This window comes from Canis lupus, chromosome X (genome assembly GCF_048164855.1).
Source record: "Canis lupus baileyi chromosome X, mCanLup2.hap1, whole genome shotgun sequence".
Lineage (NCBI taxonomy): Eukaryota > Metazoa > Chordata > Mammalia > Carnivora > Canidae > Canis > Canis lupus.
The window spans coordinates 41,159,736-41,303,914 of NC_132876.1; the positions used below are offsets into that span (position 1 = coordinate 41,159,736).

At 41.1% G+C, this 144,179-nt stretch overlaps 2 protein-coding genes and 1 pseudogene across 5 annotated transcripts; all 3 read left to right on the top strand.

Annotated features, from left to right (window-relative positions):
* Window positions 1-16,315: 16,315 nt before the first annotated feature.
* Window positions 16,316-95,695, top strand: ACSL4 (acyl-CoA synthetase long chain family member 4). 4 transcript variants are annotated; one of them, XM_072816353.1, is made up of 16 exons: window positions 16,316-16,530; window positions 43,528-43,578; window positions 55,649-55,885; window positions 56,134-56,311; window positions 57,484-57,593; window positions 57,714-57,852; window positions 62,967-63,117; window positions 63,272-63,395; window positions 67,390-67,461; window positions 71,720-71,859; window positions 72,774-72,946; window positions 75,194-75,268; window positions 78,043-78,234; window positions 79,462-79,576; window positions 83,584-83,741; window positions 92,755-95,695. In XM_072816353.1, exons 3-16 carry the CDS (start codon window positions 55,658-55,660, stop codon window positions 92,910-92,912), a joined length of 2,013 nt encoding a protein of 670 aa, XP_072672454.1. In that variant the 5' UTR covers window positions 16,316-16,530; window positions 43,528-43,578; window positions 55,649-55,657; the 3' UTR covers window positions 92,913-95,695. The 4 variants fall into 4 exon arrangements, with proteins under 4 accessions (XP_072672454.1, XP_072672453.1, XP_072672452.1 ...); XM_072816352.1 differs by having other exon boundaries at window positions 16,327-16,530; window positions 55,646-55,885; XM_072816351.1 differs by having other exon boundaries at window positions 16,338-16,530; window positions 55,355-55,885.
* A 17,094-nt stretch (window positions 95,696-112,789) lies between these two features.
* Window positions 112,790-113,852, top strand: LOC140627372 (N-acetyl-D-glucosamine kinase pseudogene; annotated as a pseudogene).
* Window positions 113,853-114,677: 825 nt separating this feature from the next.
* On the top strand, window positions 114,678-116,140 carry KCNE5 (potassium voltage-gated channel subfamily E regulatory subunit 5). Its single transcript, XM_072815611.1, has one exon. The coding sequence runs from the start codon at window positions 114,841-114,843 to the stop codon at window positions 115,255-115,257; it is 417 nt and encodes a 138-aa protein (XP_072671712.1). The 5' UTR covers window positions 114,678-114,840; the 3' UTR covers window positions 115,258-116,140.
* Window positions 116,141-144,179: the final 28,039 nt, after the last annotated feature.

Sequence of the window (144,179 nt, forward strand, 5' to 3'; positions counted from 1 at the left end):
GCATTGGAGCACCTGGGTGGCTCAGTGGTTGAGTGTCTGCCTTGGCTTAAGTCGTGATCCCGGGGTCCTGGGATCAAGTCCCACGTCAGGTTCCCTGCATGGAGCCTGCTCCTTCCTCTGCCTATGTCTCTGCCTCTCTCTGTGTCTTTCATGAATAAATAAATAAAATCATTTAAAAAATTAAGTCCCCATGCATACAGACTTATGCCAATAGGTAAAGGAAAGGGGGGAGGCAGCCTGGGTGGCTCAGCGGTTTAGCGCCCCTTCATCCCAGGGTGTGATCTTGGGGACCCGGGGTCGAGTCCCTCGTCAGGCTCCCTGCATGGAACCTGCTTCTCCCTCTGCCTCTCTCTCTCTCTCTCATTCTGCCCTCTGTGTCTCTCATGAATAACTAAATAAAATCTTTTTTAAAAAAAAGGAAAGGAGAGGGGAAACAATCACCTAGTCTCTTTCAGATGAAGTTCTAGCACCAGCTTGAGCCCAGCCAAGATACTCTTTTATGCATATAATAAAAACATAGGCTATATTTCCATCATGGCCTGAGTGGGAAGGGGAAGAGCATATTGGAGGAAGGAAACAGTGATATTAAAGGATCCACCAGGGCACCTTGATGGCTCAGTGGTTGAGTGTCTGCTTTCCGCTCAGGTTATGATCCCGGGGTCCTGGGACCGAGTCCTGCATCGGGCTCTCAGCAGGGAGTCTGCTTCTCCCTCTGCCTATGTCTCTGCCTCTCTCTGAGTGTCTCAGATGAATAAATATAAACATTTTTTTTTTAAAAAGGATCCACCATTTTGGAAAGAGAATTAAACTTTGGAAGAGTCGCTGACTTTCTTTGTCATCCTTTCTTACTGCTCTTTTTCATTTTCTCAGGCTTAATTTCAATATTGAGCCCAAGTCTTTTGCTCCTTCGTCTTTAGATCCAAAAGAGGACAGCAATTAATTAGTCTTCATGGCAGAATAAACACTAAGGTGAGTTCTCATCACCAAATACTATGAAAAGTGATTGATGATGTTAAGTTTGGCAGAACCCTTTATCTTAAATTAATACTATTTCATAGCCAAAGCTGAAGCCTTTTGTTCCATAAATCAGTGGGATATCTCACCAGGTGAAGCAGCCTTAAAAGGAACACAATATCACTTCCAAACTACAGTTATGACAATGGCGAAGACGTGCAAGTCACCCTTTTTAATTAGTCATTTCACAATGAAGATTTTCAAACAGTGAAAACCATTAAAAAATAATCAAATAGGCCAACTATTGAAGGAGAAGAATTTATAGACCTGATTTATTAGATACTGTCACCCATGAGGAAAATTAAAACGAACCCGACTTCAATTGGTGTGCCATGAATTGCCAGACAAAATTAGAGACGAGGAAATTTTTGGAGGCTGTGGGTGGCAACTCAGGAGATCTTGACATCATAAGAAAATTCCTTGATCCTCAAGAGTTGCTGACACCATGGCAAAGAACCTGGAGTTGGTAAAATATAAAGGCTGGAAAGTGCTGTACTGAGAAAGCAAACGGGTTTCATTGACCTAGAACAGTGGCTCTCAACTGGGGGGAGATTTTGCCACCTAGGGGACATATGGCAATATCCGCAAGCATTCTTAACAATAATCTTTTTAATTTTCATAGTTTTAGAACTATAAAAAGTTGCAAACTCAGTACAGAGACTTCCAAATACCTGACCTCTATTCTCTCTATTGTTAACATCTCACATCAGCACCATATATTGTTATAACCAAAGAAACAACATTGATACATTATTACTAACTGAAGTTTATGCTTTATTCAAATTTCCTTAGTCATTACCTAAGATCCTTTTCTGTTTCGAGATCTCATCAAAGAAACCATATTGTATTTAGCCATCCTGACTCCCGAGGCTTCTCTTGGCTGTGCCAGTTTCTCAGACTTTCCTTGCTTTTGATTACCTTGACAGTTTGCAGGAATATAGGTCCAAACTTTTGTAGAATGTTCCTGAATTGGGATTTGTCTGATGTTATTCTCTATTCTCATGATTAGAATGTGGCTATGGGTTATTAAGAGGAAGGATAATAGAGGTCAAGTGCTGTCCTCATCGCATCATATCTAGTGCTATCAACATGACTTATCACTGATGGTGTTAATCTTGACCACCTGTCCAAGAGAGTGTTTATAATGTTTCTTTGCTCTAAAGTTATTTTTTCCCCATTCCATACTCTCCTCTTTGGAAGCAAGCCACCACACGCAGCCTTTATTTGCAGGGTGAGTAGTTATGCTCCATCTCATCGAGGGGGGGGATACATACATAAATTATTTGGAATTCTATGCGGAAGATTTGTCTCTTCTCCCATACTGATTTATTCATCTTTTTTTTTTTTAAAAAAAACTGTATTTAGCATTCATTTACACTAATATGAATGCCTAAATATTTATTGCAGATCTTTTAATTTGTTTAAGGTTTTATTTTTTTAAATGATCTCTACACCCAGGGTGGAGCTTGAACTCATAACCCCGAGATCAAGAGTCATATGCTCCACTGACTGAGCCAGCCAGGCACCTTCCCACCCCCATTTTAATTTTTATAATCGGGTCTGGGGAGGGTGATTATGGCATCTAGTTGGCAGAGACCGGGGATACTGGTCCCATAATCTGCCGGATAGATCATCTGACCCCAAATGTCAATGGCACCAAAGTTGAGAAACCCTGCTCTAGAGCCTCTGATGTTCTACTCTGTTAGATGTTGCATATGGAAATACAATTCTAAGTTTATAATTGAAGTCAGTGAATAAAAGTTGTGTTTTCAGAAAACTTTATTGGAATGCATAAAAAGAGTAATTCTTTTGGTGTCATATAAACATAAAGCAAAAGATTTAGACCCTCTGAGGCTCCACATAAACAAAATGAGCTGAAAGTTGAGGCAGTGACCCAGATTATTCAAATGCAGTGGTATCCTCTCCTTACCACTGTGCCGTTGAAGAAAAAAATTTGTTCAATGTGTATGTATTGGTAGTCTGCATTGAATGAATTCACTGAATATTTACTTAGTGCCAGTGCATGAGTTCAGGGAATCAAGAGAGGCTTTGGAATGAGTCTGGAGGTAGTGGGAAATGTGAAATAAAAAAGAAAGTGCCATTTTCTTCAAAATCTGCCTTCTCTGTACATGGTACCTTTTCACTTCCTTGTCCTGTACTAGAACAATGGTACTCAACCAACACCAATGTCACTATTTCACACACACACACACACCCTAGACACTTATCAACATCTGAAGATGTTTAGGAGCAGTCACCACCTTGGGGAAGAGAGGGGTGCTACTGGCATCTAATGGGTAAAGACCAGCTATGCTGTTAAAGATGCTATAATACACAGGACAGCTCCTCAAATAAAGAATTCTCCAGCCCCAAATGCCAATAGTGCCAAGGTTGAGAAAACCCTGGACTAGATGGGAAGAAAACAGTCTTCCAGGTTGATCGCATTAATTTCTTACAACCAGAGAGAGGCATAGTTGTCTTGGTATATCCCCTTTTAAGGTGTGTGTGTGTGTGTGTGTGTATGTGTGTGTTTCAACAACCCCTTTTAGCTACTGTTTTGGTCAAGTTACTATTGGTGTTGAAAGACATTTCTTATCATAGGTGTACCTGAGTGAAATTAAACTTTTTACCCTAGCCTATAAAACTCTGAAAAATCAGGCCTTCCCTACCTTTCCATCTTCTTCCCATGCCCCTCTGCCCTTGGTTCTCTTGACCGATCCAGCTGCCCGAGGCCCACGGCCAGATTGGTTTTGTGTCCTTTGCATGTGATGATCTCTGTCTGGACTACTCATCCTCCAGCTGGGTGGGCAAGGCTGGCTCTTTTTCATCATTCTTATCTCAGCTCAAACATCATCTTCTCAGCAAAGCTTATCACCTAAATCTAAAGTACAGTCCCTTCCCCCGCCACACACATACCTACTCTTGATGTCATAGTTTTATGTTGCCCATAGCACTTAACACTTCCTGAAATTATCTTGTTTGTCTTCTATATTACCATGTAAGCTTCCTAGGGGCAGGGACTTTGTCTCTTTAGCTCAGCTTGAATCTGTGCGCCCACACCCAGTCTGGCACAGAGTCCGACTAAATAAATATTTGTTGAATGACTGAATGGATGAAGGCAAGAGTGGGGAATAAATATTTAAAATTTCTGGAAATTCTGAATTTATAGGGAATGTTTTACATTCCATTAATCTCGTAATATAAAATGGAAATCAGGGAGTAAAACTTCAAAATACAGAATTTTTAAAAAGATTTTATTAATTTATTCATGAGAGACTCACAGAGAGGCAGAGACAGAGACAGAGGGAGAAAGGAGCCTGATGTGGGACTCGATTACAGGACCCCAGGATCATGACCTGATCCGAAGGAAGTCTGCTCAACCACTGAGCCACCCAGAACACAGAATGTTTTAAAAGAGCCATTTGTAGGGGATCCCTGGGTGGTTCAGTGGTTGAGCGCCTGCCTTCGGCCTGGGGCGTGATCCTGGAGTCCCGGGATCGAGTCCCGCATCGGGCTCCCTGTGTGGAGCCTGCTTCTCCCTCTGCCTGTGTCTCTGCCTCTCTGTGTGTGTGTCTCTCATGAATAAATAAATAAAATCTTAAAAAAAGAACCATTTGTAGTTTGAATGCCCCCTTAATTAGGAACGCACTACATAGTATATTAATGTCATCAAATCATAAAATGGTTATAACTTGCTATATTGCATGTCAATGAAGATTTTATTCAAGTAGTTCTGAATGTGGTGTTGCAGTAAAACCTAATTTAAATTTTCTTCCTAGATTTCTTTCCTATTTAAGAGAACCAGAAAAACTCATGAGGACGGGTGAAAACACCTCTGCTAAAGCTGTTAGGTTTTAGGACTTAGGCTTTCAGGCAGATATAGAAAACATTAAGTCTTAGGAAACAAGCCAAAATGGGATGAACAAGAAAAACACCCTGCAACTCACTGAACATAAATTTTACCTCCAGGGAGCTTTGTGTACTCAATTTTATTTCCAGAGATATTACTATCAGCAGTGTCTTCTCCAATGCTTCATTTCATGAACTTTTAAAAACAGAAAGCTCATAGGCTTTGGCTTGGTTCTTTCAATACCATGTTCTTTGGTTCTTGGTTCTTTCAATACTACATGGAAAAGAAGATTTTCCATGATTTATGGAGGTGAAATTTACATAGAATGAACCATTTTAAAGTATATGATTCAGGAGGCACTTAGTATGTTCACAATATTGTGCAGCCATCACCTCTGTCTAGGTTCAAAACATTTCCATGACTTTGAAGTAAAATCCTGTACCCGTTAAGCAGTGTCCTCTCACTCAGCCTCTGGCATCCAGTATTCTGCATTCTGCCTCTATAGATTTATCAATTCTGGATGTTTTGTACAATGGAATCATCTCATATGTGGCCTTTTGTGTATGGCCTTTTTGACGTGTACCAGTGTTTCATTATTTTTATGGCCAGATAATATTCCATTGTATGGGTGTGCCACATTTTGTTTGTCCATTCATAAATGGATGGGCATTTGGGTTATTTTCAGTTTTTTAAGCTATTATAAATAATGTTGTTATGAACATGGGTGTACATGTGTTTGTTTGAGTACCTGTCTTCAGTTATTCTAGATCTACACCTTTGGAGTGGAATTGCTGAATTATATGGTAACTCCATGGTTCATTTTTTGAGGAACAGCTGAACTGTTTTCCACAGCACCTGTACCATTTTGCATCCCAGCTGGCAGTGTGAAAGATTCCCATTTTTTCCCATATCCTTGTCAACACTTGGGATTTTTCTTTTTTTTAAAGAGCTTTTCTAGTGGATGGGAAATGGTACTTCATTGTGGTTTTGATTTACGTTACCCCAAAGACTAATGATGCTGAGCATCTTTTCATGTATTTATTGGTCATTTTCAATGTAGACTATTTCCGACTTCAGAATATTTCTGAACTTTTATGGTTTCTTTTAGACAGTGTGGAAGATAGAAAGATCAGAAGCAGACAGGAATGAGAGAGCTAGCGTCACAAGATTCTATTTGGCAGATGCCCCAAATGCCTTCCTGGCCCCCACCCCTGAGAATGTCACATTTTCCACAACAACGGAAAGTTCCTTTCTGATAGCAAGTCTCACAGACCTTGAATATTTGCTGATACAGTTAAATAAAAGAGTGGGAATGTCATAAAAGTAGTGGACAGGAAATAAGGAAAGCAATCATAGACAGGACAAGTTGACTATCAACTTCATATGTCCACTAGGTAAGGAGGACATTCCAACCCGGAAGGGACGTTTCTAGAGTGGGCTGAACACATGCAGGTAATTAACAAATATATTAGAAAAGTTTGTGGGGTTTTTTTTCTTTAACAAAATAAGTAAAGGAGAAAAAAAACCCACCTTTCTCATCAAAATTTCTGCTTGCTTTCTCAGATATGTTCCACAAAAATTAAACAGATCATATTTTCCTGTTTTCTTTAGTTATTCCTGACTTTTTTTTTTAATCCAAGCAACTCAGAGCCCTTTAATAGGTGTGGTTTGGGTAACTGTGCTACAGTTAGATTATCAAACTGCTGGGAAACGGATATGAGGTAGACAATGTGGCAAAGTAGGATGAGCTCTGAGCTGATAGTCAGGAGGTTGGTGACCCAACCCTCTTGCACTGAAATGACTAGTTTTGTAACCTTGAATAAATGTCTTAACCTCTTGGAGACCACAGTGTCCTCATTTGTAAATACGTGAATGACTGGACTCTCAGTGATCTTCCCAGTCCTTTACAGCTCTGAACTTCTATTTGAGAAGTTCATGTGTTATGTACTTTAAATTTCAAAGGCAGATGCGTACCCTTACTTTGTTTGTGCGTATAGAAATGAAAACTGTTGCCTCAGTTCAAACCTTTGTATCAACAGAACAAGTTTAAAAAGGAACAAAGAAAAAAAGGCCCAGGGACACAGGCTTCTAAGTTCTGAAGCCAGGCTTCTCTTTGTGTATTGGCTGAGTGCCTCCGTACACTCGTATGTGTGATGATCTGCCCTCTGCCCTGAGGTTTCTTAATCTCCGTTTTGCAATGTGTGTCCTAGATGTTTGTTTATCAAACTGTGTAACTGACTCAGACAGGGCATTGCACTGTTTCCTAGTCAATGGCCCAAACATTTCTCATCAGAACTTTTTCAGTCTTTGGTTCTGTAACTTTTGTGAGTTCACATGAGGGTACCTTGACTTTCACTTAGTCTGATGGTGCATTTTATTTTCTGCCAGAGGATACTGGGTTTTGAAACTTTCCCCCCTCTTTACTTGTCGGGAATATTGTTGTAAATGGTTAAGGTGATTCTGTCCTGCCAGCACAGGGGCCTCCCTCCAGCCTGTCTAACACAGGTTCCGAGGGAGCTCTGGGTCATCTCATTGTCAGGAGAGTACAATTCACTACTTCAGTCCCTGATGAGGAGTCAAGAATTTAAGATCTATCTGAGAAGGGTTATGTTACATTTAGGTACCACACAGCATGAGCTGGTTTATAATCTTCGGATTAAAATCCAGAGGCAGAGGCAGAGGCAGTGCACTTGTGATGAGCACCAGGCATTGCATGGAACTATTGAATCACCATATTGTATACCTGAAACTAATATTACACTGTTAACTGGAATTTAAATAATGATTTTTAAAAAAAAAGTAAAATACGGACACCTGGGTGGCTTAGTGGTTTGCCTTTGGCTCAGGGCGTGATCTTGGAGTCCCAGGATCGAGTTCCACATAGGGCTCCCTGCATTGAGCTTGCTTCTCCCTCTGCCTGTGTCTCTGCCTCTTTCTTTCTGTGTCTCTCATGAATAAATAAATTAAAATCTTAAAAAAATAAAAAATAAAATACATACATACAGAGCCAGTGGAAACAATGAAGGCATGGTCTTTGCATTAATATTTATCTCCAATGCTAGAGGTTTTTCAGGTTAAAAACAGTAGTAGGTAAGATAAAGGTCTTATTAAAATTTATGATCACAGAACTCAATCAGGGAACTGATCTGATCTGCATTATCTGAAGACCTGCTTTTGATATTTTTATTACCTTTTGGCTATTTCTTTTCTGTTAATTTACAGGCATACTTTCCTTTTGTGCTTTCCTGGGGTTTCTGTGTTTTGTGTCTTTCTCTCAGCCCTGGGTCAGCTTGTTTATTTCCAAAAAGCAGCCGCTTCTGCAAAAGGCTGGCAACAGGGGGTCTGAGCGAGGGAGATGTCATTGCAGCTGAAGAGACTCTTATCTTAGGTTGGTGTGTTCTCTTCAATTAAACGCTCCATCTCCGACATTTTTTTCTCCAGTAGGAGGTCAGAATATTGTACTCCTGCCAAAAAACTCCCCAAACTTGAATCCTAAACAAAAGAAATAACCCCTCTACCCTGAATAAAACACTATTTTGTGTTGGTGACCTATTTCAAAAATCATTATATTTAATTTGATTCAAAATTACTTTTACAATTTTACAGCATTATCAGTACATGCATTTGTTTTCTTACTGGGGTCTATTTATCAATGGGACTATCACTACAAATTATTCTTCTCAGCGTCTATCAAAAATCAGAGGAAAACTGTTTTGGCAATATGAGACAATTACCTTTAAATGGATCATTTGATTCAGCAAGTCAACATCTAAGAGCTATTTAAGAAACTAATTAGAGAGACGTGCAAATTTATATTCATAACAGCATCACTTATAGTACTAGAAAAATTTAGAAACCAACCTAAATGCCCCACAAACAATAGGGCACTGGTTACATAAATTATGTACTATCTATATGCTGGAATATTATGCAGCTCTAAACATGGTTTTAAAATAATTTTTAGGGACACCTGAGTGGCTCAGCAGTTAAGTGTCTGCCTTCTGCCCAGGGTGTGGTCCTAGAGTCCTGGGATAGAGTCCCATATTGGGCTTCCTGCATGGAGCCTGCTTCTCCCTCTGCCTGTGTCTCTGCCTCTCTCTCCGTGTGTCTCTCATGAATAAATAAATAAAAATCTTTAAAAAATAAAATGATTTTTAATAACATAGGGGAGAGCCCACTTTAAATGTCAAGTGAAGAGAAGCACACAATACTATACTATTGAGCCCTGAACAACATGGGTTTGAACTGTGTGGGTCCACTTATAAATGGAATTTTTTCGATCAATATGGCAGAGCACTATAAATGTATTTTCTCTTCTGTGATTTTCTTAATAATGCTTAATTTTCTCTAGCTTTATTGTAAAAATATAGATGTAATACATGTAACATACAAAATATGTGCCAACTGTGTTATCTGCAAAGCTTCTGGTCAGCAACAGGCTGTTAGTAGTTAAGTTTCTGGGGCATGAAAAGCTATTTGTGGATTTTTGACTGCATGGGGCATCAGCCCTCCTACCCCCCCCATACTGCTCAAGAGTCAACTAGATGTATAGAATGGTTCCAATTTTGGAAAATATATGCAAAATAAAGAACTGGTAAGAAATACATCAAAATATTCATAGTACCTCACTCAAGGCAGTAGAATTGTGGATTGAAAGAGCACTCTTCAGGGGTGCCTGGCTGGCTAAATCGGTGGAGCACATGACTTTTTTTTTTTTTTTTTTGAGCACATGACTCAATCTCAGGGTCGTGAGTTCAAGCCCCGTGTTGGGTGGAGAGTCTACTTAAACTTAAAAAAAAATAAAGAGCATTCTTTATATATTTTTGGTGCTTTCTATGTTTTCTATAGTGAATAGTTATTACTTTTAGAAAAAATGTAAAATTATCAAACATTTTAATGAAAGGAAATGAAACAATAATGAGAGTATTGTTTGCCTATTGGATTGGCAAGATTTTTAAATATTGATAATATTCAATGTTTTCAAGGATATGAGGAAAATGGCACTCTTACATATTCTAAGTAGGAGTATGCATTGGTTTAGTCCTTTTAAAAGACAACTTGACAGTGTCTTTTAAAATTTCAAATGCACATAGCCTTTGACCCAGCATCATTTTCACTTACAGGGCTTAGCTACATAGAGATGCTAGAGTAAATACGCAAAGATACATGCAGAGGGATATTAATTGGAGTATTGTGAAGAATTAGGGGAAAATCCTGAATGTTCATTAATAGGGATATGATGAATACATCATGATACATCCATGCTATGGAATATAGGGTAGCAGTAAAAAAGAAAGGATGGAGCTTAATTACTTAGCTACCTACATACAAACATAATACCATGGAATGAAGTTTGTGATATATTATTAAGTGGATAAAGTGATTTTAGAGCAATATGTATAATATATTCTCATTTTGAAAAATAAGTATATATGGAGCACTTGGGTGGCTCAGTCAGTTAAGCGTCTGCCTTTGGCTCAGGTCATGATCCTGGGGTCCTCCTTGCTCAGCAGGGAACCTGCTTCTCTCTCTCCCTCTGCCTTCTACACCCCAGGCTTGTGCTCTGTCTCTGTCAAATAAATAAATAAAATCTTTAAATAAAGAAAAATAAGTATAGTGACCATATATGTGCATGGCAAACATTTGGGAAGATGTGTATCATTGTCTACAGCTGTCATTATCTGTGTAGAGCAGAATCAGAGACTCTTTTACTTCATATACTTCTATTTGAACAAAATAAGTGAACATGTGCTTCTTTCGTAAGAAAAATAATAATAGAGATAAGCTTACCATATGAAAATTTGCTTAAAAATAGTCTTCCAGGAACGTATTAATCCATAGACAGTGATGCATAGTTACAAAGAGTTTGGACAATTTTATATAAGGCCTAATTTGCATCATGGCTCAATTAAGAGAGAAAACTGTTTCATAAACTGATCTGGATCACCATATGTAATGTTTTGCCCAGAGGCAACAAAATCCAAGTTGTTGAACTCTTTCATAAATACTTGCATGAGCTTGCAGAAAGTTGAGGTTAGGCGTACCTGGGTGGCTCAGTCAGTTAAGTGTTGGCTTTCAGCTCAGGTCATGATCTCAGGGTCCTGGGATTGTGTCCCACATAGGGCTCCCTGCTTACCCGGGAGTCTACTTCTCCCTCTCCCTCTGCCCCTCTCCCAGCTTGTGCTCTTTCTCTCTCTCTCAAATAAATAAATAAATAAATAAATAAATAAATAAATAAATAAATAAATAAATAAATAAAATCTTTAATAACAATTGAGGTTAGACCCTGATTCTGAAAGCTACCCATATAGATGGTCTGGATTAGATACATAGCTAAAAGTGACTCAAAATCTATGAGTTCACCTTCCAGGTATTCGCTTTAAATGTCTTTTTATAGGAAGGGTTCCCTCTGTGTCTAATATAGAAGTAGGATATTCCAAAATGAGAATCTGTTTCTATTTTAGATGGGCTTATGTGATAATGAGATTGATATGTGAAATATTACTTGTTCAGCCATACACACGTTTTCCTCTGAAATAATAATAGTATCTACCTTGTAAGCTTACTGTGTGGGTAAAATGAAATAATGCAGGTAAAGTGTTTGGGGCAGTGTCTGGCACAGAGTGAGTATTTAAAGCTGGTGGTCATTGTTATTTAAGCACATTGCTAAAGACTTTCCATTTGAATGACAATAAATTGGCCTAGACCCGGTGCCACATACATCCAAGTGAAGTAGACAGTTTTATTACAGCATTTTAGTTGGGAGAAGGATTGCTTTGAATAAATGTTCCAGGCTTAAGCAGAGTGAATATGTAGGTATAATGAAGGGGTTTGTCCATTTCACAGAAGGCATTAGCAAAGGGCATATTTAGAGGATTGAAGGGAATGGAGGTTAGCGGGCAGGTCAGAGTGATTTAGTAAATGAAAGTGAATGTGGTGGTTGTAGAACACTTAAGGAATTTAGCCATTGGCTTTAAAGAAAGTCATTCCATAAACAGGAGAATCTGAAGAAAGGTTGATGTGGTGCAAATGGAAGGATGAGAATTTTGGTACCGGCTTCCTTTTTTTCTCATCTGTAAAATGAGGAGGTCGAAGTTGGTAATTAACGGCCACTGTTTTCTCCACACTTATCATAAACCAGGCTTTTTACAAGCATGGTTTCATATAATCCTCCCTCAGAAGAGCCCTGTGAAGGAGGGACCATTATTAGCTCCAATTTACAGATGAGGAGGCTGAGGCTTCGAAAAGATTATGTAACTTTGTGTAGGGTGGTCCGTGTCCAAAGTCCACATGGTTTCCATGATGCTAGTCTGCGCTCTGAGGGGCCTCCCGGCTCTAGTAGTCAGAGATTCCTAATAAGGGACATTTGAAAATGTTGTCTCTATTTGCTTTGTCTTTTAAGAATGGGAGATGAGGAGTGCCTGGGTGGCTCAGTTGGTCATCTGCTTTGGCTCAGGTCAAGATCTCAGGGTCCTGGCATTGAGCCCCACATGAGGCTCCCTGCTCAGCAGGGAGGCTGCTTTTCAGTCCCCCTGCCTCCCCTTTCTCTCTCTCTCAAATAAGCAAATAAAGTCTTAAAAAAAAAGAATGGGAGATGAATTAAATATTCTTGTATGTGAAACGGCAAGGAAAATGAAGAGAGGTCAAATATGAGTTATGATACTAATGACCTTTCTTTTCCCCTGACATTATTGGGCTAGAATCACTGCAGAAAGTGTGCAAAAATACACTAAAGGTAATGTCCACTCAGATCTGATGACACCCACAGCCCATTTCATTTGCCTTTGGCGTTACAGATAATCTGAATACTTTGTTCTTTCTGTCCCTTTTGGGAATGTTGCTAAAGCAATTTGCAAGGACACTGTGAAGGATTTTATTTAGAGGGGACAAGAGTTCACTTTGAAAAGACCCAAGAAAGAATTAGTAAGAGATACTGAAGTCAAGTTCCATTAAAAAAAACCCTGCTGGGATTCTGATTTGGACTGTACCAGCTTTATCGATTCATTCAGGAAGAATTGAGTCTTTACAACACTATCCCCTTCCATTCAGACATGTTGGGGGACTTTCCCTTTATTTTGGTCTTTAGATTAATATAAAAATCTGGCAAATGTGCTAGACTGAAAAGAAATAGTTGTTTGAAATGATAAAAGGATCATTTCTCAAATGACATTTAGATCTAGATACTATGCCTCTGAACAGTTTTGAATGGGGTAGCTTGGGTTATTATTTATGTTCACAGTAAGATCATCTCCTGTCTAGGTTTCTGATTTCACTAGTTGTTTCAAACACGCCATCAAAGACAGTATTTGGCCTGGTGATCAGGCCTGAAAAAAAAATAAGGCCTTGCTAATGGCAAAACATAACATAGCTTGTCTGTGCAAATATTATTGTAAAGTCCTGCTGCTTATAGTTGGACCACAGGGGGAAGTCATTATTTCACAAACCTGTGAAGTATGTTTAACACACAAAAGCTCGTTACACGGTCAATGAAGAACAGTTGTTTTCTGCCCTTCCATAAATAACTAATGCCAGGAGAAGCTTGGCTATCTGTTTCAGCTTCTTGTTACAGGAGAATAAAATGAGCAAGGCCTAAGTATCAGTACCTACAAACAGAGCTGTCACGTTCAATGCTACTTGGTTTCAGACAGCTTCATTTTCATGCTTTTAGTGCTTTTTATGTCGTAATTTGAATCTGTCGACCACACTGTATATGTTTCCGTTTTCCATTTCCATATGTTTATCTATTCTGTTTCTTTTTTTTTTTTTAATTTTTATTTATTTATGATAGTTACAGAGAGAGAGAGAGGCAGAGACACAGGCAGAGGGAGAAGCAGGCTCCACGCACTGGGAGCCCGACGTGGGATTCGATCCCGGGTCTCCAGGATCGCGCCCTGGGCCAAAGGCAGGCGCCAAACCGCTGCGCCACCCAGGGATCCCTCTATTCTGTTTCTAATTGGGTTGGCAGTCCTGGGTAGGACTTAGGACCAAGGACGCCTGATGTCGTGGCAAATGCTGTAGTCCAGGAGTCACGAGAACTGTGGTAGGCGATCCAAGCTCTAGTTAGTTGTGGGACACGGAAAAGTCATTTCACCTGAATCTACTTCTCCACCTGTAAAATAGGGATAATTATCCCTTGTCTTCCTAATTAGTAAACAATTGTGGAAGTGTTCTCCTTAAAATGTCAGGCAGCTGGCTGGGGGAATGTTTTGTTCCTGGGTAGGAGTGCTGGAGGGTTTCTGATGACAAGAAGTTTGACAAGGTTTGTTTTGGCCTTGAAAAGATGAGAAAGCAAAGTTAGAAATTGTATGGATCCATTTGGTTTCCTTTTTGGAAATGTAGCTCTTCTTCCATCTTCGTCCTGGGTGTGGTTAACTATAGAGCAAAGGGGAGATGGAGTATATGATTAAGGTAGCCAGGACCATCTGCGTTAATGAATAACTTAAGTGATAAAGATTTTAAACAACTGAAGTAGTTTCTGGGTCTGATAACTCAGTCTATGTCATTAGTACATATATATATGTATGTGCATAGTATACAGAGTCATACATACCAATAAAAGCTGAAAGCTTTGGGCTCTTTATACCTTGTAAAGTTGGAACAACTTCACTAAGCTAAGGAGATTACGTAGTTGAAGAGGTCTGGGCTAAATGACAGATTTGGTAGAGATGGACAAAAGTACCATTTATTTATTCATCCATTCATTTAGAGAGGGAGAGGGGACTGAGAGAGAATCCTCAAGTAGACTCCAAGCCCAGGGGCCATCAACAGGCTCTATATCATGACCCTGAGATCAGGACCTGATCTGAAATCGAGTGGGAGGCTTAACAGGCTGAGCCACCCCAGGGAGGGGGGCCCCCTGACAAAAGTACTCTCTAATGACAAGTGCTTCCTGGTCCAACAGATTGACTTACATGCTACACGGGGTCTGTCCCGAGTCTGTGTTTTAATTCCCTGACTAAACAGTAAATTTGTTGAGGGCCGGGATGATCATTCCTCCAATTTTATTTGTGTTAACACTGCGGTGGATGACAGTGTTCTGTACCCTGCAGGTACCCAGTGAATTATATATCTGACAAATGATTACTTATTTCTAGTATTACAACAAGATCTCATAAAATAAACACGACGAACTTGTTGTTTGAAGTCCCGAACTTTCTAGGTCAATCTCGAAAAAGGAAGTTCATGAGTGCTATAGTAACATTTGTAGATATATTATATGTAAGTGGGTGAGCCTGTTGTAAATTGGCTAAGTAATCCCAGTTCAGAGTAAGTAACACTCAAGAGCTGTCTGTAGCACTATGCTCTCTAATTGTGGGCCCCTGACCACGCATAGTGTCACCTGGGATGTTTATTTAAAAATCAAATTTTTCAGCCCCACTCAGATCCTAATCATGGTATCTGGAGGCTGTTTGGAATCTTGCAGTCACCCATATTTTAACAAGCACCCCAGATGCTCTGGATGCATAATAAAGCTTAAGAATGACTCTCGTCTATAATCTGGAGGGGTGACAGACACGTGTACTTCTATGGGAAGATGGAAAACAGCAGGAGAAATGAAATGTCCACCACCAGCAGGAAGAGGAAGTTAGTCCTCCATTATGCATCAGGGAACTTGGAAGAACGTCGGTGTTTTACTTCTTCTGGTGATAAATTCTTGGCAGTTTGTCGCGGCTCATTTACAATTGTGGTCTATCCGTTTGGCAGTCCAGAGACAGGTCACCAGAATCTTAACTTTTAACAGCAATTTCTCAAATCTCTTGGGAACGGTCTTTGTAGGACTTGCCCCTAGGCTACGATCATGGCCAGGAAAATGTCATCGTGCTGCAGTGACTTCTCCTTATCAATTGTGGGTCTTTGGCCATGTCACCGCGGTGGAAAGAAAAGGCAGCCAGTGAAACACAAGCGGGAGGGAGCGGGTGGGGCGGGGGTCTTTTAACGCGGCGAGAGGCGAGGTTAAAGGAAAGGAGGCAGTAGCTCCGGCTTGGAGGAGCAGGATGCCTTTAATCAAAGAACAGGATCTTCGTCTGCAGAAAGAGCAGCAGTCCAGAGATGAGTATCTCTAAAGGGCAGCTGGAAGATGACCCGAGGGGAACTTTCCTCCCGGGGCTGAGTCCTAGGAAGCGAGCACAGGTGCGGGCGTGGGCGCGCTCCAAGCCTCGCTGTAATCAGATAGTTGCTGGGCCCTTCCGAAAACGCAGTAGATAACGCGGCTGGCCCGCCCGCCCAGCGGCTCGGAAGCCGGAGCGCGAGGCTGCGGCGAGCCAGCAAGGAGCCGTTAGCCGACTCGGGGAGCCGGCAGCGCCCCTCCCCTCGCCTTGGGAAGCCCGCTGGGCCCCGCCTCCGCGGCTGACGTCCGGAGCGAGCGGAGGCGGGAGCGTGGGTGGGCCGAGACGTCGGCCGCCCGCGATTCGGCCGGCTCAGCCACACCACCGCGCGCCCCCGCTCCGCCCGCCCCTCCGGGCGCGTCTTTTCCGGGCTCGCGCCGCGGCGCCTCGTCCTGCCTCAGCCGGCTGTCCGGGTACGCGCGCGCCGCTGCGGCTTTTTCTCCGGCCTCCGCGGCGCGCCCCTCTCGTCCCAGCCAGCGCTAGCGGGCACGCGGCTCTTCCGTGGGCTTCCCGAGTGCCAGGCGCCGGCCGGCTGCGAAGACACCGCGGGCCGCGTCTCGGGTGAGTAGCCCTCGCTGCTGACCCCCCGTCGTAATTAGCACCCGAGCTCTGGCCGCCCTACTGTCCCACACCTGAGCCCTGCCGGTGAGGTGGAGGGGATGTCCCAGTTCCCGGAATACGCTCGCTTTTTTCTGGAGCCGGGCCGAACTATCGGCCCGCCTCCTCCCCGCCCCAACCCCAGTCACGGGGCCCGGAAAGATTTCCTAGGGTCTCTGCATCTTCTCCGCAGAGGTCCAGGGGCCTTGAGAACCCGGCCTGCCTCTCTTCCTGCCGCCCACCGCTCCCCACCCTGCGAGGGCCAGAAGCATCCTCCCGACAGGGCTCCGGTGCTTTGCCCTGATCCTTTCCGAAAGAGCACCTCAAGTACTTGCCAGACCTCCAAACGACCTTTAGGGCGCCTCTAGACTTCAACACCATCTTGTCCCCGCTGCGTTGCTCTGGCTCCGAGGGCTAGGGAACCTATCTGGCCTTAGCAGCATCCGCCCTTCGGATTTGAGGGATGCCCTGGCTTCTGATCTCCCTTTAGCTTCCGTATCTTTAGGTATGTTGGAACACGGCTGAATTCTAGCAGAAGCACGCTCATATTTCTTCCTGTTTTTTTTTCTATCTACATCCCTGTCCTCATGAACGCTGTATATTTAGCATTAGCTTTAATCACTTCCTCTTCCTCTCCTTTGAGTACCCTACAGAAAGAATTGCGGCCGATGTCTATAGCACAGAGAAAAATCGAGGAGAATATGATTCATTGCCTAACCCCCATTAAGGGGTTACATATTTTAAATAGGACGTCATTTCTCCTCCGCACTTCAGCATCTCCTCCTTCAAAGGCATTTTTCCACCCTCTTGAAGTGGGTTTTGCTCTAGCGTCTCACCTTAAAAATAATCAGCCATCGCTCCCAGAAACGACGGTGAGATGCAGAATAAGGGCAAAATGGCATTTGAAAAATGAATCTCTTTGAAAGAGCAAGCAGTCTGCTTTATTGGTAAATGGCTTAACCGAAGCCTCAGTTCATCTACTAAAATGAGGATGTTAGACTGGAGCACAATAAGGTTTCTCTAGTGTTTTGATTCTAGGACTTGACAAATTCATGCTCAGTCCCATATTACTGCATAATGGAGGTTTAACCTAATTAAAGCCCCATTTCCTGGTAGTTGCTGGTCACTTTAGTTTTCCTTGGATTTTGCCTCTTAACAGTTTTTACTATCCTTCATACATAGGCTGCGTGCAAGTGGAGATTCAATTACAGGACCATCATCAAACATATCGGTCAAGCTTTTTATGGCATAATACCTTCTTCCTTGAATTGTAAAATAGCTTTTTCAATTGGAGCCATTAAAGTGCAAGACATATAAGTCTCCTGTTGGAATTAACACCATCTCCACCATTTAGGTGGAGGATGAAACATCAGACCGTTAGTATACTTGCACCATAGAATAAAGTACCATTTGTTCTGATGTGGGAAGAAATTTGACACCTAAAAGTTCATGGGAAGGTGTAATGCAACAATTAAAAGCTTTCCCCCTCCCTGAAAACCCTATTAAAACAAGTGATTCAGATGAACATTTTTGTTTGGGTTTCAGGTAGCGGTGGGATGGGTGGAGGAGAAAGGAGAGTCTTGCCCAATTCAGTAAAAGGAGAAATGGGACCCTGGAGAGGCTCTGGATCCAGCTGTAGTGAATTGTATGACCCTGAACAAGTCACTTAACCTCTCTTCATTTTTGCATCTGTCAAAGCATTGTGATGATTGGCAGACTGAGCCATAAGCCCCCTAATTTGAATTCTTTGTTCTTATACTGAAAAAAATTACATAATGAATCTGTTATGTGATAATATGATATAAATTGCATTAACGCTCTGCCATAAGTCCTTAGTTTTACTGCTTGTTTAGAATGTTTTCCTCAAAGATCTGCATATACTTATTCTAACATATGTGTGCATAATTCTTAATTCATCCTTATCCAATGAGTGAAGATGATATGTGGAAGTCTGTAAATCGGGAAGCATTTAACAAAGTCAGGTATTGTTAGCTTCTGCTTGCAAGTGAAATGTGTGCATACCACACTTTTTTTTTTCTTAACGTTCATGGCTTTTAGAAGTTGGAAAGTGATTGTGTACATACCGCCTACTGCCTTGTAACTGTAATTGACTAGGAATTTTAAAGAATATGCTGGCATCCCATTCATTCATTGTATCACTCATTGAATTTATCTCATTCCTTCAGCTGTCACTTATTTTGTGCCAGGCCACCAGGATACAATAGTTAAGAAAACCATCTTATGACTTTATAGTCTGGGATGGTTCTGGCGGGAGTTGTGAAGATATATATATATATATTTTGTATTAATTAATTATATGATTATATTAATTGTAGCCTATAGCTTCTTTTCCTGGCATTACTTTTTCTCCCCCTTCCTTGACTTTCAATCCCTGAGATGGTAGCAAAAATAAGAGCTTTATTTTTCCATTCTTATCACTGGCTGGTGTTCTATACTCTATTTGTCTTTTAACTCTTCATTTTGAGGTAGCTATATATATTTTTTAAAGATTTTATTTACTTATTCATGAGAGACACAGAGAGAGAGGCAGAAACACAGGCAGAGGGAGCAGCAGGCTCCATGCAGGGAGCCCTATGTGGGACCCAATCCCCGGTCTCCAGGATCACGCCCCAGGCTGCAGGTGGCGCCAAACTGCTGCGCCACTGGGGCTGCCCTTGAGGTAGCTATAGATCTCCTCCACTTCTAAGAAACAATACCCTTTATCTAATTTTCCCCAGTGGTGACATCTGCATAGCTGTGGTATAATATCACAATAAAGAAATGGAAATAGATACAATCCATCCACCTGATTCAGAGATCACCAATTTTACATGCACTCATTTGCGTTTGTGTATTTAGTTCTGTGCAGTGTTATCACATGCATAAATTCATGTAACCACCTCCAGGGTGAAGATACAGTTGCATCACCACTAAGATCCCTGGTGTTGCCCTTTTATAGCCACAGCTGTCTCCCTCCCTTGCTGACCCCAGGCAGCTGCTAATCTGTTTTCCAAGTCTATAATTTCATCATTTCAAGAAAGCTATATAGATGGAACCCTACATTATGTAATTTTTTTATATGGGCTTTTTTTTTTTTTTCACTCAGGGGAGGTCCCTGGAAATTCTTGTGGGGAGAATATCTTGTATCCAGTTAGTTCCTTTTCATTGCTGAATCCTATTCCATAGTGTGGACCTACCCCAGTTTGTTTCAGCATTTACTGATTGAAGGACATCTGTCGTTTCCTGTTTTTTGTTCTGAACCAATTATAAATAAAGCTCCTATGAACGATTGTGTACTGATTTTTGTGTGAACATAAATTTCCATTTCTCTGGGATGATATACTGGTTGTAAGGTAGTTGCATGTTTCATTTTAAAAGCAACTGCCAAACTGTTTTCCAGAGCGCTGGTACCATTTTACATTCCACCAGCGATGTATGAATGCTCTTCACCCTTGCCAGCATTTGCTGTTGTTACTATTTTCTGTTTTAACCATTCTGATTGGTGTCTATTGATATCAATGACTTGTCATCTCTATGTCTCCGTAAGTGACATGTAAGTTCATGTATTTTGTCCATTTTCTAGTTAGATTTTTTTTTTCTGTTCTGAGACTTCTTTATATATTCTAAATACTAGTCCTTTGTTAGGTATGTGGTTTGCAAATATGTTCTAGTCTGTAGCTTATCTTCATCCTCTTCATAGGGAGTTTCAAAGAACAAAAAGTCTTTTTGCTCTCAAGAGGTCTTATATGCCTTTGTTATTTAATTTTATTCCTTGCTATTCTGTATAAAATTCAATATTTCTGTAAGCAGTTGAACAGTTTTTTCAACAATCCTGGAGCTCAAATGTATTCTGTGAACAAATGGCCTTGATGGCTGAGTGTGAATACGTACTCACATGTGCTCTCACTATATTAAAATGGCTGCCATCTTTTGTGCCTTAAAAATATAATTTCTGCCTTACCAGGCTGTGAAATGTTAATATTTTAAAATTAAGTAGCTACGATGTGCCAAGGAGATTTTTGGTTTCACTTTCTAAATTTAAACTATTTTTGCAAAACTGTATAGTTTTTTTAAATCAGGTTTTTGGTAAGTGATCCAGAGAACAAATTTGTGTTCTCATTTTAAATGTACTTTAAAAGTTCCTTCTCTGTTTCGAGTAGTGAGCTCATGAATCATGACTGTATTTAATTTACTAGGCTATTTACACTCCGTGTCGATTACCAGAATAATGAATAAAAGACTTGAATTTGTACATCTAAACTGTATGTTTTCCTTTTATAGTACTTAGTGTTCATTTTCTTTAAAAATAAGCATTAGCTTTGAGGGGACTTAAAATTTTATATTTTGAAAAATGGATGTGTTCCTTTTATGAGAAGAACTTACAGGAAAAGGTTAGTGATTAATTTTGAGAATATTCATTTCTGTAAGATGGTACTGAAATGATTACCTGTCCCTTCAGTGTCACCACATTTGCTCAAATAAGTGTACAGCTAGGGTAGTGGATTCCTGTTTGATGAAGATCAATCATCGGTATAAGGCAAGGGCTGGCAAAATACTGCTGGTTTCTAAACTGCCCACCACCTGTTTTTGTGTGGCTGCATTCAAAATACATTATTAGAGTTAAAACAGAGAATGTATGGCTCCAAAAGCCTATTTACTCTTGATTCTTGACAGAGAGAGTTTACCCAGAGATAAAGCAACCTCATAAATTATTGAGTCTCTGTGTTATAAAGGAAATTTAACAAACTTTACCTTGACTTTTAGGACCTTTTAGTTATATTTCCATGGGAAATTGTGGTTCAGAAGAGAATATTCATTTTGTTTACTAAGTCTGCAAGGCGCTGTGGTCTAGGAACAGCATTAAGGAATGGACGGAGGGTTGGAAAGTTGATTTTGTTAAGTGTGGGCTATTTCAGCATGATGTAAATTTTCAGGTATGGCAACTGGTGAGATTCAGAAAGTGGTCTACGCATTTGTGATGTCCTTCGGAGATCCTAATTGTAAGCTAGAGTGCTAATGATAGAGCCAGATACGGCAGTGTTATTGCTCCTGCTCCCAACACTATTCTCCAAACTCTAAATACATAGTAGTCTAAGCCTTATGAAGCTGCAATTAGACTTTTGGTTTACTGTTTTGTTTGCATAGCTTTGTTTTGTTAGTTCAAAGTTGACACTTCAGTTTTCTTAAATGTCCTATGGGTGATGTTGAAAATGGAAATTGAGGGGATGCCTAGGTGGCTCAGTGGTTGAGCGTTTGCCTTTGGCTCAGGGCATGATTCTGGAGTCCTGGAATTGAGTCCCACATTGGGCTTCCTGCATGGAGCCTGCTTCTCCCTCTGCCTGTGTCTCTGCCTCTCTCTCTCTCTCTGTGTGTATCTCCTGAATAAATAAATAAAATCTTAAAAAAATGGAAATTGAATTGGGACAGTTGGCTCTACAATGAGGAAAAAATAGACCCTGCCTCCCATCATATACAAAAAGAAATTAAGGGTGTATTTTAAATATTTAGGTATATATTTAAAGAACTTCTAGGAGGCATAAGACCACCATAGCAGAGTTAAAATGGAAGTGACAGACTAGGGGAAAATACCATTTACCTATGCAGTAGAAACTTTAACTGGCTCACTATATTACATGATATTCTTTGTTTCCTTTGTGAAATAAACTGCACTAAACATTTGCTATTAGTAGGTTGGTCTCCAGTATGCTAGTATGCTTGGGGACCCACCATTAGAACAGATGCTTTTGGTACTTAACCTATAAAAATTTTCAGATGAAATGACACATTGTCTGGGATTTACTTCAAATTTTATGGGGACGGGGAGGAGTTGCGGAATGCATAGAGATATAAAAATTTAAAATTAGCACATGTGAATAATTGTTGAACTGGGTGATAGTTACATTCAAGTAATTAAAACAAATCGAGTGTCTTGGAGTTGATGAAAGCAAGTGACTACTGTCCAGGTAGGTGTGGGTAAGATGATAAAAGATTTGTACAAATAAGAATAAAAATCTAAAGTTTTCTTCACTTATAGTGCTTAGTGTCTTAGTCCTACATCTTCTAAGAGTTCAGCTCAAATTTCTTCACAATCAGTGGGCCTGGAGTTAAAGGTCTTGGTCTCTTGGTCCTCTATCAGAAGTTTGAAGAACATGTGCACATTGTCCACTGATGAAATGAAGGTAAAATGAAACGTTTGTCATGTGAATGCTTTTTATGATTGTTTACCTTAATTGACCTTTTCAATTAATCAACTGTTCCAAATAACATTATCTACTATATACTCTGTTTTTTTTCTTCAGATCGCATAAATCTTATGCCTTTTATGAAAAAGGCTTCTACTATATATAATATCCATGATATATAAAGAGCTGCTACACATCAATAAGAAAAAGGCACACATTAGAGAAAGTAGCAGAGGGTTGTGAATTGGCATTTCCCAGAAAAGAAAAATGATGAATAAGAGAAGAGATGCTCAAGTTCCCTATAGTAATCTGGGAAATAAAAACCATTTTTCACCAAATAATTGGCTACACTAAATATAATATCCACTTTTAGCAAAGAAATGGGTACTATCATACCCTGTTACTGTGAGTGCAGATTGTATAGCTTCTTGATAAAAAATACTCAAATCCTCTCATTTTAAAATGTACATATATTTTGACCCAGGAAACCTATTCAGAAACTAGGGAAATATCTGTGCATGTATAAAGATACCTATAAGGCTTCACTAAAGTGAAACTGGTCATAACAGTGAAAACTTCACAGCAACCTGAATGTCCATCAATACGGGAATGATTTAAATAATAATATGCTGTTCTATGGCATACCATAGGGCTATTAAAGAAACCCTCAGATTGACCTAGACAAACTGACATAGGAGTTCTAAAGTACACTGTTGAGAGAGGAGGGAATCCATACTGACCACATCCCATGATTCCACTTAACCTAAAAACAACGGCAGAACCTTACTGTATGTATGGATAATACAAAAAGGTCTAATTGATACACACCACGCGTAGTTATCTCTGGGGGGAAGAGAGTGTTGTTTTACCCAGTACAGATCCATGGTGAGTTTCTAAATATGTGATTGCTATTTTGACAGTAATTATACAGATTAATAGTATGAAACATTAACACACTGGAGGATATTTATAATACGATCCTGATATTATGAATTACATGATGACACACTGCTAGAAATGTAGTGCCTTCGTTTAGTGAGTGCTTGGGTATTTTTTTTTTTTTTTGGTAATTTCTCTCTTTGTTAAAGTACTATTTGTATTTCTTAGATTTTCTACACTAAAAATATAAGTATAAAGAAGTATAAGGGCATTGTAATTCCATACCCAGAGAGATCTGTTGCCAACTTTTGGGTATATATGTTTGTTTACACATGTATGAGCATTTGCATATACACATATGCACAAGTGCAAACATGTATCATTCTACAAAAATGGGTTCTTTTTGTTTATATCGATTTGTAACTTGCTTCCTTCAACTTGGCATTATATTGGGGCATCTTTCAGGATTGGTAACTGAATAAGTGAAAAAGACCTCCTGGTGGGAAAGGAAACACACTGCCATGTAAATACAGTGTTCTAGTTAAAATAACTGGTTTCTAGGGCAAACTGTAATCTTACAAAAAAGAAAAGTCATGGCCACCAAAAGTAAATAACGAAGGAATTTAAAAATTCTCAATGGTGAACCAGTTCAGGTCTGTTTTGAATTTAACAATGAGCACGTTCTTTAAATTGTAGTTACTAGTAATGATGTATAAGTGCAATATATCAAAATGTCATTAGCAATCTGTTTTGAATTAGGTTTTTTGTGTTTGTTTCTTTTAGAGGAGGACTGAGGGATGCGGGGCAGGCACAGAGATAGGGGGAGAGACTGACTCTTAAGCAGGCTCTATACCCAGCATGGAGCCCGAAGCCCAAAACAGGGTTCAGTCTCCCAACCCTGAGTTCATGGCCTGAGCCAAAATCAAGAGTTGGATGCTTAACTGACTGGACCACCCAAGCGCCCCAAGGAGTTTGGTTTTAATAAGGGTTTTAAAGCTGAACTTGAACAGTTGCTTTGATTCAGAGAACAACCAACTGTTCTAATTTTTGGTAAAGGTGTGAGCATAATTGTATGATTTTACAAGTTCTAAAAGTGAAGAAAATCTAGGTTATAGCCACATGGCTCTTTGTCTATGGTATCTTCATCTGTAGTATATAAAATTGAATATTAGAACTGTGTTGGAGGATCAAATTTGATTTGGGCAAGTATGTGTGCATTCTGCTCTCTCATGTCTTCTAGAAGCATTTTTAAAAATTTATTAAAGTAATCTCTACACCCAACATGGGGTTTGAACTCACAACCTGGAGATATCAAGAGTTGCATGCTCTTCCAACTGAGCCAGCCACGATCCTGTCTACAAAGCATTTATTAAGCACATCCACTGAAGGTTCATTATAACCTCTTCTGGGTTTATGCTGTGAACTTGGAGGTGAAAATTTTACCTTACTTTATGTTACACTGAATACATTTTGATACTGTAACCATTTTTAATAAATTCAGTAGAGTACCAAAAGAAGAGTCTACTTTGCAGACAATGGTGTGAATGTGAAGACCCATTGTAGCTGCTTGTGTTTTTTGCTACGGTAATTGATACATCATTCATTTTCTCCAAAGCTGTGCACCTTAGGTTATTGGGAGCTGATTTTGCAGCATGAGGATTTTTCTCTCATGGGTTCTGTCAAGGCAGCAGATTTTACAGAGGAGTCAGGATAGAGGTTCTGTATTTCCCACTTGATTAGTGAGAAGGGCATGTGAGATTTACTGAGGAAGCATTGAAAACATTACTGGTAGATTCTAGTGGTTGTGAAGTTAATGCAGTGGAATGCTGGTGAAACACCTGTTTTCTTTTAGGGATTCTGTTTATTGCCTTCCATATGTGGTTAAAGGATTTTAATACAGTAAAATGATAGGGTTTTCGAAGGACCTCTCCCTGGAGGTACCTGAGTGATGAGTCGTCAAAGAAAATCTGTAGAAATGAGCAGAGCTGCTACCGTTGAGATGGTGTTCATTCACTCTGTTCATGATATGTTAGTTTCTGCTTCGCAGATGAACTGAAAGCTGAGCATTTCCCTCAGACAGGAAACAGGAACTTGGTGAATGAACTTAAAATTCAGTTGTGGCTTTGAAAACCAAAGAAGACAGAAGCAGCACTAATATCTCATGGGATAAAGCCAAGTAAAAGACACTATGTTCCACATGACCACCGAAGATACCGAGAAGTTGCTTAAAACAATAGTTGAAAAATCATAACTTGACTGAGGGGTCAAACTGGACAGAGCTAGCTATAAAGAATGGTCAGATGAATGTGTTTCAGGCAAAATAGAGCAGGAAAGAGAAAAGCAGGCCCGGGAAAATGGCATTCTTATACCTAGAACCACAGAAGCCTTTAGGATTTGGCCAATTAAAAGATTGGTCTAGTTTGGCTTAAAATCTTTGGTAAAATATTTGGGATTCCCTTGGTGGCTAGGCAGTGCCTTATAAGAGTAGGTTAGAGTTTCTGTGAAGTAAGTCATTTCCATAATCAGGAAACTAGAAAAGGAGTAGAGTTTAGACTCATTGTTGGTGAATTATAGCAATCCACAGAAGGGAAGCTATGTGGTGTTTATTTCCCCAAATAGAAATGTAATCATTAACATATTCATTCAAATACAGTTAAATTACACATTTTTAAAATATTTTATTTATTCATAAGAGAGGCAGAGACATAGGCAGAAGGAGAAGCAGGCTCCCCATGGCGAGCCCAATGGGGAACTCGATCCCAGGACCCCGGGATCACGCCCTGAGCTGAAGGCAGACGTCTGCTCAACTCAAATTCTCCCCCAGAAATTTTTGGATTCCTAGGTTTTGTCATTAGTGTCAAGTATAAAGGCCAGGAGTTTTATGTGGAAGCAGATTTTTAATTTATATACATATTTACATTAATTTTAATGTTCGCTTGACCACTGACAGATTGTTGAGTATTAAAATGTTTGTAGGTTAGTTGTTTTCTTTGGGAACTACCAGAGAATTTATTCTTTACAGGTGGTATCCCTTAAAGTAGTTGGAGAAGACTTCTTCCCCCCGCCCCCCCCAAAAAAAGTAGTTGGAGAAGAGACAGCTGCAAAATGGAAACCCTCTCGAACCCCCTGCTGTTGTTTTTATTCCTGTTTTGAAATGGAGTTCCCCCACCTCACTCTCACGGCATGTATTTTGGGACCACATGAGTAGAAGTGAATGGGGGATGATCCTTGACCCCAGGCGTACAGAATATTCACTGGGTTTAGAATGACACTTGCACCAGTCCTGCTCGCTGTCTGGAATCCTAGCTGGGTGGGGCCTACCCTGGATCTGCCATAAGCCTAAGTGCGTGGCCAGGGCGCCACGGTGGAAAGAACATGGATCAGTGCCCAGATAGCTCCCCAGTCCCTGTTGCCTCTCACCGGTGGCCTGCATTTACATCCTGGTTCTTTGCTAACCTGAAACTTTTGTGTGGAGTGAGATTGACCTACGGTTGTTGCAGTGATAACATTTGGTGAAATGAGAGAGCTGTCTCTCACACAACTCTCGGTTGATCTTGTTCTCAGAAAGCCTCTAACCCTAAAGATGGCAGGTTTTCAAATCTCTTAGGGAGAAAGTGCTTGCGTACCATCTTGTTCTCAAATGAGGAAGACTGATCACCTCCCTCTCTGCCTTTGATTGAAGGGATGTGTTGCTTAAGGCACAACAGGCAGGAAAGAGGAAGTGGATGCTATACTGGGGCATTACCAAAGGAGTAGGAGGTGGCAGTGAATATATGATCTGTACCATCTGTACCCAGAACATACCTTAAAGTTTGAAAACCTGGAATCTCACCTCCAGTTTGTGCTATAAAGACATATTTTAACAACAGAATGTAGCCTATGAGGTTCCTTAAGCTAAGAATATATATATATATATATATAGTATACTATATATATACTTTACCGGTGCTGCCCAATTGCTTATAATATATATAAGCTAAGAATATATATATATGTGTGTGTGTGTGTATATATATGTATATATATGTGTGTGTATATATATATATATATATATATATAGAGAGAGAGAGAGAGAGAGAGAAGCCCTGCCGTGTTTAATTCAGTGATATCCGCAGTCTCCAGTGGACATCTGCAAAACTGAGTCAAAACTCTTATCTTTTTCAAAGGTAGGATTGTTACATAACATGTGTTGCTTTACTGATCTTGAGATGGAAGCAACTCATTTTTATTGAATGGGTAATTAACCAAAGACTTATCCTTTATTTTGTTGCTTTTGTTTTTCTATTGAAGTATAGCTGACAACATTATATTAGTTTCAAGTGTACAACATAGTGATTCAACATTTATATGCATTGCAAAATGATCACCACGATGTCTAGTCACCATCTGTCACCATGCATAGGCAACTCTTTCTGAAGCAGGTAATTTTGGTTGAAAGAACTGTTTTTCAACCTAGAGTTAATTTCTCTAACTTTGTACCCCTCCAAGCTAATGTAACACTGCAGTAACTTTCTGTGTACCTTCTCTTCTAGATGTTACAACATTTTGTCATGAGATCATGAGAAAAAGTTTTTGCATTGCATAGAGCAATTCAAAATTTGCTTAGGATGCAAAATTGCTTCTTAGATTTGTTGCTTCTGATGCTGACCTCCACCTCTGGTGTGAAAAAAAAGCAGTGATGTTTCAAAGTAGCACAGTTACATATTTGGCTTGCATAAAATTGTTCTGTGGGATGGTCATCTAAACTGTGGGAATTTGTGTTGAGTTTGGTACTTGGCCAAGTCTGGGGCTGTGTCCTGCTATTGCTAGACCTTTAAAATCATTTTTTTTCTCTTGCCTTTACCGGTGCTGCCCAATTGCTGCTGAAAGATCAGGACGTTGCCTGGGCTTGGTACCAGGCACTGACCCTCAGTGCCCCTCTCTTCTACTCGCTGGCACAGCAGTCCTGGGAACCCTAGGATGGAGATGTTTGAAATGTTTTGATAATACCTTTTCTAATTCTTTAAAAATCTGGCCGGTAAACCACTGCCCCATAACCATCAGTCCTGAAGATGTATAGTAAGTAAACAGAGAATTTTGGCTTTAAAACCTTCCACTGGATTCGCCTTGGTTTTGCTTTTGAGGAAGAGTAAGAAGCAGATTATCCCATATACCTCTAAAATCAAAGCGCCTTCTTAACCTTTTACTGCTCCTCACCTGGTTGCAGATGCTTCAAGGAGGATTGAATTGCAACCTACTTTATTTTTTTTTGTAACCTACTTTAAAGGTGATATATTTTAGATTGAACGTTGACAGAAATAATTGCAAAGGGGCATCTTCTAGGCAAATTACATTGCCGTAGCTGCAGAAGTTCAGTGCTTCGGGGATACATGGGCAATATCTGCTAGTAGTAAATAGCACAGTGTTGACATTGTAGCAAGTTTCTTGGCTGACCTTTGTATGGTGCTTACTCCTCCTCCCTTAAACAGCAGTGGTTCATGGCTGTGGGAAGAAGACTCCAGCTCTGCTTGGAAGTTTCTAGTGCTCTGGTGCTTCTCTTTGAATCAATTTTTTGAAATTCTTTTTGTGGGTCTCATCCTGTGCAAAACTGTCTTATGTTGAGGCATTTTAAATACTGAAGTAACAAAACCTCTAATTAATAAAAGCTCTGTTGGAGAGGCACCTGGGTGGCTCAGGGGTTGAGCGTCTGCCTTTGGCTCAGGGTGTGATCCCAGGATCAGGGATCAAGTCCTGCATCCGGCTCCCTGCGAGGAGCCTGCTTCTCCTTCTGCCTATGTCTCTGCCCCTCTCTCTATGTGTCTCTCATGAATAGATACATCTTAAAAAACCCACCTCTGTTGGGTATGTTCTGCAATGGAACTAGCATATTCCAAATTTATGCTTGCCATGGTAGTGGTGTAACCCAAAGGCAATGCTACTTGTAATACCTGGCTAGTGGTCTGCAGGTGAAATTAATTGTGATATTTTCGCTCTGGGTTTGTCTTCCAGCTCTGCACTAGTACTTTATTGTTTTTTAGAGACTCACTTTCATTCTTTGGCTTTGGAGACTTTGCCTAAGTATTTGAAGGAAGTTTTTAAAAAGTACATTTTAGACAAGCCAACTAAGACCTAAGCAGTAACAGGTATATAAATGGGTAATCTCAGAGGGTAGCTGTTGTTTGTAGCTTTTAAAAAAGTATATACTTGTCTGGTTGGGCTGTTATTATAGGGTTGAGGGCTGCCTCATGGGTGACCCTCCTTTCCTATTCTACCTATATGTCTGTTCTTTGTGTTAGTCCACTTAAATATTATTTACTGAATAGTAAGCTCCACAAAGACAGGGCATAGTATGTGCTCACTGAATATTTTTTGAACAAATGCATGCACACACACCTGTAATGGCCCAGGATTTGGGAGGCTAGGTTTTAAAATATATGACAAAGGAAATGAGTTGTTACGGGCTGTACTTATTTTTAATTCCTTTCTTCAAATAGAAATGTTAGTATGGTGGTGAGTCTTCAGCAATGATGATATTTTTTTAAGATTTTATTTATTTATTCATGAGAATACACAGAGAGGAGAGAGAAGCGGAGAGGCAGGCTCCATGCAGGGAGCCCAATGTGGGACTCGATCCCGGGTCTCCAGGATCACGCCCTGGGCTGAAGGCTGCGCTAAACCGCTGAGCCACCGGGGCTGCCCCAGCAATGATGATATAAAACCAAAAAGAAGAGAGACTTAACCATTTGTTTCCTGCTTCTATGCCCAATAGGGTGACATCACTTTTACATTTAGGGGAGGCCATATTATATGACAGTCTTTACACCTTTCTGTTGTCATGCTAGAGGGCACAGGAACTTCCTGTCAAAGTTGTTTTATTTCAGCATGTTCTCATTTATATGTAGGGCTCTTTTTAACCAAATATATTCCTTGTTCTAGAGTTTTCAGATGTGATCTTAATATGGCTTATTTTGCAAAATAAATGCTTCATTTTGTAATAATTTTAGATTTGCAGCAAATTTGTAAAGATAGCTCTTACATCCTGTACATCTTTTCCCAGGTCCCATTTAATGTTAACATTTTATGTAACAGTATAGTACTAAAACTATACTTATGGTTTATGGTTTAAACCATAAAATTTATTTTGATTTCTCAAGGTTTTCTACCAGTCTTTTTTTTTCTGTTCCAGAATGCAAAATTGTTATACATGTTTCTTTCTTTTTTTACTTACTTATTTATTTATTTGACACAGAGACAGAGCGAGCAAGCAAGAGAGCAAGCACAAGCAGGGGGAGTGACAGGCAGAGGGAGAGGGAGAAGCAGGCTCCCCGCCCAGCAAAGAGCCCGACTTGGGGCTTGATCCCAGGACCATGAGATCATGACTTGAGCCAAAGGCAGATGCTTAATCAACTGAAACACCCAGGTGCCCCTATACGTGTTTATTTCAGAAAAGACAAAAAGATAAAAAAAGACAAAGTATGGATAATTCCCCTAAACGGAGCCAGCTACTGATATTTTTAATACATATCCTTCCACATTTTTTTTTCTGTAGAGAATAGAAATCCATTCCCCCTCCAAATAAACCTTTGGATTTCCCTAAAAGACAGGTCACAAAATGTGTTTTATATACTGTTTTATAATTTGATTTTTTATACACTTAATAGAGCATTTTTTACATGTACATCTTCCATTGTCTGATATTTTTAATATAGATTAATCTGTTCCCTTAAGACATTTTGTTGATTCCATTCCTGAACTTAGTTAATTCTTCATAACTTAAGACCAAACTATGCATGTGTTCTCAAACCGCCTCCCCCCATAAACCTGAGAAGAATTTTTCTCAGTAACAGTGGCTCATTAAGCCTGTGATTCCAAATACCTGTATATTAGGTTGGACCATTTGAAATTGCTGTTTTCTGGCATGTAACAGGATTTTGACTATTGGCAATTTTGTATAGGTCATCCTAATAGTTTGAAAAAGCCTTCTAGATTATTCTGATCCCTTTCCTCACCATTCTCATTCCGTTGAGAATCCCTGGCCTCTCACTGTACTGCGTATCTTGGCATTTAGAATGGTTAGCTAACACAAACATTTTGTCAGGCAAAAATGTTGACAAACTCCCCTTCCAGGTGTTGCTGATAAACAGGATCCTTAAGACCTATGCCCGTGTTAATAACATATGCCGAAAACTTGAACTCCAGTGAATTGCATCTGCCCATCTGTATAAGGAAAATAGACTTCTGAACTTTTAACTCAAGCTATATGTAAGATCACCCGATGGCTTGGTCTCCTAGTTCCATATCTGTATTGGATAGCCAGGGACACTGGTGCCACCCAGTGGTACCTTATAGAGGAGCAGCTAATGATGCTTTACCACTCTCCAACATATCAAATTCTTTCATTTTTTCCCCTCTTTCTTTTATGAATTTCTATGTTCATGGTCTCTCCTTTTCTTCCCTTCACCTATGCCAGGGCACTTATGGGTTTCATTTACCCCAGCTGATAATACTCAGGGAGCTACACTAGCCATGTAATTTGCTGTGATAATCCTTATTTAAATAAAGGCTTTGGAATACGAGACATGAAATAATAAGTAACACACCAAACAGTTATTTGCTCTGTTTATGAAGTCGTGGTTCCTATCCAAAAAGGGCATCGAGTTTGTATTCTGTCAGAATATGGCACTTGTTTAATTTCAAGTTTCTCCACTGTGTGAGAGGGAAACATGTTTATATAGCTCAGATGGGAGGAGGCATACACGTCTACCTAAGAGTGAAAGATTTAACTTGGAAATCACTCTTTGGCTTCCTTTCTGCTTAGTATGACTGGTTAATTCACTTCAAACCTGTTGGGTAAGCACCTACAGTGTCTCTGTACTGTGCTAGGTTCTGGGGAGTAGAGCAGGAACCCAGATAGACATGGCCTCTGCCTTTAAGGAGCCCACTGGCCCAGCAAGGGAGCAGGAACCTGAACAAGTTTAAGTGCTGTGCTACATGGGTGCTCACAGAGCAAAAAGTGGAGGCACCTGCTCTAACGTGGGGGAGGTCAAGGAAGGCTCTTTAGAAGTGTCATTTTAACTTTAAGACCTAAAGGAAGCCAGGGAAAGGGAGAAGAGAATGTTCTTGGCAGAAGGAATAGCATGTGCTAGACCCAGAGGTGAGAGATTAAGCTTGGTGCTTTTGAGAAACTAAAAGAAGTTTATAATGGCTAGAGCCAGGAGATCAGCTCCACTGAAGCTTCACAAAAGTCCTCACAACAGGAGTAATAGTATTCCCTCCATTTTAGAATTGTGGCAAATGAGGTAAAGAGGGTAAATAACTTGCCTGAGGTCACCCAGTGCTGGTAAGGGGCATAGCCAAGAGCTGGACCTAGGCCATCTGGCTCCAGCATTTTGGCTCCTAACTACCACGGCCAACTGCCTCTCAGCAGGGCACTGTGTTATATTGGAGCTTCATTGTCTGTTTCTTTAGCCTTATCTGGTTAATCTGTGGTCTTTTCTTCAGATTGGCCAAGTTAAACAGTTTTTCTTAGCAAACTGAATGTTAGGCTGTCCTAGGCACAGACTATTCCAAGAGCTAAAGCTAATAAATATGTAAAAAACTCCTTAAGCTTACAGCATCTGGGGTAGCCCAAGAAACTCTGCAGTTTCCTTTGGTCTTTTGTCATTGATTGGAAATCAAATGCTTCATTTGATCTGCAACTCTAAGGTTGCTAACCCGTATTTTCCAGAAACATCATAGATGGGAAGTTATAGTTGTATATTTTTTTTTGTTAAAAAATGAGTAATATGTATTCCCTGCAAAACTGGAGTTTTTCCCTGATTGCTAAAGTTAATTTGGCAATTATCTGTTTCTCTGACTTTTAAATTAGTTAAAAGGTAAACACAACTTTTTAAAAACTATTTATTTAGAGAGGGTGCGTGCATGCAAGTGGAGAGGGTAAGGGGAGGCAGAGAGAGAGAGAGGGAGAGAGAATCTCAAGCAGACTCTTCACTAAGCATGGAGCCTCACTCGGGGCTCAGTCTCATGACCTGAGCCGAAATCAAGAATTGGTTGCTTAACAACTGAGCCACCCAGGCACCCTGGGTAAACACAACTTTTTATTTTTTTAAATTTTTTTAAAAAGATTTTTATTCATTTGTTCATGAGAGACAGAGAGAGAGACAGGCAGGCAGGCAAGCAGAGATATAGGCAGAGGGAGAAGCGGGCTCCATGCAGGGAGCCCGATGTGGGACTCGATCCCAGGATTCCAGGGTCACGCCCTGAGCCAAAGGTAGATGCTCAACTCCTGAGCCATCGAGGCATCCAGTAAATACAACTTTTTAAACAGAATAATAGTCTTTAAAAGTTTTATAAATTGAGAGCCTGTAATGGAGATCTTTTCTTACAGGGGATCTGATTTATCCTTTTATGTACTTAAAATGTATAAATGTGTTTTGTAAGATGAGGAATTGACCTCAATTTGAATTTATCAGTTAAGGCTTTTTAAAGTTTATTTATTTTAGAGAGAGAGTGTGTGTGAGTGGGGGTAGGGATAGAGGGAGAAAATCTTTAAGCAGACTCACTGTTAGGTGCGGAGCCCAACACTGGGCTGCATCTCACAACTGGTGAGATCATGACCTGAGCCAAAACCAAGAGTCTGATGTTTAACCTACTGAGCCACCCAGATACCCCTCAATTATGGTTTTAATCTAGATTTTAGAAGTTGGATTATGAAGACTCAGTTGTACGTAAACTAAAATTGTCATATTTTGCATTGTTGAAACACTTGGAATAAAGAATTGTGTGTGTGTGTGTGTATCTGTATGTATGTTTAATGACACAAAGCTGGTACTTTCATTTACTTGCCCATTTGTATATGACAGTGGATTCAGTCAAGAGTTAATGTTTCTCACCAGGGTGAAGGTTGGATTTGCCAATGTAGCCAGCCATACGTTCGTGCCTTGTTCTCTTGTGGGACTAGAGTTAGGGTTATTACTGGAGTCCTCACTAGAGATGTTTTGCCAAAAAAGGGATGGAGACTTTGACAATAATTACACCAGGCCAAAAGGTAAACCAGGGGACAGACTTTGTCTAACTGGCAAGTGTAATCACTGTCATTTTAACCAGTTCATACAGGAATCAAATTTGTGAGCTTAGCTTCCGAAGCACTGGCTCAACCCAGCTGAATTAACCAGCACCCACAGATGGATTTCCCTTCACTTTGGAGTTAAAAAATTGATTTTCAAGTGGATGTATTATTGTATGTTGCAGTGGAATCGCATGAAATCAGCTGTATTCTTTCAGTAATTTTTAGTACTGTGAACTCTGTGCTGCTGGGCCCTTTCAAGGTTATTACAGGACACGCTCATAGCTGTCTGGAATTTACAGGAAGTAGATTACTTAATGATACTTTACTGTTACCCGAAGCATTTTGAAATGAAAACTTGGAGGGAAAGAAATGAATCAACCTTTCCTGCCCACTCCTTTCTGAAGTTAGTACACATTTGTAATGTGATATCACAGTTGATTGGAATGTCTGAAGCAAGACACTCTTAGTCTTAGGTAAGATGATATGCTCTGAAGTTCAGAGTCATTGGTCCCAAAGTTGAGGTTGTAAACAAGTGGATATTGATGGAGAATTTACTTCTGAAATGCACTCCCTTTAAAATCCTTCTTACCACCTGGGTGGAAGGCAGAGAGATGATACCCATTAGGTGCCTTTTGCTTGTGATACTCTTTCTGAAGGAAGGCCTTGATTCCCACCCCCCGCCCCGGGTTGCTGATTCTGGTCTTTTTCCTTGTGGGACAGAAGCATTGGTGAGTATGACCGATGAGGTGCCTATTAAATCTTAGGCAGATATCATCTGGCATTTGAGTTCCTGTTTGTTGTAATCGGGTGAGTGGAACTCCAGGCTTTAAATAAATTATTTGTATTTTAATCTGTGTAGAACCCCTCATGATTGTCCAGCTTTTTGATATCATCTATTCAGTTTCCAATAGTAGTCAATTTTTCTTAGTCACATTTTGGCAGAGGAGACAGCAAAGACAATTGTTAGTTTTAGGAAACCTTTAACATTGAAGTTATAGCAAGAAAAAAAACTGTTTTATTTTGCTTTGGAGATTATATTGCATTAGCAAAAGAAGTTTCTTTTACTTTGAGTCTAATTTAGAAATAGAAGTGTCTGATCTTTACATAGTGCAGGTAAAGTCAACTTTTGGATTCTTTTACAGTGTCACTTTGTCACTTAAGTAGTGTTGAAAGCCTTAGGGGTGATGTTCATTGTCACTTATCAACACACACAAACACACACTAGAATGAACTGAAAGCCTCGTGCTGTATTTTCTACTTAATTATTAATTGATGGTCACTGCATCAGCTTTAGGAAGCATAGGAAAAATAGAAGGATAAAATTAAAAATTACCAGTAATTCTACAACCTAAAGGCTACCCATTTCAGCTTATAGCCTGCATATATTTGAAGAAGTTGATATTCTTTAAGTTACCTCTTCAGCCAATTAAGCTGTGCGCATCTTGAACATTTTCTTGCATCCTTGAATATTCTTTGACATTGCTGCATTTGATGACGGTGTAGCATTTGATCATACGGATGCATCGTTATTTTACCAGTCTCCATTTGGGCATTTGAAATTAGTTCTATGTCTTCTGTTCTCTTTGTAACAGTGATGACTCTTATCTCTGTGTGTGTGTGTGTGTGTGTGTGTGCGTGCGCGCGCACGCTGCTTTGTTTCTTAGGATATTCTAGAAGTAGAAAATGGAATTACTGGGCTGGGAGGTATGACATAAGAACTCTTGATGCATATTGCCAAATTGCTTTCTAGGAGGCTTGGACCAATTTACACTTCTGTCAATAGTATATAAAGTGCCTTTTTGTATATATTTGGCAACACTAATTTCTTGATTCTTTTTTTTTTTTTTAATTTCTTGATTCTTAATTGGCACTACTTTTGATGGAACTTCCACGCATTGCCATTGTAGTAAATAAAACATTCCTGGTAAATGAAAGCGGGAATGTAATATTAACAGTAGCACTGCAGGGAACTGGTGGGCCTGGATACTTCAAGAACCATCAAAACAGTTTTAGCTCTGGGAGTCTGTGCTTCTCAAAATATATTTTTCCTTTCTCGAGCAGTTTATTAATCTCAACTTTAGGGGTAAGCGCTAGTTTGTTTTTTCTCCTAAAATCATTGCTCCATGAGAGCTTAATGTTTATGACTCGGGCCTTTCTGTGCATTTATTAAGACTCATGCTTTTATTGTTTTTAAAAACAAAATTAACTTTTGGCAAAGAATACCTGAATTTTGGAAAGTTTTGGTAGTTACACAGGGTACTTTCTGGTGAGGATTACTCAAAGTAACAAGCACTTGTTTGATTTTTGTTCAGGTCTTTAGTATTATAATAAAAGCCCTATAATTTCAGAATCATCCACATATTAATGTGTTTTTTGAGTAAATTTGGAAAGAAGACAATTTGGTAAGTCCAGTATTTGATATGATGCAAACTATTTGGCCAAAATGTTTAAAACTCAGTGTCCTATGGGCACCTGTGTGGCTCAGTGTTAGTGTCTGCCTTTGGCTCAGGTTGTGATATACCAGGGTCCTAGGATTGAGTCCCATGTCAGGCTCACTGCAGGAAGCCTGCTTCTCCCTCTGCTTATGTCTATACCTCTCTCTGTGTCTCTCATGAATAAATAAATAAAATCTTAAAAAAATCAGTGCCCTAAGATTGTTGGTCCCAAATCAAGAATTACCAGTGTGGCAGCAATATTCATCTGTTAAAACTTTCTTCCACCCAGTGATTGTTTCATAATAGCAAAGCTATACCTTAAGCAGACCTTACAAGTAGGATATATTGATGTTTGTGACTTGAGAACTTTAAAAGAAAATGTGGGGACACCTGGGTGGCTCAGCGGTTGAGCATCTGCCTTTGGCTCAGGGCATGATCCCGGAGAGTCCTAGGATCGAGTCCCACATTGGGCTCCCTGCATGGATCCTGCTTCTCCCTCTGCCTGTGCCTTTGCCTCTTTCTGTGTCTGTCATAAATAAATAAATAAAATCTTTTTTAAAAAAAAGAAAATGTGTTTTTTCCCTCTTGATGCTGTTTTTAATTTAATCCTGGGTAACAGAAAAAACAGCAGTAGTGTACTTTTTTGCTGTTTTCTAATATTCTTTTTCTTTAAGTTTTTTTTTTTTTTAAGTAATCTCTATACCCAGCATGGAGTTGCTCTTTTGACTGAGCCAGCCAGGTGTCCCTGTTTTCTGATATCCTCATAATTACTCATCTTAAGAGTAAAACTGATCAATACAGATTAGGAAGAAATTTTTTTTTATTGGAGTTCAATTTGCCAACATTTAGCATAACACCCAGTGCCCATCCCACCAAGTGCCCATCACCCAGTCACCCCAACCCCCCACCCACCTCCCTTTCCACTACCGCTTGTTTGTTTCCCAGAGTTAGGTGTCTCTCATGTTTTGTCACCCTCACTGATATTTTCACTCATTTTCTCTCCTTTCCCTTTATTCCCTTCCATTAATTTTTATATTCCCCAAATGAGACCATATAATGTTTGTCCTTCTCCGATTGACTTATTTCACTCAGCATAATACCCTCCAGTTCCATCCACGTCAAAGCAAATGGTGGGTATTTGTCGTTTCTAATGGCTGAGTAGTATTCCATTGTATACATAAACCACATCATCTTTATCCATTCATCTTTCAGTGGACACCAAGGCTCCTTCCACAGTTTGGCTATCGTGGACATTGCTGCTATAAACATTGGGGTACAGGTGTTCCGGCACTTCACTGCATCTGAATCTTTGGGGTAAATCCCCAGCAGTACAATTGCTGGGTCGTAGGGCAGATCTATTTTTAACTCTTTGAGGAACCTCCACACAGTTTTCCAGAGTGGCTGCACCAGTTCACATTCCCACCAACAGTGCAAGAGGGTTCCCCTTTCTCCACATCCTCTTTAGCATTTGTTGTTTCTTGTCTTGTTAATGTTCACCATTCTCACTGGTGTGAGGTGGTATCTCATTGTGGTTTTTATTTGTATTTCCCTGATGGCCAGTGATGTGGAGCATTTTCTCATGTGCTTGTTGGCCATGTCTATGTCTTAGGAAGAAATTCTTAATTCTACCATATAGGGAAGCACATAAGATGCTTTCCTAATGTTCTAGAAAGTAGAACCTATTATAGCTCCTGTGGTCATTCGGAGGGGAGAGAGGGAGAAGAGTTTCCTTTTAGAAACAAGTTAACGACACCCATTTTAAACTCTATTTTTTGGCTCTGAAAGTGTACGACTTTATAAGTAAAGAGTGGAATTTATATACATCTAGTTTATTTTCCCATCCCAAGTGAAACCTAGTACTTACATCGTAGGTTAGGTACTTGTTATTTTTACATACACTGTTTATATATATATATATATATAACTATACTAATGGTAATATTAAATGTGTATGTGTATAAAGATATTAATTACAGGGGAGAGTTTATATAACAAAATGGGTGGTGAGATAATTCTAGAGTTAGGATTATTTTTGTTGGCACTGAAACTAGACTATGTCTTTGAGCTTTGGTAAAGACAATGGGTGTAGCATAATGGTGTATGTAATTTGGGCCAGAATACCTTATGTATTTAGCATAAGCAGGCTCTTACATTACATTTAGTTATCATGTCTCCTTAGTCTCTTTTTGTAACTTTATTTTTATATTTAAATTCCAGTTAACATTAGAGTTGTATTAGTTTCAGGTGTACAATATAGTGATTCAAAATTCCATACATCACCCAGTGCTCATCATTACAAGTGCCCTCCTGAATCCCCATCACCTATTTCCCCCAACCCCCCACTCCCCTCTCTCTGGTAACCATCAGTGTGTTCTCTAGACTTAAGAGTGTTGACTTGTTTGTCTCTCCCCTTACCCCCACCTTTGCTTGCTTGTTTTGTTTCTTCATTTCCACATGAGTGTTATCCTACCATGTAACAATAGCTAGCATTAATATTTGGTGCATATATTGCTAATTTTTCTATGAATATGTACCCACTCAAATATATGTATATATAATAGAGTCATCCCTACTGTTTTGTACCTGTGTTGTTTCTTGATTTCAACATTTTTTGACCTTTGGACTGTATTATATAGTTTGGCAGTTTTCATCTACTAGTCAATATGTGACATACGTACATTTATCGGAAGCAAGACCTGTAAAAAGATCATTGCTTAGGAGATTGTTTTATATTGGACTCACCAGAACTGACTTTGAGATTTGCACACTAAGTGCTCAGGACTTTAATATTTCCCACTCTTTTTGAAACATTCTCTTTTAAACATACGAAGCTTGGTCCTTGAGACATTAATTACAGGAGGAAGATTGATCATGCTTTAAACCTTTCTAGCAGATGCTATCACAAGTTCAGTATTGACTTTACTTCCGGAAGAATGTTTTCAAAATACTGGTGGCTAACCAGTTAGCAGACTAACTTATTTGCAAGAGGGCAAAACTTCATTGTTTTGAAGTAGGTCTCAGAACATGAGGGTTGTCTGAAGTTGAACAGCCCTGCCTCATATTTGTGGTTGCCTTGTCCTTAATCACCATCCTGCTAGCTGCCTGGACACTGGTTTGCTCCCTGGTGTTCAGTGAGCGAGGCTTTCTCAGGGCTGGCTCATTCCCTAATGGAAAGATGATAAACTCTAGATGCTGTATTCTTTTTTTTTTTTCATGCCACCAGTTGATCATTAAGTAGAAACAAACTATGTCATATGCTTCAGTCTATTAAAAATTTGCCTTGTGAAGGATTTCCAACTTCCTTGCTTTAACAGAAACTTGCATATACGCATGAAAGGGTGAAAAATGTGTCCCAAATTTGCAGTTCTCATTTCAGCATTTGTGTTTCCCTGATGGCCAGTGATGCGGAGCATTTTCTCATGTGCTTGTTGGCCATGTCTATGTCTTAGATCATCCCTAGTCGTAGCCATTTGTAAATCTGAAGCTTCATGGTGATAATCTGCTTAGTTCTTTAATATGAAATTATTTCTTTGATTTATTGTAATAGAATGACCTTAAGAGGGCCTATTTTATAGGGGGGAGACTAGGGGAGAAGTTAAATTAAGGTTCAGTTATTCTGTTGTATAGGAAAAAAATTAGGCTAGGAAATGTGATTTAGTTCCTTTTATCTGGTGGGCTGTGCTTTTTGTTGTTTTTGGTTTTTCAAACAATTAAAGTGAGAGGCGCTGAAAAAGAATCATGTCTGTTTCTTGTATTTAAGAACCTGTGAGAGTTGTTTTGTCTTAACTGATTGATGGAGGGCTGTGAGAGTGGAAATGAGTAGAAGGTTGAAGCTGGGGCTCTCATCCAGCTGAGAGAATTCTCTTGACACTTTGGATTCTCCTCCCCAGTTTCTCCCTCCGTAGTACCAACAACCCAAGTGTAAACTATCCTTCACAAATATCTACTGATGAAATTATTTTCCAAATTAAGCAAACTAGTGGATAGTTTTATGTTTTTCCCTGCCACCCACAGGTCTTCAAATGACTTTGTTGAAAGTTGGTCTTTGTTGCTTATCAGTTACCTGAAATAAACTGGGGGAAATCTGTGTGTGTGTGTGTGTATGGATGGACGGATAGATAGATAGATAGATAGATAGATAGATAGATATAAATATATAAATATGAAGTCTTTTTTCCCCAGCATTCGCTTTTTGAGCTCTTTGGACTTTATTGGAACATGTATATGCAGAGATTTACTTTGCCTATGTTAATATCAAATGTTAGCTCTTTGGGAGAAAAAGAAGAAAATGTTAAGTAGCGTGCCTTCTGTTTTTAAGAACTCTTAACCGCCTGTGTTCATGCATGTACTGACACTGCCCCCAGCACCCCAGTCCCCAAAAGTAGATTGTGGATATTCATTTGAAGTGGAAAAGTAGTTCAATTTAAAAAAATAACACAAAAGGCATGCTCTGTTAATTATCAGTCTGGGTAAAAATCATTATTTCCTTCATCGTTCTGATAGTAGCAAAATAGAATGAACTTAGTTAATACCAGGTAGTTAGGGTAGTCATTAATCATATGGATGATTGTAACTTCCACTGGGGTGTCTAGATTTTTAAAAAAAAAAAAAAGCAGTTTGAAGGGTTTTTCTCCTAGTTATTTGCAAGTAGTACCTGATTATTGCTGCATGGAAATAAGAATTCATTTCTTCTTCAAAATCATAGTTGTGTCCAGGACATCCCTACAGTGTTGAAATGTAAGCAAGCAATGTTAAGTTATGGAAGGGCCTTATTTTACCATTCTGAGCATTCAAATGCTAAGTCGTTTTCTCCTGCAGTGTACAAAATAGGTTAATCCTCAGCTGTAAACTGACCCTAAGCCTTCATAGCATATGTTATCTTGAAGAACATCACAAAACTGATCTGTGTATTCATTGAGGGAAGATGAAAATATCTCTAGGTTTTTGCCTAGAGAAGTGCTGTATTTTAATTTGGAAAGAATCTTGCAGTGTTTAAGGGACATTATTCATTTTGGGTTTTGATGGGAAAGTCACTAGGCGCCTGCAGGCACTTGGGGTGACGATGTCTGGGTAGATCGATTGGTTTCCTCTGGTTAGACTTTGTCCCTGAACTTGGCTCCTGTCCTGGCGGGTTTGGGGGGTGAAGAGGTACAGATAAAACGAGTAAGAGCATGACTCCTGCTTCTTGCCATTTTCTTTTTATTTTTACTTTAAAATTTTTTTATTGAGAAATAATTGACATATAACATGTGCAAGGTGTACAACAGATTGATTTGATACATTTATATATTGTTATGATTACCACCATACCTTTAGCTAATGCCTCTATTGCATCACGTAATTATCATTTCTTTTTTTGTGGTAAGAACATTTAAGATCTAGTTTCTTAGCAGTTTTGAAGTATATGACACAGTATTTCAACTGTGATCACCGTGCTGTGTATTTGATCTCCAGAACTTCCTCATTTTCTAGTTGTAGTCTGTACCCTTTAACAACATCTCCCTGGTTCCTCCTACTAGCCCCTGTTAACCACCATTCAACTCTGGTCCTATGAGTTTTAGCTGTTTTACATTCCCCATATGAGTGACATCCTGCAACATTTGTCTTTCTCTGCCTGGCTCATCTGACAAAGCATAGCATCCTCAAGGTACATCCACGTTGTTGCAAATGGCAGGCTTTCCTCCTTTCTCATGCTGAATATATTCCACTATATGTATATACCACATGTTCTTTATCCATTCATCCATTGGTAGACACTTAGGTTGTTTCCATATCTTGGCTATTGTGAATACTGCAGCAAACATGGGAGTGTGGATATCTTTTTGATAACCTGTTTTCATGTCCTTTGACTATGTTTCCAGAAGCGGGATTGCTGGATCATATGATAGTTGTATTTTTAATTTTTTATGCAACCCCCATACTGTTTTCCATAGTGGCTACACCGATTTACATTCCCACCAACACTGTGCAAAGCTTTCCTTTTCTCCACATCCTCGCCAATGCTTGTTATCTCTGGTCTTTTTGATGACAGCCATCCTGACAGGTGTGAGGCGATATCTCATTGTGGTTTTGATTTGCATTTCCCTGATGATGAGTGATGTTGCGCACCTTTCCATGTGCCTGTTGGCCATCTGGATAACTTCTTCAGAGAAATTCAGCTCCTCTGCCCATTTTTCCAATCTTGCCATTTTCGCACAGTTTTGACTGCTGTTTCTTAGGCTGAGTTACTTTTCTGTGATCCCAATAGCATTACTTCTAGCCATCCAGTTATCTCTAGTCACATCTTTGTTTTCCTGTGATACCTGGCTCATTATGAGCTAAGGTGCATAGGTGTAATGTGAAACAGCATTTGAGTTTTTTTTTTAAAGGGGTTATTTTTTCATGTCCATGTACCCATAAATGTTGTCTTTTATTACAGATTGAAATCACAAAAGATATACGTGCTCTTCTTAAGAGGAAAAGGGAATCTGTAAGTATTCTTTGAAAGTTCTAAGTTTGTAATTTTATCAGCTCTCGGAGGAAATGAAGTTTTAACCATACTAACAGTCACCCTGATTCTGTTTGTAGTGGGAAAACCCTGCCAATCTCCATGTTTGTATTAAAAACGCAATATCCAGATAAGTAAAATGGGAAAACTTTTTACTCTGCACAACCTATAAAATTTAAACCATCACCACTAATTTAATAAAAGGGGGAGTGATCATTGAAATCTAAGTAAAATCTTTTTCCTTGAGCGGTGACCAAAATCAGAATCCCAGTGTTCGCATCTTGGGCCTTCAAAATTACTTCGTCCAGTGTTTCCCAAACATTGATTTTTTAGACCAATGGTGGTCAGTCAGGAGGTTTTAGTGGTCCAGGGTGAAGTGAGGACAGCAGGCCATGAGTTTTTAAGGCTAAATTCTTCCCATTTAAATGATTAGTTGTTATTATAAGATTTGTCCATCTAATTTGGGGGTATTAAATACCTTCTATATCTTATGAGATGATGGTGATAGCAAATGGTAGGGTTTTTGGTTTTTTTTTTTTAATGTCTATACCCCTTTACCCGCCCCCCCCAAAGGCCGCTGTGTCCATCCCTTCACTATTCTTCTTTGCTTTTAAAACTTTTACTGGCCTGTGTTCTCTTAAAATAAGAATCCACTTTTCTCATTTTGCAGATGAGGAAATAGACAAGAGGTTATTTGTTCTAGAACCAAAACCCTGCATACAATGCTGTCTCTCTAGTATTTCTGGTCTTCTGAGAGTCACCTTAATTATAATAGGTTATAAACTTGAAACAGAAGATCTAATTCTTTTGAGCTAATAACTATTTTTGAATTCCAAGCATAAAGAAATTCGAGACTTAATGTTCTTATGTAGCTCAGGGCTAAGTTCTCCTGATTAGCCTGTGTTAGAAAAATCTTAAACCAGAAATTTTCATCAGCAGGCCCAAATTAGCCATCCTGAATTCAGCTGCTTAGCACACTATCCCATGATTGATAACCGAGGTAAGGGTTCTATCAGTGAGGTTAGTGTTTCCTTTGGGAAATAGGCGGTGGTGCCATCCTGAGGGCAGTAGTATTCAGGCTTCTACAGTTGATTTATTGATCCACAGAGTCTGTTTCCTCCCTGCTTCCCACTTGGCATCCCTTCTCTCTCTCTCTCTCTCTCTCTTACACACACACACACACACACACACACACACACACACACACATACCCTACAAATATAAACATTTATAGCAGTTGGCCTACAGCCCATCTAGATATGTAAGAGAAAAAACAACCAAGGCAAAGAATCAGAGTTGCCAAATGCATTGGCAGAAACATATGGCCAGTTGTGTTCAAAAGTTTACAGATACTTTGGAGTGCCTTTGACACTTCAGAGGGTCCTCCTAGATTGGCATAGCTGGGCCTCGGCTATCCCAAAATACACTTCAAAGCAGAAATACCTAATTTCTTTATTCCCCTCCTTCCCTGCCTCCCTCACCTTAGTGAAGCCTACGTGGGCCAGGGAAACGAATGAACGTGAAGAGAACAGAATGGAAAGTAATCCTCATCCCTAGTATGGGGACATGAACTCTAGGAGTGCTTTTCCACGGCTTCGTGTATTTAGTGTCATGTGGCTTCCTCCTTTAGTGAAGAACTCTTTAATTTCTAAAAAAGTCAGGCACGCCTATAATGAAATGCTAAGAATTGAAAAAATAACTTTTTGAGTCTTCTGCAGTCTTCTGAATGTGTGTACCCTTCTCTTTACTAGTGCTAATATTTGAGAGTTGACTGTATGGCTACAGGATGTCAATCTTAGACAGATTTATCAGTCTTTGAGTTCTTATATTAGTCTCACTTATAAAGGTATATTTAATACTGAAGAGCAGAGTGGTTTTTTTTTTTTAAACGAACAAAAAAAACCCCCCATAACTCAGTTTCACATGGTGGCCATTTGGGTGAATTGTAGTGACTTATTTGGCCATTTTGTAAGAAATGACATAAGACTACATTGTTGCATAATTTGTAACAATATAAAGTACTGGGAAACAACATTAGCAAAGAACTAACCTGTTGGACTGGCTCCTCCTCTAGCAAATGTGGAGGGTAGGTCATGTGGCAGAAAAAGGTATAGTTGCAAAATTCTCCCTGTTACACAAAGTTGTACTTGGGGAAGTATTACTGCTGGTCACAGTTATTTTTTTTAGACCTATACTCCTGATTGGCAGCCTGCAATTTGTGTTACTTTGTTATTTATAGGTAACATGACAGGAAAGAGATACAGTCTCTCGGACAAAATACATTTATTATAACTAATTTAATTTGAAAGTTAAGTTCTGTAACCCAATTAGTTTTGATTAGCTTATATTAAAACCATAACTGTGTTCCCATAGAGAAAACATACTTAGGAAACAGGAGGCTTTACAGACAAAATTAAAGTTTAAACCATGGCACAATGTGCCCTCCCATTGAGCAGCGGCAGTTAATCCTCAGCAGTAGCCTAGGATGTTGAATTTGGCATTGTGCTATCTACTCCCCTTTTACGGCACCAAACCCTTTTTTATTTCTCTCCAAATACATGCCTCCCAGAACTTATTTTTTTCTCCCTTCCTCCTGATGTCTATTAAAGTTGGATCATAATATGCTTTGTCAGTAGGTGCCATTTCTAGCATGGTCTGTCCCCAAAGTCTATACACCCGTTTCCCAACATTTGGAAGCTTCAAATTTAAAAATCAAGTGTGTTGTGAGGACTTAAAATGAGGAATAGGTACCTAATTATACACAGTGTATGTGAAGTGTGTAGGCAGCAGCATTGGCTCCTAGATCTCCTCATTTCAACACATATAGATAGGATCCCAATTATAAGATCCTATGACCTAGAAAAAACATTATCTGATGCATGCTGGGGGATGTTCTTAAGGCATTATGGGAGGGGACTCTAGCTACAGTGTGAAAGAGCATCTTCAACATGGCAGCTGAGGTGCTTTCTTTGCTGGGAAAAGCTGGGAAGAGACTGGCAGGATGGCGACTTCAGGGGTTAATACCTCTCCAGGTGATGAAGTAGACAGGCTTGGTTAAGCTTGTTAGAGACGCACCCAAAGATCAGTCCTAGTTGTGAGACGCTTCTAGTCAAAATAGCTATGAGCTCATTACAGGTGCAGTGTGCGGAGAGAGGGCATTGTATGTGTTCACCCAAGGTTTTTGCTTTGTTTTGCTTTTTTAAGTTTTCAAATGTATTTAGTATAATTACTGTGGCTTGGGTTTAAAGTTTGTACAAACTATACCATATTGATTAGATTGGTTTGTCAGTTTGAATCAGAGGAGACTTACAAAGGGCAGGTGAATATATATTTCACATGATTATTCAGTCTTGCAAACTAACCACAAAAATCCTATTTCTAATGCCTTTTATTTTCTTAAAATAATGACATTTTTAAAGTCTTAATATGAAAATGTGAAGTATGTTATATTATAAATATATCTCCTACAAAGTTTGATTTCACTAAACAAATGCAACCATTCTGTTACGGTCATATTTGAGCTTCCTCCTGTATATTTTAAAATCATTTGGAATTTTTTAATAGTGTGTGAGAGAAAGTAAGATTTTAAAAAAAGCACTCCACCCCTTTCCAAAAATCTTAGTGATGCAACATCTATGTAGAAATATGATCTTTTAAAGTGCCACAGGTATGTTATCTCTTTCATCTCTTGGAACTTTTATAATTGTTTTCTGATTTGATGTTGAATAGATACAACTAACCCCTTTCAGAAGGCAAATTGTCTCTTTATTTGGTATTTAAATCACCCTTAAATGATGTGTGACTTGAAAATGCAATTTCTTGAAGTATCACGCAGTTAATCATTGATTTTCAAATTGATTCCTTTTACATTTTCATAAGGTTGTTTGTTAGGGACAGATGACATCAATCTGTCCTTATGTGTTTCAACTTGGCAAGTGCATGGATCCTTGCTTGATATAGTCTGTTTTCTCAGACGTTGGGGAGAAAAAGTCTTGGACTTCAGTTTATCAGTTCTTTTTCATTGACAAATTGATGTTGCTGTGTGCTTCTGGGGGAGATGATTCCTTCTTTTAAATTCAGACTAGTCAATATGTAGTGTTTGTTTACTTTGTGTACTAGAGCTTAAATGTATCACTAATGCTTTTTGTGTTTAACCTAACTGTCTCAGAGCATTTGAAGTAACTGGAATGAAATACTTCACATTAAACTTGACCTCAAGACAGAAAGTAAAAGAAAATTTTATCTGATTTCCCATTAAGATTGCTAGGACTTACTAGATACCTAAAGGGTTTTTTTTTCCCACCTATAAAAATGCCTTAGGACACAGGAAGGATCAGTGCTCGAAATTCCTGCCAGTATTTCTTCATACATGGAGTTTGTCACTGTCACCTATTTACTTATTTATTCACCTATTTAGATGATACCAGTATGACCAGGGTCACAGACAATAGAGCGGGAAGCATAGCTTTAAAATCTATTTAAATCTATTACAGTCTGTTTAAAGTCTATTAGCCTTGGATCAAAATTCTGATTTCACTGTGTCACCTTGGGGGAATTGCCTCTCTGAGACTGGTTATATCATCAGTGAAATGAGGGTACTACTTCAAAGGGGTTTCCTGAAGGATTCAATGAGATAATGTGTCTAGAGGACTGAGCATGGTGCCTAGCTCAGAGTAAATGCTCAATGGGTGGTTATTAATCTGATCTCCATGCAGAAGGGTAAACTGCAACAGGAACCGAGAACTGTTTTATGACCAAAGATGATGGCCTGCCCCTTCCTGGCAGCCCTACAAATAAATTCCTTCCTTGATTTCAAAGAAGCACAATGTAGAGTTCATGTCCTCCTAATGGGTAGAGCAGCAGGTATCACTCTTCATTCAAAGGACAGCATACTTTTACAAGAGGCATGGGTGAAAAAGCATGTAGTACCAACTACGTAGCCTTTGTGCTTTTAGAAGAGCAGTCTTATACTTCTGGGCAACAGGTAGTTTTTCCAGTTTTATATTTTCTGTTAAGCAACTAAAAACAGGTTCAAACTTATTTTAGGGATTTTAAGACCGTACCCTGTTCCAGAATGTTGACACGGACAAATGACTTTTTTTTTTAAAGAAGCCACCTTAGTTGGTGGCTTCCAGGCTGTTGTACTTGCATACATTTTTACTTTATTGTTCAGAGCAATGCTTTATCTGTTCTTATTTCAGTCACCAGGTTTACTGCACTGCAAATGGGTGGAGGGACTGTTGTCATTGCTGAGTGTTCTGCAGCAAACTGTAAACTCTGTCTCATGGAGCTTATGTTCCAATGGGGCCATCGATAACAAATATGAAAAGGAAAGCAGGTGTTGTATTGGCGATAAGTGCTCAGGAGCAAAACAGAGCAAGAAAGGGCCTGGGTGCCATTTTAGGATTGCTGGAGAAGGTGATATTTGAATAAAGACAAAAAAGGAGGTGGAGGAATAGGCTCTGCCTGTGTCTTGGAAGAACATTCCAGGCAGAGAGGAAAACATGTACAAAGGCCCTGAGGCAGGATCCTGCCTGGTGTCTTCCAGAAACAGTAAAGAACAGGTTGAACTAAAGCAGAATGAACCAGGGCAAAGCCTGGGAGATAAAGTCAGAAATTTCAGAGAGAGTGGAAAGATCCCGTAGTCTCATAGGGCAGAGTGAGGACTAACTTCTGAGTGGGGCGTACAGGGATCCTTTGAAAGGTTTTGAGCAGACGACTAATATAATCTACCTTACCTTTTCACTGGAGCAGTCTGGCTGCCAAGTTTTGAATTGGTTATAAAAGTGAAAGCAGGGAAATCAGACTGGTAATTGCATCTATTTAGGTGAGAGATGGTAGCGGCTTATACCAGGATAGTAGCAGTGGAGGTGGTGAGAAGCAGTTGAATTTGGCCTGTGTTTTGTAAGTAGAGCTGGTAGGATTTGTTGCTATGAAGTTGGGTGTGGAATGTGTGAGGAAAAGGATGCAAAGGAGGGAATCTCTAAGGTTTTTGGTCAGAGCAGCTGGAATTACAGAGCCAGGCAAAACTGGGTGGGATAGGTGTATGGCAGGACAGTCAGTGGCTCAGCTTTGACCATTCTAAGTCTGAGGTACTTGACTGAGGGATCTGTTGAGGAAGAAGTTGGATCTACAAATCTGGTGTTTGAGGAAGACTTCCAGGGTAAGGGGGAGAAATCTGGGAGACCTCACCATGTACATGCCATCTAAAGCCATGGAACTAAATGAGATCACCATGTAAGTGAGTGAGAGAAAGCCAAGAGGGGGTTCAATGACTGAGGGCTGTTGCATTTAGAGGTCAGGAAGATAAGGAAGAAGCAGCAGAGAAGACTGAGAAGGAACAGCTCGAGAAGTCAGAAGAAAACAGGAAGAAGTGCAGGTTCCTGGAAGCCAAGTGAAGAAGTTTCAGTCAGGAACAGAGCGTCAGCTGGGTCAAAGGCTGATGATGAGTCAAGGGAGATCAGGGAACCTTAACTGACCTTGGGACGTGAAGACATGGAAGTCACCTTGATCAGAGCAATTTGTGGAGGAGAGTGTAAAAGCCTGATTAGTAGGTTCAAGGGGAAATAGGGGGAGAGAACTGAGAGAGGAAGAACACAGGTGATTCTCAAGGAGTCCCCAAGAGAAGAAGAAATGGAGCTGTGGCCAGAGAACATATAAGAGAGGGAGTGGTTTTTAAGGTGAGAGAAATAATAGCCTGTTATGCTAATGGACATGATTCAGTGGAGCAGGGAAAGTTAATGGAGTGTGAGAGGGAAGAGTCCATGGAGGAGCATCACCAAGTGGGGAGGGGGGGACACGACAGGGCCGTGGAGCACCAGTGGAGGGGTTAGCCCTAGCCGGGAGAGGCACTGGTCCGTGTACATAGTCTTGGGAGAGAAAAGAGCACGTGGCCACAGATGCAAGAAGGTGGGTGGGTACAGTGGTGGGAGCATGTGCAAGTTCTCAGACTGTTGCAATTTTCTCAGCAAAACAATAAGCCAGCTCAGCAGCTGAGAATGGGGATGGAGGAGGAGCAAGTGTTGGTGGTCAGAAGAGCGAGGAACCAGCACGAAACACAGGAGGAGAGCAAGCCAGTGAATGGAGTGGTATGGTGCAGTGGTTTCCTCGCAGCATTGAGGGCTGTCGTGGGTATAAAGCAGGTGGAGGGGGGGGGAGCAGTACTCCGCACAGTCCAGTTTTTCTCCAGCCAAATTCAGTTGCATGGGTGCAGGTGCAGACTCCAGAGGAGAATTGGATTTAACCAGGTTGTAGTTTTGCCCAATAAGGACAACAAAGTGAAAGGGGGCAGGACGGTTGAGAGTGTATTCCAGGGACTGATAATTATCACCTGTGGAATGTAAGCTGGCTGTGGGGAAGGATTCTGCCAACAGTGCCACAAAGTAGATAATGCAGGTAATATTCCTGTGTTTATACATGATGCCACTGACTGAGAGCTTTTATGTTAGAGGTCATAAGACTTGTTCGGAGTCCCACTTAACAGCACATGTGAGGTTGGACCCAGACCTCCTACCATTTCCCACCCAGGAAATCAGATTTTCTCTTCTGTAGAGAACAATTCACTCCCCCTTAATATAATAGGCAGGTGTTGAATCTTGAGTTGCTAAATCATCATACACATGTGTCTGTTATAGAACTGCATGCTAGTAAATCTGGCTCTCAAAAATTCAATTTTCCCACTAACTTAGATCCCGAAAGTGGAGCAGCACTTGACATGGAAAGCATTAAAGCATCTGCTACACTACTTGCTGCTTCTCACGTCCATCCTGCACTCTTTGGCCTCCATCTGTTCATTCATCACTTTGTTCTCTCTTTTAGGACTGTCCTCTTGTTCCAGTCATTTTCTTTGTCTTTTGAAAACATACTATCCTTCATGCCTACCTCAAGTACTATGTTTTTTTTGTGAAACCTTTCTGGATGGTTCCACTTCCTCCTTCATCTCTTTTTTTTATCCCTCCCAAACTGGATGCAGTATCCCCCCTCTTTTGAATATGTTTAGCATTTTGTTCTTAAGAGAGATATATAGCTTATTTTTTTTCAGTAATCTCTACACCCAACATGGGGCTCAAACTCAGGACCCTGAGACCAAGAATTGCATGCTCTTCCAACTGAGCCAGCCAGGCACTCCTTTTATGGCATATATTATATTCTATATATTTGTGAACTGATCTCCCTGTCCTCTACCACACATATGAACACATGTGTACATGCATATAAAATATTGGGGGCATGCTTTACTCATCTTCGTATCAAGTGCTCAAAACTTACACACGGTAGGTGTTCTCATCTTTAAAAAAATGAATTTATCAATGAATGTGAGTATAACCCTGGAAAACCTTTGGCAAGGAAAGATTTTCAAATGACAAGCAAAACTGGGCAGAGGCTGGCCAGTGGGCTTGCAAGAGTACCGGATTTATGGACGGGCCTTGGTTACAACGTGCACTCTGCTATTCATTCACCAATATCAGTGGTTCAAACATTCAGCTGAACTGGGGGCTCCAAGAAGTCCTGTCAGGGGCTGCCAATCCTCTCCCACCAAAGCAGCTCTGCTTTTGGCTTTTGTCTCTCTATATTTGTGTTTTCCATATTCGCATAAGATTTTATTCCAATGGATTACCCATGCCCCCCTTGCCACTACCAGAAAGAATTTCAGAATGGCTGGAGTAAATAATGTCTCTGATCTCTCCTCACCTAAATGTTCTTCTCGGCTTGCCTATTGTGTGTGTGTGTGTGTGTGTGTGTGTGTGTGTGTGTATCTGTATCTCTATATTAGGATTAAGTGGAAGATGTTTCCTGACCTCCAAGGCTTAAGGCAAATATGTGTAAAAGAGTAAGTGTATATACCATGAATGGCTAAAAAAATGTATAATACAGTTAATCGAATTAGGTTATAAGCCCTTTGAAAACTGTCTTCTTTATATATCTTCAGCCCCAAGTCTGACAATTTCTCAATTGAAGGCAAGACTTTTTTTGATCTTCTGGTATTGTCTTTGAGAATTTATATATTGAAATAAACATTATTTTGTCTTGAATTATTTTCCTTTTGGTACTCCTTTCTATCACTAGTAGGGAATTATTTTTTAGAATTATGCACATAAGTAGGTTATCATATGTGACTACTCTTTAAGATTGTAAGAGCATTACAGAATAAATGTTCTGAGAAAGGTGTGGAGTTTGATAGGGTTGAGAACTACTGGTCTCTGCCATATACTTAGGTGCTTAGATGTTTGGTAATATAATCAAGGATCAAAATGAGTGGTAGACATTTCAAGTGATGTAGCAAGTTAGAAAAAGGAAGGATTATTGTGAATTTGGGTTGTAATGAAATGGGTGACAGAGAGAGGTTAGAGGGGACCTGGCATACTGAGGACTTGGACACCATGATAGACAATTGACATACCTTATCTTGAAGAAATGAATGGCCAGAGTTGTCAGACTGAGGAAACAATTTCTACCTAGGGTAAATCACAAAATTTAAAGTTGGAAGGACCCCGAGAAATCATCTAAGCCAGCAGTTCTTACTTCAGGGTTGGTATCACCCTCTGCGGTTTGTGGAGGGATTTTCAGGAACCCCCCCTCCAATTATATATACCATTTTGCATAGCTTGGGTATATAGGTCTCATTGGATTCTTTTTTTTTTAAGATTTAAAAAAAATTTTTTTTAAAGAATATGAGGTTTATTTTTTTAGAAGATTTTATTTATTCATGAGAGACAGAGAGAGAGAGAGAGAGAGAGATGCAGATATGCAGAGACACAGGCAGAGGGAGAAGCAGACTCCATGCCATGCAAGGAGCCTGATGTGGGACTCCATACCCGGTCTCCAGGATCACACCTTGGGCTGCAGGCGGCGCTAAACTGCTGCGCCACCGGGGCTGCCCCAAGATTTATTTATTTATTAATGAGAGACACAGAGAGGCAGAGTTATAGGCAGAGGGAGAAACAGGCTCCTCGCAGGGAGCCTGACGCGGGACTCGATCCTGAATTCTGGGATCATGACCTGAGCTGAAGGCAGGCATCTCCTCATTGGATTCTAAAAGGGTCCATCACCTCTGTAGCAAAGGGCTACTGATCTAGTCTGATATTAAGCTCCATTAGATTGTTTGGCTCAAGCTTACACAGCGAGTTTTAGTGACAGAGATGGAGATCGAAACCCAGGTCTTTCCACTAGTAGTTTCTTGCTTATTTTACCCCCACTGAGTTTAAGGACATGCACAAAACCTGAGGCAGGATTAAGCTACCACTTTATGGTAATTGGTGTAAAAACAACTGCCCTGGGTTCAATAGTCTATTCCCACAAGAGTTGCAGAAGGATGGGCTTCAATTTGTCTCTTCAAAGTGAACTATTATTTTAATTTTTATAGTTGAAATACGCCGCCATTCACCAAAATAGCTTTCTCAGTTGAAGGAAGGCCCAGCCCCCTGTGAATTATTATTACCCCTAAGGCCATTGCTGTCCAGTTGGCACTATTTCTCTGACCTGCAATAGCCCCTGGTTTTGTGCCCAATCAAATCAAAATTACTTTGTCTGATCTGTCAGATCCTGTACTACCATAAGCTCTTTAGTCAATGTGCATGCACTTTGTGCCCCATTCAGGCTAGTGAGTGCCTCCTTATTGGCACTCTCCAGCCCCTCAAAGCCCTTTCACTCCTACCTCTGTGTCTCTCCATGTGGCTTCCCTGCCTGGAATGCTCTCCATTCTTTCTCTCCTTTTCTGGGGCCAGTTTAATAAGTCTCCTCTCCACAGAGCCTGCTTGCCCTCCCTCTGAATGCCTGTTGCATTTATTGCATGTACCACACACCATAGCACTTCACTCTTTCTGCAAGGCTCTTCCCTGGAAATGTTTCAGCGGTGGTTGCTCTGGGAGTGGGGTTCCTGGCAGTCCAGGGTGGGGCCCTGGACACCCCCAGGCCCCAATTAAGCCAGAGCAGTTCTGCTTTAGTCACCTAGGTGGGAAGTCTGCATGAATTTTTATTTGAAGAAGTGGTTTAGCTGCCCCCCCCAGCCCCTGCCCCACCAAAAACAGTTTGAAAAACACTGGATCTGACTTGTGTGCTGATTGCCTCATAAAGTGCTGACTGGTCATGAGCAAGGGCTGGGGATGACACTAGTTTGGACCCATGCTTCTGCTGTTCCCAGGCACTGGGTGCAATTCTGAGCACAAAACGAACACTTAGGAAATGACTTGGCCATTATACTGCTTAACAGTTGGGGACGGATAGGAGCTAGTGAACAGCATTACCTCAGAAATTGACCTTAACGAGAGCTCAGAATAGCATTTCTGGGTTGATGGTTGGGAAAAAAGCATAAATCGGGGGGGGGGGGGGGGAAGGGGAGGTATTTCTCCCATTTCAGGTACAAAACCTAACCCTACTTAAATCTACCCAGTTTATCTACATATTTAAGAGAAACCTCATTATTGGCATTCCCAAGGTTCAACCAAACTTTACTATCCCTGCCATATGTTTGTATAAGCATGAAAGTAGTGTCACTCAAGTGACTTGCAGAGTGATGTTCAGAGTAGAGTATCCCTAAAAACCCAGACAAAATTAAATTCAGAAGTTTATGGCAATGCTTAAAAATGGAAAGTGCCAGTCTTTCAGACCAGTTATTTCAACTTTCTGTATCAGATCAATGATATAAACTACTGAAGACCTGAGTATTTAAATCAATATTGCTATCAACTTGTTAATGCTCTTGTTTTGTTTTGTCTTTTTTTTTCCTGCTCTCTGCCTGGTTCATTGTCTTCACCTACAGGTGTACTTTATTGTCAGCTTCCAAAGATTACTAACTTTTATCTGTATCATTAAAATTGAACTGCCTTGGCTATACTGCTACTCTTACTGCTGCTTCCGTTATTGCCTTCTTCAGCAAAATAAGGCTTTCTGCAGCCAAAGAATAACAAGAAATAAACACCACTGTAGAAGCCTTGCCACTATGAAACTTAGGCTAAACGTGCTCACCATTATTTTGCTGCCTGTCCACTTGTTAATAACAATATACAGTGCCCTTATATTTATTCCATGGTATTTTCTTACCAATGCCAAGAAGAAAAACGCTATGGCAAAGAGAATAAAAGCTAAGCCCACTTCAGACAAACCTGGAAGTCCATATCGCTCTGTCACGCACTTCGACTCACTAGCTGTCATAGACATCCCCGGAGCTGACACTCTGGATAAGTTATTTGATCATGCCGTGTCCAAGTTTGGGAAGAAGGACAGCCTCGGGACCAGAGAAATCCTAAGTGAAGAAAATGAAATGCAGCCGAATGGAAAGGTTTTTAAGAAGGTATGGCATCTTTGTGCTTTATAATTTTTCTTTGAAGGGGAAGGTATGCTTCCCTGTAGCATACATCAAACGCATTTTTAAATATGCTGCTATTCCATGTAAATATGCTGTGTAACCAATTCACAGAAGGTGCTCACAGCTTCTGTATATTTACTTAAAGGCAGTTTTAGAGTTCTATACTTTGAATAGCCTTTTAATTGCTTGTTTGAATAAATATACTCATATTAGAGCATGTCTCCATTTAACAGTTAATTCTTGGGAGTTATAAATGGATGAGCTATCTTGAAGTGAACTGCAGAGTGAATAATTTTGGTAGTGGACTCACTGCACTGGGACTGAAACCAAAGAACACTATTGCCATTTTCTGTGAGACCAGGGCCGAATGGATGATTGCAGCTCAGACCTGCTTTAAGTACAACTTCCCTCGTAAGTGCCTTACATTTTTGGAAGGGGAGGAAAGAGGTTTTTAGTAACATGTGAAATTGTCCTGCAATCCTATTGTTTTCATGGTAGGTGGTCTTTAGCAATTTTTCTGCATAAGTTCTATACATAAAACAGTACATGCTGAGGTGAAAAGCTCTCTGATGATTCCTGTTAAAGAAAGTTAATTTCTTAGAGCCAGTATGGGAATTGGCAGCTTAATGGACACAATTTAGAATTTTACTTTTCAATTGGAAGTGAATTATACCTGAAAGATTTGGGATTTGGGGGTATGATTTAGGAAGCGACACACAAAATAATGATTAAAACAAACAATCATTGCTTAGGATTATTCTAGTTCACTGCTTCATTTCGAGGCCTCCTCTTTGACTTATTCCATTTTACATGTGAAATGAGCACATAACAGCTTGAACTGACATTAGATATGATTGCCAAATTTTTATCATCCCTATACTTACTTTTACAGTTTTCTGGGTTTGCAAAGTCATTTATCCAACTCCAAAGTGGAAATTATTATCTCCCACAGGACAAGGGTAGAGCTGAATTTCCAATCTGATCTAAGTTTAGCAGATGTCCCTTGATTCTAACTGATCTTGGTTTCAGCTTAGGTTTCCTTTGTCTGGTAGCTCCAAAATATAGGCCCACCCACTTACAGCTTGAAGGTCACCAATCAACTTGGACACTGGGCCCACTAAAAAAAACTCCCTAAAAGGAATGATAACATGATTCTGACTTAAGATCCTCAGTCTGAAGATTCTCAAGGACTTACCCATTTTTTGGTGCTATGACCAAGGAAAGCGCTTGTCACAGGGTAGTTCTAGGTGGGCTTGGTCTGACCTAAGTTAAGAGTTCAGCCAGAAACTTATGGGCCTTGAGAATCTTGATTGACTAATTTTTGAACAGTTGTAGCACTTCCAGTATTGCTGCATTTCTTCAGGTTTAGGATGTTAGAATCCTGAGAATTTATTTGTAAGGAGAAATTGGGGCTACCAGGAAGTTTCAGGCAATATTTAAAGGTAATAGTGGAGACTATGAAATCTAATGACATTATAAAATGTTTTTGCATCCATGAGTGTACCCATCACAAAAGGCTGACTTAAACAATGTACCTCATAAATGAGTATCAGTTAACATGTGTTTTATTTTTTGTTATGTAGTTGTGACTTTATATGCCACACTTGGCAAAGAAGCTGTAGTTCATGGGTTAAATGAATCTGAGGCTACCTACCTGATTACTAGTGTTGAACTTCTAGAAAGTAAACTTAAGGTAAATAAAATTTTTTCTTTGAATTCATGGTAGTGTTCTCTGACAGGACATGAAAATGCCCAATAATTGAGTTTATTACAGGCCTGCATTTAATAGCTGAATCTTTTTTCTGCTCAACAGACAGCATTATTAGATATCAATTGTGTTAAACACATCATTTATGTGGACAATAAGACTATCAATAAAGTAGAATACCCTGAAGGATTTGAGATTCACAGCATGCAATCAGTAGAAGAGTTGGGATCCAAGCCAGAAAACTGTAAGTAAAGCAATGAAACCAAAATGTATTAGTCTACTTGAGGTTTATCTCAGTAGATTAGGAAAAGGAGTAATCGAAGTGGAAACTAAACTTCTTTGATTTAAAAAAAATTTTCTTAAATGTTTATCAAGGCCATATATGATTAAAGTTTTCTCTTCTTTTCTCCTCAAAGGTAAACAGTCTTTTAAAATTTACTAAATAGGAATAACCTGGGTGGCTTAGTTGGTTAAGCATCTGCCTTTGGGTCAGGCCATGATCCCGGAGTCCTGGGATCGAGCCCTGCATTGGCTCCCCCCCAGCCCATGCTTGCTCTTTTTCTGTCAAATAAATAAAATCTTAATAAAATAAAGTTTACTAGATAGTTAATGTATTCAGTGGTTCAGACTTTATGGCAGTTGCTGCCAAACTTCTTTTTTCCAAGTAACCCACTAACTTTCCAACTTGGACCTCACGTAAAGAAAAGATCTCAGGCCTTCCACTCAATAGCCTTTCTTCTTTTGAATTGCTTAATGCTAGTGATTTTTTAATGATGTATCAGAGGACACAAAGCTGTTTGCCAAGCTCATGCTCAGATTTATGCCACCACTGAGATGGCATTTGATACTTCATTTGAAACAAGTAGATGTGCCTTGTGGCAAAATGTCAATTGGTCATCAGGACAGAGGGTTGAGGAAATTAAAGACTCCGTTTATTTATTTTTTAAAAGATTTTATTTGTTTGAGATAGGGTGAGAGAGAGAGCACAAGCAGAGGGAGAGAGAAAGGGAGAATCAGATTTCTCACTGAGCAGAGAGTCCAACATGGGGCTTGATCCCAGGACCACAGGATCATGACCTGAGCCAAAGGCAGACACATAACCAACTGAGCCACCCAGGCATCCCTAAAGACTTCATTTAAATAGTTTCTTTCCTTATGTTTAATGTGAAGATCACAATAGTCTACTAGTTGAGAAAAGGATTCATTTTGATAGGAAAAAATGTTGGTTGAACCCCTCTTTACCTTCTGAGTATATGACCACTAGGGACCGAACATGTTTGCAATAACAGAGAGAGACTCTAGCTTTTTACCCAGTGTGGAGAATAGCATGGAGGCTGAGGCTCTACCCTACTTTGCAAGCAAACGAGTGAGCCAGCCACAGCTTCTTGGAGGTCCAACATTCCTGAGTCAGAGATGAAGGACAGTTTTTTAATTCACAGCAAAAGCAGTAGCCAGACTGTCAGCATTTGTGTTGCTTCCCCACATTCCAGTTTTCATACAGCAGTGTGAAGAGGGTGGGATGATACCCATACCCGCAGTCAGTCGTGCTACAGGAGAACAACCATGAGATCAGGGAGCCCAAATATTTTATAGAGGGCAGTATGACTGCCCTTTGCCCTAGAGAGAGAGATTATTTTTATTGTACTGGGCAGGAAGCACATCTACTCTTTGGCTCTGCAGGGAGACACGGTCTCCATTTTCCAAAGCTGTTTATTCTGCACATATCCTTGAAAAGATAGTCTGGCACCCAGTCACTGTCTCTGTTCACAAGATACGCAGAAACTCAAGAGACCCATAGAGAATTGTCTATCAACACCAGACTGACCCTGCAAGATTGAGGTCAACTGGGAGGTCCTTATTGATACAGATCTGTTGCCAGTTCTGTTGATTCACCAAAGGATTTTGGTACGAAATATAAGGGGTATTGGTCCTTTTTTTTATGATAGAGAGAGAGAGAGAGAGAGAGAGAGGGGGAGAGGCAGAGGACACAGGCAGAGGGAGAAGCAGGCTCCATGCACCGGGAGCCCAAAGTGGGATTTGATCCCGGGTCTCCAGGATCACGCCCTGGGCCAAAGGCAGGCACTAAACCGCTGCGCCACCCAGGGATCCTGGGTATTGGTCCTTATAATTTTATGTAAGAAATAACCTGATAGACTACATATCCCACCTAGTTCTGTTTCTCTCTTTAGTAATGAGACACATGTATTTTTTGGTGATACTTCACCTTAGTAGGTTATTATGATAACAGGAAATGAAGTGTCACATGTCTTGAGAGTGAGAAGCCTATCTACTGCTATGGCTTCCATTAGTCATCAGAGAAAGGCGGCGATTCTTATTTGCTTGATTTTTATAAACTGACAGTAGAGATATTTTTTTAAGTTTTATTTATTTAAATCACCTCTATACCCAACATGGGGCTCAAACTCACAAGCTCAAGAGTCATGTGCTCTTCCTACTGAGCCAGCCAGGCACTCCGACAGTAGATATCTTTAAGGATATTAGCATTACCCAATTTAAGTAAAACTTTATCTTTGGTTATTGTGGTGGTAAATCACACTTTAAATTTTTAAAGTTAACTGGTACATAAAAATGTAATTCATTTTTGTTAACGGATTTTTAAAAAATAGAGTTTATTTTGTAGAGCGGTTTTAGGTTCATGGCAAAAGTGGGGAGAAGATACAGAGGTTTCCCATACACTCCCTGCCTCTACAATGCATAGGCTCCTCCATTTTACCAGCATCTCTCATCAGAGTGGTACATTTCTTACGATTGATGGATCTACTCTGACACATCATTATCATCCAAAGCCCATAGGTTACATTGGAGTTTACTCTTTGTGCTGTACTTTCTGTGGATTTGGACAAATGTATAATCTTTGGTATCACCATTTTAGCACCACCACTACAGGATCACCATTATAGTACCACAAAGAATATAAGCTGATTTTTATTTTATTTTTTTAAAGATTTAATTTATTTATTCATGAGAGAGACACAGAGAAAGAGAGAGACAGACAGACAGACAGAGACAGAGACACAGGCAGAGGGAGAAGCAGGCTCCAAGCAGGTAGCCTGACATGGGACTTGATCCCAGGTCTCCAGGATCATGCCCTGGGCTGAAGGCAGCACTAAACTGCTGAGCCACCCAGGCTGCCCTATAAGCTGATTTTTAAAAATCTACCAATCTTATAAAATGTTTATTTAATTTTGATAATGTGACTGTGGATTCTTGGCCATTTTGGTGTATCCTGCAATTGAAAGGAGGTTAAAAGCTTACTACAATATACTACCTTGAAAGTGGAAGGCTCAGTGTGCTGTTTAAAATTAGCATGTTAGAATTGTGGAGTTGAAGTCACCTGACAGATCAAGTCAACAACAACAATGGAACACAAGGAAATGGAGGGAAGTGATGGATGGAGAGGTCTGTTATCCTGATCATGGAGATGGTAGCACAGGTGTTTGCATATGTCCAGATACCAAATTGTATGTGTTAAATATGTGCAGTTCTTTGTGTATCAAATATACTTCAATAAAGCTATTTTTAAAACATAGAAGCAGTTTAGATAAACATTATCTCATCCACATAACACTTGTCAGCCCATAGTAGATAAATTAACAGCAAGAAACAAATTTATGTCACATTACAGTTTTAAAATACTGACATATCCAGCATTTGCTTAGAGTGTGCATCTAGGCACTTAATAAACAGGGAGTTTCAATTTTACTCAACTGTTAGTATCGTAGAATGACAAAAATGTAATGTTGATAATATCAGTTCTCTTTACTGGTAGGCTAGAAGATACTTTCAAGCAATATTTAGTTTTTCTAATTCACTTTCTCTGTGTATGACTATTCTAATTGTATTTATTGAAATGTAATGTGTTGTCTGTTTTTTTTTAATCTAACCTTTTTAAGTGCGTATGTTATCTTAATTTCCTTTTCCCAATAACACATTTTTATTGTATTTTCCAAAAGCATCCATCCATAAATTATTGGGGGGGGAGGTCCTCACAACACATAGTTTGAGAAGCACAACTTTAGCATAGAGGTCAGTAAATTACAGCCTGCTGTCTGTTTCTGTAAATAAAGTTGGACTGGAACACCATCATGACTATTTAACAAGTGTCTATGGCTGGGTAGTTTTGGCAGAGTCTGTATGGCCCTCAAAGCCTAAAATATTTACTGTCTGGTCCTTTGCAAAAAGAGTCTGCTGACCCCTGTTCAAGATGGCTGTGTCTAATAAAGACCTCTCTATTTTCCTCTTCCAGTCATTCAGTAAGCAAAGATAGCACTGGAGCTCAGGACTTCTAAGATGATTAAACACCCCTGCTTTCAGACAGAATGAAGCTTAGATACTATCTAGATATTACCTTTGGTAGGGAGTGAAGTGCTTATAAACCCCTCCACATGGTCTCTCTCTCCCTTTCTCTCTCAGTATCTGAAAATTCCCATCTAATTTTGATTAAACAGAATCAAAGTATAATCCAATCCCGATAGGGCAATAGGCACTAAATCTGGAAGACCCAAAAGAGTCCCAAAGCCAGGCACATGACAAGTGTTCTAACTAGAGGCATGAGTGAGCGAGTGAGTCAGAGAGAAAGGACCTCTTATACCATTCTTTTCATCTAACTGCACATTCAGTACTTTGCAAAAATGATTTCCTATAGAGATTTCAAGAAGCAATGATAAAAACAGTAGAAAAGGTTAATTTTGGTTTGGTGTTCTTTGGATTTTACTTGTTGCTTGGAAGCTAATCTTAAAATAATCTGTTAAATGTATAATGATTATCTAACTCAGTGTCCATGGTTCAGTTTTTTAATAAAATACAATTATTTTTATAACCAGGTAAAAAAAAGATCAGGTCCAGTGGTTTCCAATCAGGCATGTGTATGTCACCTGTGGAGCCTTCACCCCATTCCAGACACAGAGTTTTCAGAGCTAGGGACCAGAGATAGAGAGTGTTTTTGTTTAAGTTCCATGGGTGATTCTCATGCCCACCAGTAGTTAAGAGTCACAATCAGGTCCAGCCATCACATTTTAAAGATGAGAAGACTGAGGCCTGAGGAGTTTGCACACAATACTCTATCCTCCCGATTCTTCAAAGTCCTGGATAGCTTTCCTCAACACAGTGGAAAGGCAGGAGTAGACAGGAATTGGGTTGAGCATCCAGAAAATGGGCCAAATTGAGTTTGAAATTCTCATTGCAGGTAACCACAGTTTGATCGGTACTTTGTGTGATTATCAGGAGAGAGTATTCTACGTAGTTTATCATGATGCAAAAAATCTTAAAAATCTTCATCTTTGTTTAGCAATCTAACTTTTAAACTGAAGAAAATATGGTTCTCTTTCATTTGTTTAGTGAGCGTCCCTCCAAATAGACCAACTCCTTCGGACATGGCTATTGTCATGTATACCAGTGGTTCTACTGGCCGACCCAAGGGAGTGATGATGCACCATAGCAATTTGATAGCTGGAATGACAGGCCAGTGTGAGAGAATTCCTGGACTGGGGTAAGAGAGAATTCTTCCACTTTCTTCTTAAAGATCAGAGCTCATGTTTGGCATTCTCTAAACTCGATCTGTATTAAAATGGCAAGATTATTGATGTTTCTAATTATCACACCTTTTTAAGAATGGCTAAAGTGTTTTTCTCATTTTGTTTTAGACCAAAGGACACATACATTGGCTATTTGCCTCTGGCTCATGTACTAGAATTGACAGCAGAGATATCTTGCTTTACCTATGGCTGTAGGATTGGATATTCTTCTCCACTTACACTCTCTGACCAGGTGACAAGCTTTTCACTATACTGGCATGATCATATTAAGTGGCATTGTTTGGCTGACAACGAATTACTGAAACTGGAGATATTTTAATTCTGTGAAAGCCTTCTCCCTGACATCAGAAATAGCTCCCATGGGCAAATATGTAGCTGCAGAAAATAATCTTGTGGATTTGTTAGCATCACTATACATCTTTTTAAATGATTTGAAACTAATTCATCTTGTCTTTATTAGATGTTGATTCTGGATAGCTAGGATAGAGAGCATGAATGCACTGAACCTTTTTGATACATGATCTGCAAATAGTGGTAGGTTTTTTGGGAGGCGATGTGGTGGGAGGATTGGGGCCCAGTTTGACTCTGCGGTTTCTCTAGCACTGTGGTATTCACTAGCCACATACTGAAGAAGAGATCATCACAATTAGATGAGCAGAATTTCACCACTCAGTTGCCCTAGCCACATTTCAAGGTCTCAATAGTTACGTGTCACTAGCAGCTCCCACACTGGACAGCACAGGGACCAAGCATCTCCATCATCGTGGAAAGTAGTGTTGCATATCCAAAGGCAATGCTTGGCTTTGTGCCCTGAGTCCAGGTTCTCCCTTCTCCCTGCTGTTGACAGTAGGAAGGCCAACAATGGTAGAGCTCACTCCTGTATTGGAAGCCCATTCGAAATCACACATCTAGTACCTACTGTCCACAGTTACATGGAGTTTGTTCTTTGGATGAGTTGCTATAGAAAAGTGTCAGCCAGACATTGGGGCAAAAAAGAGTTTCTAATGTTGCTGTGAGGTCCCAAATGCTGAGGGATAAACTGAGTGTAGGTGGAATGACTTGATTCTTGGGGCAGCTTCTGACACTTCTGCCCGTAGGGGCCCACTATGATTTAGGCAGTGCTGTCTTTTATTTGGGAGTGTCTGTAAAGCATGCAGTTGGCAAGAAGACGTGGTCCTTGATGCTCACAATTAGAAATTATTATACTTTTTTTTGGTAGAATTACCATTTTAGGAGAGATTAGGTTAGTTATGTAATATTAAGGCAGAAAGGTTAATTGGATGTGTCTGAATTTGAGATTCCAACCATCTTTTTGAAAATTTGTTTTTGGATGTATAACTTAACGTGCACAAATCTTACATGCGCCACTTGATTGGATTTAATATACACATAGAGGCTTCTGTGGCCATCAGTATCTAGATTAAAAAAAAAAACACTGGGGCACTTGGGTGTCTCAGTTGGTCGAGTCTGACTCTTGATTTCAGCTCAGGTCATGATCTCAGGGTCGTGAGATGGAGCCCTGCATCAGGCTCCATGCTCAGTGGGGAATCTGAGATTCTGTCTCTCCCTCTCCCTCTGCCCCTCTCTTCACTCTAATATAAATAAATGAATCTTAAGAGAAAAAGGACATTTCTAGGATTCCAGAATATCCCTCATGTCCCTTCCTAGTTATGACCACCTCCCCCCAACCCCCAGGATAATCCAACCACCTCTTTAAAAAAAAAAAAGATTTATTTATTCATGGGAGACACACACAGAGAGAAACAGAGACATAAGCAGAGGGAGTAGAAGCAGGGTTCATGCAGGGAGCCCGATGTGGGACTCCCCCTGAGCTGAAGGCAGATGCTCAACCCCTGAGCCACCCAGGCGTCCCCCAACCACTGCTTTTAAGTGGCTTTTTCATGAGAAAATGTTTTGTGTTCTAAACAGCTACATACTTGATACTTTAAAGAACACAACCTGTTTGTAAGTTGGAAAGCTACTGGATTAACCACTCAACAGAAAGTTCACATTTAAGATCTGTTAGAACAGGGTGGAGAGAATAAGTAATGAAGTAAACTAATAAACCAGACTTGCTCAAGTTGAGTTTAAAATAGACCTGTGAATGAAACTGCGGCTTGAATTGTAAAACAAAATTTGTAGGGGACTTTATAATGGTAAAGAAAAAGAAAAATCTGTGGTGATTACATTTCAATGCACTGCAGTGGGTTTTTCTTATGCTTAATATATTTTGAAAATGTGAAAAGAATTTCAGTAAGTTTTGAGTGTGATTCACCCCCGCCCCCCCAGGAAAGTTCGGAAGCCCGGGACTAGCAACCCTTGTTTTCACTGCCTTTCTGAAAACAGTTGCCTCGATGTAGGGAAGTGGGCAGATGGACTGAATGTCCCATCCACCCTTTTCATGAATTTTATAATAAAGAGTCTCAATCTCAAGAATCTAAAACCCAGGAATCTACATCACATCAGAAATCAGAAAGATGGGGGAGGCTTGAGGCACCCCATATGAAGCCAGCAGATAATTGTGATGTTGTCATAACTAGGGTTATTGCAGTTGTGATTAAGACAAGAGAACTAGGGATGCCTGGGTGGCTCAGTGGTTTAGCACCACCTTCAGTCCAGGGTGTGATCCTGGAGTCCCGGGATCGAGTCCCACATCAGGCTCCCTGCATGGAGCCTGCTTCTCCCTCTGCCTGTGTCTCTGCCTCTCTCTCTCTCTCTCTCTCTCTCTCTCTCTCTCTCTCTCTCTGTGTGTGTCTCATGAATAAATAAACTGTTTTGTTTTTTTTAAAGAGACGAGAGAACTAACTGATACCATTACCCAGAGTAATAAAGATAGTGAGGAGGGGCTCCTTGTGGCTACTGCTCCCTGGAACAGCTCTCTAAAGCAACAAGTGGTCAGGACCACAGTCGGGGCGGGGGGAGACAGCTCTTACTCGAAGGACATAAGAGTCCATCTATGTCTCCACAGGGCAGCTCTCCCTTGTGTGGTATGTATGTGGGGATGTAGGTTTCCACCTGCAAATGTGCACACGCTTGCACATACATGAAACAAGTAGTTTTTTTATTTCCCTTATCCGTCTTAAAGTAGGATAAAAGCAATTGAGTTCTGCCAGCAGAACCTTCTAAATGACGAGGCTGGTGCTGCTGGCAGATCACACTGTTTCTTAAGAGTTGGTTTTCTTCCTGCCTGTGTCAACATGACTCACAGAGCCTACATCTGAACTATAGACTAATGAACTGCATTACAGCAGATTCTTATTTTCACTTGTAAATTTTATTTATTTAAATTGTTTTTAGGGAGAGGGGAGCAGAGGAGGAGGGAGGCAGAGAGAGAATCTTAAGCAGGCTCCACACCAGCTATGTGAGCCTGACATAGGGCTCGATTTCATGACCTGAGATCATGACCTAAGCCAAAATCAAGAGTCAGAAGCCCAACCAACTGAATGACCCAGGCACCCCAGCCAGTTTCTTATTTTAATCTCCCTTTTTCAGTGGGCTCCCTTATCAGTGGTTCCACCTGCTGACCTGACATTTGAAATCCCAAAGTATTTGTGTGAGAAATAAAACACAAGAAAGACATAATACATACACATTTACATATATATACATATATATCCATATATATACATATATATACATATATGTGTGTATATATATATACATATATACACACACACATACATACATACATACATATCCCTACATGGTCACTGGCAGTGTCTTCAATATTCTGTCAACCAAAATGTTATCAAATGAGTGTTTTTGTATGATGTTAGTTGATAGCAGTGACTTTGAGAGGTGGCTTTACCATTTGGGTAATCAAAGAACATTCAATTTTGTTTTAGTGCTCAATATACCTTAGTTGAGGGTTTCTGTTTTTCTTTCCTTTTTTTTTTTTTTTTAGATGGATGGTTTGTGCTGTGGTCGATATGTCATAAATAAGAATGCTCAGTTTACCAAAATATCTCATTCTCCTTTGTTCTGAATCAACATTTCAGCTCACAGGAAGGCTGAAATCGTGCTAGAAGAACTAATCTACAGGCTAAAACACTTACGTTCTAGACTTTTGTAGGTTATGAAAATTTGAACCGGTAAATCCCAGGGCAGTAGAGGAGCAAATTCCATGTGTGAATTTGTCACTGTCAGTGTTAGTCCTCAAATTACAGCATTTTTTTTTTTTGTGAAGGTTGGCTTTCCTGATTGTATTTACTTTTTCTTTAATGTAGTCCAGCAAAATTAAAAAAGGAAGCAAAGGAGACTGTACTGTACTGAAGCCTACACTCATGGCAGCTGTTCCAGTGAGTATAGATTGTAAATATCATTTACTGCTCCCACTCAGACTTTTTAAAGAGTAATACTCTAAGGGACTTGTGTATGGTTTTAAATTTTGATTTTACTTTGTTGGGAATTATGGCAAATGTGTTCATCTAAATCTCTCATAAGCATTGGGAAGGATTAGATGGCAAGCTTCTGAAATGTATGCCTGCTTAAGTGGTGCTGATACTTGACAATCAAGGGCTAAAAATGACCTGAGTTCAGATCACCTCATGTGAGAATCAGTCATAATGTTTCAAAGGAAAAAAAATGTTTCAAAGGTAGAAGAGATTCTAAAGATCATTTTTGTTTCATGATTTTTAAAAAAAAAAAACAAAAACATGAAACGTAGGCCATCCCAGAGAACCAACACAGCATATCCAATGTTATGGAACTGAGTCTCGGATCTGAGCCTCCCAGCCCTTAGAGTGACCAGGAAACTGGCACTGAAGAGAGCTTCCAGAGAAAAAAAGATAACTTCTAGATATTTAAAATCCTTATGTGAAATAGTGCCTTTTACGAAAAGATGATACAGGTTGTTGGCCTTTAAAAAAAAAAAAAGATTTTACTTATTTATTTAAGAGAGAGGAGGGAGGGGGAGAAGCAGGCTCCTTGCTGAGCGGGGAACCCGATGCAGGGCTCAATCCCGGGACCCCATGACTGAGCCGAAGGCAGATGCTTAACCAACTGAGCCACCCAGGTGTTTCATTTTTTGGCCTTTTACTAATAAATTCTGAAATACTTAACACCATGTTTCATACTTGCATAATCAAATATATTCTAGTACTTTTAGGCTTGGGAACTCTAGTGGGACTGTGTATCATGACTTGCTTATATTATGATCAGATTTGAAGTCTTATCCCAGTATCTTTCTCAGAACTATTTTTGCACATGGAAAGTCAGAGATTAGATTGTGATTAGATTAGAAAACCCAAGTTTTCTAAGAATTAGAGATGGAAGTAACTTTTTTTTAAGCTTCTAACTACAGAATTACCAAATGACCAAAGAATTAAGATAGGTCAGAGTAACCTTTGTCTTTTTGTTTAGAGGTGCTGTAGAATTCAGCAAGTTTACAAGCTTCAAGAAGCTTCTCATTAAAGCATAAGAAAGTGATGCTAATGATAGCACACCTGCTTACTGTGTTCTAGGCACTGTGCTAAGTGCTTTAGATGAATTCTCTCATTTAATCCTCCCTAAGACTCTTCTAGGTGGATCCTGTTTTCCCAGTTTCATAAAGGAAAAAACTTGCCTGAGGTCACAGAGCCCATAGATGCTAGAGTTCAAGTGTGAACTGAGTTGTCTTAATGACTATGTCTGTCTGCTTAGGATTCTTTTGGTTGGGGAAGCAGTATTTTGGGTTTATTACCCAAAGTGCAGGGGTCCCTAGTAAACCGTATCAGAGAACGTAGGGAAAAAAAGGGGCCATAGACTATAGGAAGTACTATCTGAATTTAGGAATGAAGAATAAACAGGAGTTAGCTGATAGGCTGTGTATCTTCTAATTGGACATTGGCCATTCTTCTTTACTTTGTGTCTTAGAAGGCTAACTTCTGTGGATGAGTTACCAGGGCATTGCTTGACTTCCGATTTCTGGTTGGGTTCAGCCAATTATTTGGCACTCAGGAGAGATCACAGGACAGGAGGAGAGAAGGGGGTATTCTGCGCACTTAGTGCCTTTTCTCCTTCCCTTCTGGGCTGTGATTTTTGGAAAGTTGTCAGATGCCCATTGGACAATCTCTTTACCCTTGGCTGTAACCAGGCCTTGCCCATAGCTGTTGTCCTAACCAGGTTCCAGTAATACTTCTCTCCACTTACCTCTTCGGATCTAGGGATAATAAGCCATCTCCCATATTGGTGGTCACTGATGCTTCACCCAACTTTGTTGGTTCCCTTAGCTCCTCCTCCTCCTCTGTAGATAGGCCTTAAAAAAGGCCTATATGTGTGTGTGTGTGTGTATATATATATATATATATACACACACACACACATATATATACACACACACCAAGAATTGATAGATTATATTTTCTTTACTGGGTCAGAATAAAAGATTCATTTAGTATCACATATTCACATAGTCAAAAGAGGGAATTTAGAATAAATCACTGCTTCTTATAAGCAGTGACTCAGTTGAACATCATGTAATTATCAGGTTGAAGTAGAGGGTGACTTCATGTACTAACAATAAATTCTGCCAACTTATTGTAACTGTATCATTTATGTTCCTTACTCACTGAGGCCTTTCTGTGCCTATGACTTGCATCTACTGGAAGGAGCAGTGGAGGTAGTTCTCACACATCTGTCTCATTCCCATATGCTTTTTTTCCCACCCAACATCCTGTTCACTTTTATAAGAGGGGTAGTTACGGGATATTAAAAGTCTTTTAGGGAACTTTTGGAATTTCTCAATCACAGATCTAGTCAAATATTTCAGTTATATAATAATGATTCCATCTGTGGAAATGGACAGAACTACATTGTACTATGCTTGAATCCTGTAGTAGCTTCTCTGCACCCCCATTAGTTTTATTGAGATACAATTGATGTAACATTGTATCAGTTTAAAGTATACAATGTGATGATTTGATATATGTATAAGTTGTGAAATGCACCCATCACCTCACATAGTTACCATTTATATGTGTGTGTGATGAGAACATTTAAAACCTACTCTTAGGGGATCCCTGGGTGGCGCAGTGGTTTGGCGCCTGCCTTTGGCCCGGGGCGCAATCCTGGAGACCCGGGATCGAATCCCACATCGGGCTCCGGTGCATGGAGCCTGCTTCTCCCTCTGCCTGTGTCTCTGCCTCTCTCTCTCTCTCTCTGACTATCATAAATAAATAAATAAAATTAAAAAAAAAAAACCTACTCTTAGCAACTTTCAAATATACAATACAGTGTTAGCTATAGTTACCATGCTGTGCTGTACATTACATCCCCAGGACTTAACTAATCTTCTACCTGTAAGTTTGTACTCTTAGACCAATATCTCCTATTTCTGCCACCCTCTTGCTTCTGGCAACCACCAGTCCACTCTCTGTTACTGAGTTTGGCTGTTTTAAACTCCACATATAAGTGAGATCATACAGTATTTGTCTTTTTCCGTCTGTCTTATTTCGTTTAGCATAATGTAAAAGATGGTTTTGTTGTCTTCATTTGTGAACAGCTCTATTCTCATATTGGAAGAGCCATTCATAAAGTTATTCATTGTAGCACAACTGAATTTACCCTAATGGCTACTTTAAATATTTAAAACCAGATATTTATAAATAGATGTGCTTTGTGCAATAATTCTTGTTAATTTGTGATTAACAAAAACATTTCTAGAAAACATTTAGTGATAGTCTGGGCTTTTTTGCTTATCTATTTGTTTAAATATATTATCTTGGGAGTCACTATCTCCCAAACCTTGTCCTGCTTTTAGTTTTCCAAGGAGCTGTGAGCAAGAATCCTATATTCTTTTTTGTTATCTTAGTTAGGTTCTATGGAAAGGGAATCAAAATGCCTAAATTATAGGGACCTAAAACTCTAGAAAACTCTGTAAGTAAACTTTTTAAAGAAATACTGTAAATCAAAAAAAAAAAAGAAATACTGTAAATCTTTCTGCCATGCACTGAGTCACAAGGTAGTAGTGAAAAAAAGCCATCAGGATTAGATTCACCCTAGTTGGGTGTTCTGGTGCTATTTGAAAATAAGTGAATATATTTGAAAGAAAAGAATTAAAAAAGGTTTTTATGGGGGAGGTGAATGAATTACAGTCCTGTTAACATTAAAAAATTTTTATTATTTTTTTAAAATTATTTATTTATTTATTTACGATAGTCACACACACACACACACAGAGAGAGAGAGAGAGAGAGAGAGAGAGAGAGAGGCAGAGACATAGGCAGAGAGAGAAGCAGACTCCATGCACTGGGAGCCCAACGTGGGATTCGATCCCGGGTCTCCAGGATCGCGCCCTGGGCCAAAGGCAGGCGCTAAACCGCTGCACCACCCAGGGATCCCACATTAAAAAATTTTTAGATAAAGTTAGTGTATAGAACTGAAAAACCCCTATACTTGTCCCTAGTCTTTTTGAAATCATGAACAAGTAAATTTAGTAAAATTAATCATATAATAAATATATCCATTGTGCTGAAGACTTTTACCTAAGATGACGTAAACAAGGTATCTTCACCTAAAGACTGTTTCAGTGTTGGTGTAATTCTTTTCAGATTATTGAATATTTTGCTTACCTTTTAGGAAATCATGGATAGAATTTATAAGAATGTTATGAGCAAAGTCCAAGAGATGAATTATATTCAGAAAACACTGTTCAAGTTAGGGTATGATTACAAATTGGAACAGATCAAAAAAGGATATGATGCGCCACTTTGCAATCTGTAAGTACATTTCATAGACTCTGTAGTGTGAGCCTTTAAATCTTCTTGCGTATGTATATCTGGAAACTGAATAAGTAACTGGCAAGTTAATTTAGTTTGAGCATCACCACCATCATCATAAGGCTGCATTTCTCTTTTATTTGCTTCTAACCCTCATTGCTTATATAGCCAACACAGAGGATCCTGAGCTCTGATCTTGGCAATTTAACAAATTTTAATAATCGAGTAAATATTTAAAATTCAATGTTAAAATCTGGCCTTGTGAAGAAGAACTAGACTTTTGAATCAAGACATTTGAGCTTAAGGGTCATTTCTAACTAAAAGTGGATCAAGATTTTATTATGCATGAAGGATTCTAATTTATTGTATTCATAAAACAGTATAATAAGTAGATGAATATAACAGCTATTTAAAATGCAGTGCTGGGGGTGGAGACAGGGAAACATTTTCCATTAAGAGAGAAATAATATCGATAATGTTCTAAAGAGAACTGTAACTTATTTTCCTTTGACATCATCGTTTTCTTTCATTTACTATATGTGAAAGCAATTTCCTGACACTGCACTCTTTTTTTTTGCATTTTTATGAGTTTTTCTGGCATTTTGAAAAATTAAAATATAGTTGACATGTAACATTCCCTTAGTTTCAGGCATACAACAGAGTGATTCGACCCCTCTGTACATTATGCTGAGCTCACCACAGGTGTGACTACCATCTGGCATTTTCTGGCATTTTTTTTCAAAGCGTTTTGTGAACATCTCACTTTGTTAACTTCTTGTTAATCACCACGATGGTTCTCAAACTTAGGTGTCCAACCAAAGTTGAGAAATCTTACTCAGAGCTTATAAATTAAGATGTCACCAAGAACAATGTATGCAGTATTAAAATTATTCCCCCCTCCTCTTTTTTTCAAGGTTACTATTTAAAAAGGTGAAGGCTTTGCTGGGAGGGAATGTCCGCATGATGCTGTCTGGTGGAGCACCACTGTCTCCACAGACACACCGATTCATGAATGTCTGCTTCTGCTGCCCAGTGGGTCAAGGTTATGGACTGACAGAATCATGTGGCGCTGGAACAGTTACTGAAGGTGAGTGTTGGTAACATGGCAAATAATTCGATGTCAGTTGCCACCAATAAAACCCATTTACACTAGCTTTGGGAGCCATGGCACTTTTATATCTCATAAGTAATATCAGATTCAGGGCAAACCTTGAATAGTTGGAGTTTTTTGAAATTTTTATTTGAACCATCATTTGTGCCCTTTATTTTGGAGCCCTGTAAATATTGATGCCACTCAGTCCTCAGAATTCTTCACCCTGGGCCTTTAATCTTTACTCTCTAAATGATTACTTCCTGGGAGAACTACACTCTTGGAATAAAGTATCATTCTTATGCTCCCTATTGAATGCATATCCCAGTCCTGACTTCTTGTTTGTTTTCTCTTCTGGTATTTTCATCATCCTTTGGCAGGGTTTCTCAACCCTGGCACTACTGAAATTTTGAACCAGATAGTTCTTTATTGTTTGTGCTCTCCTGTGCATAAAGATGTTTAGCAGCCAGATGGATACCAAGAGTAACTCACTCCTCCCAGTAGTGACAGTAGAACAACTGGAAACATTACCAAATATCCCCTGAGGGGCAAAATCATCCTGGGTTGGGAAATACTGGGTAAAGTAATATTTTGGGGATTATCCCACTTTTACTTAAACTGTGTCCAGAATCAGTGCCATCATCCCATACCATCTCTCCATCTCACAGATTGTTTGCTTGCACACAGTGGTATTACCATCCTTAAGGTCATTGAAGGCATTAGCTTTGAAGTCATCTGTTTATTTTTCAGTGTCTTTAACTTCTGTTGGGTCCTCCCACTTCTCCATTGGATTGTTCCTCCCCCCTGCATGCTGACTTTGGCATTGAGCCTTTTATTACTTCACACTGCTCTGAGGTAACAGCCTTTGGACTGCTGTGCCTGACTTTATGATATCACTTCTGACTGATCCCGTGTACTTGTGTTAGACACCTCCACCTCAAAGCCTGCTTCATCCCTGGCAAACCTAGCTTTCCAGGCATCCTTGATCTGGCGTCATCATCCCCATCCATTATTTCCCACATCTCCACATACATACCTGGCTCTGCTCTCCAGACAAGCCAATCTCCTCATTCTTTCTCATGTGGGCATTCTTGCTCTCACCTATCTATATTTTCTCTTCCCTTCTCATAGAATGCCCTTTTGGCTAACTGGTCACAGCTGCCTTTTTATGCCCAACTCTTCAATTAAGTCTTTCCCAATGGTTTCTTTAAACAAAGATTTTATTTATTTGACAGAGAGAGAGAGAGAGAGTGAGAGAGAGCGCCACACAAGCAGGGGAACAGCAGAGGGAGAGGGAAAGACAGGCTCTCTGCTGAGCAGGGAGCCTGATGTGGGGTTCAATCCCAGGACCCTGGGATCATGACCCCAGCCGAAAATAAATGCTCAACTGACTGAGCCAACCAGGCATGATTTCATTTTACATTGATCTTTCTAGTCTCTGGGGTGCTGTTGTGCTCACTGCCGGTACCGTGCAAGTGACGATTTAAATGTGTTCTAAGTTGTTTCACGTGCATTTTGGCCCAGGTTGTTTGTAAGTTCACTGAGGGCACAGTCTCCTTCTTTAGATGTTTTCTCTTTTCAGTGCTTAGTTTCACGCTAGGTACAATATTGATGATCTATAATACTTGATGATGCATAACAGGGCATCCAGATTTCAAAAGGAGAGTATCATCATCATCATCATCCTCCTCATCATCACCATCATCATGTTTGGTAATAACAGCTAATGTTTATGGAAAACTTATTTTGTGCCAACAAGTGTTAAGCACCTTCCAAGCATCTTCTCATTTAATCCCTATGGCATATCCCTACAAGAAGTAGGTTTCCTTACTTTCTCCATTTATTAGATGAGGAAATGGAGGCTTTGTGTGGGGTTAAGTAATTTGTCCAAGTTACATAGTCCATCAGTGAGTGGTAGAGAAGGAATTGCAATCTGAATCTGTCTTACTGGAATCCTAGGTGGATAATGGTGGAGCCAGCTCCCCTCCTTTAACAGAGGATTTTGTACTTAATTATCTGAAAGACAGCCTGTTGAGAAGCAAAAATGATGTAACACTGCAATTGACTGCACTGTTGAAATGAAGTTGAAATATTGAAATGTTGACTACACTTTGCTCTGCACTCACAATGGCCTCTTTCTTGTCATCTGTGAGACTCCGGCTCTGACTCCAGTATTCCTGGTTTCCCTTGGGCACAAGTCTGAAATGTGGTATGCTAACGTCTTTGTTACATTTTCCCTCATAGTTACTGACTATACTACTGGCAGAGTTGGAGCTCCTCTTATTTGCTGTGAAATTAAGCTGAAAGACTGGCAGGAAGGTAAGAATTTTATGACAAGCTCTACTGCTTTGACAAATGCTGAAAACCACTGTGAGCCTCAACATACCCAGGCTTTAAAGTGTTAGGTTGTCTGTGGTAGCAAGTGAGCCTCTCCTTCTGCTTATTCCTTGTCCTTTCTTTCTCCTCAGTAACATCTTCAGGTTCCGAAGATGAAAAGAAAATCTCTAGAATCTAGGCACAATGATTGTGAACTTGAGAATACTTGATGGTAAAGAAGAAAAACTTTCTTAGTGGGGCATTCCCTGGGTTTGGAGAAGGAGATATATCCTAACATTTGAAGCTCAACTTTGCTAGTTGGGCCAGGAAATGAAATCCCATGTGTTTTTTTTTTCTTTTAAGATTTTATTCATTTATTCATGAGAGACACATGGAGAGAGGCAGAGAGATAGGTAGAGGGAGATAGATGCAGGCACTCCCTGCGGATAGCCTGATGCGGGACTCTATTGCAGGACCACAGGATCATGCCCTGAGCTAAAGGCAGACGCTCAAACACTAAGCCACCCAAGTGCCTGGAAACCCCAGGTTTTTAGGGGATAGACTGATCACACACACACACACCCCAACCCCTTAGCTCTTGATCCCAGCAAACATTTTCACAGTTGAGACTCAATTCTCCTGCTGTTTGGATAATTTTATTTGTATATGTAATTGCAAAGGGAAGCATGCACTTTATATACATGGGTAATACACCTTTTGACAAATCAGCTAAAGACATTTAAAGCTCTTGTTTCTTTGGAGATATTGTGCTTAGAAGATCTGTTATTATGCTATATGTTGGCAAATCGACTCCAATAAAAAATGTACAAAAAATTTTTAAAAATCAGCTGAAGACAAAAATACATCAGTCTTCCTGATGAAAATTGTGAAAAGCACGAAATGTGTGCATTGACCACAAAATAATGTAACAGCCTGGCCTTGCCAGATAAAGCAAAAGCAATTAAAAAGCTAATCATTTCAAAAGGGAATTACTCACCTTGGGATGGAGCCATAGACAGAAAATTTAATTGACCTTCTAGGGACAATTTCCTTAAGTTGTTCAAACCCAAGAAAATGAATGGGCTCTATCTGACATGAACTCGAAGTCCCTAAAATTGTTTCTCCTCTGTGACTTTCTTATGATGTGTGTTATTGTCAGTGCTCCATGAGCAGACAGCCACTTCTTTATAAAAATGGCATTTGAAAAAAAAAATGGCATTTGAAATCCAGTTGCATTCCCAAGAGTTTTACATCTTGGGCGTAAGCCCTCCTGATTCTTCCTATGGTCATTGCTGTTCCAGTTCTAGGATAGAAATCCGCAGAGAACATAGGCACTATGGGCATGGCTGTATTGAGCCTCAGCATCACAGTTGTTTTATTAGATGAGTTATTTATGAGGCCGTGAAATCAGAGAAAATAACAGTATATCATTACAACTTGGTAAGACAAATTTTGCCTCTAATCTTCATTTTCTGATTTTCTGGAATTGTGCTTTAATGTCCGTTTTGGGGAGTGGGTCCATTTTTGGAAATGTATTTGGAGATTTCCTTGCTAAGAAGGAAACTTTGCTTCCTTTTTTTGTAATATTTTACTTAAATTCAATTGCTAACATATAGTATAATACTCGGTGCTCCTCTCATCATATCTCCTCCCCTTCTGCAACCCTTCATTTGTTTCCCAGAGTTGGGTGTCTTTCATGTTTTGTCTTCCTCTCTGATTTTTTTCCATTCAGTTTCTCCTCCTTCCCTTATGGTCCCTTGCACTCTTTCTTATATTTCACATATGAGTGAAACAATCCAGTCATGAAATGGGCAGAAGACATGAACAGACATTTCTCCAAAGAAGACCTACACATGGCCATCAAGCACATGAAAAAATGCTCCACATCACTTGCCATCAATCAGAACCTGTGCTTTCTATAATAGGAATGAGCTTAATGTTTTACATACAGTGGGTTTTGTCCAACTGCAGTGTTGTCTAGTGTAAAAATTTAAAAGCAGCTAACAGCTGAAAGGAACTCTGCTTTAATCCTTTTAGGACATAAAATCCAACATTTCAGGTTGTGGATTCAGGTTTTTTGTATATTTCCCTTAAAGTAAGCTTTATTCAGTAATGAATAGGAAACAAATAGTGGTAAAATACTTTAGAGTTATTGTCAATTATTTCAGTGTTCTCTTATTTTTTTAAAGATTTTATTATTCATGAGAGACACAGAGAGAGGCAGAGACATAGGTAGAGGGAGAAGCAGGCTTCCTGTGGGGAGCCTGATACGAGGCTCGATCCCAGGACCCCAGGATCATGACCTGAGCCAAAGGCAGAGGCTCAACCCCTGAGCCACCTAGGTGCCCCAATAAAAATTTAAATAAAATTTAATAACAAAATAATAAAATCTCCTTAGGAAAAAAATCTGAAATGCATTAATATCGGCATATTAGTAATTATAACAGCTTCAAGTGTTAACCTTCTTGGGGGTACTTTTGTCTTAACAGAGTTCTGTGAAGCCCAACTTCTAATGATATTCTAAGTGTGAAATTTTTTGGTTGTTGGGAATGTTTGCATAGGTGGTGGTTGGTGATCATCATTGAGCCTTCCTTGGTACTTCTGAAAGTACAGTTACCCATGATCCTCATGTCAATGTGAATAAATATAAACTAATATTCTCCCATAAAGTGACATAAAATTTGATACGCAGAAACCTATTAGCATAGGAGTTTTGAGAATTAATGCAAGTACTTTTTGTGTTACAACAGTAACTAATTTCATTTCATGGCTTCCAGGTGGTTATACAATTCATGACAAGCCAAACCCCAGAGGTGAAATCGTGATTGGTGGACAAAATATCTCCATGGGATATTTTAAAAATGAAGAGAAGACAGCAGAGGATTATTCTGTGGATGAAAATGGCCAAAGGTGGTTTTGCACTGGTGATATTGGAGAATTTCATCCTGATGGATGTTTACAGATTATAGGTCAGTATGTTCTTTTTGTGAGAAAACAAAGATTGTTCAGAGGTGGTATTTTTTGGTCAGCTACACATGGTGTACTATATAACCATCTACTGTTAACATACCCTACCTAGTATATCATAGAATAGAATTCCTCACCATTTACCTCCCCACTCAAGAAGCAGTGTGGACATGTTACTTTCCCTAGAGGCTATTTTTATGGCTCCAGCGATCCTTGAGCCTTGGAAAATTATAAATCCTTAACAGCAATTCATTCTTCTGAGAATGTCAGTTGGTTTGGCACTGCCCTTATTGAGCCTACAGAAATAGACTTTTAACTCCAAGATAGCCCTATGCTTATTCACTTCAAGCAGGCAGAACCTAAAATAAAAATGTGACTAGTTAGCTGGAAAGGACCATTCTGTAAGGTGCCAGTCAGGTCCTTCTTAAGCCATTAAATTTCCTCAGTCCTATCCTAGTGGTCCATTTAAATCTATCTCTGGACCCATATCTGACCTGAATATAGTTAGTTCCTGGGAAAGGTGGTTCTTCATCTAGAAATTAGATCTGCTGGGGAAATCCCCATAGGACCAGTCCCTTTCCTTCCCCCACCCCTGCCCCCCTTTTTATGGGTCCTTATTTGCACTGGAATCAAAGGCAGTTTCTGTTGGCACCTAGAATGGGTTACCAGGCTACGGATAGGCAAGTTGGCACTCAACTCAAAGTTGTAAGGCAACCAATTCAGGCTGTGCCATCCTGTGCCAGGAGCACTGTCATTTTAACAAGATCATGTCGTATATGGAAAATGGAGAATGAACGTTTATTACCATGTTCTGTATACCAGACATGGTGCTACATGCTTGTATGAGGTAGGTATCAGTATCTCTGATAAAATTGAGGATTGGGGAGGTCACCTGACCTGCCCAGGCTCACATAGCTTGTAATGGGCAGAGCTGTTATCCAAAAATTATGCTCCAGGATCCTGTTCCTTCTATTAAGTCTATTATGGTATTTAAGATTATAATAAGATATTGAAGCATTCTGTATGGGGTAGAACATTTGAGCCAGTACTTCTTCAGCTAGGTATTTTCTTTTTAATTGATGTGTATGGACAAGCATTATATATAACATGATTTTAGGAGAAGTATCTTTGTGAATAAATATTAAGGCAGTGAGACTGAAAGAAAATCAGAATTGTGCACACCTTAAGAAAACAGACTGTGGATAACATTCTTCACAACTGACGTCTAGATCGTAAGAAAGATCTGGTGAAGTTACAAGCAGGAGAATATGTATCTCTCGGGAAGGTGGAAGCTGCACTGAAGAACTGTCCACTCATTGACAACATCTGTGCTTTTGCCAAAAGGTAATTTTAAAAGTTGCATTTGTGCTTCCTTATACTTAGAGTAAAAGGACAACTGGAAAACATTTTGATCACTCATAATCATAAGATAAATAACATTTCATCAGCTTTGGGGAATGTAACATATTTATGAAAGTTCAACAGCTTGAAGATCATTTGAGATGATTCAGACATTTTCACTAATTCTTTTCTTTTTAAGATTTTATTTATTTATTCATGAGAGACAGAGAGAGAGGCAGATATATAGGCAGAGGGAGAAGCAGGCTCCATGCAGGGAGCCTGATGTGGGACTCGATCCCGAGTCTCTAGGATCACACCCTGGGCTGAAGGCAGGCGCTAAACTGCTGAGCCACCCATGCTGCCCTTCACTAATTCCTTGACACCAACTGTGTTTTGCCATAAATACTTAGTTAGCCATGCCAGAAAACTTACTTCACTTAACATCCTTAACGACTGAGATAAGTTGTTAAGTAATTTTCCTAAGAACATAGCTGGTACAAGTTTTCTAAATCAAATACCTAAGAGATTGGGCCATTTTCTTGATATGTTAATAGAATTCATATTTATGGGCTTTATCACACCCTTTAAAAAAACCATAATTGTAAAAAAAATCCCACAGAACATAAAAGTCATCTTTTTTTTAAAAAAAAAAAAAGGTTTTATTTATGTATTCATGAGACACACACACAGAGAGAGAGAGAGAGAGGCAGAGACACAGGCAGAGGGAGAAGCAGGCTCCATGCAGGAAGCCGGATGTGGGACTTGATCCCAGGGCTCTAGGATCACGACCTGAGCCAAAGACAGACGTTCAACCACTGAGCTACCCAGGCATCCCTAAAAGTCATCATCTCAGCCATTTCTAAGTATACAGTTGACTAGTGTTATGTATGTTCACATAATTGTGCAGTTAGTATCTGGAACTTGTTATCTTGCAAAACTGAAACTCTAGCCACTAAACAACTCCCCATTTTCCCTGGACCCAGTCCCTGGCTCCCACCAATTCCTTCCTGTTTCTGTGAATTTGACTAGTCTACATGCCTCATCTAAATAGAATCCTACAGTTTTTGTCTTTTTGTGACTAGCTTCTTTCACTCAGTATAATGTCCTTAGGGTTCATCTGTATTGTACCAGGTGTCAGAACCTCCCTTCCTTTTTTGAGCTGAATAATGTTCCATTGCATGTATAGACCATATTTTGTATATCCATTCATCCAATGATGGACAACTTTGGTGGCTTCCACCTCTTGACTATTGTGAATATTACAGCTCAGAACATGGGTATACAAATAATTCTTTAAGGTTCTACTTTCAGTTCTTTTGGGATTTTTTTTTTAACTATTCAAGAATTTTATTGGGGCTGCTCTGAGCCCCTCACAGTGTTACAGGAGCCCATAGGTCTTGATGTTGCCTTAGCTCCCTGGGGATTCAGGGGGTGGAGAAGGCAGGAGGACCAGCCTTTCTGGGAGAGAGAAGGCCCTTTTTGGGGGCTAAGACCAGATGGTGGAGCAGTGGGAGACTGAGGATGAACAGGGCCTGCTGGGAGCTGGAAGGGGATGAGGCCCACTTTCTGGAGTGTGGAGGTCATGGACTGTTGGCTTTGTCATGGGCAAGTGGCAACGGGAGGCACTTGAAGTCAGGAAGAGCGGATGGGTGGTGTCTCCTGGGCACTGAACATGGAGATTGCCAGATATGGGATTGCCAGAGGATACAGCAGTTCTACTTTTATTTTTTTAAGGAACCGCCATACTATTTTCCACAGCAGTGGCACTATTTTTTACATTCCTGCTAGTACTGCACAAGCATTCATTTTCTCCACATCCTCACCAACACTTGTTCCTATTTTTTTGATAGGAGTCACCATAATGGGCGTGAGGGGATATCTCCCCACTTAATGATTTTTTTTCATATGCTTGTCATATTTTTTCATATGCTTGTTGGCCATTTCTGTATCCTCTCTGGAGAAATGTCAAGTCCTTTGCCCATTAAAGATTTTTTTCTCCCTTCTTTCCAGTTATACAATATAGTGTTACCCACTGTAGTCACCATGCTTTACATTAGACCCTCAGACCCTATTTATCTTCTGGCTGAAAGTTTGTACCCTTTTATCAACCTGTCCCTATTTCCCCCAGCCCCTGGCAACCACTTTTCTACTCTGTCTCTGAGTTTCACTATTTTTTTCGGTAAGATTCCACATATAAATGATACCATGCAGTATTTATCTTTCTCTGATTTATTTCACTTAGTATAACACACTCAAGATTCATCTATGTTGTCACAAATGGCAGGATTTTCTTCTTTCTCATAGCTGAATGATGCTTCTTTGTGTGTGTATATATAACACATGTCCTTTATTCATTCATCTATTGATGAACACAGGTTGTTTCTATATCTTGGCTTTTGTGACACTTGCTGCAGTGAAGTGGGAATGTAGATATCAATTCAATGTCTTTTCATATCCTCTGGATTTGTATTTCTTTGTCCAAACAATTGGATTGTTACATCATACATTAATTCTGTTTTTAATATTTGAGGAACATCCACACTGTTTTTTATAATGGCTGAGCCAATTTCCATCTCCACCCAGCAGTGCACGAGGGTTCCCTTTTCTCCACATCCAAGCCAGGACTTATTAGCTCTTGTTGTTTTGATGATAGCCATTCTAACACATGTGAGATGATATCTTATTGTGGTTTTGAGCTGCACTTATTTCCCTGATGATGAGTGATGTTGAGGACCTTTTCATAGGCCTGCTGGCCATTTGTATGTCTTCTTTGGAAAAATGTCTACTCAGTTTCTCTGCCCATTTTTTAATTGGATTTCTTTCTCTTGAGGGACTTTTTCATATATGTTGGATATCAACCCCTTATTAGATAAATGATTTTCAAATATTTCTCTCCCATTCTGTAGGTTGCCTTTTCATTTTTTTAAAGATTTATTTATTTATTTGAGTGAGAGAGGGTGGGAAGGGGCAAGAGAGAGGGAAAGAGAGACCCTCAAGCCGACTCTGGACTGAGTGTGGGCCCAACACAGAGCTCAGTCTACGACCCTAGGATCATGACTTGGGCCAAAATCCAGAGTCGTATGCTTAGCTGACAGAGCCACCCAGGCACCTGGGCAGGTTGCCCTTTCATTTCATTGATGCTTTCCCTTGCTGTGCAGAGCATTTTAGTTTGAAATAGTCCCACTTGTCTGTTTTTGCTTTCATTGCTTTTGTTTTTTGGTGCCAAATCCAACAGTACACATTGTCAAGATTGATGTCAAGTGCTTACCCCATACTCTTTTAGGAGTTTTACAGTTTCAAGTGTTTGTTTTAGTTGGGTTACTTGGGGTTTCTTTTTTGTTATTGAGTTACAGAAATCCTTTATATATTCTGGATAATAACTTCTTATCAGAGAAGTGGTTCACCACTCACTATTTTCTTCAGTTCCACAGATTGACTTTTCACACTATTGACTGTATCCTTTGATATGTTGAAAATTTACATTTTTGTTGTACCCGCATTTATCAGTTTTTTTCATTTGTTGCCTATGCTTTTGGTGTCCTATCCAAGGAAGCACTGTCAAACCCAGTGTCATGAATCTTTTCCCCTGTATTGTCTTGTAGACATTTTATAATTTTACCTCTTACATATTTAGGTTCTTGATCCATTTAGAGTTAATTTTTGTGTATGGTATGGCTAAGTCTACCTTCACTCCTTTGTATATGGATATCTGATTCTCTGAACACCATTTGTTGAAGAGACTGTCCTTTCCCCATTGAGTTGTGATGGCACTGTTATTGAAGTTCATTCAACCATATATATATGCAGGGGTTTATTTCTGGGCTTTCTGTTCTATCCATTGGTTAAATGTCTTTATGCTAGTACAGTGGGTTTTATTACATCTTAATGAAACTGTAACACACAAGAGAATTATGTATTTGGAATTATGTGTACTGTTCCAGTCAATAACTTATAAATAATTGTTCTCAACATTTTAATTTCAATTTTGTGGTTTTTCTCTAATTTTTTAGCGATCAGTCCTATGTGATTAGTTTTGTGGTTCCTAATCAGAAAAGATTGACACTTTTGGCACAGCAGAAAGGTGTGGAAGGATCTTGGGTTGATATCTGCAATAACCCTGCCATGGAAGCTGAAATACTGAAAGAAATTAGAGAAGCTGCGAGTGCCAGTAAGTAAGAAATTGCTTGTCTGTTGAAGTCCCTAGAAGTCATTTTTTAATGATGTTTTGTGCATTAGGCTCTTTGAGGTGTCTATTTAATTATTTTGTTTTAATAATAAAATACAGGGTTTTTAAAACCTGCATCTTGAAAAAAATTATATATGTAGAAAACGATCTTGTATAAAATTATATATATACACATTCTATGTATTCTATGTATTCTATATATTATGTATATTATATATAATGTATATATTATATACATATATATTATATACTATATGTTATGTATATATAATGTATATATTATGTATATATTATGTATGTATTCTATGTATTATATTCTATATATAGGATATATTATATTCTATAGTATATTCCATGTATTATACATGAATTCTATGTATTCTATGTATTATATAATTATATGTTCTATGTATGTACATATATATATTATAATTGTATGTTGGAAAGATCTTTAAATGTTGTATAGTAGAATAGCCTATCCAGTTCTTCATTGCATTTTACAACATCCCTGCTAACTGGTCACCCAGCCTGTGTTTGGAATGGGCTATCTTTGTCCTGCTAGTTGATAATGAGGTGCCCTGGTGCAGAGCTCTAATGGCTTGTCATTATGTATACCAACTTGATATGGGCCCTTTCTATCCATAGATCTCTGTCCTTCAGTTCTGGGAAATATCCATTTATCTTTGTTTGCTTGCTCTTCTTTTTATAGATTTTCTCCCCCAGGTTTTGTGTTTGTGTCTTTATCTGGGACTCCTTTCACCTGACTGTGGGAGCCTCCTGCCTTCATGCTCTAGTTTTATTACCTTTTATCTTCTTTTGTTTTCTCTCTCATCCTTTTTGTTTTACATTCTGGCAGAGGCCCTCCAGTTTCTCATCTCTTCTGTTTGTTGAAGTTCCAACTTCTAGAATTTTGAAAGCTCTTTCCTACCTTCTCCATATTCTTTTTAAAAATTTTTTTAAAAAAAGATTTTAGTTATTTATTTATGAGAGACACACAGAGAGAGGCAGAGACATAGGCAGAGGGAGAAGCAGGCATCCCCATGGGGAGCCCAATGTGGGACTGGATCTTAGGACCCCGGGATCACGCCCTGAGCCAAAGGCAGATACTCAAACATTGAACCACCCAGGTGTTCCTTCTCTGTGCTCTTCTGATCACATCCTGTTGCTGTCATGAGTGCGGTCGGTGTGTTGTCTCTGACTCCCCCGAGGGTTTCAAGGGGCTCCTGTTCTGAAGCATTCTTCCCCTGTTGTCTGTTCCCCCCAAGTCCTGTTTCCTGCGTGCTTGGCCACAGCCTCTCCTATACCTGTGCCCCCTTGTCTGGCCACTCATGCTTCAGAACGAACCATTAGAACCCTGTTTGGAAAGCTTACTGGGCTTCACTGACAGGTGATTCAGTGTCTTAAATCAACCCATTTCTGCCAAGAAGACTTCTTGAGTCTCCTGCCTGGAGGCTCTTAGCCTGACCTGCCCCTTCCAGGAGCCAAAAACAGGACACTGGAAAGACACTGGGTGTGGGGTGGGTGGCTCTTACCCCACAACCACCTTGTTTTTTCAGCTTTACTCCCTCTGGTATTCTCAGAGTCCAGTCTCTCTCTCGAGGTCAGCCTTCCCAAAAACTAAACCTGCCTGCCTGCCTATCTGTCTGTCTATCGGCAGCTAGCTTTTAGCTCCCTCGACCCTCCATCAGTTACTGCTATTCTCTTTGCTTTGGATATTCCAAAATTTTCTGTGAACTCTCATCCAGTGTCCCCTCTCTCTCATTTCAGCTATTTCCTTGCTGTTAATACCTTCTTTTAATTTTAAAAGTTATCTTAAACTGTGTAAATTATTTTCTAAGGGAACAGAGAGAAACGGTGAGCTCTTCATGTTTAAGAGGATGCTAGCGACCTAGTTTTAACCTTGTTGCTTCCCCTCCTAAAAAAATGAAAACCTCGCTTTTCTGATGAGGTGTTATGTTACATTCATCATAAAATACTAGACAGTGCAGAAAATCAATAAAGGAGGAAGTAAAAAAAATCACTTTATAGTACTAGTCTTTGGGTGTTAATGTTACACTCTTTCCAGTATCCATACCCAACCCATCAGCATCAGTGACATGTTTCTAAGTCTGTAGATACAGAATTGCATTGTCATTTTTAATAGTTTTCTGGTATAGGAGTAGCCACTTGAGTCTTTGTTGGACTTTTTTTTTTTTTTTCTCTTTGTTGGACTTTTAAGGTGAGTTCCTTTCTCTGGGCCCCATTGTAAACAAATATAACACATATCTTGCATATTCACTTATTTACTTATTTATTTTTTTAGTATGAATCCCTAGTAAGGGAATTTTTGAGGCAAGGAAAATGTATATTTTAAAGGCTTTTTTCCCCGCTCTGTTGACACATAACTTTCTTGTCCCCCAGAAAAGCTAGTTTATACTTTTATCAGAGATACACAAACCAACCCCTATTTCTCTAACTAGGCTACTAGAATTTATTCTTTTAAATTTACTATTTAGGTTCCACTTATTAGTTTTTAATATTAGTTACTGGGTTGAAGTTAAAAAACTGTTTTTCCCCAAGAAGAAATACTTTTTAAGATTCTATTTATTTATTTGAGAGAGAGAGAGAGAGAGAGAGAGAGAGAGAAAGAGAAAGAGCACGTGCAAGTCTGAGCAGGGACAGAGGCAGAGGGAGAAGGAGAAGCTGACTCCCCGCTGAGCAGGGAGCCCAAAGTAGAGCTCAATCCCAGGATCCTGAGATCATGACCTGAGCCCAAGGTAGATGCTTCACTGACTGAGCCACCCAGGCACCCCCCCAAAACAGAACATTCTTATAGTTAACTTTGGACACTATAAAGGTTCAAATAACAGATGCCTATTAACATAACCAGATTCAAAATTAAGTTACTTTATGATCATAAAGACAAGGGCTTAATGTTTTTTTCTTAAATATGGCTTTATCAGTTATAGTACCATTGATAAACCATAATTTTTATATTACTGTCACCAGGCTACCAGAATATTCTTTGATAGAGATCTTAATTTTTTAATGTGGTATTCCAAAAAGTATTTTAGCCAATAGGCTGTTATTCTGAGTCACTCTCCGAATGTACTAATGGGTAAAATGCAACTTGAGTAATTTGTCCTTGTATGTTTCACTGTAAAAGCAATAATGGGGAAAGTCAAACTGGATCACAATCAGGTGAAAAATGGAGTAAAATTCTAGGACCTGTGGGGTCCTCATAACTTTCTTAGACTGAGGCACGAAATCAAACAATGATTTGGATAATATACAATAATTATGGGCTTCAACATATAAGTCCTAGTTGCCCTGTGCCACAAAACACTTACCTTGCCAATCTTTTGCTTCCAATGATTATTTCAGAGACCTAATGCAAAAAGAATAAAATAGTCTTGATTGTGTTCAGCTAAATCTGCCTGTAAGCATACATTTTTAATAGAGGGCCTCTTCATGTTTCAAGAAGTATGAGCTACCTAACCAGACCCAACTTTGTGTACCATCACACAGCAAAGCCAATCACTGAGACATTGAGTATACAGGAAGAAAAGGGTTGATTTTCGAGGCAGCCAAACAAGGCTGCCAAGAGGCAGGAGGGCAAGCCTCAAATCCACCTCCCCGAAGGGGGAGAGGACAGGGTTCTCTCTTTTTTTCTTTTTGTTTTTGGGTTTTTAAAAATATCATAGTGGTTGGGAATACACAAATATTGATGAAAATGGCAGGAAAACATAAGACTTAGGAAGGATGGAGCACACACATTGAGCAAACATATATGTAATATACATCCCATATTCACTTAGGTGTGGGAACTTAACACGAAAATGACCTCCTGCCTTCAGGAGGTCACCTAAGGACAAAGTTAGGAGCTAGGTGCAAGCTCTGTGAACCAGTATAAACTGAATGGGGTCTGGGGTTCCTTATCTCTGGGGAAAGAATGCAGAGCCTTGCTTGTTCATAGGCTGGAACCTTACCCATGACCTTCAGTGTATGTCTCTGCACAGGGGGCCAATGGATTCATTAGTGGGGTCTGGAAAGAAACAGTAGCTCATTAGGGAGAAACAGGTCCCTGAAAAACAAGCTTTAAATTTCCTGCTAGTTTCAAACTCATTGATCTCTTGGGCATGGTTTCACTTTCCCTAGAGTTCTGGTCTGCCCTCAATCTTGAAGGAATTGGGACAATGACCACTCTGGCTACTTCCTGCTGGAAAAGAGCACAGTTTAGTGATTGGAGGAATGAAGCAACTTTGTACTTTGTTGGAAAAATTCCTTGTACTTGGCTTAATATGGACATTTGGAGTGACCAGAATATTAGTTCCTTTTTTGATTGTTTTACAATAATATTGGAACGCGAATTTGATTTTTACATATCTAACTAATGTAAAGTACAATAATGTAAAGATAACCCAAATCTTATTAGTCCCTGGAGAATTGACCTCATCTCTTCTAGGATCCAGGGAAAGAGTCCAGTAAAATTTGATTTCTCAACACACCTCTTGGCAAATTCACTGTAGCCAAGTGTCATGCTCTCTGATTTTTATTTTATCTAAATGAGTTCTTACTTTAGAGGGATTATATATACACTGCAATTGTGTAGAAATGGCACATATCCTAGCCTGTTTTGCAAGGATAATATAGTCCAGAACAATACAGTTATCAAACACTACCTTGGCTAACAAATCTATTTTCTTTCTGTTGGGCAACAGTGACGAGAGCAGTTTTGTCAGTGAATGCACCTAAGGTGATAGTAAGATTCTCAATCATATGTTCATGAGCCTGGATTCTCTACCAGGATAAAAATGTTCTCCCAAACAAGCGTCAGATTCTGTCCTCCTGGTAACCAGGCACGTTAACTCCAATGATTCCCATTTTGTTTGATAATAAGGTTTTTTTCATATTAGTATTAGAGTTCAATTTGTCAACATATAGCATAAAAAGGTTTAAGAGGGTTAGTGCAGTGACTGGTTTCTTTATGATTTCCTTGGGGTAGAGAAGGGCGGGGGGGGGGGAACCAGATCTTTAAATCAGTAGATTTCTCTTATTTTCCAGCTGCCAAGACCTGGCTCCCTCAGGGCTGGTTAGGAGTAATGGGGAGATCTCCCTTTTGGCCAAGACTTTTCTTAGAAAAACAGCACACAGATCAACGTTGTTCCATTGTAGCTGGAGTTGACCTGTTCTGTTCTGTACCTTGGGGAAGAAGTGTACCACATATCTCATGCACAGTCTGAGTCTTGAGGTCAGTTCAGTTAAGCAGCTATTTCATTTCAGGAGGTGGTCTTGCAGGTGGGCTCTCAAATTTAGGCCTATGTTATGTAAGCAATCAAGTAATTAATAAGTGACATTTCTATGGAAACAAGAAAAACACATGTTAATGGTTGGAGCCAATTATGAAGCCAGTGTCTAAGTCCTGAGAGCTGCCAGTGAGAAGATTTCTAGATGTCAGGCTTGAAGCATCTTTAGCTAGAGTGATGGCAGGCAGTGGCCATCTGACAGATCTCCTGGATTGTAGTTTAGTCCCTGGTGTTCTCTCCGAGTGGCTCACACGGCAACATGCAAGAAGATTGTATTGTCTAAACATCGGTCGTTGTAGCAGTTTTAACTTTAAATGATTTCAAGTCAAGGGAAGCCAGGAGAATTCAGTACTCAGCCTCATTTTATAGGACATGACAAACACCTAGAAATAGTTCATTAGAACTAGCATCTAACATGCACAAAGATTACCACTTTAAAACTAATTTATTTGTAAAATGAATTCATTTTTAACTTAGCCTAATTTTTTACTTGAGTGCAGCAAGAGTAGTGATTGGCCATGTACGTTCTTTTAAATCTCTATTGCTGGAACTTTTCATAAGGAATTTTAGAACTGAACTTTTAATAGCCTCTTGAGACTCAGAAGCCAGGCCAAATATTTGCTATCAGACTCTCCTGCAATATCTATAGATCTGGGTGAATTCCTCCCTTCTTGAGGTCCCTGAGATATCCTGAGGTTCCTGCACCTGCCAGGAAGTGACCTCCTTTACTCACCTGGAATGGCTTCTGGGTACTCTGGAAGCAGGATATCAGGCTGGTATCTCCAAGGGGCTCTACTGGATCCTTAAAGTTGACCTTCGTTCCTGAAAGCTATCTGGTCACATTTGGGTTGATGATGTACATTGCCCTCAAATAGGACATTTTGATCTAAGCCTTAGTGATATAGTCAGTGTTTCCAGTGTTGTCACAAGGAGAACAGGTTTTTGTCATCTTAACAGGGAGAAAAACCAAATTCCAATCTTATTCCATTGTACTTTTAATATTAAAACTAATATTAAAAAATAAAACTAGTATGATCCTGTAGCTTAACTATCCTGGGACTAAAATAAAACTGAAAAATAAAAAAAAAGGAAATGAGAAAAACAGGTATGAAGAATGATAATTTGTTTTTGTTGAAAGATAATTATTTAGTCTTACAATGAAACTGGTTATTTGAAAAAACTGAGGAACAAATCAATGTAAAAAATTATAGAGAGTTTATGAAGGGAAATCTTTGAAAAAAAATTTGGTCAGTCAACAGTTGGACAGTTAACTGACTCAACCACCCAGGCACCAGAAACTTATGATTCTTAAGATGGAGCATGCACATTGAGCAAACCTATATGTAATATACATCCCATATTCACTTTGGGGTGGAAACTTAACACAAAAATGAGACAAAATCTGGCCCCTGCTTTCAGGAGGTCACCTAAAGACAAGGTGAGGGGCTAGGTGTAAGCTCCATGAACCAGTATAAACTAGATGGGGCCTTCCTTTGGCTCTTTACCTCCGGGGAAGGAATGCAGAGCCTCATTTTTTTCATAGACTGGAGCCTTACCCATGACCTTCAGTGTATGCCTCTGCAGAGGGGGCTAGTGGATTTATTAGTGGGGGGTCTGGAAAGAAACAGTAGCTGATTAGGGAGAAGCAGGTGGCTGAAAAATAAGCTTTAAATTTTGTTTTAACCTCATTAACCCTATGGACATGGTTTCAGGTATAGGTAGTATCTATCATAAGAATGCAAAGTAATAGGGGTGCATGGATAGCTCAGTCACTTAAGCATTGGACTCTTGATTTTGGCTTAAGGGTCTTAATCTCAGGGTTGTGGGATGAATGGAGCCCCTGGTTGGGCTCTGTGCTGGGCGTGGAGCCTGCTTAAGATTCTCTCTCCCTCTTTGCCCCTCCACTCCCCCTTACCCACTCATGACTGTGCTCTCTCTTTTATAAAATAATAAAATCTCATTAAAAAATACAAAGTAGTAGTTTTACAACCAATTGTAAATTAGTTGATAATTGATAATCAATTATTATAATCAATTGATAACTACCAGTGGCTTGAAAAACCAACATTTGCTGCCACCTGCAGGCTATATTTCATAATGTAGGTGTTTCTGATAAAATGCCACGTGTAAAATTCTGTTTATTTTTCCTTCCCCGTGCTCTTTCGTACTTGCTGGCAGCATATCCTGTTTATCAGAAACTGGGTAATTGCCCATTGTTCTCTAAATCTTGTGGCACTAGATATTTAGGAGTTCCCAAAATGAAACCTCTCATGTAGCCTTTTCCCCGCCTTTGAACCAGAATTTAGTTAATAAAAATTAAATACAGTGACTTTTATGAATAGGGCCTATGTAAATGAGGAAAGTCATGAAATAAAAAGGTTCCGGAGCCAGATCTGTACTTAAGAATGTAAAGGTTTCCTTGAGATCCTAGTGTGATCTCAGCAGATGAGCTTTCAGACACCTCCCCATAACTGAGCCGTAATGTGTCAACAGAGTAGATGTGGAGAATTCAAACAAGTTTCATGTTCTTTTACTGCTGGTTCAGGTATTATTTTTAGGAATTTGGTTCTCCATAGTTTGAAAGATTATTTTTCCCCCCTCAGCTTTATATTTTTCTCTTTTTAATGAGAAATTCAGTAAATCGAATCAAGCTTTCCTGAAACTCAAAAAAACAAAACAAAAAAGCTTTCCTGAAACTCAAGACCAGTATTAGGTCAAAAACTTCCATGAATTTGAGGTTTTGGCTTGTCACCCATGCCAAGTGGTCTCTCAAGTCACCTAGGTTGTTTAGCAGATTTTACACACACAGATGCATATTCCTTCATAATTGCTGTTTTACATAATTGCATATAAAATAAAGCTCCTCTGCAGATTTACACTGCTGTCAAAAGGCTTTCAGGATACTAGGGATGAGCTTGTATTAATAATAAGTAGTTGAGGGACTATAATTGAATTTTAAATTATCGAAGTGCTCTATTGATTGATTCTGTGGCCTTATTTTCTTGCATCTTTCTCCACATGCGCTGAATTGGTTAACGCAGACACAGGATGTGAGGCCTCAAATTCTTATCCCATCAAAGTATGAAACTCCCCATTCCCCCTTTTGATTCTTATTTGACCGTCTAATAAAGCTCATGCAGAACAGTTGTCCAGAGGTGTAGTTTTCTGCAAACAAATGAATACATAGGTATGTGTTTATTGAGGGTTTGTACGGTGGCCCTGTGCAAGGCAGTGAACAAAGCAAAACCTCGGTTTCATGGACCTTGTGTTTTAGTGGGTGAGGCAGATACATGTAATCTGTTCGGTGGTGAGAAGTATCTGGAAGGAGATGTAGTGCCCGAGGACAGGGAGGCAAAGAGGACACAAGGGCCAAAGGGCCAAGGAAGCCGCTTCCGGGGCGCGGCATTTGAGCAGACACCTGGGTGAAGTCAGGAAGTGAGCCACGCAGCTGCCAACAGGGAAGAGCATCCCAGGCAGAGGACACAACAAATAGGAAGACTCTGAAGAGGAGGGGGTTTGCATATATAGCAGAATAAAATGAGAAACTGCAGGCTAAAAGTACATTCAACTGAAACAATTCATGTACACTTTGAGAATTCTACAATGACATTGTAAGGTACTGGGATCCTTACTAATTAACTGGCCTCTCGCCTCTCCCTTCTCCCCTGTCTCTCCCTCTCCTCCTGCCTTCCCCTCACTTCTCATTTCAGTGAAACTGGAGCGATTTGAAATTCCAATCAAGGTTCGCTTAAGTCCAGAGCCATGGACGCCGGAAACTGGTTTGGTCACTGATGCTTTCAAACTCAAGAGGAAGGAGCTGAAGAACCATTACCTCAAAGACATCGAGCGAATGTATGGGGGCAAATAGAATGCTGCTGCTCACTTACAGCCATACAGGAGGTGGCCTGGTGTTTTTTTTCAGCTCTAGAATTTTCAGCCTTGTTGAGCTGTCAGAATATAAGGCGTATATCATTCTAAAGACATGGTAATTAAAAAAACAAAACCAAAAGTGATTAAAATAGTCGTTGAGTCTACTTTAACTTAGTTTTGCCTAGTTCTCGTGAAGAGTCATTTCCCTTGAGCTGTGTTATTAATTTTAGAACAAAAATCCTGTTTTTTTAAAAATTAGCTGAAAATATATCTGTTTTCTTCAAGGAACATATTTAATGTGGAACAAAATAAATTGGAGTCAGAGTCGAACGTAGTTTGCGGCAATTTGCATTTTCTGATGTCTGTTGTCTTCCTAGTTCAGAAGAAGCTTAAAATAGTAAGCATGACAAAAAAAATATGTTTTAACACTACTCAACGCAGAAGTGCTGTAAGACTTTAAAAGTCTCTTTCCAACCATGTATCTTGAAGGCAAAATTCAGTTGTAATATGATAGACAGAATCAACTAGTAGTACCTTGGAAACCATTTTAGGATTCATAATTGTTGGCATAGGTTAGATGAAGAACCATTCTATTGTGAATAATTACAGTGCCCAAAGTCTGAATACAACAACCATTAAACACACCAAAAATACTTAGTAATATATTTAAAGGGAAATTGAACTGCTTTTCTGAAACTTGGAGGTTTTAAAATCAGCGGCTGTCATGATTTGAGTGACTTAAGGGCAAAGTACATTTTCAAGACTATTGGAAATTGGCCATGTTTGTTCAAAAGAAAGGGCTGAGACCAAGAGTGAGGTGATCAAAAGTGAATCCCATGTTAACAGGAAGCCTTTTCTTCATGCAAAAAGGTGATGGCATCCTAAGTCTTTAGAATTCCAACCCTTGCACAGCACTGAACCTGGGAATGAATTTTAGTTCTGAATTTACCTTTGGTAACAGGGATTGATTTTAAAATATCCTCTTATTCAGTGACTCTTGTAGCTCAAGGTCTGTTTGCTGTTGCTGATTTCATCCTTGATCCATAGTTGATTTCAGAAAGCCTTTCATTTAGCTTTAATTTGAGCAAAGCGGGTTATGAGGAATGACTTCCCCCATCTCTTGTTCAAATCCCTGAATGATGACTTCACTTGAATGAAATTGAGGAAGTGAGGGGGGAAGAACACACCATTACCACTATTTTCCTGACTGTGGGAGGAGTTTAGAAACTGGAAATGCTCGATTTGGGCCAAGGGAGGGTCCTCAATAAGGGACTGATTCTTGGGCAGTAATTTGGCATGTGGGCTTCTTTTTAAATCTTTCATTCAAATCCGGGATTCTGTAGTTGACAGATTATCACACTTGAACCATAGTTACTGTAAAAAGCAAAAATTCTTAATACTGTTATTCTTTGCACTTTTTTCTTAATCATTTTATATATATATATATATATATATATATATATATATATATATATACACACACATATATATGTTGCTTACATTGCTTTGTACAGATGTGGGCCACCACTGCAACAAAATACATTCTTTTTGCTCTAAGATATTTATAATGAAAATATTTAAATGTTATGTATATGGTGGTGAAAAGGAAAAAAAATAATCCGGTGTTATTATAAGCAAGAATGAAGGTTTTTGTAAAGATTTCTGTTCAGTGTTCTGCAATGTTAAATTCGAGGCAAGCTCTCTCTGAAGTGACAGGTGTGTGAGTATTCTTATTCTTTCCAACTTGCCTTTGAAGGGTGAAGAACCATTGTCATCAAGTAGACTACTATTCAGCTCCTCCTATTCAGGCCCTCCACTGTTGATCCTTTAAGGATGATTTCCTTAGATTTTTTTTAATATGTGAATAGTTTTCCCTTTCGGAATGGTGATTTTAACTATATGAATTGCATGCATACTCCAATATTTGCACCCCGCCCATTCCCATCTCCTGAAAGCTAGAACACTGCCAACTAATCTGTTGTACAGGTCCTTTAGAAACATGGAACTAACACTTAAAGTTGGGTGCTGCTAATTCTTTGTGAAACTCCAAATATTGTTACGGGACCAGGGAGATGCCACTACTCTACCCCCTGATTTTTCATTGAAAAAAAATACATGGTATTATGTAAACCAATCTCTCCATATTCATAGTGACTTTTCAAGTATTTGAGCCTAAAGATTTTAATCCTACATTTTTATACCTGTTGAAATTGTTCACTGTTGTTATGACATGTCAGCCATCAAATGAAATTGTACTTTAAAAATTTACTACAATTCTGTACATTTCTAAGTCGAACACTTGTGACTTTTGCTTTAATGACATGAAACTATCTTGCCTCCTTGATATTTGTATTACTGCTGCTGCTGTTTTTTTTTTTTTACCCTAGAACAGAGGTTATAATTGTATGGCTTTTCAGAACTGAGATACAGGTGAATGATTCAAAGAGTCAAAAGTTGAGGAGAATAATGTTTCTTTCTGGCATAAAGACTGATTAATAAAAATCCTTGCCTGTGTTTTCCTGATAGCACATGACAAATGTCTCTTAGGTGACAAGATGAGAGAGCAGGTTAATGATTGTGTGGTATTTGGAACTCAGAGAAATATTTTAATTTTCAAATGTAGTTACAAATTAGAACGTATTCATATTTTGTACTTTCTGTTAAAATGCATGATTGCAAGATTGTTACTTCAATTTTTGTGTTTATTCCTAATGAAAAGCTTGGTTTGTTCTTGTTTTTAAGTTTGCACTCGAATCTTAAAAAATAAATCTACTCATGTTATCAGGGCGATTTGTGCCTAATGATGCGCCAAGACATAACCTGCAGGTTTGAATACTATTAGCCAGACTTTATTTATTTATTTTAGATTAGGTGATTTTTTAAAAAAAGATTATTTAAGTAAGCTCTCTACCCAATATGGGGCTCAAACTCGTGACCCGGCGATCAAGAGGCACATGCTCCTCCGACAGAGCCAGCCAGGCACCCCTATTAGCCAGACTTATTTATATTTACTTTTTTAAAGATTTTATTTATTTGAGAGAGAGGGCACACAAGAGCAGGGGGGGAGGGAGAAGCAGACTCCCTGCTGAGCAGGGAGCCCAATGATGCGGGCATGATGATGTGGGCTCGATGTGGGTCTCAGTCCCAGGACCCTGGGATTATGACCTGAACTGAAGGCAGACACTTAACTGACTGAGCCATCCAGGCACCCCTTAGCCAGACTTTGAAACACATATTTGCAAAGCATTCATCTGTAGGTTTATGGAGTTGCATTAAGCAGTTAACCTGGCCTGTATACATCCTATCCATTGGTTTGGAGAATTTGAACCCAAAACCTTTACGTTGCTACAGTTAATAAAGTAGAACTCCTTTGCACTACCGATATTGTGAAACAAAGCACAGTCCTGGTGTGTGGATCATTAGGAAGTGCTACTAAATGGTAACTGTTACCTGTAGGCTCCTTAATCTATTTGAGACCTATGAGGGTGCATATGAAACAGTGTTAGAGTCCAGGAACTGGATGGCCTCAGGCTATTTTCGGGCTCTGCCCCTCCTCTCTAGCAGTGTGACTGAGCAAGTGTCAGGAACACTGGTCCACTACTTTTTTCCATCTGAGCAAATGGGGTTTGTTGATCATAGGCTCTACCCCATCAGGTGGTCGAGAGGGTTAAAACACGTTAGTCCCCGTAAAGTGTTTGGATTACCTTATGTTAGCCGACATCATCGTTATTGTAGCCAGACGATCTTCACAGGTGAGGTGGTCTCACATATTTGCTTATTAGCATACTCAGGGCTTTAAGACTTCAAGGCTTGCCAGTCCCTGAAGACTGGAGAGTTCTGGATACAGAGGTGAGGAGGCCTGGCTCATTCTATCACTGGCCTTGTAACCCTGGACAAATCGCATGATGCCCTCTTAGCCTCAGTTTCTTCTTCCTATATTAAAGAAAAAAGACAGAACTTCAAAGGAAGATACCCTTTGCAAATAGGGAAAAGTGAATGACAGACAAAAGAGGGAGTGTAATGTTTCCTGGGGCTCATCACATCTAGCTTTCAGTTGTGATTGTGCTGTCTCAGGTTTGCTTTTTTTTTTTTTAAGATTTTATTTATTTATTTGACAGCACAAGCCTAGGGGAGGGAATGACAGAGAGGGAGAAGCAGGCTCCCTGCGAAGCAAGGAGCCCAACTTGCGACTCCATCCCAGGATCCCGTGATCATGACCCGAGTCCAAGGCAGACGCGTAACACAGGAGCCACCCAGGTGCCTCCTGAGGTGGGTTTTTAATGATGCCCTAGATCCCAAAGTTTCTAAGAAGGATATGAGGCTGTGGATGACACCATCACAAGAAGTGAGGATTCTTCTGGGTATAAGGAGTTTGCCACTCTCTTGTGCTCTCTCTTAAAAAAAAATAGAGTTCTGCCCCTATAATTTAAAAAAGCGTTTTACAACTAAAAAAAAAAAAAAGATTTATTTATTCATGAGAGACACTGAGAGAGAGGCAGAGACACAGGCAGAGGGAGAAGTAGGCTCCTTGTGGGGAGCCCAATGCAGGACTCGATCCCAAGATCCGGGGATCACGACCTGAGCAAAAGGCAGATGCTCAACCACTGAACCACCCAGGTGCCCACTTTTTTTTTTTAACTGCAATCCTCAATACTGTGTCCACATGCTGACATGGATGCAAAATAATATTCTGTGACCCTGTTTTTGTTAAAACCAGACCCAACACGATGAGATGCTTACCGACTTTCTATTCTAGTTCATTCATTGAAATGCTGATCGTGACCCTCCCCCAGTTGATTTCAGGACCCCTCGGAAGAGCTCCATCTGCTAGAGCTTTCTGTTAAGTTGGAAATGTCCTGAATCTCTCCTATCCCTTCTAGGAGCCACTGGCCCCACGTGGCTGTTGAGCATTTGAAAGGCAGTTAGTGCCACTGAGGAACCCAATCTGTAATTTCGTCCTCCTGCTAGACAGCACACCTCCACAGCCTCTGCAGGCCACAGTCTTGAAAGCACAGTTTTAAATCCCACTGCCCTGCGAAGCCTGGGCAAGAGAGCGACTCCTGGCCCTCACCCCTCCCAGTTTTTCTACCTCATAGACAACCGCTTTCAACTTTTGGTGGTTTGTTTTGGTATTTTACTCTCTTGTATCTAAATAGTGTGGGTATGTTGCTACCTTTCAGCCTTGTCATTATTTATTGACCTCTCGCTTTGCAGAGGCACACTCCCCATCCTGTCAATGTAGGTATGTAATTAAATTGATAAGTTTAAATGATAATAGCTGTGCTATTCAAAGCTAGAAGGCGTATAGGAAAACCATGATTAATTCTCCTTTCCTGCACTTTTAACCCCCTGATGGCAATAAGCCTCTCTCACATTGGCTTGGGTTTTTTTCTGTGTACTTGTCACAAAGGATTTAACCCCAGACCCTCCACCACTAGTCATCCCTCCTGAGATTTGCAGATAGTAAGAATTCGAATTTGAGTTCTTCATCTCTGGAATAAATGTCTTCTAGAACCTTCTGAACAATTTCAAGCTAGATCATCCACCTTCCTTAACTGTAGGATTATCCTTCCAGTATCTTAGACTCTAACTCCACTCTCATCCTTAGAGTTCCCTCCACCTGTTTCCTTAACCCACGTCTTTCTGCTGCTTGAATTATTCCCTCTTTGAAGAAACACATCCTACAGTAGCTTACTGAGAAGGGAGATATGGGAGGTATGTGTGAGATCTTGAATTGGTCATTTGCTCAGGTGTAGCATTCAAGATGGAAAATTCCCCCTCCACAGTGAAAGCATTATTCCATTGACATTAGTAAGCATCCAGTGTTAGCTTGAGCAGTTCAAAGCCATTCTTTTCTTTTTAAGATTTTATTTATTTATTTATTTATTTATTTATTTATTTATTTATTCATTCATTCATTCATTCATTCCTTCATTCATTCATGAGAAACACACAGAGAGAGTCAGAGACACAGGCAGAGGGAGAAGCAGGCTCCCTGCGGGAAGCCTGATGTGGGACACGATTCCAGGACCCGGGGGTCATGACCAGAGCCAAAGGCAGATGCTCGACCACTGAGACACCCAGGCACCCAAGTTCAAAGCCATTCTGATTTCTCCCACCCCTTCTATAAGACTCGATTTTCCTCTCCAAAGCTCATAAAAATCTGTTCTGTGAAATCTCATGACGATGTGCTTTCGTGTGCGTATGTTTTCATCTGTTGTACTAGGCCATTTCAACCCAGAAACCCAAGTACATCTCTTCTGGGGAATTATTTTGAATTATCTAATTGATTTCTTTCTCTCTGTTTCCTTTGTGTTCTCTCTCTCTCTCACTTCTGTTGTCCCAATGATGAATCACTTGGGCTGATCCTTTAATAGTCTTTTTATTCCTATTTTTCATAGTTTAAAAAATTCTACCTTCTGGGAGACTTCCTCTACTGGCTAGTTCAACTCCTGAATGTTTTATTCCTGCTATCATGTTTTGAAGAGCTGGCGGTTTTGTTTGTTTCCTATATGTTCCTTTTTTGAAGCTTTCTGTGGTTGAGCAGTCATTTCTAAGTTTTTCTTTTAAGCTTTCTTTACCCCGCAGAGCCAATTTATTCCATTTGGCTTTTTTTCCCCTGCTTGCCTTTGTCTCTATTCTTTAAAGGCTTGGTCATCTTTGCAGGCTTGTTTAGGAAGAAAGTACTAGAAAGCTGATTGGAAAGTACAAGAGTATGGTTGGAGCTTATTAAAAATGTTTGGCAGTGGGGCGCCTGGGTGGCTCAGTGGTTAAGTGTCTGCCTTTGGCTCAGGTGGTGATCCTGGGGTCCTGGGATCAAGTTCCACATCCGGCTCCCCATGGGAAGCCAGCGTCTCTCTCTGCCTATGTCTCTACCTTCTTTCTGTGTCTCTCATAAATAAATAAAATGTTAAAAAAAAAAACCACCCAAATGCAGATTAGTATATTTCAATGTGTACATGCACTTGTAGTTTCAGCAAAGCTTTGTTTGTGAGAGACGTGGCATCTGCGTGTACCTACAGTTCATCTCTTATTCACTCCCCACTCGTACCACACCGATTGAACCCTCAGGCCTTTTCACCTAGAACTACCACACCGACCTCCTAACCAGCTTCTTGCCAAGCCTATTCCTTCCATCACTGCTGGTAGAGAAACCCGCCAAACTTAACCTTGCTAAAATGACACCTTGTTGATATTACTCTTATTCAAATCAAAACGTCAGCTGGGTATTGAGTTCCTGGATCCCAGAGATCTCTTTGCCTGTCTTACCGGATTACTCCAGCAGGAGTCTCCCGTTCTCTTTTACTTCTGTGTTCTCCCGTATGTCAAGCTCATCCCTTCAAGGGCTTCTTCACCCTGGCTGCAACTAAGGATCACATTAGAAGATTAACATGACAACAAAACCCCAAACATACAAAAGCACCACTTTTTAGAAGCAAAGCACAGAATAATTCATAGAGGAGAGGATGGTCTTCCTGGGTCATCAAGGAAGGGGGTTCCCGGCTGGTTACCTGTTGGCTCCCATAACCCTCTCTCTTTTTTAAAAAAATATTTTATTTATTTATTCATGAGAGCCAGAGAGAGGCGGAGACACAGGCAGAGGGAGAAGCAGGCTCCCTGCAGGGAGCCCGATGTGGGACTTCATCCGAGGACCCTGGGATCACGATGCCCTGAGCCAAAGGCAGACGCTCAACCACTAAGCCACCCAGGTGCCCCAACCCTCTCTTATTTGTATGAGATTGATTTTTCTTTCCCTGTGGCAGCTTACTTATTTTGATGCTTGAAAACCCAAGAGGTTCTGAGAGAATGAGATCTAAAACCAGGGTGTTTCTTGGGAGGCATTGCTAAGGGTATCAAGAACCAGAAACAGACTCTTTATGGCAGGGCCACGTGGAAGTGCTAAACATTGACTTTACCCAATTTATATTTTGGCCTTGGGGTCTTAAGAAATAGATCAAAGAAAAAAGTCAAGAGACTCCCAAATCTTGTATATCCCCAGAATGACTTTTGCAGCAGAAATCTGAAAACAGTTCTTTCGAAGTCGGGTATTTCTTCTCATGCCCTTGCTCTTTGCCAGCCCTCGGAGTTATAGGAAGCTCAGAATGGGATATACATATAAACACATGTCTATTACAGACATGTCCAAAGACAATTTCTTCTTCATGGCCAACATCCCCTACCTTAGCTGTAACTTCAACATTCCTTAAGATAGGGCACTCCAATGCCCACATTCAATTTGGGATGGCAAACAGCATACGTGAGCACAGGAGAGTAGTAAGGTAGCTCCCCAGGAGGGGTGAAGGGCAGGGCCAGAGAGGGAAATCCGGGAAGTCTTCCTGCCCAGATAGCAACTGTTGGAGGCATGAAGGACTTGAGGGACTAAGAGATGAGTTAGAATCGGTCTGGTTTGATCCCCAGCCTTCCTGGGGGGTCCACATCATTTCTAATCCACATCTACATTTCATTAGCCTTTGGGATTCGAGATGGTGAGAGAATCAACCTCCCTCAGGGGCTCCGAGGAAATGAGAGGACATGGGGTCTTCTGTTTCATTTCAGTAGGAGACTGCTTTGTCAGCAAGAGGTCCCTTGGGCTCTCTTTGCTTATTAATTCTTCCCTTGTACTTATGATATAAACAAGAGCTCTCCCAACCCCATTTCCCAAGGTTGTGAGATATTTTGGTTGGCCTTTGGTTTTGCTCAGAGAAGAAAAACTCCGAACTAGCCCAGAGCTGTAGGGATTCAGCAACCTGTCTCTGGGAGGAAGGCTTCCTTGGAGCCTCCAGTCCGAGCCTAATGCTGAAGAGGCAGGAGTGACTCTTACCAGCTTTTAGCTAGTAACAAAGAATGTGTATTCACCTGTAGCAGCGTCCCTTCTGTGTCCATCAGCCTGCAAGGACAAAGTGGGGTGAGAGCAACAGCGATCTCAAAGCTTGAGATTACAGACCAGAGATCACCCAGAGCTTCCAAGTGTGCCTGAGATATTAATGCCCTTGGCCCTTGAGGTGTCCAGGGCTTCCTGGTAGGTTGCTTTCTTATTCATTAATTCCAGAGCATCATGGATGGTATCTGTGTGTGCTGTTTCAGTGAAAACTATTGAAAATGCTCTTCTAGATATATCCCCCTTCTTGGAAAGCATTGGCAACATGTGGCCATGATACTTTGTTTTCATGCTTATAGTCCCAGGCAGACTGTTGGTTCTGTGAAGGTAGACGGAGTCTGTCTCATTCACTGCTCTGTCTCCAGGGCCTGCCACGGTGCCTGGCACATAGTGTGTTCTCATAAAAATATTTCAAGCGAGTCAGATCCACAATGAGCTATCACCTCACACCTGCCAGAATGCCTAGAATCAAGAAGACAAGAAATAAAATGTGTTGGTGAGGATGTAGAGAAAAAGGAACTCTTGTACACTGCTGTAAATGGGTACAGCCACAGTGCCAAGCAGTAAGGAGTTTCCTCAAAAAGTTAAAAAATACCATTCAGCAATTCCACTTCTGGATATTTATCTGAAGAAAACAAAACACTATTTCAAAAAGAGAAGTGCACCTCCTTGTTCACTGCAGCATTATTTATGATAGCCAAGATATAGAAACAACTTTAGTGTCCATCGATGGATGAATGAATAAAGAAAATACAGGAAGTACACACATACACACAGAGGAATATTATTCAGCTATAAGAAGAAGAAAATGTTGCCATCTGTGAAAATATGGATGAATCTTGAGGGCATTGCACTAAGGGAAATGTCCAGAGTGCAAAAGACAAATATTGTATGATCTCACCTATATGTAGTATCTTAAAAAAAAAAAAAAATAAAAGCTCATAGATACAGAATGTACTGGTGGTTGCCAGAGAGGGTTGGGTGGTTGTTGAAATGGGTAAAGGGGGTCAAAGTGTACAAAATTCCAGTTATAAATAAGTCATGGGGATGTAATGTACAGCATGGTGACTATAGTCCATAGTACTGTGACACATATTCAAAAGTTGCTAAAGGTATAGATCTTAAAATTTCTCATCATGAGAAAAATATTCTATAACTGCATATGGTGACCTACATTCACTAGACTTAGTGTGATCCTTTCACAATACATACAAATATGAATCATTATGTTGTATACTTAAAACTAACATGTCAATTATGTGTCAATCAAAAAAAATATTTCATGAATGGATGAATGAATGAGAGAGTCTAGACCTTGGATGATGAGTAACATTTGGATAAAAGGAAAGGGTTAAAAGTTTGCAGGGAAAAACAACACAGAGTCATATACCATCTTGGTGTATGCCAGGCACAATTTGGAAAATCAGAGAAGGGGTTGTGAACTGTTCATGTTTGGAGGCAGTGGGAAATCAGTAAGCACCATCATGCCTATTTAGCATAATGCTGGATGAATAAAGAGCCACTGAAGCATTATTGCCCCGAACAAAGCCAAAAATTAGAACAAACACATGGTAGTTGATACAACTGGTCTTGATTTTTCTCTTAGCATCTAATTTTATGTCAAGCTGTGCCTACTCATTGTGGGAACCAATTTCTCATTTGGTCTGGGCCTCAGTTCCAGTGATTCCTAAATGTTCCCAGGTCATGTCCCAGATCAGAGGCCCTCCCCGAAATCCCTGGCACCCCCGGAAGCAAAGGCTGCCATGCCATAACTCACGACGCAGGGGTGAGGGGAGGTGAACCCTGCTGTTCTCATCATATGTTGAGGACATTGCGTAGGAGAGGCTCATTGATGGCTTCTGATAACACAGCCAGCCACTAGGTGGCCAAGCCAGAACCAAAATGCCTATTTGTCTGAGGTTGGAGCGGCTGCTCTTATCCACCATGCTCTATCATTTGTCTCTTATGGGGTCTTTACCACACCACGTTGCAACGGTCTAGGTAGCCCTTAACTCCTTAGAAAGTTAGCTTTATCATAGAAGGTAGGTCTCCTCTCGATCCCGCGGGGACTAACCGGCCTGGCGCAGGACCTGGCAGGGAAGCCCGCCATTAAACTCTCCAGTTGAGGGATCCCTGGGTGGCGCAGCAGTTTAGCGCCTGCCTTTGGCCCAGGGCGCGATCCTGGAGACCCGGGATCGAATCCCACATCGGGCTCCCGGTGCATGGAGCCTGCTTCTCCCTCTGCCTGTGTCTCTGCCTCTCTCTCTCTCTCTCTCTCTCTCTCTGTGACTATCATAAATAAATAAAAAAAATTAAAAAAAAAAAACTCTCCAGTTGAAAAACGTTCTGGGTGCCCATCACCCAGTCACTGAGAGGGGTACTTGATGGGATGAGCACTGGGTGTTATGCTATATTCTGGCAAATCGAACTCCAACTAAAAAAATATAGACAAAAAATTTTTTAAAAGGAAAAACGTTCTGAACGAAGACCTGCAGAAATCCCAGGCTTCCACCAGATGGCGCTGTGGGAGTCCAAGAGAAAAGTGCCCTGGGGACTCTGCCTTTCCCACAGAATACCCTGAGTATCCACTTTGTTTTCTTTACCTTCCCAGAGAGAACTGAGTGGGTGGAAGAAAATTTTTGAGATAATGTCGAGGCATGTATTGACAGAAATTTGACAATTGACTTTCTGACCATGTGCCTTGGCCCAGAAGGAAGGTTGATCTTCTGCCACCCTTTGAGATTCACGCACTGCTTTGAAAGACCTCAAAGTGGTTTGCAGACTCTTGTCACCATTAAAAAGCTAGAAATAAAATCTGAATTGTGCAGCGAATTGAAGGAGGCTGTGCAGTGGAGTGGAAATTCCTCTGGACTGGATTCAGATGGCTCTGCTATCAACTGATGGGGGACTTCAGGCAAGTCCCCTCTCCCTGGACCTCCTATCCTCAGCTGCAAAATAAAGGCAGTGAGATGAGTCTTCTAACAAAGGAGTTTTTTCCCCCCTTACCCTCTATACAAAGGACATTATACAGCAGCATGATAGCATGACAGTAATAAAGATGACCAGTGTGACCACTTGCAAGCTATGTGGCCTTGGGCAAGTTATGTAACCTCTCTGGGCCTCAGTTTCCTCATCTGTCTAACAGGAATCGTACTGTACCTACCTCATGGGGTCCTTGTGAGGACTGAGGGAGATAATGCATATAAAGTGCTTATCCCAGTCCTTGGCACACATAAGCTTTCAGCGAAGGCTGTCCTCACACAGAAGTGACTCTCACATTTTAGCAACTTTATCTACAGTTTGGGTGTATATCTAGCACTCAGCAAAATAGAGGGGAAGGCTTTAAGTAATAAACCACACACCGGCTTTAAGTAATAAACCACACACCAGCTGCGCCCTTTAATAAGTGTAAGGGTAAGTGCATTTCATGGGTACAAGACAAAGGCTAAAAGTAACCACAAACCCTTGGAATCCCCATACATGGTTGGTGGGAGTATAAAATGATACAACCAATTTGGGAAACAGTCTGGCTGTGTCTTCTAAAATATCTTCCTGGTGACCCAGCATTTCCACCTTTATATATTTACCCAAGATATTTACCCATTCGTACAAAGGGATTTGTATGAAAACATTCATAGCAGTTTTCCTTTTAAAAAAAAAAGATTGGGATCCCTGGGTGGCGCAGCGGTTTGGCGCCTGCCTTTGGCCCAGGGCGTGATCCTGGAGACCCGGGATCGAATCCCACATCGGGCTCCCAGTGCATGGAGCCTGCTTCTCCCTCTGCCTGTGTCTCTGCCTCTCTCTCTCTCTCTCTCTCTCTGTGACTATCATAAATAAATAAAAAAAAAAGTTAAAAAAAAAATAAAAAAATAAAAAAAAAAGATTCATTCTTAAGCAATCTCTACACCCAGCATGAGTGCTCAAATTCACAACCCCAAGATCAAAAATTGCACGCTCTGCCAACTAAGCCAGCCCAGCGCCCCATAGCTTTACTTTTAATGGCCAGAAACCAGAAACATCTCAAGTGTCCATCATTAGGAGGATGGATAATGGATAATCAAACTGTACTATGATCACTACCCAATGGAGTGCTCCTCAGCAATCAGAAGGAGCAAACCGCTGATGTATGCAATGACATAGATGATCCTTGAAAACATCAGGCCGAGTAAAAGAAGTCTTATACAAAAGAATTTATGCTGTATGTTTCCATTTATGTGAAGTTCTGTAGCAGGCAAAACGAACCAATGGGGGGGGGGGTTGCGAATCAGAAGAGTGATTATCTCTGGGAAGGGACAAGAGGAAGCTTTCTTGAGTGGTGATAAGGTTCTATTATCTTAGCCAGTGGTTAAGTTACACAGTCACATTTGCCAAAGCCCAGCAAATGTACAGTTAATGCTTGCACATGTCATTGTATGCGTATTTTACCTCGAAAGGAAAACAATCTTAAGCAAATACTGAATTCAAGTTAAGGGTAGGCATGTGGAAAATGCTTAGCAGTTGGCAACTTCAAAGGGAGGAAAGACAATGGATAGACAGACAGGTGGAGAGATGGCTAGGGAACCGGTAGATAAAGCCCAGATGGGAAACCATTAGTGATGGATAGTAAGTGACAAGGTATCCACTGGAAAATTCTTCCCACTTTGCTGTGTGTTTGAAATTTTGCACAATGAAGTTTCCTTTCTGGAAAAACTATAACCACTAAGTTTGGCATCCTGCATGAAGTGAATTTTTCTTTCAAGCATTACAAAAGAGCCCTCATTGGAGGAAGGCAGACCTCAAACCTAGGTAAATATTTCCTGAGCGCCTATGATTTGGCAGCCACTGCACCATACTAGGTGAGGGATTCAAGGAGGAGGAACACAGCACCTGTCCTCAAAAGGACTGCAGGGACCATCTGACAAGCACATATGTCACTGTTATCCTACACTGGGGATGCTAAGGAGAGTGAAATTTCATCTGGTGGGAAAATGTCATAATTGTTCTCACCACCAAAAAGAAGAAGAAGAAGAGGAAGAAGAGGAAGAGGAAGGAGAAGGAGGAGGAGGAGAAGAGGAAGAGGAAGAGGAAGAGGAGGAAGAAGAAGAAGAAGAAGAAGAAGAAGAAGAAGAAGAAGAAGAAGAAGAAGAAGAAGAAGAAGAAGGAGAAGGAGAAGGAGAAGGAGAAGGAGAAGGAGAAGGAGAAGGAGAAGGAGAAGGAGAAGGAGAAGGAGAAGGAGAAGAAGAAGAAGAAGAAGAAGAAGAGATACATGGGTCAAGTGGTTCAGGTGTTAGCTACCACTGTGGGGGTCATCACATTACAACGTATGCATGTATCAAACCCACACACTGTATATCTTACATTGACATGATGTTGTAAATCAGTTGTATCTCAGCAAAAAGATAATAATTTAAAAAGGACAAGTGCCTGGCATGAAAGACATGTGAATAATTATTGCTGCAAATAGGACTGGAAGGCCTTTTCAAGCCAGAGCAACAGAGAGTCTTGGAGGCTGCCCTAGGGTGATAATTTGGCAATCCAGTGGGGCCCATTCAAGAATTTTAAGCCAACGAGCGATATCCTTGGAAAACTGCTGGGAGAGTGGGGCAGCTGCAACAGATTTCATTGCTTTAGAAGGATTAACAGCCAAGGGAGCTTCTTGTGTACCTGCAATGGGCAGAGAGAACAAATGGATGCACCCCTGGGGAGGAGAGAGGTGCAGAATGATCCAGGGTGAGAGGAGATGAGATCCTCCTCTTTCCCAGCAGATGGGAAAGAGGAAGCCATTTAGTTTGTGCTCCTTTCTTACTTCTTGGCTCCATAATGTTGTGGCTCTGCAAGGCTAAACTGGTTGTTTATGGCCAGCATCTATTCCAATTGGTTGCCTATTCTGAGTGATCAGTGCCCAAGACCTACTACAGCCATTAAATATTTTTGACATCACCCCTACCCAACTCGTAGGGTTGCTGTACAGTTAGTGACTATAATGGAATCTGCCCAGTGCATGTTAAGCATTCAATACATGAGACCAGGTCACTGTATCTGATGCTCCAGTTTGTGGCTTGGATATAGGATGGCTGCAGCATGAGCCCACCAAGATGCCCCAAAGTCTCTAAAGTAGATACCTGAAGCCCCTCGGGTCCGTTCCAACCCACAAATATTGTGACCTTTATCAAACTCCAGTCTCCACCCAACCCCCTCCAAGTACTGCACATATTCCTATAGAACAACTGAGAAGCCCTGGTGGGACCCAGGAGATTTCTCATTTATTCTCCTCCCTCTTTTGAGCATGGACCTGCTGTGGCAGCTGGTGGTGAGCCACAGAATCGAGATGGTGCTGCCGGGAGTGGGTAGGGCACATTGCCACGACAGTGAGTTCAGACCACCTGCGGTCTTCCTTTTTCAAACAAGGCTTCGGACTCTAGTGTTTAAAGCATGTCCCAAGTCCGAATTCTTTCCAAGCCAGAACTCTGGCTAGACTTCATGCCCACTACTCAGTCCACTCCAGATCCTCATGCTCCCTGCTTTCTTGCAGTTTATGGAGTGGCTGCTACAGTTATGAAGCCCCAGACAGTTCACCAATGTGACTCATTCACCTTCATGTCTGTAGGACTCAGCATGGTGCCCTCTACCCAGTGGAACATGCAATAGATATTTGTCGAATGAGTGAATGAATGAATGATTCTTTCTTGGTCTATACTTTGTGTATGAAGAAGCTTTCTCTCTTGCCCTTTCTTGGAGCCCATTGTGGGTCTGCCAGCCTTCTGGACTCTAACAGTGCTTAGCATCTGTGCCTGTCCTTTGGCCACCAGCCAAATTCAACTCAGGTTCAATTCAACCAACTTCCATGGAGCTGCGCTATTGGCAGGAAGCACACACAGTCTCAAGGAATGGCAAAAGTATTTCCTAGCACATGGCACCTCAATTGTACTTTTAAAACAAAGTTGGCATGGAACAGAATCTTTTCCAAGACTTTGTGAAAGTCTAAATACAATATTATAAATGACTTCCCTTTATTGACACACTTGATAACCCTCCAGGTAATAAGTGACGATGGAGAAACAGATGATTATTTGACAGGTACAGGGCAGATTTAGGAGGGGATGGAAGGGTGGGAGGAATGAGATCCAATCCTTGTCTGAGGGATTTGCAGTTTCATTAAGTGTGGTGGGGAAATTGGGTTGGCATCTCAGCCATTCGGGGCTGGCCTCAGACTAGGATTTGAAGGGATACCCAGCAGCCCCTTAAGTAAAAACAAAGCCAGAGTCCCCCACACACACACCTGTTGTTTTTTTGCCAAGGGTTGGGCCTTTTAAAATTTTATGACTAGTCTTCATTCCTAATTCCACCCCCTTTCACACATCTCCTGCTCCCCATGCCAGTCTTCTGTAAATGAGTAATGTGTGCTCTTTCTAGCAATTACTTCATTTAATGGAATTAGAATTAGCTTTGTGTGTATTCATAGAAACATTATTTTGAGGGGCAGCCTGGGTAGCTCAGCGGTTTAGCACTACCTTCGGCCCAGGGCGTGATCCTGGAGACCTGGGATCGAGTCCCACGTTGGGCTCCCTGCATGGAGCCTGCTTCTCCCTCTGCTTGTGTCTCTACCTCTTTGTCTCTCTGTTTCTCATGAATAAATAAATAAAATCTTTTAAAAAAAGAAACATTATTTTGAATAGCAAAAACCTGGGAAGAACCAGAAATCTTACAATAAGAGCTAACTTAAATATATAATGGTAGATCTGTGGTCTAAAATACTGTGCAGACAAGAAAATGATGTTATTAAAATGTAATTGACATAGGAAAAATTCACAAGATGTGATTGAGTGAAAAGATAGGTTACAAAACAATGATGTGTGTAAGGGGGTGTAATGCATGTGTGCGCCTGTTTGCAGCAGGTGTGCATGCTATTGGTAATTTTTTTCTTGGCCTTTTTTCCATTTTCCAAATTTTCTCTGCTGAGTGCTGGAGTCAGAGTTAAGGCACCACCAGGAAGGTTGCATTGTAAAGACTCTGAGACCATCAACAGGGGTATCAAGCAAGGCTTCCTCCAGTCAGTGGATTTTGAGGAAGGTGGAAGGCACAGTGTATTGGAGAGGACTCCGGGAAAAATCTGTTTTTAAAAAATATTTTATTCATTTATTTGACAGAGAGAGAGAGCACAAGTGAGTAGAAGCAGGAGGAGCAACAAGTAGAGGAAGAGGGAGAAGCAGGCTCCCTGCTGAGCAGAGAGCCCAGTGTGGGGCTCAATCCCAGGACTCTGGGATCATGACCTGAGCTGAAGGCAGATTCTCAACTGACTGAGCCACCCAGGTACCCCAAAAGCTGTTTTTCAAATTCAAGGGGAGGAGATGGTGTCCATCAATGGTGAGGACTTCAGGCCCACCAAAGAAGATGAGACTTCGTTAAAGAAGCAACAGGGAGCGATTCTGGGTTTTTCAACATAGAGGTGAATTGGTGGAAGTGGTGTTGGAAGAGAGTTACAGAGGGTCTCCAACTTAGGATGGCTTGACTAATAATTATTTGACTTTACAAGAGTGTGAAAGTGGTACACATTCTTAGAAACTGTACTTCAAAATTTTCTTTGAATTTGGATCTTTTCCCATGCTGGCTAAATATGCTACGATTTGTTCTCATAAATAACTGATAGGCTTACAGCCATTCTGTTTTCAATACAGTATTCAGTAAGTTACGTGAGACCTCTGACACTTTGTTATGGAATAGGCTTTGTGTTAGATGGTTTTGCCCAACTGTAGGCTAATGGAAGAGTTTTGAGCATGTCTAAAATAGGCTAGGCTAAGCTGCGATGCAGGTCAGGTGTATTAAGTGCATTTTTTAATTAAAATATTTGCTTTTTATTTATTTGACAGAGAGAGCGAGAGCAAGAGCGAGCAAGAGAGACAGAGCACACAAGCAGAGGGAGCAGCAAGTAGGGGGCGAGGGAGAAGCAGGCTCCTTGCTGAGCAGGGAGCCTGGCATGCGGCTCAATCTCGGGACCATGACTCAAGCCAAAGGCAGAAGCCCAACCAACTGAGCCACCCAGGTGCCCATGATTTAAGAAATTTTTAACTTATGGTGGGTTTATCGGGGCATAACCCGATTTTATTTTATTTTATATTTATTTATTTAGATTTTTATTTATTTATTCATGAGAGACAAAGAGAGAGAGAGGCAGAGACACAGGCAGAGGGAGAAGCAGGCTCCATGCAGGGAGCCTGACGTGGGACTCAATCTCAGGTCTTCAGGATCAGGCCCTGGGCCGAAGGCGGCACTAAATCGCTGAGCCACCTGGGCTGCCCCATAACCCCATTTTAAGTTGAGGAAGATCTGTACTCTACCCAAATCAGGGTGGATTGGGTTATAGGCAGGGAGATCTGCCAGGAGACTCTGCCAAACGTTTGCATATTTGACCTGAGGTAAAGAGAGTTTGGATTAAGTTTGTGGCCAAACCAGAAAGGAAGGAGCAGGTGGATGTGACAAAGAATCAGAGCTAGAGATTCAAATTTGGCTAAATATATGCCAGTTGGTCCTCAAAGCCATGTAAGGAGACACTTTCCAAGGAAATGGATATTAAGAGAGAATAGCTGAGGACTGAGTCTTCAGGGATTCCAACAGTTAACAGAGGAGGAAAGAAGAGGAGCCAGCAAAGGAGACAGAGAATGATGGGTCAGAGAGATAAGAGAAACTTGAGAATGCAATGCCATGAGAGCCAAGAGTAGGACAGTTACAGGAAGGAGTGTGTGGTTGATGGTATCAAATTCATCCTTGAGGTCAGAGATGAAAACTGAGCAGAGACCCTTGAATTTGGTCAGGAGGTCATTGGTGAATTTACAGAGAGTGGTTTGGCAAATGTGCTGGATTCTAGAAGGTTCCAGGGAAGGGAGGTGTGGAGAAATGGAGGCAGCTCGTGGATACCATCCATGTGACAAGAGTAACGTGTTAGGACTCTGATGAACAAGGTCAAACTTCATCATTCTAGTTCCGCTACTTAACTACTTGAACTAGTTTCCTCTTCTGAAAATGGAAAGAATCCTCTGAGCTCATAAGGCTGTTCAAAGTACAATAGGAATTTAAATGATTACTTTTATGTGACAGTGAAAGGGATTCTCCCTCACTCCCTACCCCTAGACGCTAGAGATTTCTGGAGCATGATAAGAGGAGCCTTTTAGCTTTTTAGTCCTATCCTTAGGTTGATCTTGTTTCAAGAATTTTCTAGCTGTGTTCTCTGGCATTCTTCATGCTAAGTCACTTTAGTGATTCTTCCCTGAGCCCCACTAAGGTGAGGACATTGAGGCAAGGTGGTTGGGAGGGATTCAGTGGTCAGGGCCATATGGAGTGTCTCTGAGACCTGTGTAGAAGTTGCAAGGCTTTGTTTGAGACTCTGGGTATAGTGCCCTGGGGTTCCAACCTCACCCCAACACACAGAAGGCTGCATTCCCTGAAGGGGCAGCAGGGGGATAGGCACCCCAAAACCCTCTTTTTTTTAATCTCATGGCACCTGTACACTGAATGGCAGTTGGACGAAAGGGTCTCAAAAAGGCAGCTTGAGTCTCAAGGGTGCATAAAGCCCTATCCTCTTTTTTTTTTTTTTCATTCCTTCTATTATCACTTGGCAACCATGGCCTCATGTTTTTTTTTCTATTCATTGTCTAAAAATCAGCCCTTTGAGCACAGTTCCTTTGTGAAGCCCAGGCTGATTGTGATTTAACATACTGTGGTCTGATCTTTGTCGCAGTGTCTTATTTTCCCCTCAAAGAAGATTCCCAATGGGGGAAAAATGGCTGCCCCACAACCAGCCAGCAGGGCCTAGACCTATTATGAAGCCCTGGAGAGGCATGGGGCTGGGCGCTAGCCTAATGGGATGTGGAGGTGATCGGTGCACATGTTCTCTAGAACTCAAACTTTTCAGATCCCAAGATATCTAGAGACTGTCACAAAGGGCCTTTTTAAAAAAGTTTGTTTGTTTGCTTGTTTATGTATTTATTTGAGAGAGACAGATACAGAGACAGAGATAGTGAGAGAGACCATAAGCAGGGATGACAGGGAGAAGCAGGCTCCGAGCTGAGCCTGGGTTGGATCCTCTGGTCCCTCTACGAAGCTTGGGCCTGTCCCTGAGTGGTGGGATACAGGAGGACGCATTGAGGATCCAGACAGAGGAGCTGAGGGACCGGTTTCCCAACCTGAGTGAAAACTACTTAATCACCACTGACGCCGCTGGCTCCATTGCCACAGCTACGCAGGATGGTGGGATCGTGCTCATCTCTGGGACAGGCTCCAACTGCAGGCTCATCAACCCTGATGGCTCTGAGAGTGGCTGTGGTGGCTGGGGCCACATGATGGGGGATGAGGGCTCAGCCTACTGGATTGCACACCAAGCAGTGAAAATAGTGTTCGACTCTATCGACAACCTAGAGGCAGCTCCTCATGACATTGGCTACATCAAACAGGCGATGTTCAACTATTTCCAGGTGCCAGATTGGCTAGGAATCCTCACCCACCTGTATAGGGACTTTGATAAATGCCGCTTTGCTGGGTTTTGCCAGAAAATTGCAGAAGGTGCTCAGCAGGGAGATCCCCTTTGCCGGTTTATCTTCAGGAAGGCTGGGGAGATGCTGGGCAGGCACGTGGCAGCAGTGCTGCGAGAGATTGACCCGGTCTTGTTCCAGGGGGAGCTGGGCCTCCCTATCCTGTGTGTGGGCTCTGTGTGGAAGAGCTGGGAGCTGCTGAGGGAAGGTTTCCTTCTGGCACTGACCCAGGGCCGAGAGATCCAGGCCTAGAACTCCTTCTCCAGCTTCACCCTGATGAAGCTGCAACACTCATCTGCCCTGGGTGGGGCCAGCCTCGGGGCCAGACACATCGGGCACCTCCTCCCCATGGACTACACTGCCAATGCCGTTGCCTTCTACTCCCACACCTTCTCCTAGGGCCTGGCCCTGGCTCCACGTCTCCAAACCCATTGGACACTGGGTGCTGGAAAGGAGGAGGCTTTTTTTCCTTCTCCTTTTTTTTTAAAAATGGAAAACACATATAAAAGAAAATAAATGCACTTTATCTACAACAAACAAACAAACAAAAAAACAAAAACAAAAACAGAACCCTGGGATCATGACCTGAGTTGAAGGCAGAGGCTTAACCAACAGAGCCACTCAGGTGCCCCCAAAGGGCCTTTTTAATGCCCGTTTCCCGTTTAATGGACGAGCCTGGTTTCATTTCTGGGAAGATGGCTTCCCAGAGGGAAACAGGCTCATGCCATGGATGGTACAATCCCCCTGCTAAAGTGGGTAGGCCTATCTACAAATGGATAGGAGGGCAGGGCAGGGGGACCTCCAAGGAGGCTGGTTTATTGTCAGAAGCCCTTCTGGGAGACCAGGGAGTTGTACTGCGCTTCAGTCACCAGATTTGTCCTGAGCATCTGAAATGCTCTGCTTTGGTGCAGGGGTGGGGAAGGAGATAAGGCTGGAAAGATAGGCCAGGGCCCGTGGCTACCGGAGCCACTGCCATCAGACATCGGAGGAACATGGCCTCGGCTGCCCATTCTGCGGCAGCGCTGGCAGCACCCCGGGGCAGGACTGGCCTTGGGGGGCCAGAGGCTGTCTTTGCACCAAAGTCAAAGCCGGCCCGCGGGGCAGGTGGCCAGAACTCGGAAGGAATTCTCTTCTGCAGCCCAGGGTCCAGGCTTGGCCCCAGCGCGCTGCTACACCAGCCTCTGTCGCCCAGGGCCTCGCACATTCCGAGCCCCCGCCCCTCCGCCCCTCCGCGGGCCTCACCCCCTCCCTGGTCCCCCTCTCCTTCCCCCCTACCAGCTGTCCCCTTTCCCCAGAGCGCCGAGACAGCGGGAGCCTGGGAAGAGGCGGCCTCGGGCCGGAGGGGGCGTGGTGGGGAAGGGGAGGAGGGCGGGGGTGAGGGGATAAGGAGGCCCGCGCTGCCAGTGCCCCCAGCCACTGCCCGCCCAGAAGCCAGGTGCCGCCGCCGCCTCTCTCTCCCTTTCTCTGTCTCTCTCTCGCCTGCTTCCCTCGCCCCCGGGGGAAAGGTCAGCAGCGTCCTGGAGCCACCGTGCCATTCCCCGACAGCCATGAACTGCAGCGAGAGCCAGCGGCTACGCACTCTCCTCAGCCGCCTGCTGCTTGAGCTGCACCATCGGGGCAACGCCAGCGGCCTGGGCGCTGGCCCCGGCCCGAGCATGGGAATGGGGGTCGTGCGTGACCCGTTCGTGGGCCGCGAGGCCACCAGTGCCAAGGGCGACGACGCCTATCTTTACATTCTGCTCATCATGATCTTCTATGCCTGCCTGGCCGGAGGCCTCATCCTGGCCTATACCCGCTCCCGCAATCTCGTCGACGTCAAGGACGAGCCCGCCCAGGCCTGTGCGGTGCACGAGTGGGCCGCCGCCGACGCCGAGACCGCAGCTGGCTCGCCCGCGGAGGGCCCCCACCCGCTAGCCCTCCGGCCGCCGCCCACTCCGGCTCCGGGCACCGCCGAGGGGGTCTAGGACCGCCGCTCCGCTTGCTTGCTTGCGCGCGCCCCCCTCGGCTCCCCACGGTCCCCCAGCGGCCTGCTCCTTCTCTCCCCTTCCAGGAGCCGCCTCACCTGAGGCCCAGACGACGACGAGAGGGCCCGCAGACCCTGTCTGGCAGGTCCTGGAAGAAGCACCACCCTACCCACCCCAGACCGCGTTCTCCCTCCTCTCCTGCCTCTCCCTCCAACCGAGGCCTCTGCTCCCACCCCACACAGCCAACTGCACTAAACTGCCTCTGCTCTCTTCAGACAGCCCTGACACCACGCTCCAGCCGCCTGGGAACTGAATCGCACAAGTCCAGCCCTTGGCATTGAGGTGAAGCAGTGAAGTCCATCAGAACTCTGCTCCGGAGGCTGCCGGGACTGCTCACTCTGCGGAGCCAACGGGCGGGCCATCCTGCCAGGCAGGCCCCAGCAGCTCCAGTTTCTTGTTGCCTTAGGGACCGAGACAGAGACAACGAAGAGACCTCAGACATCTTTCCCCTCCCTCTTGCAGCAGGGAGCTAGCAGGACATTAGGACCCTTTGGTGGGCTACAATGGACTTAATGAGGACTGAAGGGGGAGGGAAATTCCAAGGGCAGGGGAAAGCCTATGACCCCAACTGTATGGCTTTCTTGCATCCAGTTGTCATCCCAAAGGTAACTTGCCTGATTTTTAGCAGCTTTGCCATCTTCCGGAGTGGGTAACAATCGCTAGGTGTATCACCTCAGTACCTCAAAATGACGCCCCCCCGCCCCCCCCCCCGCAGGTCAATTCAGTTGTTATGGCAGCTGTCTGCTTCATGTATGGAACAGGTGGCTCAGATGTTCCCTTCCTCTGTAACCTGGGTAATCTCACAGGTAATAAAAGTTGTTTAAGCAATAGCCTAAGACTCTTCTCTCAAAGATCTTAGCCTTGAGACCCAGGACTATGTAGAAAAGGAATCCTTTTTGCTTTTGGAAATGTCTAGATTTGAGGGTTGTGTGGTTGTGGTATTTATATTTGTATATTCAATTCCAATACAGTAGAGGTGAGTGGAATTGGAACTGGAAGAAACAGTTGATACAGCTAAATGGGTTGTTTTTCCAAGGGTTTCAAAAGTTGGAACTGCTTTATAACTACTTTTTTTTTCTTTGATTTGGAAGCACCTTGAAATATCATGATGCTAAGTGAGGATTTCCCACTAAAGCAGTTCTTCAGGATATACTTTTAAAGACCTCTCATACCCATCACTATTAGCCATTATCAAAGTTAATTTTTAGAAACCACCTTTGTAAGTCTCCAACATGTAGCTTACTAAAAGAGAAAAGCCAACAAATACAGTATATCTTAAGTCAGAGGGACGATGCTTCAACTGAGCAGTCTTAACCAGCAATGGGTAAAGTGACAGATGCATGTTTATTCATTTATTCTCCTTGTCTCAAGAAGGTCATCAGAACTTGCCTGCTTAGGGCTTAAATACTTATTCCTGATAGTGGCTGTTTGGGCTTCATCAAACACACATAAAAATCGCCTCTTAGCATTAAGCCAACTTGCTTAAATGCAGCTGATTTCTGTGACAGCAAGGCAAACATATTATGAGGCACTTAAATGAGCTGATAATATCTGAGCCTCATTCAAGGCGTTGGTTTTGACCTTCTGGCCCATCTAGTATTTTACTGGAGCTGTTGATAAGTTAAATGAACTTCCTTTCATTCCCAGGACCCACTTCTTGAGGATCAACTGGCCTTGCCCCATTGGCTGATCTCCAGTTTTAGTTTCAGCCTTAAGGCAGGTGGGGGCCAGGGATTGGGCAGCAGTCCAAGACAATGACTGGAAGAAAGGGAACGCTGTGAAAGCTACCTCAGGGCCAGGCAGGGAGGCCTGAATGGGATGTGGAGGGAGGGCACAGATACCCAGCCATGTCAGGGGCATGTGGGGGAAATAGTCCTTACCCTGGGAGTCAGGTACAGCAATGTCCCTCATTTATCTGGCATAAATGGGGACACAAGGTTGTTCTGATAGTGAGCATAATCACTGGGTAGGTGTTGACACATTGGTATCGTTTTTCATAGACATTAGAAAAACACATTGCCAAATATACATAAAGGAAGCTGCTTCCAGCCAATGCCCATAGGCAACATTAATGCACCAGCTGTGGGAAAACAAATCCCACCGCAAAACTATTATTTCTGCTTTTAAAAATATTTTAACCTTTTAATGATGATTAGGGTACCTATGAAGAACATGTAGCAAGAGGAGCCACAGAGCTCTTCCAGTGAGAACAGTGACCTGGCCTGGGGAAAGCGGTTTGCTTTACTGGCCAGTCACTTTTTCTAAATACATTCAGGATTACGACTGTTTCCCAGATAATGAATGACGTCTCCCAGAAGCCAGGACACTCTACCAGCCAGTGGGGGTTGTCAACAGCACTGAAGTAGTCATATTGTGGTCAGCAAAAGAGAGAAGGAAAACCAGGGGTTTGGTGGTTTTGATAATATATTTCTGAGTAGCAGGAGCTAACTAACTGTACAAATTGGGGGAAATGTTAGCCTTCTCCTGAACTTGATTCTAATAAGTTGGAGTGATTCTTTTTTCCCCACCTACCCGGCTGTCTATTTCTCCCTTCTGTGTAAGCAGATCCTGTTTTAGATCAGGTCGAATCTCTTTGCTCAATAATAAGGAAGAAAGAGACCCATGCTTCCTTAATTGTAATTTGAGGCTTCCAACAGAGCACAATCAGGAGATGTTTTGAGTTCCAGTGTCTGGAAGCACGCATCAACAGTGCAAGAATTAATGGAAACTTTTCTTCCATTATGGACATAATGCTGTGCATTATGTTATTATTATTATTATTATTATTATTATGTTATTATTGTTCACTTTTCTAGAGGGCTATAAATGGGGTCTTTCATTTGTTTGGAGTTACCACCTTCTCCTTTTCAATTTGCCATCTCTTTTAGAAACCAAAGATCTGCACATGATTTGTATCAACAAAGAGAAAAGGCTCCGGGCTGATTTCCAAATAATCTTGCCCGACAGCTAAAGCAAATGCACTGTGGTGTGATGAAGAGCACAGAACTAGAACTAGGAAAGCCAGGGTCCAGCCCTGGCTTTGCCAATTAGCCTGCTTTGTTTCTCAGAACAAACTGCCTAACCTCACCGGGCCTGTCTCCACAGCTGTGGGGATTTAAGGATCAAGTAAGACAATGCATGGGGAAAAGCTAGAAGTATAGCAGCTCTAAAAAGCATAAGGTGTTAAGACTTGTATTTTCCTTTTTCCTTCGTGGGGGAGTGCCTTTGGGTGGTGGAAGGTGGGCGGCAGGGGGCATAGAAAATTCTCCACTCTTTAGAGTCTGCTATTATTGTTCAGAGAAGAGGATTGTAGGGACTTGGCCTCTAGCTCCCAGGTTTCTGAGCCCATCTCCACCATCCTCAGATTCTTGGATGACTATGAGTCTGTGGGTAACCATCTCACCATCCTACTCATCCCCTCTACCCATAAGCCCACGGTGACCTCTTTAAAAAAAATACAATAATGCTGTACTTTCAGAGTTCCACCAGGACTGGAATCTAGACTTTGAAGACGTAGGTCAAGGATTGAGAGAGGGCAGAAAAGAATAAAGAGAAGGAATCATAGGCTTCATGAGGGAGGTAGGAGGAAGAGCAATCTAAAATTTTAGAATGTTCTGTGAAGGTAAGGGAGCATTACTGAGGACCACCAAGGATCAGTAGCCAACCCTCGGTGAACGAATTACCTATCAAAATGGCTTTGGGAGAAGAAGCCAGATGAGAAGTCACTTTTAGAGCCCCTGTTGTTACTTAACACACCCTACGGCCAGCCCAGGAAGACAATTAGTGTGATTAAAGTGATTCTTCCTTCTGTGCTGGATCTTCGAGCATAGGACATGTGGAGTACCAAGCTCTCAGAGAATACAGCCTCTCTTTTGGCCACCTGTCCCTGGCATTTGTCTTTGGCCTATTTCTCTTGGCCAAAAGCTTAGCATATTCTGCAGGTTCTTCCTCATTTTTCTTAGTACACTGTTTCTTCAGAGTAATATTCTAGTGTTTGTGTTGCAGGACACAGGAAGTACCAAGACACTGAATTTTGCCCACTTTGGTACTAGGTGACCCTGCCAGTCCCTCATCAGCTATGTTCTGAGGGAGGGCAGGGTCTTGGAAAAAGCTGTGGTTTGAGCCTCTTAGTCTGAGGAGAATTTGCTCAGAACAGACAGAGGGATACCTCAGATACGTCTTTCTTTTTGTTTTTGTTTTTAATTATGGTAAAACATACAGAAGGTAAGGACGCCTGAGTGGCTCAGTGGTTGAGCATCTGCCTTCGGCTCAGGTTGTGATCCCGGGGTCCTGGGATCAAGTCCCACATCAGGATCCCCACAGGGAGCCTCTTCTCCCTCTATGTCTCTGCCTCTCTGTCTCTCATGAATAAATAAATAAAATCTTAAAAAAAAACAAAAAAATACAGAAGGTAAAATTTACCTTAGCCGTCTTTCAAAGTGTACAATATTCAGTAGCATTAAGTACCTTCGAGTTTTTGTGCAATGGTGCTTTTTTTCTTAAGTCAGAGAAAAGGCACCAGCATATTGTGGTAAGGCAGAGAAAAAGCACCTAAATGACTTTGTATCGAGCAACAGGGCTTAATCATTGCTTCACATGACACCCCCTGCAGGGGTGTTCACATTTTATAGGAGATCATTGAGGACAACGTAAAGGTGAAACTCAAGGGAAGACTCTCTAGTTGTGGATTTCAATGCAATCTGGAAAGAGTGCTCTCTTGAAAGGTTTGGGTGTGTTGGGGCTGGTGGTCAGGGGAAGGGTATACTGTGCTTCCCACAGATCCTCAAGCCACATCCTCCTCTTACTGTCAGATGCTCTTGCAACCCTGCTGAGGACTAGGGCGGTCACAGAAGACTGGATTTCTGTACAAATTCGCTGAATTCCCTCATACCTGACCCACAAGATGTCCATTCCTGAAAACATGTCAGGTCCCTGAAGAAACAGGGGACCTTCTCCTTGGCTCTTTTAGGATCTCATGATGACCTAGCAGGGGTTGCACCTCCAGCAGGCCTGGAAGAGAGAATAGAGAAAAGGGGCATGTTAATTTCGCTCCTGCTCTCATGGGGCCACTCCTTTGGGGGCACTGTGGTCAGGACCAGCCCTTGGCAGAACTATGGGATCAGTATTTATCTCACATTTTTTTTTCCTGTTCCAAGCTTTACCATCACTCTCAGTCCCAGTCTTCTAGAACTGTTCCTTCCCTGCTGCCAGGGGCTGTTGGTCTTATTCACTTACATCTAATCCGCTCTTCATCCCAGTGATGACCCTAATAGTCATCCTTTTGGATGTCTGATCTTATCAATTTGTTACTCTTAGGAATCCTCCATTTGGACGGGACTCAGGCTCCGAGGGAGAAACTCTCAGAGAGGACAGCCTCTATCTCTTGGCAATCTGGTTTTGGCTGTTTTACTTTGGCCTCTTTCATTCTCTTGGCCAAAAGTATAATATATTCTGTGGCCTCTTCCTTATTTTGCTTGGGACACTGTTTCTTCAGAGTAGTACACTGATGTTTGTGTTATAGTACATGTGGAGTACCAAGATGTGGAGTGGTAGGCACTTTGGCCCTAGGCTTCTTGCCTTCTTTGCTCTGGGGCTTTCTCACAATATGCTGGCAGACACCATCTTTATATTGAAGAGTTTGTGGATTCTGTGAGATTTTGGGGGGGTGCCCTGGCAATGGGGCACAGCAGTATCAGTGAGTCCAGGAATATCCTTTTCCTCTTCCTTTTATTCTTATAAGAACGAAGTTGAGAGCACTGAGGTTGGCATCCACAAAGCAACCCCCCATGGATTTGTGCCTTCTTCTTCTAATCCTCTTTGGTCTGTAGCAGGAATGCTCCTTACCCAGTAGTGGGTGGACATGGTCAGGGGTTAGGACGCCCTACTTCCTGGAGAAGCCTTGTTTGGCATTGCCACCACTGTTTAGGACCATATAACCCTTCCATTCCTCACTCAGAGTGTCAGCAGCAACTTCTGCGGTCATACACTTCTCATCAAAAGTACGAAGTGTGTGTTTCTCGTCTACCTTAATGAATTTCTGGCAGCTGGTGGCTGTGAAAGTGATGTTCAGCTTCATTTTGAGGCAGCTGACTGCCTCCAAGTTGCCACAACAAAGGGGAGCAGTGCATCTTCAATGGTGGCTTTTGGACGACAATGAGGGTGAGAGGTGTGAAGGCGGAAGGGTTTGTCCTAGATTCCCAAATCTGAGATGGGTAGTCTGGTGGTCCCACCATTGTGGTAAGCTCAAGAACAGCACTTTGGCTTTTTTTTATTCATCTCCACTATTTCTAGGAGTGCTTGGAAGATTCAACCATCAGCCACCTGCATTTCCATGTGAGTCTCCTAAGGTGGAGGGTGAGATGGGGGTGGGGATGGGAGTAACTGGGACAGCAGAAGGGAGAGAGAGAAGCCCTTGGCCTGCTCCCCAGTTAGACTCTGTGGGTTGGAAGGCTACCTTAGCAAAAAGGATGGTGGAAAGGAATGGTTGAGAAGACTGAGGGAAGAAATACTAGGATGCAGTCCTTGAGGACCCATAAGGAGGAATTGCTACCATTTTCACTCCATCTTTCTATACATCCGTACCAAACTCTGGCCATACCCATGTGACAAACCCTACTTGGAGTAGGCTGCTCTGGAATCAGCTGGGTTAGTCTCCATTCCATGTCGCAAGTAACTGGCACCATCCCTCAGAGGTTTGGGCTCTACCTCTAGCAAGTTCAAGGATGGGTCAGTTCAAGAACCCCACTTTTTCATGGTCTCCATCATCCACTAATGTCTTCCACTAATGCAGAAGAGTGTAATGCATATGGCATGGACTCTAGAGCCAGACTGCCTGGGTAATATGAGGAACGTTACTTAACCTTCTCCAAACCTCCTTTCCTCATCTGTAAAATGAGTGTAAGAAATAGTACCTACCTCCCAGGGTTGTGATGAAGATTGAGTAACTTACATAGTGCCTGGCTCATGGTCAAGGTTCAGTTATGGTAGCTTCCAATCTTGCCCCAATCCACTGCAGTAGGGTTGTTTCCTCCACTGCAGCAATGGGAAGGCTTTGTCATGGTCACTAATGACCTGCGTGTTGCCGATATAATGCTCGATTCTCAGTCCTCATCTCTATGACTGCTCAGCAGCATTTAACGCACCTTTCTTGAGACTTTATTTTGACTTCCACAACAACTCAATCTCCTGGTTTGTCTCCTTCTTCACCAGTCCTTTTTCTTCTTAGTCTCCTTTGCTAGTTCCTCCTGCTGTTGAATTGCCCACGGCTCCATCCTAAGATCTCTTCTCTTCTCCATCTATTCTTCCTCCCGTGGTGATGTTAACTAGTCCCAACATGCAAAATATCTTCTTCATATATAAACATCATCTTAACAATGATGATCCTCAAATTTATATTTTTTTGGAAGCCCCCTACTCTAGCTCCAGACTTGTGTGTCTGACTGACTTCTGAACATCTCTACTTGGGTATCTAACCCTGTCTGAAAGTTAACATGTCCAAATCAGAGCTTTTGAGTCCCTTCCCCCCAAAATTTGCTCTTCTACCTGAGAAAGAAAAAGCAGCCCTTGCCATCAGAGAACTGGTCTGACGATTATATCTGGGCCTCATTGCTGGTTAGAAGCTGGCCTGGTGTTCACAGGTCGGTCATTTTATTCTCGTGTTGGACATAAACCATCTCACAGAACACTGACATCAGATTAGTTTAATGACAAGACATGTCTCTGTGATCATGATGAAGTGAGATAAAACAAGGCTACTGTATAATGTTATCTGGATACAGGCAAAAACAAGGTTATTGTGAAACTGGAAAATACCAAACATTCTAATTTCCTAGCTAACTGCTACTTCTCTCCCCCTTATGCCTTTAGTCTTTCTTCATTCTAGATAAGAGTTACTAAGACATTGGATCACAGAATTACCCTCCCTTCCTAATAGCATCCAATCCAGAGAAGATGATCACTTCCTTAGACCCTCTCCCAAATCACCTAAGAGAAGCTCCAATCCAATAATAAGTGCTTTCTACTACCAGTTATCAAGACACCCATGATTCCCCATGGTATGAATCTCCCTTGTTGCCATGAGTCATAAACCCAATTTGTTCAACTACAGGTTTATTCCTGGTGGCCTTTGGCTGGAGGGCATTGCCATATTAATCTTTCCCATTTTTTTTTTTTTTTTTTGGTAAATGGTACTACCATTATTTATCTAGCTGCTTAGGCCAAAACAGGAGTCCTACTGATTCTTCATTTCTCCTCACCATCTCACATTCAATTTAGGGTCCAAGTCCTTTCAACTGTACTTCCAAAAGGAATTCCACATATAACCATTTCTCATGATGGCCACTTCTACCACCGTAGACTACACCCCCATCATTTCTTACCTGGTTTAATAGAACACGTTCTAACTGGTCTTCTAGCCTTTACCCTTGACCCCTTGCAGTCAGTTCTTCACACAACAGCCAGAGCAGTGTTAAAGTATAAAGCAGATCATGTCTCATCTCTACTTAAGGCCATCCATTGGATTACCCACACAATTACAATACAATCCCAACTCCTTCCCATGTTCTCCAAGACTTCTCTAAACCTCATCTGATATCCTTCCCTCTTGCTCACTAAACCAAAGTTAGGCTAATCCTTTTGCTGTTCTTTGAACACATCAAACTCATTCCTGCCTCAGAGTCTTTGCATGAGCTATTTCTCTGCCTGGAATATTCTTCCTCCATATCTTCTCATGGCTGTTTTCCTTCTCGTCATTCAAGTCTCAGCTCGAATGCCACTTCCCCAGAGGCCTCCTTTGACCATCCTATCTATAGTTGCTCTTTTCTCCCAGCCCCCACACTATTCTCTATCCCATTACCTTGTTTATTTTAATTTCACAGTATGAAGCACTGTCTAAAAGTATCATGTTTGTTTACTTACTGGTTTATTATCAGTGTCTCCCACTTAGGCTGTAAGTTCCGTGAAGGCAGGGATTTTCTTCAGGCCAATTTAAAAACTTTAGATATATTTTGTATACCTTGGGAGGAGTATACTGAACGTTAAAAAGCACACACATTTAAAATATATAATGTGACAATCGCCTGGGTGGCTCAGTCTGTTGAGCATCTGACTTTTGATCTTGGCTCTGGTCATGATCTCGGGGTTGTGGGATCAAACCCTATGTTGGGCTGCGTGTTGGGTGTAGAGCCTGCTTGGCATTCTCTCTCTCTCTCCCTCTGTCCCCCTCCCCGACTCATCCTTGCATTCTCTCTCTCTCTCTAAAAAAATGTTTAAAATACATGATGTGATTGATTTTGACTTACATATATACCTGTGAAATCATCACCAAAGTCAAGTTAATGAACATATCCATCACCACCAAATATTTTCTCTTGACCATTTGTGCCTTCTTCCTACTGGTCCAGACAGTTGGTGTCCTGCTTTTTGTCACTATGAATTAACTTGCATTTTCTAGACTTTTACATAAATGTAATCATGCAGTATGCACTTCCTTTTACTCAGCATACTGATTTTGACACTCACTCATGTTGTTGCATATATTAATAGTTTGTTTCTTCTCATTACTTAGTAATCGTAGGATGTACCAAAGTTTGTTTATCCATTCACCTGTTGAAGGATATCAGGTTGTTTCCAGTTTTTTGCAATGATGAACTAAGCTTCTATGAACATTTGTGGGCAAGTCTTTGTATGGATATATGTTGAATGCAAGGAATTTGTGTTTCTGGTTCATTGCAGCATCTCCCATGCCAGCCACTTGCATAATATTTATATAGCATGTGGTAGTTAAATATTTTTTGAATGAATAAGTAAACCTTTTCAGCTCAGGTTGGTGGACATTTCCACTATTCCTGTGCTCATCTTTGAATCCTTCATCACCTTAACTTTTGTCCTATTCCTGCCTTTCCAGTCTGCAGCCCTGGGTGACCCCTTGAAGGTGATTGTTTCCATGGTTAGCTTGTCAGAGAAACCCTACTCATCGGGTTCACTGCCAATGCATGCATTCTACCCTAAGCTTGCCCTTCTGGCTGTTCAACAATCCATTCATTCCTCGCTTGCTGACTCCCTATCACGTTCCCTACAGCAGCTGCTCCAAACTTCCTGTGCTCTCCTCAAGCCCCCAGCCCCATGCCTCCCCCTCATTCTCAGGAGATGACCTCACCTCCTTCATTACTGAAAAGATTGAGGCCAGATGACAGCAGCTTCTTCAACTTCCATCTGACCCATCTGCACATAGCCATCTCAAACTCTTCCGATGCTCAGGAAGACGTGCTCCTTCACCTTGCCAAGGTTAAGCTCTCTGCTGGTGTGCTTGATCCTAGCCCCAACTTTAATATTAATAATAACAACAGCAAAAGAAAATGTATTTAGCTCTCAATATGGATGACACACGGGCTAAATACTAAGAAAACAACTCTAATATTTATTGAAAAACTATGTCTTTAACATGTATCCTTTCTTTTTTTCCTCCCAGCTTAAAAACCCATTAATTTCTTTTTTTTTACATTTTATTTATTTATTCATGAGAGACACACACACACACGGAGGCAGAGACATAGGCAGAGGGAGAAGCAAGCTCCATGCAGGGAGCCCAATACGGGACTCAATCCTGGGACTCCAGGATCACCTCCTGGGCCCAAGGCAGGCACTAAACCACTGAGCCACCTAGGGATCCCCCCATTAATTTCTTTTTAACAAAAGTATTACAAACATGAAACATCTGGCATATGTTACCTAATCCAATCTTCCCAGCCAGATTGTAGCGTAGTACTGCTTTTTATTATTTTTTAAAGATTTTATTTATTTATTCATGAGACACACACGCGCACACACACACACACACACACAGAGAGAAGCAGAGACACAGGCAGAGGGAGAAGGAGGCTCCATGCTGGGAAACTGACATGGGACTGGATTCCAGGTCTCCAGGATCACGCCCTGGGCTGAAGGCAGAGCTAAACCACTGAGCCACCCAGGCTGCCCGCATAGTACTGCTTTTTAAAAAACAACAGAGGAGACTGGTGATCAGACAAATTACGGAACTTCCTTTGGGTCATATGGCTAGTGAGTGGAGGAGCTAGGACTTGAAGTATGATCTAAATCTAGAGCTCTTGCTTTCCTTCTTTCCTCCCCCTCTCCCTCTTGCTTTCTTTCTCCTTGAAGTTCAGAGGGTTCTCCTAATCCTACTCCTTAGTCCATGGCCTATTAACATGCTTGGCCACAGTATAAAGCAACTGTAGGAAGAGGTGAAATACAGGGGGAGAGAGGCACACTAGGAAAAGACATGAAGGGCGAGGCACACTAGGAAAAGACATGAAGGGCCTTGCCAGACTAAGGAGTTTGAACTTCATCTTGTGGGCAGAGATTCCTAACCTTAAAGTAAGCATTCTGCAGGGTTGCTTGTTAGTAGGCATGTCCCCAGGCTCCACCCTCAGACCTACTGGATCAGTGCCTTTGAGGGTAGGCAAAAGTAGAAACATCAAAGCTCACTTCAGAAGCTCTTATTCCAGTGGCCTGCACTGTGGTGGTAGCTATGGGAGTGGAGAGACATGGATTTTTTTTATTGTGGTAAAATACACATAAAACCTACCATTTCAACCATTTTAAAGTGTGCGATTCAGAGGCACCTGGGTGGTTCAGTCAGCTAAGCATTCGACCCTTAATTTCAGCTCTGGTCATGATCTCAGCATTGTGAGATCAAGCCCCATACCAGAGTCCCCACTGAGCATGGAGCCTACTTAGAATTCTTCCCTTTTCCCTCTGCCCTTCCCCCCAACTCATGCTAGTGCTGTCTCTAAATAAGTAAGTAAGTAAATAAATAAATAATTAATTAATTAAAGTGGGCAATTCAGTGGCATTTACTCCATTCACATGGTGTTCAACCACTATCAATTTCAGAACCTTTACATAGCCCAGATTAGAGAATCTGGAAAGGTAGAATTGGTGGGGGTATGTAACCAATGGAATATCCATGGTGAGTGAAAGGGATGGTTTGGATGGCATACTGAGGGAAGAGGCAATCTCCAACAGAGATGAGTAAATAAACAGTGGGATCTTGCACAGGTAGAAATGAAGGAGACATGAAGGCAATTATGGACATGGTGAGTTTCTTAGTGACCTTCAGGGTAGAAATATGAAGCAACCAGTTGGTGTGGATCTGGAGTACAGGTGGAAGTTAGGGCCTGGAGGCTCAGACTATATAAAAGCAAACATTTGCACGAGGCTCACTACTTGTCAGACATGGAATAGTGCACCATGTACATGACCCCCGGTAGTCCTCATGTTATAAATGAGCAAACAGAGGTACAGTGTAACTCACCAAAGTTACTAGCATGTGACAGAGAGGAGATTGGAACTCAGGCATACTGACTTTAGGGTCAGTGCTCACGGCCATTATGCTCTGCTACCTCACCCAGAGGTCATTTCATATGCAGAGGAATAATACTTGAATCCAGGAGGGTAGGGCAAGGTGGAGGATAGAGTTAAGGGAAATCTACATCTATGGGGAGGGGGGAGGGCATAAGAGGAGTCCATTGAACAAGACAGAGACACAATCAGGAAGGTAACAGGAAAACGGGGAAATTGCAGAGTTCAAGGAGAGGAGCGTTTCAAGAAGGAGGGAATGTCTGATCCTATAGATGTGTTACAACTGAAGGTCTGATAAGAGGCCACTGGACTTGCTGGTGATTGTCACTGGTCACCTTCTGGATGGCTGGTTAGTGGGGAGCAGGGAAAGGGTTAAGGAGTGGTTTGGTGGTAGGAACAGAAGGCAGCTAGCATGGGCTATTCCTGAGAGTCTTGGAAAGGAATTGAAGGGGGAAAATCATTGACAAAGTTTTGGAAGGAGTCAGCGCAACCTCTTGGATCATGCAGAAGGAGCAGACTCCTGCCCTGCCACTTAAGCACTAAGTGACCTTGGGTAAATGATTTAGCTGCTGGGAGCCTCAGTTTGCTCATGGTAATAATAGGGCCGAGCTGTTATAACCGGGTTAGGAAGTAAGAAGATGCATGTGAAATGTATACTGATGAGCTATGGTTTATTAGTTGCTCGATACATGCCAATGAATCTGGTTCGGTGATCTTGAGTATCCAGGAAATTCTGGAAGCCACTCTCTTCAAGGTATTTGAGATCAGTGATGATCAGACTGGAGTTGCCAACTGCTGTCAGTACGAAGGCCCTTTTGGGGGTCACCTGGACTGGAGTCAAATCATGGGAACTAAATGACAACAGTTTAAGCTAGATGGCTCTTCAACCCATTACCTCCCAGACAGTGAAATGGGTACAGCTTGAGTGAGCTGTGTCTGAGTGACTAGGTAGAGAGCCAAAACTTTGAAAGGAGAATGACTAATCTACCAGACCATTCTCTGGCCTTGGTTTTCTAAGCATGTAAGGGAGCAAATAAAGCTGAAAGCACCTTGGCATTAGGTGTTTAGGGAGATTTGCCCACTTGCAAGACAGGTAATTCTCTATTTCTCTCTCTTTCAAGCCTCCATAAACTCCACACAAATATTACAATGGAATGCACACAATGCCAAAATCCTAAATGTTACTGATTTTTTTTCTTTTAGGATTCTGAATGTGTTTAAGGATTTTGCAAGAACTCAGAAGTCGGAAGTGTCTGTTGTTCCAGTTGGTATCACTAAGAACTTGTAGAAAACAATTTTAAAATCTCCATTGATGGGGGACCTGGGTAACTCAGGGGTTGAGTATCTGCCTTCGGCTCTGGTTGTGATCCCAGGGTCCTGAGATTGAGTCTCACATTGGGCTCCCTGAGGAGAGCCTGCTTCTCCCTCTGCTTATGACTCTGCCTCTCTCTGTGAGTCTCTTGTGAAGAAACAAAATCTAAAACAAAATAAAACTAAAAAAATAAAATATGACTTCATGAAGTCATTGACTTCATGTCATTCTTTGAAAGTTGCTTTTATGTAAAAACAAAAACACTTTCTCCTCTGCCATCTTCTCCTGCTCCAACTTCGATGCATAGTGACCTGAAGGCAGACTTGTGCTTATTTGAGATCCCCTAGATTAGGATCAACCGGAGTTTATCAGAACCATGGTTTCCCCGGGAAAAATTCTGCCAGTGCTCAAGGCATCCAGTGGCATTCATGAAGCCTCGCTGCTGGGGCTCGAAAAGCACTTCAGTGCCCACCCTATAGAGCCACTGAGAACAAGGCTTCTAGGAGTTTCTATCAAAAAACAACCAACATATAAAGAAAGGGATGTTGTACTTCTCTGCAATTTCTCTCTCTACCACCCTCCTGCCCCGTTTTTGTTGTTGTTGTTGTTTATTTGTTTTTTATCTTCCTGGTCTTTGTTATTCTGTTCCTTTCTCTTGAGCCACTGGCATGACCACTCAAAGTTACAACCTTTTTTGCTGTCTCATCTGTGTCAGTGTCAGAACTGATTGCCAGTTGGAAAGACTTTCTCCCATGGCTGAAGCTGCTGCCTGTGTACATCCGGCGACACTGACTAGAGCTTTCCGAAGTGGGAGACTGTTGGAGCAAAGAACTGGATTCCAAGAAGAATGCCTGGAAGGGGAGATGGTGGGGGCAAGTGGTTGCTGTAGCAGATTCAGGGAAGCCTGCCACTGAACCCTGTCAGAAGGGAGTCCTGGACTTCAGTGAAATGGGCCTGCTCTTGTCTGTCTGTAGAAAAACACCATTTCTCCTCCAAACCCAGCCCTGATCCAGACACATGGACAGAGTCTACTTCTCATTGTCTTCACTCCTTCAGAAAGTAGAATGGCCCATCCACTGGCTGCCAGAGTCCTGTTTTCAATATGCGCTGGTCATCCTTTGGGAGAGAAGAAAAATGATTCAGAGAGCTAGAGCCCCAGTCTCTGAATGTAATGTGAATTCTGCTTTTGGTGACTTTTTGGGTGATTGGGCATGGTCCTGTGACCCAAAGGCTTCCAAACCCCTTCAGCTGGTGACTCTGGGTCATATTTAGAGTTATGCTCAAGGTTTGTTTTGGTTTTTATTTTTTTTTTTTCGCTCAAGGTTTGTATGTGTCCCCAGCCCTCAGTGGCTCCAGGTAGAAATTTTCCCCTTCAGAGAGTCCCCTCTTCATTTCTGAGAATCCCCCAAAGTGCTACCTTCCTTGTGTCTATAAACCACTCTGCTGGCTGTGCTCACTACTCTGCTCTCTTCTTTCTACTCCAGATCCCACTGTCCACATCTGCAATTATGCTGAGGGTGGCCATCGGGACCAGGCTGGTGTCCTAGGGACCTACGCTCCTCTGAGACCCACTGGAGAGCTGAGCTGTGGGGCGGGGCTGTCTTTTGTCTAATTCTCTTCCACGCTGGGTTAGTAGGGCCCAAAGCTAGGCCAGCTTATGCCTAGAGTCTCATAAAGTCACTAGCATATTGTTACATCAGCCCCCAAACCTCAGTGCTCACCAAATAGCTCACAGCATCTGTTGCTTCCTGTTCACTTTTCTCACCTGAGGGTCAATCCAGTCCAGTGGGCCAGAGGGACCAGGAGCCAGGACAGTCTCTCAAGCCAGTCTCCTCTCTGCTCCACTAAAACCCCATCTGCCTCCTAAAACAGCCTAGTCTCTTCTACCACCAACAAACTCTTCTCTCTTACCTTTGAAATGGGTTTGTAACAGCTTGGCACCACATACACGGCATCTCAGACATTTCCACTATCAGGCAGAATCTCTGCTTTTACAGCTACGTAATTAGAAGAAGCCCCCCTCTCCTTCCCCTGGGGACAGGGACAGGAGGAGACGGGGAGCTCTAGATGGGGACCCACTTAGTTAGGTGATTTGGGAGGGGCGGGGCAGGAAGTTGAGCATTCCCACCTGATAATTTCCATTCTGTCTGTGAAATGCAAGAGTGGGGAGGTGAGGGATGGTGACCAGAGGTTTTATAAAAGTGAAGAATGTTTGAAATTGTTGTTGGGGAAGGAGGTTTGAACAAACTAATCAGGAAGCTGACAGGATCATGGGGCAGCAATAAGGCCCACTTGAGATTGGTAGTCACGACTTGTAGAGGATAGAACTGTCTGTCTAGCTGTGCATTTCTCCAGTAGGGCTTGGTCACAGGCACAAAGAAGTTCTCCCTTCTCTCTCTATCTCTTTTTTTAAAGATTTTATTTATTTATTCGTGGGAGACACAGAGAGAGGCAGAGACATAGGAGAGGGAGAAATAGGCTCCCCATGGGGACCCTGATGCGGAACTCGATCCCAGGACCCTGGGATCATCATCTGAGTCAAAGGCAGATGTTCAGCCACTGAGCCACCCAGGCACCCTTCTCCCGTCTCTTAAGTGGAAATGACTACTCCTGACCTTTTTTGGTAATGGAAAAGACACTGGGCTAGGACTGAGGAGACCCGGGTTCAAGTCTAGTTTTCATCATTATTGGTGTGAACATGAGACAACTAATGTAGCCTTTTTACATCTCCTCTCTGATCCAACTCAAAGGGCTGGGACACGAAAGAAAGGCCACAGGGAATGACAAAAACCATATACAAAGCAGGAAAGTGGCAAAACCAAATAAAATGAAAAACACATCCACCCTAAACACTTTGAAAACTATGTTGTGGGGAAAGTTAGAAATAAGAGAAGGCGTTTGCAAGACGTATTTCAGAGAGCGCTCGCAAATCAAATAAAAAACAAAAAGGAGAAAAATGGGCCAAAAGAATGAGTAAGCAGTGAACATAACTGCAATGAGCCATAAACACAGAAAAGATGTTCAGCCTTGCTAATGCAGAAATTCAAATTGAAACAAGCAGCAACTGCGTATTTTTTCACCTCTCAGATTTACTAAAATGAAAACAAATCAGTAATAATGAGCGTTGATCAAGGTGTGAGGATGTGCACATTCTCATACACTGTTGGTGGGAGTGCAAACTGGCATAATATTTTTAAACCAGGAATTCCATTTCTAGCAAATGATGTCACAGGTATACTCACACAGGTACATAGATATATGTGTAATGATAGCCATTGCTTCAAAGTTTGTCATTATAAAAACAAGCCACCACACAAAAACCCTTGTGCACAACTCAAATTTCCTTCAAAGAAAAATTAATTATTATATGAACATATGACAGAGGGGCGACTGGGTGGCTCAGTCGGTTAAGTGTCCAACTCTTGATTTCAGTTCAGGTCCTCGGATCCAGCCCCGTGATGGGCTCCATTGGGATTCTCTCTCTCTACCCTAACCCCCACCTCTCTACTCTCTCTCACTCTTGCTGTCTCTAAAAAAAGGATTTTATATTAATGTTAACTTCAGGGAAAGTTGCTGACATCTATACTCTTCCCAACACACTTCAGCATGCATATTATTTGCTGTATTTCAATATTACTTTACGTTTTCTTTCCTTTTTGTGATAAAATTTATACGCAATGAATTGCACAAATCTAAAGTTCATGATTCAACAGGCTGTGACAAATGGATACACCTGTGTAACCCAAGTGTCTACCAAGACATCGAACGTTATCATCACCCCAGAAAGTTTCCTTATGCCCATTCCAGTCAATCCTCATCCCATCCCCCTTTTGTCGCATTGAAAATACATAAATAAACTTTACTTTTAGCATATTTAAAAATTTCCAGAAAGTTTGCAAAGATAGTACAGGGTTCTTTTTTTATTAAATATTTTTATTTATTTATTTATGAGAGACACACAGAGAGAAGCAGAGACATAGGCAGAGGGAGAAGCAGGCTCCCCATGGAGAGCCTGATGCGGGACTCTATCCCAGGACCCCGGGATTACAGCCTGAGCCAAAGGCAGACTCTCAACCATCAAGCCCCAGTACAAGGTTCTTGTGTACCTCCATACCTAGTTCCCCCTGTTGTTAACATCTTACATCACTATGATGTATTTGTCACAACTAATGAATCGATATTGACACATGATTGATTATTCATTGAAGTCCACATTTTATTCAGATTTCACTAGTTTCCCCCCCCAGTTTTTCCACTAAGTTTTCCTGTTCCAGATTCCATCCAGGATACTGCATTATACCTCGTTATCATATCTCTTTGGGCTCCTCTGGGCTGTGACCATTTCTCAGGCTTTCCCTTTTTTTTGATGGCTTTGACAGTTTTGAGGAGTACCCATCAGCTATTTTATACACCGCCCTTCAATTTAGGGGTGACTGATGTGTTTTCTCATGATTACACTGTAGTCCCATAACTTCTCTATAGTCACAGTAGTTGTGTTTAACATTTGTAGTCATGCTTAAGATATATCTTTCAAGCCACAGTGTTGGGTACTGCTGAGGAGGAGTGAAGGAGGTTGCTGATACTAAGTTATTAAGAAGATGGACTTTGATGAGGTGCCTGGGTGGCTCAGTGATTGAGCATCTGCCTTCAGCTCAGGCCTTGATCCTAGGGTCCTGGGATGGAGTCCCACATCCAGTACCCCGCGGGGAACCTGCTTCTCTCTCTGCCTATGTCTCTGCCTCTCTCTCTGTGTCATAAATAAATAGATAAATAAATAAATAAATAAATAAATAAAATCTTTAGAAGAAGAAAAAGAAGCAGCAGCAGCACTTGGACCAACTTGGAGGAAAAAAATGAGAACATTGAGAGTTACGTTGCCAAGAATGGCTCAGGCTGACCGTGAGCAGGCAGGTCTGCGCCATGGCTGCAACCTGCCTGAAGGGTGGGGGCGGATGCGTGAGTGGAGAGTCCTCAAAGGGAACTGAGATCTTTCCATAACAAATGTCTCCTAAATCAAGAAGTTTTCCTAATCTTGAAGGATTGACTATTCAGCACCACATCAAGTGATAATTCCTCACCACCTTCTGGACAGAGTGACTTCAAGCTGGCTAGTGAAACCAGTTCTGGGAATGCCCAGGCATGAGCGCAGCCTCATCACTGAGTCTATTTTATGAACATTTGGACATATTCTGCAGCATTATATTTATACTCTGGCCAAACGATTGAAGGTTCAAAGAAATAATCCTTGGCTTCCTCCTTATACCCCCCCATTTTCGTCTCCAGAATGGCATGTTCTGAACAGAGATAGAGAGTGCACCGGCTGGCTGATTAACCATTATAACGCTTGGCCATCTGGGGGTGGGGGTGGGGTCGACCTGGATTTGAAAGAGCAAGTGCCCATTATGTGGGGTTAATGGGAGCAGAGAGGGATCAAGTCAGTGAAATGTGAGAGAATCAATATGTGGAATGCTTGACGATGGCACATTCACACATTTCACAGAGGAAGGAGGCTAGGGTTACACCCAGCAACTGCAGATGCTCGATGAAAAAAAAAAAAAAAACCTCTTAAACATTTGCTATTTGCTGGCTGCCCCGAGCACCCCCGAAAGACTTCGCAAGCAGGGCTCTGTTTCCTTTCTTGGTTCTTTCTGGGGGTCTGTCTGCGGCTTAAGACTACCCCTCCCCCAAATCCCTCCGCTCCCCTGGGTTCTGCACGTGACTTGGAAGACAAGAGGCTTGTGTGTGGGGGGGGGTGTGCCTTTGCTTTGCTCTCCAAGTGAAGGTGTGCCCACGGGAATGTGTGTGTGTGTGGGGGGGCACAGCGGGCTGGTGGAAAATGAGCAAACAGCTGGAGACACTCCAAGGCAAGATAGAATTTTAGTTCCGGCGCTGGTGGAGGCAGGAAGGGGAGATGGGGAGGGGTTGGAGATAGGGGAAGGAGATGAAATCTAGGATCCTCTGCGGCTATTAAGGCTTAGCACCTGGTCTAAGGCTCTGCACACAACTGACACATTAATTAATGTTCTAAGAATAACTAAGATTTATTGAGAACTTAAATTTCTTCAGGCCCTATACTTCATATCCGTGATCATCTTAAGTCTATTTTCTCCTTCGTTCTCTGCTTCTTCAGTAACCCGTGGAAGGGGTAATAATCATGTCCCCGTTTTACAAATAAAACACTGAATCCCAGAGAGGTCAAGTAGCTTGCCCAAGAGCACAGTTAGCATGTGGCAGGGTTGGGATCTGAATGGGGGGCTTGCCTACTCCACTTCTTACCTTGGGTGAAAGGCCTCAAGAAGGAAGGGCAGAGTGGGCTGGATAAGTTCCTAACTGATGTCTCTAGCTGCACGATTTTCCTTCCCAGAGTTGGGCTTCCGCCTCTCCCCGGTAATGGTCCTCAGATCTCTAGCCCCTGGCTGTCCACTCACAGGGTGTGGAGAGAGGAGTCTTCCAACCCCCCACACCTCCCCCACCCCACCTTCCAAGGCATAGACATAGACAACAAACTGGTGGTTGCCAGAAGAGAGGGAGGCAGTGGGATGGATGAAATAGACTAAGGAGATTAAGAGCTACAAACTTCCAGTGATTAAAAACAAGCCACAGGGATTTAATGTTAAGTATAGAGAATATAGTGGCCACATATTGTAACAACTTTGTAGAGGATGATAACTAGACCTACCTCCTGATCATTTGGAATGTATACAAATATTGATTCGCTATGCTGTACTCCTGAAACTAATATTGTCTGTCAATTATCGCTCAATTTACAGAAAGGTAAGGGCACAGTGGGCAGCGGAATGGGAAGAGCTAGCTTGCCTGGTCCGGCTCCTGTCCTGTTCTCTGTGATCATCTGCGCTTCCTCACCTCCTTCTCCAGATTCTCACCCTCTTGTGACAAGAGGTACTTGCTGCATCTGAGCTTAATGGCTCAAAGGGTGGGTGGCCCTTGCCTCTGCAGCAGCAGGATGAGCTGCCACCGGGGTGTCTCTGGCAAGCCGGCTCCTGCTTTGGCTCCACCCGCCAGCTGTTTTCATTTCGCTTTCCGCAGCACTACTCCCATTTTCATGCATTCAGAGGCTTGCTCTTCTCGCTTTAGGTATTGCTTCCCTTCCGAAAATTTCTATACAACCTCCCAATTCTTCCCACGTTAGTTGAGCCCCCCCACCCCCCGCCACTCCAGGCTGCTTAGGGCAGCTGGCTGGGGGCGCAAGGGGAGTAGCAGCTCCGGGGCTGCGCTGGGCTCCAGAGCAGGGCTCTGTGTGTCCCGCAACCCCATCCTCCTCTCTCACGCAGTGCCTGCCTCTCTCTCTCTCTTTTTCTTCCTTTTCTTTCTCTTTCTTCTTTCTTTCTTTCTTTCTTTTTCTTTCTTCTTTCTTTCTTTCTTTCTTTCTTTTTCTTTCTTTCTTTCTTTCTTTCTTTCTTTCTTTCTTTCTTTCTTTCTCTTTCTGTGTCTTCTTTCATTCTTTCTTTCTCTTTCTCTCCTCTCTCTCGCCCCCACCCTTTCTTTCTTTCTGGCTGGTTTCTACCTTGCTTCCTCTTCCTTTCTCGCCTCCTTCAATTGCTTTTTACGCTGTGCTTTTTTTTTTTTCCAGATCACATACTTCTTATCAATCCATTCAACGATCTATTTGGAAAAAATCTTCCCCTTCCTGTGTAATTTTTGGAGTACAACCAGTGTTAATAGTTTGTTGTCTGTTCATACTTTTCTTCATGAGTATACTAATACTCGTGTGCATGCACACACACACACACACACACACATTCAGTCTAAGTTTTGATGCGGGCTTTCTTCAGATTTGAAGACCTCACCTAAATTGCAGGGTGTTCTTGGTTATTTGTAAACTTCTGGCTTGTTACATATTGCTTTCATAAATATATCATGAGGGCCACAGTATCAGTCTTGTGACAGAAGTGAAGCATATTGGTTTCAGAGACAAAGGCACATTTGCCATATAAATATTCCATTGTTGCTTGTTATTCAAACACATTTCGTAAACTGCATTGAGTAGAATTCAGAGGAAGATCTGGGATTAGGGTCTGTGATGTAGGTGGATTCTCCCGGAGCTCTACTCAATGCAGGTGTATATGCACACGGGTATATGATCGCTTCCCCCACCTATTTAATTTTTTTTAAAGATTTTATTTATCTATTCATGAGAGACACACAGAGAGAGGCAGAGACATAGGCAGAAGGAGAAGAAGGCTCCCCATGAGGATCCCAATGTGGGACTCTATCCCAGAACCCTGAGATCACGACCTCAACCACTGAGCCACTCAGGTGCCACTTCCCCCATCTATTTTAGAATAAAAACACCATCATACTATGCACAACAATCTATGCACAACAATCTGCCTCTTTAAAAAAAACAACAACAATACATCATGAACAACTTCCCTGGCCAGCAGGTATGGAGCTATAACTTACGCTTTATTCTAGCATTTCAGCATTCCAGTGCATGGCTGTCCTGTAACTTATTCAACTGTTAACCTCTGGTGGACCCTCAGATTGTTTTTCCCTATTTATTTTGCCATTGTCAACTGTAGTGAACATACCTGGACATAGGTCTCTGCTCACTGCTAAAAAGAACATCTTCAGATGCATTTCTAGGAGAGATCTTGCCAGATCAAAAGTTTGTACTTGCATTTTTGGTACTTACTACCAGATGGCCTTCCAAAATGGTTGTAGAAACTCACTCTTCTACTTAGAGGGAGGTATAAGAGTGATGCTATTTCTCCATATTCTTGCCAGGATTGAATATTATCGATATGTTTTAAATGATGCCAGTCTGCAGGGTAAAAATGGTCCTGTCCCATCCCTTTTAGTATTTTATATATCCTTGACAACCTGTGAGGTGGAAACATCTCATATGCTTATTATCTGTATTTTCACTCCTTCTACTATTTGCCTCATCAGGACCTTTACCATCATGTTTGGGTCCTTGTCTTTTCCATAGAAAATTTTAGGAATTCTTTCCAGTACGGCGCTACTCATCAGTTTTATTTCACTGTAGCTATTGTTTCCCAGGGGGCATCTTTACAGAGTCCTTTGCTCCACGGAAAATTTTAAATTGTGTTGTCATTTATGTCAGTCATGTTAAGTTTCAAATGATGATTTGTCAGTTTATGGCTTCTGAGTCTCCTAGCTTGCTGACAAAGGCCTCTTCCACCCTGGTTCTAGAAATCTTTGTCTTTGTTTTCTAAGTTTTTTTGTGAGAAAAACTGAAATCTGGAATTTATTTTATGCACGGCACAAGGTAACGGTCTAACAATTTGCTCCCAGTTATCTGGCCAAAGTACATGCTTGCTCAGTGAAAAACAGTGAGAGTGAGCCGCTTTATCTTAAACCTTAAACCTGGGCCTAGCCAAGCAGGCCCAGGACAAGTCCCAGACAGCCCCATTTGGGGGGGGGGTGCAGATTCCACACAACTGCCAGAACAGACACAACCTTTCTCATTTATCTTAACTCTTTTATTTCAGCACTGGAGAGAGGGATGTGTGGTTCTCAAGTGGGCCTGGAGCAGCACAGGCCCAATGATGCACTTCTCTTCTTATTACTCATAGCATGCGTTGGATTTTGCTAAACTGTCTATCAGATGGAGGTGGTTTGTTTCTAAGTTCCCTTTTTAGAGGTTTTATTATTTTTATTTATTTATTATATTTATTTTATTATTTATTTTGTTATCCATGCCCGTGGGGCTATAGCAGATACTTCTTTCCCAGTTGATGCCATGAAATAATATTCATCTCCTTTAATTTGTGGATATAATCAATTATATTGATGGATGGCTTAATTTAACTGTATTTGCATTCCTCAAACATGCCCTGCTTCATCAGAGTGAATTATGTTTTTAATACTATGCTGGAAGCTATTGATGATATTTTATGAAAACATTTTGCATCTATATTCACAAGTAAAAGTGGTCTATAGTATTTCCTTTGTCGCATTCTTTCATCACATTTGTAAAAGCTTATGTGTAGAATAACATGGAAAACATTAGGACAGTTTGAACGACACAAATTCTATTGTTTTTTTTTTTTTTTGAAGGATTAATAGAACTCAGCGGTTCCCTTTTTTTCCCTATGGTTACAGGTCTCTTCATGTTTCCTACCACATCTTGTGTTCATTATGATATTCTGTGTCTTGCGAGAAATTTGTTCATTTTCTTTACATTTTCAATGTTGTTTACAACGTTGTCATAAGTTTGTCTTATAGTTATTTTAGTGTCTTACTTAAGTGGTTCTACCTCATTTTTCATTGCTAACAGTATACATTTTAATCTTTTTTAAAACAATAGACTGCTGAAGCAAGCAGTTTATTTTATAGATCTTTTGATTTTAACCTGATTTATCCATTCTCCTTTGTTTTATTTTTAATTTTTATTTATTGTTTATTTTTATGTTTTTAAAAGATTTTACTTATTTATTAATGAGAGACACAGAGAGAGAAGCAGAGACAGAGGCAGAGGGAGAAGCTGGCTCCCTACAGGGAGCCTGATGTGGGACTCGATCCTGAGACTCCAGGATCACGCCCTGAGCCAAAGGCAGATGCCCAACCACTGAGCCACCCAGGCATCCCTATTTTTTATTTTAAAAAATATGTTATTTAAATTCAATTTGCCAATATATACTATAACACCCAGTGCTCATCTCATCAAGTGCCCTCCTTAGTGCCCATCATCTAGTTACCCCATCTATCCATTCTCCTTTGTGTGTCTGTTTGTGAGGGGGTGGGGAGGGGGTACTGTGTGGTGGCAGTAGTTTCTATTTCTTTAATTTTAGCTTCTGTCCATATTAATTCTCTCTTTATTTTCTTTAAGTTCATGTTTTTTCTCTATTTTTTTAGAGAGAGTTCAAAGGCAGGGGTGAGGGAGGGGCAGAAGGAGAGGGAGAGAGAATCTTCAAGCAGACTCCTGACTGAGCATGGAGCCTGATGAGGGACTCCATCCCACAACCCATGAGATTGTGACCTAAGCTGAAACCAAGGGTCAGATACCCAACTGACTTAGCCACCCAGGTGCCCCTTCACTCTTTCTTTAACGATAAAACTATTTGAACTATGCATTTTCCTTAATGTTTCTCTAGCTACATCTTGTAGGTTTTCTTTTATGAAATGTTTTTCTTTGATTAATTTCTAGAGAATTTGTTACTTCAGTATTGATTTCGTGTTTGATTCAGTGACTGTTCAGAAGTCTTTCTTCCTTTCCAAATATTAAATGTTGGGGAGTTATCTTCTTTGTTAATTTTGTTTTAGTCAGAAAATATGGCCTATAAATTTCTCCCTTTTGGAATTTATCAGACTTTCTTTGTGGCCAAGTGCATGACTGATTTTTAGAAATGGTATATGGATATATGCTAGGAATGTGTATTCTTTGTTAAAGTTCAATTTCATATTAAATTGAACGTGTTGATTACATTATTTAGATTCTTTATATCCTTGGCTAATTTTGTGCTTTATTAAATATTTATAGAGAAATAACTTTTCCCATTAAAACAATAGTTTTCTATTAAATTGTCCTTGTGTTTTTTAGTATTTTTCTAATGTATTCACTGTTGTATTGTTTAGTGCATATGATTTATGACATAAAATTCTCTGTGAATGTGCCTTTTATCATTACAAGAATCTATCCTTGTTCTGTTTAATTCTCTTGGCCTTGAATTTCACTTTATCTAATTTTAATATTCCTTTATTTTTGCTTGTACTTTTCTGAGACAGCCTTCTGTAGCTTTATTGTCAACCTTTGTTATTTATTTTTTTCAGGAGTAGTCATTAGAAATGCCATACAGTTGTTTTTTTCTAAAACCCAAACTGGGATAGTCCTTTTATTTATATTTTTATTTGGAGGAAAGCATAATTTAAGCCATCCTCATTTACTTTGATAGCAAATGTATTTGATCTTGTTACTTCCCTCATGTTTTGTTCGTCATACTTGTTTTTCTTTATATTGTTTCCTTACTTTTGCTAGATGTATCAAGTTGTGAAACATTTTTTTTACTTGCCCTCTTCCTCTCCCCAAGGAATTGAGAAGTTTTATAAATATAGCTCTGTTTTTTGCTTGTGGTTACATTCCTATTTTTAACAACCATATTTAATAAGCTGTGTTTCTCTTAGACATGTCAGCATTAAACATGAGCATATTCCCTTCATTCTCCCACACATTTGACAAAGATCAATGGCTATTTCAATGTAAATTGATTAGAGAGGATTCAACTGAAGGTGGGGAGACCAATTACACAGTAATTACTCTAGTTCAAATAAGAAGTTTTCCCTTTGAGTGTATCTATCATCTATCTATCTTTTGTTTGTACTCTTAACATACACTATACAGTCAACTCTCTCATTATTATTATCCTTTTAGATTTAGCTGTAAATATTATAACCACTGTTTCTTGGGCCCTAAATCTATGTATCATGAAGTCTTTGTTTTGATTTCATTTTAATTTGATTAGAGTTATTTCTTCCATAATTTTTTGAGGCTGCATCTCTGAAAATGTCTTTTACCAAGGCAGACCAATGATATCTTGGATGAATATAAAATTATGGAATGAGGGGCACCTGGGTGGTGCAGCTGGTAAAGCATCGGACTCTTAGTTTTAGCTTAGGTCCTGACCTCAGGGACATGAGATTGAACCCCTTGCTGGGCTTTGTGCTCAGCATGGTGTCTGGTTGAGTTTCTCTCTCCCTTTGTGCCACTTATGCTCTCTCTCTCTTTAATAAATAAATAAATCTTTAAAAAATAAAATTTTTGTTTTTTTAAAATATTTTATTTATTTATTCATGAGAGACAGAGAGACAGAGAGAGAGAGAGAGAGAAGCAGAGACACAGGCAGAGGGAGAAGCAGGCCCCACGCAGGAAGCCTGATGTGGGACTCGATCATGGGACTCCAGGATCATGCCCTGCACGGAAGGGGTGCTAAACCGCTGAGCCACCCAGGGATTCCCAAAAATAAAATTTTTGAATGATAGTTCAGTCAGTTGGGTATTGATATTGTTTCATCATTTTCCTGCTCTCTCTGAGGAAGATGGGAACTCTGATTCCAATTTTTCCTTAATAAATGCAAAATCAAACACAAAATCAAATGAAAAAGCAAAACCTCTTTTTTGTCTGAAGGTTTATATAATTTTTTCCTTTATCTGTGGAATTTGTAAATGCAGGGAAGTTTTCTTCAATCATTTCCTTGATTGTCATTTTTACATATGTTCATTTTTTCTCATTCTTGAACTCTTATTTTATGTGTATGTCAGGTTGTCAGGCTTTATCTATATCTTTCATTTTTTCAGTCATGATTTCAATTTCTCTGTGCTTTTGCTCTAATATTATGGGCTATTTTCTAGTTCATCTTCTGGAAAACTAATTTTGTTTTCAACAGTGACCATATCTCTACTGAAGTTTTGAATTTGACAATCATTTTATTTTCACATCCGGTAACTTTTATGTCTTCTAATTAAATCTAATATATATGAATTGTATTTATCATTTATAATATAATTCAACAAATTTATGAAGACTGAAAAAATGGAGTGCTATTTAGATAAAGGAACAGAATTGAAAAAGGTAGTGATTATTAAACACAGATTGTAGGTATGAAAGAACATACAGAGGGAGAATTCAATGTGAGCAGGAAAGAAAAAAGTTTATGCCATAAATTGGAAGTCAAGAAGGAGGTCGAATTGATATCTGTTTCTTTTTTAAAAAATATTTTATTTATTTATTCATAAGAGATGCAGAGAGAGAGAGAGGCAGAGACATAGGCAGAGGGAGAAGGCTCCATGCAGGGAGCCTGATGGGGGACTCCATCCTGGGACCCCAGGATCACACCCTGAGCCAAAAGCAGACACTCAACCATTGAGTCACCCAGGCATCCCTGATATCTGTTTCAACCTTGAACTTTTAAATCAATATTGTCACACTCCTGCTTCCGCCATCCTGTAAAGTGAGCCATGAATGTCTAACGTTGTTCCCAGCAAATATTCTACCACTCTCCCTGCTCTAAGATATTTCTTCATTTTTTTGAGGTGCTATTACTTCTGACATGAATCCAATTAAAAAATAAACATCTTATTTATAACTCTACTCTCATCCTTGGAACAGTGTTAACCTCTTTTCTCACTAGTTCTTGATCTTTTTCTCCCTTTCAAGACTTGGGCTTAGATTGGACCTACTACTCTCCTTCCTTCCCGATTTGGGCATCCTGAAAAAGTGTACCAGCATTTATAACCCCTTGGAACCCAACCTCAGACTCTGATCTGCTAGCTAGTGTCCGAGCCAATCTACCTGGCTGTGGGGAATTCAGACAGGCTGGACATGATGGGTCTCTAAAGACAGATAGGATATGAGAGGAACAGAAAGAGCAGAGAACTCACCATAAGGATGAGGGAAGTGTGTGTATGTGTATGGGGTGCTATCAGTGAGTAGCCAGCTTTACTGGAATGGTAGGTTTCATGTAGAGGCAATGTCCAAAAAATTCCTTTGATGGAATAGGAGTGGGACATAGAAGATGAACTGTATAGCTGGAAGGATTTGTTGGGACCAGTGCTGGTGCAACAAACTTCCTTCCCTAAGCTGACAGAGTATGATGTTGAAGCCAAAGCAGTATGCAGAACCAAGGGTCAAGTAGGGAGCTAAGTCCAGGAAGGCAGAGAGGAGATTTGGACAAATTAATCCAAACCAAGAAACTAAAAAAAGATACTGAGAGCAAGGGTCAGGGATGGGAGATCCAGAGAGATAAGAAGCAGCCGATTAACAGAAATCAGGAATGGTCTAGGAATATTGCTTGCCATAGTCATGGCTAACATTTAGGTGCCTACTACTATATGGCACCTACAATAGAGACATGCGCACTGGATGAGGGATGGGTGGTGGGTGGGAAACAAAGGCCAGATTGTGCTTGGTCTCAAAAACCAGGCTGATCAATTTAGATTTGAAGCAATGAGTAATAGGACGCTATCAGTAGACTTTTAAGCAGTGAGTTAATTTGCTGCAAACAATGTTATTGTGAACAAGATGTCTGACGGTTTGGAAGGGTTTGAAGGAGCAGAGGCTGGGAATGATCTCGAAGATCACGTAGCAGGTTCACGTGAGAGCTGAAGAGAATTTAGACTTGGGCAGTGCCAAGGAACAGAGGGTGACATATCCAGAAGACATTGTGAAGAAACATTCAGTAGGATGTTCGGATAGATTAGGTGAGAAGAG

Bases quoted from the DNA above. Each gene is read 5' to 3' on its own strand.
- ACSL4 (XM_072816351.1), top strand. From the start codon at position 55,535: ATGAAACTTAGGCTAAACGTGCTCACCATTATTTTGCTGCCTGTCCAC. The intron at 56,312-57,483 runs GTAAGTGCCTTA...TTTGTTATGTAG, and splicing joins CTTTAAGTACAACTTCCCTC to TTGTGACTTTATATGCCACA. The intron at 83,742-92,754 runs GTAAGTAAGAAA...TTCTCATTTCAG, and splicing joins TAGAGAAGCTGCGAGTGCCA to TGAAACTGGAGCGATTTGAA.
- KCNE5 (XM_072815611.1), top strand. From the start codon at position 114,841: ATGAACTGCAGCGAGAGCCAGCGGCTACGCACTCTCCTCAGCCGCCTG.